The sequence below is a fragment of the Serinus canaria genome, chromosome Z (assembly GCF_022539315.1).
Source record: "Serinus canaria isolate serCan28SL12 chromosome Z, serCan2020, whole genome shotgun sequence".
Taxonomy (NCBI): domain Eukaryota; kingdom Metazoa; phylum Chordata; class Aves; order Passeriformes; family Fringillidae; genus Serinus; species Serinus canaria.
The window spans coordinates 27,501,463-27,645,641 of NC_066343.1; positions in this window are offsets into that span (position 1 = coordinate 27,501,463).

Here is a 144,179-nt window from a genome sequence, read left to right on the forward strand (position 1 = left end):
TGAATAGTGCCCCCTTTAGTGTGTTACTCTAAGTGGAAGACAAAACAGGATAGCTGTACATAAAGACTGAATTACTGCAAAATAAAAATAGGAACAGGAAAATGCTACGGTTATCACTGGGGCCCTTGGAGTTGTTCTTGAAGAAAGGGGTTGTTACAGGTGAAATCTGTAAAAAATTAAAGACTGAAACTTAAGCAAGAAGGGATCACCAAAGGGAACTAACTGTGTCTCTTCAGTCAAATCTCAGTTGCAATGACTGGTTCAAAGTATTGTGCATATTTTGTGAATCACAAAATGTGCTTTTGCAGTAAGATGCGCCAACCTTAGTGCAGCTTGAGAAGCCTACAATTTCCTTTCACAAGTATGTATTTGGCTTTCAGAAGAGATGAAACACTGCAGAATGAGAAATCAAATGTTTCTGTACTGCTGGCCATTCAGTCAGGGCTCCATATAAAAATCGAAGCTGATGAGACTTGTTTTTTCCTCTCAGGAGGTATGTGCATAATGCAACCTAAAAGCATTTTCAAAAGTGCCCATTAGCTCTTAATTGGAAAGGGACTTTGAAAGGGTGTTGTATTTCTATTTTGCCATAAGGCCTGGAAAAGGAAGGAAAAAGATCACAACCATACTTTCTTTGTCATTACTTTTGAAAAAGTAGTTCCTATAGAAACAAGAATGATTATGCATTTGCCTTCAACTGTGTTGTAAGTAAAGACTACAGTGCCTCTTCAAATGAAACTAAATAATCTTTGAATCACTGAAAATTTAACATAAAATATTAAATGTATCAAAATGTTTCAGATATTTTTAGCTGTTTTGTAAAGATTTCCTTCAGTAACTGTACTGCCCTCAGAGGTTTCTGTACCAAGAATTCAAACAGTGCTGTTCCTATTGGATTTAGTATCTACAATAAGTTTCTTTCAGATTTTAGCAATGCTTAGCCTTACGAATCTCTGAAGAACTGGGCTTGCAATGGTGTTCTCATGGTGGTTTTGCCCCAGTATTTAGTATATTATATGGCATCTAGCTAGGATGAAATCATAGGCTGAATAATGTTTTGGACCTTATCATTATATATATATATATATATATATATATATATATATCTACAAGGAGAAAAAAATAAATTAAAGAAAATTAAAAATAAGAAAAAATTATTTAGCACCCACATATGCATATCAGTATATGGCTTAAAGTTTTAAAAAAGTATTTTTAATTATAAATTAACTCAAAACTTCAAAGGTTAAACATTTTCGAAACATATGTATTTTAAAATTGCTTCTCACATACTAAGTTACAATTCCTTGTGAAAATTATATTTTGAAAAATTCATATTCCTTTTATAATATAAAGTTATTCCTAACCTGAAAGAGAAGTCAAAAAATAAACTGGTAGTCAAAGGTTTTTGTTTTGTTTGTTTTTTTCCATGGCCTACTTCTTACACTGCCACTAGTTTAATTCAAGATCTAATATCTTCTTAGTTCACCTGATTTTACATCTCCTCCATCTGACTGTTTGAGAAGCAGTTTGAGTAGAATTAGCAAATGTTCTGCTGAATTAAATATAGTTAGTGGATTATAAGGAGACCCTGCTTCATTCCTTAAAACCTGTACTTGCAGTGTCTCTACATTTAGGGTGAAACCTGGAAGTGGTGGCTAAACCTCCAGAAACGAAGGATGGGCATCCTATGTTGCGTAGATCTTCTAGTTGTGGATAGGGTGTGCTATCTGGCAGGTGGTGGAGGTGGGACTGTTGCCATCCATGCCAAAGGCAGCATTCTTGGTTTGCTGAATGAGAAAAGGACCTGTGCTGGAAGTACAACTGCTGCATGAACAGGACCCACATTTTTTGTGCCAAAATAGACGCAATTTAGAATTTAGTGGCATGAGATGTGCTGTGGGAGAGTCGTCACAACCACATATCTCTGAGCTCTAATCGTAATGTTTACCAAAATAGTACTATTCTGCAGTTCTGCATAGCTTTTGTACATGCTGCAGTGGCTCCTCAGTGGGAATCCTGGAGTTCTTCCTAGATATACAAGTTTTTTTTTCACTGCAGTAGACCACCTGCTTGCCCCAAGCACCACTCACTGGGGAAGGAGGTTTCATAAAATATATGTCTATATATCACTACTCACTGTTAATAATTTCAGACCCAATAAATAATCTGTTCTGCTTTTTTAATCACAGAGGTGAATATTTCAATATTTTTTACTTCTAATCACATATAAACTGTCTCCATTATGTAAAAAGTATTTAGCAGATAGAAATCATGTCTTTAGAAACTATAGATCAGAAATTTAATTTTTAGAGGACACCAAATAATTCTGGATAAGAAACAATCCCTCTTAAATACCAGTAGAAAGATAGCAGTATAACTTCAATGCCCAATTACTACACATTTGGCTCCCAAAAGATGGAAGTTGTGCAGTATTTCCTCTCTTAGAAGTTGGAAAGGCCAGAATTAGATGCATCGCTGACTGAGCAGGAATGATATATTGTCTTTTGTGCTTAATTACTCGCCTTTTCTTTCTTTTTTTCAGAAGGAGGGCTGTAGTAAACGTAAACTCTCACAAAAGTACAGATATGATGCTTTCCTATTCACCTGCTCTAGATTATAGAAGATGGACATAGAGGGGCATTATGTACTTCCATTTTATTTGAGGATTGCATGATTGTTGGAGGCAGAAAGACTTTGAGAAAAGCACTGAACATTCTTAAATCACAATCATAGGAAATCTAGCTTTAAAAAAACTAGCTTATCATTTTCTTAAATTGTTTTTTTGGATCTTATTCACTGTTACTTTGCTCCAATTTCTGTAAGTATGATGTCAATAGCATTAAGAGGATGTAATTTACCAGTGTAAAATAGGAATATCTCGCAGGTGAAGCCAACCTGAATTTTCAAAATTAAAATTTTCTCTCAGCAATTTCTCTCAGCTACAGAACATTTGTACTCTTTAAAAGAACAGGATGTAGCTATTGTTGCTGTTTAAAAGCTGCTCTAAATCATAAAATGTTTTTTAGGACTAATTTCTACTACTTGTCATACATGTATAGCAGGAAGAATAATAGTTTTGTTGACAAATTAGGAAAAAAAATTGACATTGCTTGTAATTTCTTGAAGAAGGGGCAATTTAGGTGGTCAGCCTAAAGCTGATTGTACATATAATTACTTCCAGCATTTATTTGAAATCCTATGATAACTTTTTTTAAAAATATTGACATAGTTGTCAGTTGTCCTATCAATACTTTTAATTAAGATACATGTATGCAATTTGAACATGAGATATGTGCAAGAAAACATGTTGTGAACAAAAGCTAACAGGACATGCCTTGTACCTGCATGAAAGTCCTAAGTATGATGGTAGTTGATAGCGAACTGGGTCTGTTTCTAGAAACAAAGGCTCAGAGCAAGAATTTACAGTTGCTGTAATGAATAAACAAAATTTATTTTCAGTGTGCTGTGATTTAAGCCAAGCCAGCAACTAAGTACCACACAGCCCCTTATTCACTCCCCCAGAGTCAGCCTGGGGAGAGAATTGTTAGAGCAGAATTGAGAAAAATTGTGGGTTGAGATAAGAACTGTTTGATAGGTAAAGCAAAAGCCATGCAGGCAAGCAAGGTCAAAGAAGGCATTTATTCACTGCTTCCCATCCTTAGGTAGGTGTTCACACACCTCCAGGAAAGCCAAACTCCACCACATGTACTGGTGACTTGGGCAGACAAATATCTTCACTAGGAATATCCACAATGTCCTCCCCTTCTTCCCTCATCTTCATATGCTGAACATGATGCCATATGCTATGGGATACCCCTTGGGTCACCTGTACCAGCTGTGTCCCCTCCCAGCTCCCTGCACACTCTCAGCCTTCTTGCTGATGGGGTGGGTGAGGAGCTGCAAAGGCCTTGGCTCTGGATAAGCCCTGCTCAGCAATAACAAAAATGGCCTGTTATATCAACACTGTTCACAAATATAAACATAACCTCACAGAAGCTACTGTAAAGAAAATTAACTCTATAGCAGGCAAGCGATCACATAGTTATACCTGAAATAATTTATATTTAAGCAGCCATTTTTTGGCAGTATTCACTGAGTAGTATTGAAGATATTAATTTTAACAAAATTTTCATGCATTCAAAACAGTTTCTCTAACACAGAGCCATTTTTGCCATCATCAAGATTCTTCACATGGAGATAAAAATATTCCAAAACCATCCATGCATTACATAATAATCCCATGCTAACAACTGCAAGACTCCAGTCACTTGGTAAACAAAAGCACAATCTGGTTTCAGTCCTGCTCACATTTTGGATGGGTATGAACAATAGCATCACTTTTTCCAAGCAGCAGGACTCTTGTTCTAATGTATTAAATAATCTGGGGGGTTGTTCTGTGCATTAGATGGCAAATTAATGTCCTGTCCACACTCCTGCTATCAAAATCTCACTGTCTCCAAGCAAGGTTGGCAGCCAAACTCTGGTGTGGTCCCAGAAATCATCTAGGATGTTGTTGGTTAAGCCAGGCTGTTTTTCAGTCTCTTCTCCCTAGAGGTTAAGCTCACCAAGTTCCAGTGCCTGTATCCATAGACTGCTTATTTTAGTACTTCATATGCAGCTTCTGTTTACCTTACAAGTGGAATGGTTTAAATTCTTAAAACCTTTGGTTAAATTAGTTCTGTGACTCTGTCACTTGACTGTTGTACCAGATGGTGATAAAGAAAAAATAGACTTTGTTGCAGTTCCATAATTGAAAGCCAGATGGTGATACTAAGGCTGATAGAGGGAAAACAATAATACATCACTGCCCTACTCTGACTCAGATTTCCAGCTATTGCTATTTAACAGAAAATGCATCTGTTCAGACATTACTCATATTTTGTCAGGCATATTTGGAGCAAAAATTTCTGTAACTGCAACGGGTGCAAACACCAGAAAAACTTGTATTTCCAAAGTATATTATAATAATAATTAAGGTGCAATTTTAAATTCGGTTTTTGTCAGAAGATGAAAATATCTGAATCTCTTCAACTAAAACCAACTTAGTATTTTACATGGGGAGACAAATCCTCATTACCTGAATAAAATGGATTTAATTTGAGAAAACTAGTCACCTAGAAAAAAATGTTCTTATACTTTTTATGTAATGAAAATTGAAATATTATCTCTAAATGCCTGTAAACAAGTTGATATATGTTAATATGTGAATGATAGTTATTTGCTAAAGAATTCTGAGAGTAATTTTAGAATATGTTGTGCATAGCTGCCAGGTTCAACTGAAATTGTTTTGACAATTTTTGTAAGAAACTCTCCTATGAAAATTTAGTCTAGTTTCTTTTATTGATTTGGTTCCTTTTGTATGGAGGTTTTAACTAGTCATCAGTGACTGCCTCACCAAAGTAATACAACAAGTGTAGATGTTAAACAAAAGTTAAAATTGGCAGGCAAAAAGTGGGACAAAAGAAACAAAAATAGAAAAAAAATTGCTTATTATTTAAAATTATGCTAATTTCCATAAATAAAATTGCAACTCAAGGACATGTGCATAGTTAATTAACTGTTTTTGTGAAATGATTGGTGTTGTTCTTATTCACTGACAGGGTATCAAAACTGCATATATTTATCTACAAATCTAGCTATTAAAAATGTCATGGATGCACTAAAAACAGCACCCTGTGATTTTAATTTTAATTTCATTTTGTACCATTAAAAGAACAAAAGGAAGCACTGGAGTCTGACTTGTTGTAATCCTGTGCCTTCCAGGACTTGAGATGAAATTCACCCACACTGAGGGGAGTAGACCCTCTTGGGCAAGAAGCGGCAGCTGGATTTCATTGTTTCTGTGTTGCAGGGGGGCTGTGATAGCTAATGTTTTAAGTATAGACACAAATAAAATTCTTACTTCAAAAGAGCTCCTTCAGTAATTTGAGTAACCTTAACTCCAGTTGCTGAAGTTGCATGATGTGCTCAGCATGCCAAGAATTTAGAACAAAAAGTGAGAACATTTCATAAATAAACTGTTTGATAAGGATAAGGAATAGTTTTGCTGTGCAAAAATCCACATTGTATTGAAATAAAGTTTGTGCAATATTTAATTATTCAAAGATTTGGGCTCATGGTCAAAATTTGAAGGAGAAAGTTATGTAATTCATGAATAAGGTGAGTAGATCTGCCCTTAGCAAAAGAAGGGTGTCTGGCTCAAAATTTAGGGACATAATCAAAACATCTTTTGCTTGGGCACACAGGTTGCTATCTGCTCTATCTCCGTTATTGGTAGAGACAGCTGAAGAAAAGTCACACAAAGATTCAGTGGAAGGGAGTAGTGTTCCTCTACAAGCCTTTCCCAAGCAGAAGTCTTGTGATTCAATTGGGAGTTGCAGAAAAGAGGGACATTTGATCTGTGTAAATTCCTGTTCACTCCTTCTAGCTTACCTTCAAGAAACTTTTGAAGAGATTTGGCAGTGCTCAGAACTTGAGGTTGCATAAGCTGTCATGCAATCTGCACATACAAAGACTTATCTTCATCAGCTACATATTGTAGCGTCTTCCACATGTAGCTTATCTGGTTGAAGTACACAAGCAGGGACAAGTTCATGAAGTTGTGCTCAAATATCTATTTCTTCCTTCTAAAAGTTTGAGTAAGGCAAAACCTGTTGTTTTTATTTTTGTTTGTCTGTATTTTTTAGTTTTGGTTTGTTGAGTTTTCTTTTTTTGTTATTTTCTGTGGTGGGTTTTTTTTGTTGTTTTTTTTTTTTTTTTTTTTTTTTTTTTTTTTTTTTTTTTTGTTGTTGTTGTTGTTGTTTGGTTTTGGGGTTTTTTTTTGTTTGCTTTTTTTTTGTCTGAAAGGCTTAATACAAGATAGATTATATTCTCCCTGAAACTCCTTAAAGACAGTGGAGAATAAATATTCCTTATTTTGAGTTTTTCTGCCTAGAAGGAGCTGAAATAGTGGTAACCAATTTAGCAGTACTTACCATTGAAATCCCACATATAAGTACTGGTCTTGTCTTCCACAGAATTTCTTATAGGTAAGAGCTATGTACATTTTGACACTGTATCAGAGAAACCACTTATGAAAATGTTAAGATAAACTGTATTTTCTCTACTGAACTGGCCTTTATTAACTCCATAGTCATGCAGATGCACAAAGAACTTGAAAGAACACTTTAAATGGCTATATTTTAATAGCATATAAAGGGTGGAGTGAGACACATCTGTTTTTCCTGATCCAATGGGCAGCTTGGTCCAAGATATGTTCACAGTAGGCACCCACATAGAGAGCCCACGTATAGAATGCAGACACAAATATACATATATACTTAACCAGGCACAGATCACAACACAGACAGTCCTTTCTGAACATATGAATCTTGCCTTCTAGAACAGCAAAGATCCCATCACTAGGGATAGTTTCTGGCTCCTCAGTTGATTTAAAGGGTGAATGGATACAAGTAAGCAATCAGTTCAAGCAACACTTGATAGGGCAGGGTGACCTTTTCTGTTGCCTGAATGCAGTGTTCAGAATAACTAGGAGCAATGCACCACAGAGGGTAAGAATGATCTTTAAGGGACCAAGAACTGTTTGGCCTTCACACAGAGACTTGGTAAATACCTCTCATTCCTCAGAAACTTCATTAAGAGAAAAGAGAAAAGAGAAAAACATATAGTTTAGGCATTTGCTCATATGAAGACTTCCATCACTCTAAGCATAACTAAGAGATCCTTTAAAAAATCAAAAAGCAATACATGAAATAAAACTGTGCAAAGAGAAATTTTCTATCTTGAATCTCTAACCTAGGTCAAACACTTCTTTATGCTGATTACAATGTATTTTTCAGGTACAGCAGGTCAATGTCAAATACAAAACCACATCTCTTTCATATTCAAGGACAACCCTTTAGTCAAGGAATCTTTGTTATGTCTTTAAAAATCTTCAGAACACAGTCTCTAAAAATGCAGTTTACATGTATATGTATTTAAAGGACTTTACATTTTAAGCAGTGCAGTTTCATTATTCTGCTCTGCTCTCCAGAGGATGCCCAATGAATTTCTCATCCACAGAAAGAGAAATCCTATGGTGAGAAATCCATAATCCTATAAAGTATTATGAGTTTATCTTACATGCAAATAATTTTTTTAAAATCATACCTAAAATTTTGCATTAAAAAATAAGAGTTCATGTGCTGGTCTTCTCAACAGCTATGAATTTATGACTGTATAGCAAGAATAGGAGCGACAACAGTCTCTGATTGAAAGTCAAGTTGCTTGGTTGTGTGTATCAAATGGCAATCCATGTAGGAAGCTGAAGCTGGCAAAATAAACCTTAGAAATCTATGTCTTCCTAGTAGCACTTTGAAAATCTTCATAGTCAAGGGGAGAGGCTGGATTCTGGTGCTGCTACACATAAGAAAAAAGTACGTTGATAACTGTGATCACAAAGGAAAAAAAATTAAGGTGCACCAAGAATATTTTATCTGTACTTGTCACTATTAGATTATTGTGTGTGAATCAGACCAGATCACTATCTAATGCATTAGTTGGTAGAGGTTTACTCTGTTTTCAGTGACTTTTAAAATGTAATTTTAGTGGCAATTCTAATTCAACAATATATGTCCTCTAAGTGTACTCTGTAGCATTTCCCTCCCACACCATATGTGAGCTACATTTTTATAATGAGAACAAAGAGGAAAATAATGGATCTTTGCTACTGTTTAGTGAATGGAAATTTTTAGAGTTGCTGGATAGTACTGCATTAGTTGTGGGAAATCAGGTTTTCCCACAGGGGCTGAAATATTCTGAAAGACAACTTTGGCTTAAGGATTCACTCAGAAAGGAAGCATGCTGAATGTTAGAAGACAATCCCAGTTATTGCTGTGCCACAGATGCTTATCTGGGTGTATGTATTTCCCATTGGGCTGTATGAGTGTTTCACAAACACTGGGGTAGGTTTAGCCTTCTTCTCTCTCTTACTAAAAATAGAAAAGTTAGAGGAAAGCAAAGCAGCAGATCTACAACCTTTAAATATCCTTAACTGTACAAAATTTACCTGTCAGTAAACAGGGAAGATTAAGAGACTGTGATAGTAAAAATTATCTTCCTTCTAAATAAATGAAGGAAGATAACGATAATAAATGAAAGAAAACTTAGCACTAAAAGTAAAACAATACAGAATTGAAGTCTCACAATTTTTCTTCACACAATGTCTGTAAGAGACAAGTAAAACAGTGTCCATATTTCCTGTCAAAAGCTTGGATTTTCTTAAACTGGAATTGTTTTGAATTATGACATAACTCTTTGGGAACTAAACACAAATAAATTGATATTTTACGTCTTTCCTTCACATCCTTATACAGCATTAATTTATACTTACAAAACTAGCATCATTATAAGAAACCTACTGCAGTCTTAAGGTTCATATTCCTCAAGCTAAATGTTCATTAAACTTTTTTTCAGGAGATTTTCCTGAGGAAAATGGTAAAATCTGGCATTTATAAAATAGGGATTGATCTTAAGTTTCAAAGACAGAATTTTCTGTCATCCTATGGACACAGAAGTAATGGGAATTCAATTTAGTTGAGGTCAGAGCTGGAGCAGTTTATTACTACAGCTATTGTAGAGTTGCAGGTGTATATGCCTCTGAGATGTACAGTCTGTTCTTCACCATACCTGTCAGATAAGCAGGACTATGGTGCATTGCAATAAAAAGAAGTGATGTGTGGATTAGTTCTGGAGACTCCAGGCATTCAAATAAAGGAGAGGTAGTAGGAAGTAGCCCCTAGGCAGTAGCATGGTCTTACAAATAATTCACTGCTTTGTTAATTAATTTGTGCTGACTCGGTTAGGTCATGCTGACTTATATTTCTTAACTAGTGGAGTCTGCAAAGGATTTAAAGCCACTGTAAAGTTCACACTAAATTTGAGAGTTAATATTTCTGTTCTTGAAGGCTTACTTTCACAGAATTTTGTTGAGAAGATTCATTCCGTTGTGGTGCTGGAGAGAAGAAGGTCCCTGAGACTGTTTACACATGAAAGATTTTTCAGCCCTGCAGAGAAAAAATAATTATGTTCCTACTTAAACTGGTATAAACAGTATGCTTTTCATCAATTCAAGGCACACATGGAATTATTTTTCCTTGACATCTCATCCATGTTAAGCACTTGGAAAGAGCTACTTATGTGTTAAAAAGGACCCACATCATTAATCCCATGGAAAATGGGTGCTGGCATGGGATAAGTCTAGGGAACAGTCACCTGCAAACCCATAAATACCATATAATTTGGCAAAAGGGGCTGTAAAGATAGAAACCATTTTGGCAATTCCTTGCTTGAGTGACAGATCCTAAAGAGAGAAGGATTGAAAAACTATTGTGTAAGTCCAACTCTCAGTGTAAACAATCTCAGCACCCAAGACTTTATCCTTCATGTAATATGAAAATGTTGAAATATTGAACCCTATATTTTTATAATGAATAGATCATGTGTCAAATAGATTGAGGGACATTTCAGGAAGAGACACAATTAATCTATAATTTTTTTCAAAGGAACCATAAATGTCACAGCTAGTTTTGCTGAGCTGGTTTGGTATAGAACAAATTAATATTCAGTAAATATGCACACTTCTATTGTTCATGAAAGATTCCTTCCACACAGCAGATTCTGACACAGGTCATCAGCCACTCTCCTAGTCTATTCCTCAAAATGCTATCTTAATGGTCGGCTTTTCTCTCCCACTTAAATAGCTTTTAGCCAGCCATTATGGCTTAAATAGCAACTGAGTCATGAAAAACAAAGTAACTGTAGTGTGAAGGTTAGATCAAATGACAAACCATTGGCATCTCACTGCTGAATTTCTTCTTTTATCACAAACTGCTTTTTTCTTGTAACTGAATTTTTCACATATTATTTTTATTGTAAAAGAAGGCTACTCATATATAACTGATGGTATGCAGTCTTTTCAGCAGTCTTGGAATCAATGTGTAGCATGACCACAGAAAATACCCCGAAAACTATAATTTATGCATTTGGTGTAAGTTTATTAGAAATGCTTGGAAAAAATAAAATCTTTCTCTCTCTTTATTTTTGGTTTTGTTATGATTTCTTGAAAGATTAAGAATCTGTGAAGAAAGGAGAGAAGTCAATGAGTGTTTTCACAGGCAGGATACTTGATAATCTTTGTCGGCAGGAAAATGTCCCTTTTCCATTACTTCTCCATGTGTACACTCCACATATAAGTTTAAAATTCTTAAAAGAGGAACTCGAGCATCTTATTTTGTTTGCTTCTATATTCTAAGTATTTAGTAAAAATTGCCTGGATTGATTACTGCTTTAATTGTCTCAATATCTCACTTGTTATTTTATGAACAAGTCTCAATATCTCACAAGTTAGCTTATTAACAAGGTTATGAACAAGATTGGAGGAGAAAAAGCCAGGATGGGAGGTTTGTTCTAGTCTCATTCCCAGTCATGGTGGTATCCAAATCAACTATTTCTAATTTAGAGTTTACTGATAGCACTCTCAGCTCACAAAGACTGACTAGATTTAAAAAAGTTCTACTTAGCCAGTTAGGAATCCAGCATTATGAAAATAGTTAGGCATCTTGGCAGCCTTTCTGTCTGTATGACTATCAGCCTATAGTCCCAAAAAACCAGACAGAGTTGAGTTAATTTAATCTCTTGTCAGGAATCCAGAAGAGAGAAAAGTAATAGTGATAATCACAGGTGAATTCAGTCGGAAGTACAGAGGAACACAAAGGTTTCTGTGTACTCCTCTTGCAGCATCTCTAGTGTATCCCTCAGTGGAAAATGTCCCTATAATCAATGCCTTTCAGAAATGCCCTTCTTTCAGTCTCCTCAGAAATAAAAAAGGGGGTCACACATACAAACAGATAATAGACACAACAGGTACAATTTTGTTTGTTGGTGTTCAAGAGGGAAATACCTGCCTTTTAAGAGCTGGAGCTCATTAAAGGTGCCATAAGAAGCCAGCTGGTCCATACACACACTTTGCCCATGAAGTCTTATATACCTGACAGAGTATAAATTAGATGTCAAGGTCACAAGCTACAGCACCTGTTTAAGCTGACAAATTTCTGTCTTTAGAGCACAGTAGTTTTGCTGCCAACAGTAGTCTGTATTTCAGTTGGCGGTTTTCCACACAGACAGAATGATGTTCTTATGCTGCAACTGACTTATAAACACATCATGTTAGCAGAGTAATTATAGACTAACACAAGCAAAACAGTTTGCAAAACAATTTTTATACTTCTCAGTGCTAGAAGGTTTCCTTTTATTCCAAAAAATAATTCCAAGTTTAACATATTTCTTAATACTTTCTGGTTTGCATTTTTGAAACAGAAACTTTACAGAGAAAAGCATAAGGTTCATTCATCACAGAAGGATGATACAAAACTCTTACTGACTCTGTCTGCAGGCGTGAATTGCATGCTAAAAGCACATAAAGAATAATGTAAGCAAATATCAGACCAGTAAGACTCAGAATTTCATTACTGGACTGAAATACTAGAATTTAAATTAAAAATATAAACAGCAAAGTGTTCATGAATGGATTCCTTATGTAGAACTGAAAGACTTCTAGCTAAGCTGTCTTTATAAAACTGTGAAAACTCACTTTCGAAGAACAAAAAAGCCAAAACATAAATCCAGCAATGTAGCGTGCAGAATCTTGAGATTAAAGATCTGAAACATAACATGATCTCTACTCAGATAACTTGTTTAGTTTAGGATCTGGAGATGAATGAGCTCCTCCCCCCATTACTGTAATGATCACACCTCACACTCAAGCAAACTCCATCTGGCCAAATTTATCCAAACTACTTACTGTATCTACATGGACAATCTGTTTCATTTTGGACATCATATTTAATAAGGCTTATTTAGAATAGACTTGGCTTAAAATCCTCAAATGTCTTGTGTAAATACCACTTGTGGAATATCGCAGTAGTGTAAAGTTAACAGATGGAGAGCGTCAAATAATGTAACATCTTAGTTAATATTTTTTCTCAGGAGTTCTTTTTTTTTTTTCAGGAATACAGTTTGGGCACATGCCTGTTTAAAAGGCTAATAATCCAAAGTATCTTTCTCTAGTTATCTATCATAATATGGTTTTCACTAGAGTTTCATGGGTCTGCAAATAGCGATGCCATAATATACTGAGTGCATGAAAAGTCCTCAGTACAATATTTGTACCTTTTTTTCTGGATATACACTGCAGGATTTCTAACAGAAAATACTGTACAACTTGTACAGAATATTTCTGATTTATTGCGATCTTCAGGGAGGTTTAGTACATGCCTAAAGTGATTAGAAGCACTTGCAATGGCGGCTGAAGATTCCTTGTGTGAAGACAGTTATTCCCACCACTGTAGGCATGAGTGTAGCATTTCTCAGTTTCCCAGCTCCTTCTCTCTCTCTCTTATTGGTCACAGATAATGCTTTTTCTCAGGACAATGAACAGGAGTGTTTGGCCCTTTTTCTTGGGCTGTCACGTAGCATGACTTGCATCCTCAGCTTTCTGCAGGCTCAATTTATTTGCCTTCCTGGAATATGACAACAGAATTAACTCTGGTGGTCCCTGGAGAGTGCTGACAACATCAAACTGGTCCAGGTGGTGAGCCCTGGCTCCAGCTCGGTGTTTCTATTGGTACTGGAGCCTATCTTCTTTTCAAAGAATCCTAGCTCCTTTTCTTTCTCATTGCCCAGGTTTTCAACAGTTTATGAGACCTCATAGCTTCAGGAGGTGGCATCACTGCAAGAAATTTTCATCTGCATGATCGACTTCTCACCACCAACACCACAGGTCCATCTCTGCTCTTGTGCCTGTGGGACATTGCTCTGTTTCTCTTCCTTTGGGTCAATATTAGATTGCAAGTCCTATTCACTCAACAGTAACGTTCCATCTAAGCCACAGGAAGATTCCTAAATTTCAGGAATTAATGCAGTTTGAAAGCAAGTGTTGCCATTGCTGGGAAGACCAACAAACTCCTGGATTTTTGTGTGTCCTTCTTTGTATCAGGACCCACACAAAAACCCTTTTGGTTCATGATTAGAAGAGGAAAGTAAGAGTGAACAGTAATCTTATTTCATTGCACTGTGGATGACGACCAAACCATAGCAGACTTCCAAAGAAACAGATGGTATTTTTTAATTTGTAGCATATAAGGATGTCTCTTATTAAGAAATTCTGCAACATACAGAAATTCTTGTAAGGAAAACATAAAACTGTATTCAAGTAAAAAGTACAACCTTCCAGGCTGATATTAAAAGCAGAGTGCATGATAGATTGCCTCAAAATAATACATTGGACAATATACCACTAAACATTTAATAGGCATACCAGTCTTTTGTGTAACAGTTCATATACTTACTTTGAACTTAAACACTATTTTTCTTTGAGTTAAATTTGGTTTAAATACCGTTTTTTTTTCTTTAATAGTGAAAATGTTTTTCCACTTTAAATATTTATGCCTATACATATAGCATACAAATAAAAGCTTTGAGTATTTAAATGTGCAGCACAAATGCTGTGTAAATCTCATGCTTCCCTCTTGATGCAACTACATCAGTGGAACAAAGCTGATTTGCAAAGCTGATTTACATTAAATTCAATAATATAAATTTCAGTGTTTAGTTTCAAATGTAAAAATCTTAGGGCTATTGTTTCCATCTCCTCAAACAACCACTGAACTTGTATTAGCTTTATATTGGCTTTAATGAAAATTCAAACAGGTGGCTCTAGATATGGGGATATGGCTGAACTCCAAATGTCATTTCTCAGTCTGGGAAAAGCTAATAATAGGGTCACCTTTACAACCAAGTGACACTGGCTCAGAACTGTTCCATGTCAGTCCTTCAAGCAGTGGCTCAGATATCTAGACATAATCTAACACTCAACCATTGCAGTAGAATATGGGGTCACCTTTTGCCTGTTCATCAGCTATGCTACCAGTTTTCCATCATGCAATGCAAAATTCCCCAGACTCCCATGATACAGCCTTTGCAACTGCTTTCTGCTGTTTTCAGGGCAGCCTCCTTTTCTTTGTACCCTGCTTCTTCTGTGGTTTTTTTTTTTTTTGAGTGAACTCTGATGCTAGATAAGAATGAAAAAATGTGAAGTACTATACACTCTTGAAATTACGAAATTCTCAGTATTAAAGTGTTTTTCTATCTGCAAGACACAGAATCAGAAATAAATATCATGTGCTGGTAATGCAATTGTATGAAAACATTGTTGGAAAGCTGTCCTCAAAATAGTTCTGTCATGGTGTTTTTACATGCATTAACTGTGTAGCCAGTTGCTCAGAACTTATCTTTGTTAGTGAACATCTCATGTTCAGAAGATGAATCAGAGTAGCATGTATGGGTGTCAGCATCTTTCAAATACAATGAATATTGCAAATCACTTATAGCCAGTATTATAATTTTTTTATCTTTACTCTGCAGTGGGAGGAAAAAAGTTACTGTTGTAGGCTGTGACATTAAATACACCTTTCCATGTATGTTCTCTCTCTTGAGCCAAGTGGCAATATGCCCAATTAACTCCTCCAAAGTAAACTCTAAAGGCTCTCTGAGTGTCTCAAAATCCTCTTGGCCCTAACTCACTGTATGGTCCTGTCCACTGCCTTCACATATTGTGTTTAAGTCAATTGACTCTTGGCACTACAGATCTTTCATAGGATTACCCATGGCCTGACTTATGGAGATGCTGAGCATTCACAATATGGATGTTAAGAAAAGAAAAAAGCAAATTCAGGAAAAAAATCTTTAAACTCAGGCCTTTGGTATCTGTGGATCCTTTACCTAGAATCTGAAGCACCAAAGTTGTGTAACCACATTTAAAAGGTCTTATATGCAAGATGGTAACAAGAGTTTTGTCTCTTACACAAGTCTCTTTGCTTGAGGGAAACAAGCAAAAAGCAAGAAACACACCCAAAATAACCTGGAGCATTCTATACAGGCACATTTATCAAAATCACTCTTCTGTCTTACTGTTTAAATGAAATTCTGATGAATATATGTGTGTTCTGCCAGCTTAACTGGTAAAGCTGACTTTGAGGAAAAGGATACAATCATCTTCAAAGTAAATGAATCTTTGCCTGTGCAAGATTGGTGTGTCCATGTATTTCTGGTATAAAGGCTCTTGGGCAGAGGAAGGAGTAAACTCAAGGATGAATCATTTTGGTGAAGTGAAGCAGAACAAAACCTGGAGTAGTTTCTGCAGATTTGCTCATTTCTGTAGCATCTCTACTTGGTTTGGCAAAAACCTTTGTTCTTCTTAATGTCTGCTATGTACCCAAGCTTGACTGTATACTCTGTCTCTCATGACTTTTTTTCTGCTTGTAGCTGTATAAAAAATTAAAGAACTTATTCATCTGTGTACATCCTACCAACTATTTTCACATGGCTAGTCCAGTTAATTGATCCAGCAAGAGTGCACTGTCATGCCTGAAGCAGTCCAGGCTTTAACAGATGCCTTGAACCTCAGCTTCTCCTCTGCTGGCCTTGGATTATTTGTGTACTTGTCATAGGAAACATTAAGCTATTTTTTTTTCCCCTGAGAACTATGCTAATGCAAAAAAAAAAAAAATGCTCGGAAACATTTAGCTTTCTGGAATTTGAAGAGCTCCCAGATCACTGGGAACACCTATCAAAAGGAAAAAAAAGTGTAAAAGCAATTCTGTAAATGCTCTCTGTAGGTGTTTTTTGTTTGTTTGTTTGTTTGTTTGTTTGTTTGTTTGTTTGTTTGTTTGTTTGTTTTTTCTGAGCTGAAAATACTCAGGTTATTCCCACAGAGTAAGAACTGCTGAAAAGCTCAGCAGCCACCGTGGCAGTCAGGCTTCCAAAACGGCTCACTTCTCCTTTTAGACATCAAAATAATGGCACCCTCATTCTTAAAATTATACAGCATCCTGTAGTCAAGATATTTTGAAAATGAAGCTCTATGTATTTTATCTATATGAAAAATTGAAGTTGAATTTTTGTTGTTGCTTTTAAAAGGAAAGACTGAATAAATAAAAGTAAATAAACACCTGAAAAAAAAAAACAAACCTCTTCAGTCTCTGGAAAATCTGTTCTTCAGTGGTGAACATGGGCTTTTCTAATAGTAGGGCATAAGAAAATTCTCATTTCTAGGTTATATTAGTTTCCTACAAATTTGAATGTGCCTTTCATCTTAAATAATTTCCATGTCTTATCCATTATTGGTGCTTGCTTCTGTGGTCTGGTGAATTCACCCTTTGGAGATGGGTCACTCTCAGAAATGTCAAAAAAGCTAAACAAAATGTAGACAACTGAACCCAGAGTTTGAGGCAAATATTTTTCCAGATAAAAATAGCTGTTGTATCCTCCAATAATGATAATAGAAGAGGAAAAATGTACTATCACAGCTAGCCATGGTTTATTTTTTTTTAATCTTATACTGTTAGTTTTCCAAGAGAGTGGGCAGTAGCTAAACACTAGATACACATCTCTGCCTAAATACTTAAGCAGTTCTATTCCGAGGCCACAATAGCCCTGGCACATCTTCACTTTTATTAGTGGAAGCTGGGTAATATTTTTTTACAAACAGAGCATCACAGGAAATTCTAAAGCTAGAGCTTCAAACTCAGGAATGAAGCTTTATATACAGAAGAACCAGTGTAATTAGAACCAGTAGTATTATCAGAATCAAATATCCTTGCCCAATATTTTCAAGACTGCAGTGATCTGCCAGATTACTGGCCACCTACGGACCACTGATTCACCTGTGGATTCAGGCACTTCAATTTCCTCTGTCCTCTTTTATCATAGTACTATTGCTCAACATGTGGCTGTAAGCTCTTGGCTTGGTGAAAGATTTTCTTTTGGTAATAGTGTCATGTAATAGTTACAAAACTTAAATCCACCCCTCTATATCCTGGCCCAAACATCTGAACAGAAATTCAGCTGTGGAATTTGTGTGTCTGGCTGTGTAATTACAAAAAAAAAAAAAAAAACCCAAAAAAAAACGAACAAAAAAACCCCACCAAAACCCAAGAAAAATCACTGTGAAATTGTATGTATTTCTAGTTTTCCCTCACTTGTGAGAACGCATCTCCCAGCTATTGCACCATCAACCTGACAAGAAAAAGGAACATGGCAAAATATTGCTGTCATCAGCTTAACCCAACATTTTCTTTTGAGCAGAAACAGCACCATTACCGAATTGCCAGGATGATTCCATTATTTCGGGGATATCAGAAGAAGGTCATCTTCTCAGAGTCCTGTGAGTGCTCACAAGCCTGCAAACCTTGGCCCAGGAGCCCCATTTCTACACCCTCAGAACTGCATGTTGGGGAGGACACAGCTGTCACTGGGATTGCCATAGGCTTCCATGCCTGAGGAAGCACAGCTCCTACTGCTTCTGGACAATACAAGTTCCGGCCATTTGAGTTTTTTTTTCTTCAGAATTAACATGGAATTTCACTCACTGCTTTGTTTAGAAGAAATGTGAAATTATTGCTTAAAAACTAAGTAAAATAGCTATCTTAATGGAGCATCAAAATATCAAGTTATCAGAAAATAATTAGATGCACCACAGTTTTGGAACTTACAAGAAGGTTATGTGTTTATACATAAGGCCTCACCTGGACACATGTGGGATTACTTTTGCAAGTAAATGGAGGTAACAGGTAGTAATATTCTGGAGAATGACTAAGCTCCTGTTATATGGAGAAGCAGAGAAGAAGTAAAGCAATGCAAATTTCCATTCTTCTCCTATTCAGAGAATCACTAGTGTTAAACATAGAATTTTGCTGGATTTTACAAAGAAAGGGAAAAATTTAAAAAATCCTCCAAGAATGCTTAAGAACAGCATCTTCTTTCTTTTAAGATTAAGAACACAACTTTCCACTGAATAATATTGCTGCAGTTGTTCAAGAGCCAACTACAGTGCATTAATTTATAATAGCAGCTTATTCATGATACTTTGCAAACAAATGAAAATGCAGACATTCCACTTATGTGAGGCTCTTGCTGTATTGTTCCTTACAGACATGCATTCACATTCAACAGAGCCACAGAGAACATGTTTGAACAAGAGGTCAGACAAATTTATGGAAAGGTATGAAAATTTTTTTATTACTTATGCAGTGCCACATGCATTCTCAAAGACTTTCTGTCAGTGAAGAATAAATTATGAAAACAGAAAACAATGTCCTTTGGCTCAAAGACTTTCCTGCTTCAAAGTGCTAGAGTATGGCACACTGAATATGCAGCTGAGGCATATTTGGGAGGGCTTTTTAGTGAATAGGTCAAAAAAATACTATGAAAAAAATAATGTTCAAATTACCTAAATCCTAGAGGTAAACTCACGTTTTCTGTAGTGAATTTTCCAGCGCATACTGAAGTTTTAAAAGTCTGAAGGCCATTTTTGACACAGCCCTTACAGAGAGAGCAGACATGTCTACTTGGTGAAATGGAAAATATTTATTCACAATCTTTCCCCTGTTCCCTTAGCCCACCCTTGCATATTTAGTCTTTCAGATTAATTTGAAATCTCCCACCTTCCTAAGTGGGAGTAACCTTTGTCCAGTCATTACTGGTAATCAGGAAGGTTTTTTCAAGCTTTTAAACAACCTGTCTGTCTTCTCCCAGAGTTTCTCAGACTTTGTTTAGAAAAAGACTCTTTTCCTCACTGGATCCAGCTCTGTGGGCCACAGATTTCTCTGCTGGGCAGACTCATGGCAAAGAGCACACTTGAGCCAGAGGGTGTGCTTGACCTTTTCCTCCTCCAAGAGTTTAACCCAAATAAATAACCTGGTAGGTCAAGCATTCATGTCCGGCTGATACAAGTATATGTCCAGGAAATCTCCTTTCCCTACTTTCCTGGTAATTGTTACTATGTTGTGAGGGCAAATTCTGATACTTCTGTGTCAGAATCAGAGTAAAGGCAAGGGGAGCTGTATAAGGAGAAGAAAATACTGATTTGGATAGGGATTATTTTAGTCTTATCCCAGTTCAAGGCCTAATAAACTTTGTTTTTTCATAATGAGAGTATTTATGTCTTCATTTACTCCATACCAGTTCATTTTTATCTTTGTGAGCTATATGGCAAAACAAGTCATACTCTGGTCCATAACTAATCCAGAAACGAAAACAAGTTGTAATCGGAAAGAAAACTCTATAACTTCAAAGTTATGGAACCTACAACTTGATCTTGAAATAAAATTTCACATATGAATAGCCCAAAAGAACTTAAAAGACTGTATCTTAAAACAAAATTATAAACCAGGTATATCCCTTTATGATCATTCAGTGTACAAATTAGTTAAAAACCTTTAAAAACCATATTTTGCAAAAACCTATTTTGCAAAATATGACAAAAATTCTTCAAATCAGTTGCATGCTATCCCAGCAGAAGTTGGACTTGAAGTTTCGGAGAAAGAAAGAGGATCTTCTTCGACATATCTGAAGTTCTAGACAAAAGTAAACCCATTTTTTCTTAAATTAGGGAAATTAAATGTCTGATCTGTGGGACAGTCATTGAATGCCAGAAGCCTTAATGGATTTGAATGAGGTCTTTGGTGTGCAAATGACATAATCCTTCAAAAATGCAATGTCCATCATATTTATCATTTAGATTATTAGTCTCAATATGATTTACAATCATTTTTTTCTCTATTTTCACATCTATACATTTGGCAATATATATTCCCCTGAGAGAGATTATTCCTGCATCAGTAACTTCTAGAAGCAACAACAAAACACCAAAGCTCACAACATTGGGGTTTTAGGGCAACATCATTCGCATGAGTGATAACTAGGATCAACTAATTCCAGCTTGTCATTATATCTTACTAATAGAAGTAAAGAGGTAATAATTAGCATCTAAAATCAAGACTCTTGTTAGCATTTTCTAGACTTTTGTTTCTTATCAAAAGCAATACCTGAATTGCTGGGAAAAAATCAGTGTTGTTTATTTTCTTACAGGAGTGTCAAGAGGAAAACTGTGAGCAGCAGAATATTTCATCCCACTTTTGTTGTTCAAGATTCAAGATTCAAATTCTAAAAGAATATGAGAACACAGATAGGAAAGAATGATAGGTATTATTTAAAAGCTGGAACCAAAGGCTAAAAACTAGGGAAGAAAATATTGATATTGGGATACACAATATTAAACACAGAATATTTTATCTAATGCTGTAAGGCAGAAGTTAAGGACTCTTCCTCTCTTTCTGGGTTTGAGTGTGAGCGTCTCTCTCTTAGCAGGCTTTAGCCTTGTAATATTTTTTTTTAAACTTTTGTAGTAAAAGGTATGAGGTCACAAAAATACATATGATATCATAGGCTCTGAAGAGCTAAAAAAGCCACTGTCTGATGCACTTTTTGATAACTTTACATTCCTTCTCTGTTTTCCTAACTGAAATTTTCTGGGGAGTGGAAGGGAATAAATAATTCCTTCAAGCAGGGATGTTTTAGAAACTGCTATTATCTAGTATTTTCTATCAGACAAAGATGTTAGTTCTTATTTGGTGTTATTTGTGTGACTTTCCCTCAACATCACTTGAATGATGCTTCTTAATTTCCTGTAGCAGTAGATTTGCAAAATGCAAGGAAGAACCGCATATGTCATGGAACCAGTCAGCACCACCTTTGGAAGAAGTTCCTGGACAAGTAGTATGACGATATTTTACTTCTTGCCACAGTCTGTAGTAATGAGCTATGTGCGAATACTTCAGAGATTTGCAGGCAGGTACATGTTAGGTGACATTAGGTGATCAACATTGCCTTCTGTTCACTGAGAAACAGGTTATTGCTTAAGAGCTCCTGAAAAAGCTGGGACTAGGGAGAGTCTGGTAGAAAACTACATTTTATCTGTGTCTACTGAATTTAATATCAAAATCAAAGTGACAGCTCCTTGTAGCAAGACTGCATTTTCTAAAGAACTTGAAAACAAAAAAAGGCTACAGTTAAAATTCTTTACATCACTTCAACAGTGTCAGGCCAAATGAAAACTAATGGGAAAAAAATGTGGTCTTTCCCAGTATTTTCTCAAAGCATTTTAGAGATTCTGTTCTGTGACAGACACTCAAAAAATGTCTGTTCTTTGTTACGCACCTCATGTGAGGTTTCAGGGCAAGATTGCCATGAACCAATAAATATCTGTGGCAGAGAATAATACCACATCAAGGACACCCCTGTTAGCGTAACAGAGTTACAGCAATCAGCTTTTTAACAGAGCTGATTAACTTGCAGAGAATACTGCCACAGTGCTGCTCCTTGTTCTTGGTCCACATACAAACACCTAGAGCATCTTTGTAAAACAACATACACAGACTTAAATTTTAGAGATGACTGAAATGGGAGTCAAGACAGAAGTGAAAAAAAAGGGATAATTTTAACAAAACTAGTATTTGGAAAGACAAGAATATACACAGTATTGTGCCCTAGCTTCAGGGCACTTCAGCCACTAAATAGCAGCGGTCTCCTAAATGTTGTTACTTGCCAGTGAGATTGATAATACATGAATTTTCAGTGTTTACGGTGAGCTCTGCAAGCTTGTTCTTGTTGTGCCCCCAACTCCAGGTTCATATTGCACCATGCTTTCTTTTTAGTCACATTCTCCCGACAAATTAAGGTTTTATAAAGTGCTTTACAGTGATGCAAGGCTGTAAATTCAAAGCACAAACTATCACACGCTGACTTCTACAAGCTGACAAGCCCTGAGATTTCTGGAAAAATAATTGACTATCACACCAGGTATTTTGAAACTTCTTTAAGTAGGGTTTGAAAGCTTAAAAACCAAATTCAAAAATGATACGCGGTAGGTAAGAAAGCATAGGTTTAGTTTTAACTTTTCTGAGACATGGAAATAATTTGAAATATTTTAGATTTTAACAGTAATATTTTTCCTGTAATTTTCAGAGGTAGCAAGGCCTCAATATATAAAAGAATATTGATGTCTTGGTCATCCATTTGACCACTATGAAAAAAATCTACTTGAGTGGCACTGGGTTTTTTCTGCCATTGAGCTAAGTAACTAATGTGTGCACCCTCTCTTTTTGCACTGCAGATCTGTACACCAGGACTTGTAATAATCTCTCTCAATAAGCACAAATAGTACAACAATCTAGAACAAGGCCATTCTGCTTGCTGTTGATCTTTTGGTAGGATATTTGGGTTTAAAAACCCAATTTATTTAATATTTCATATTATACCAGGCATAGTGGATGGCCAGTCAATGGAAAACTAACTTGGGAACGTTTCAAGTCCCATACTCCTATACTGTATACTTCTGTTGTGTTGAGTGGTTGAGAGAACATGAGGTTTGTTTTTTCCTAGCTGCATCTAGATTAATAAATAATAAGAATTAGTTCAGGATATCATCTGTTCTTCAAATAAACCTAGAAGAAGTTCTGGAAACAGTAGAGCTGAACAGATTTACATTGACAAATGTATCCATCAGATGCTTGTGGACTTCTCCCTATGAAGGTACACCGACAGTCACACCAGAGCCTTTTGCTGCACAACAGTAGTTTGGCTGTATGCTTGCATATTTCTTAAATACTGGGTGAAACATCATTTTTTGGCATTTTCATTATAGCAAAAAGACAAAGAGAGGAAAATGAAGGGACTAGACAGTATGCTCTCTGGACACAAGGAATTTTAATATTGCAGAAACTGCTTTTTCATTAACATTCAGAGAAAACAGAGAAGTTAGGACATTTGTGTAGAGGTAGACACTGAGTTCTTGAGAAAGTACTTCACTTAATTACAGCAGTATTATTAAGTTAGAGATTTAAAAATAATGTAATTTATTTTATTAGTATGGAACTTGCTGCAAAGATCATTTAAATGTAAAATCAAACTAAGTTGTCAGAACAATATTTTCAAGTAATTTCAAACTTTTAACATCTGGGTACTGTAAGATATTAATATGTTTTCTTTAGAAGGATGCAGCACTTCAAGGAGATGTTAATATCTGGGTCTTTTCCTCTGGAAAAAAAATTTCTTTTCTCAATCCAGTTTTGAAATCTTTTTTAATAACTTGCATTATTTTGTAATTAAGAGACACCTTTAACAAGAGAAAATCCATATTAAAAAATTTCAAAATTTAAACTCCTTTTTTCCTCAAATATAAGTTTTTTTGTTAAGCCTACAAAAGGACATTCATATACACTGATGCTGCCTTTGAATGTCACTAGCTATAATTTCAACAATTTTCTTTGCTTTTTCCATATTTTATAAAAAAAAATAAAATCAGCATGAGTTTTTTTCTGCTGTAACTGAAATGATTCAGCTCAGTCAAGGGATAACCAAGCAATTTAAATAGCTGTGCACTCATTATTATGCATGCTTTTCTTTACAGAGGTGCGATGTGTTCCTGCTCATTTGCCAGGAGACCAGTAATTTATTACCATGAGTTTAAATTACCATACTATCTTACTGCTCGCATTCTCTGCAAAACAATTGGACTGCAGTGGGCTTTTAACACATGTATTCACAGCATGAATGGGAGCTGGGCGCTGGGTGTGAGGATGAGCACTTGACCAAGAAGTTGTCAAATCTTCGGTCTTCTGACAACCTCAAAGGATCTCAGCTGAATGCAGAATTACTTTTAAAAGAGGAGAACAAGGAAATTCCGTTAAGTAAAATGTATGGTAATGTATGGTAAACACCACTGAAATCATAATCAAGGCAGCAAGTAATCCTACTTGGTAAGTTAGCCTCTAACAGATTTTGACAGAAATTTACATTCTTTATGCCTGACAGGCAGACTGAATAAACTAATATCAGACTGCAATGGATGAAAGAAGACTGCACAAGATTAGAGGGAATGGTTGTGGGGCCAATAAATCCTGCATCTGAAAAAGTTTTGAATAGAACAGGCAGTATTTGTGATGTCACTTACTTGACTTACTTGTCAAGCCACCAAACCAAAATACCAAAATCCAAATTATGAATTGTTTCTTCTGAGGAACGCTGGAGAACTTAATAACTAGCATGACTGATTTGGCACTGAAAAGTCATTTGTTGCAGCAAAACTGAACTCTTTTTTTGCTTCAATTTTTTTCTTTCACTAAGAGACTTCACCTTCTTTTAAAGAAGACATTCCTAGGAGATCCTCTAGAACAATGATCTTTATACTGTCTCTTAGAACTCTAGCACTGTGCAGCATATATCTTACTACAGCATAGAGTAGGAAAAAACTTAGTACATTTTGCAGTTTTACTTTGCTATTTTTGTCAGTAAAGCACCAGGTTAATGAAATGTATTTAAAAAAAAGCTATAGTATTAAGAAAAGGTAACTGTAAGAGAAAGACTAAGTCAAAATAAATTTTGAGGATAGAAAGAACAGTTACTCGTGTTTTTAAATAATTTAAACACTTTTATGTACTTCTTAGGTGGCTTTTCTTTGTATGAGGGAATGTAAAACCTCTGAGAAATAAGAGTTAATAATAATGAAAAAAATAGAAGTGTATTGAGCTTTATGTCAGAACTGCAGTACAGAGAAGAACATCATAAAGAAAGCTATCTACAGAATGGACAGATCAAGTGTGCTGAAGTTTTGCATGAGACCATTTTGAATCTGTTACATGCAACATTACACACAGGAGGATCTAAATGGCTAAGAAATAAGGCAGCATAGCAATACTTTGCATTTAGTCATGCTTATTTCCCTGACAAGAGCAAACTCAAACTATTTCTGTGCAAGATTTTGAGACCAGAGTCTTGGGAGATATATTGGACTCCATTTTGGATACACATCAACAATTATGTCACACTAGTAACAGCCACAAAAATCCATGCTTTGAATGGTGATTTTTAGACTAGAATTAATTGTCCTGGCTTTGCAATGTTGGTAGCTAAAGAAATAATAATTTTAGTGCTACTTTGAAAATTTTTTGTTCCTGTCACTTATATTTTAAAGCACAGTGAGCCAGCATATCATTGTATTGTAAATTGTACTTTAGAGGCTGCATTTCAACAACCGGAGAACATCACTTACCTATTCATTGAACAGACACAAATACAAAAATAAGCCATCTGAAATGCAGAAATCACAGAGTTTCAGTGTTTTTTTGGGATTCTATATTATTGTTTCAGTATGTGAATGAACACTGTCATTTTTATTCCTTTAGAATTCTGAGATCTAGTTTGAGTCTAAGGACACTGAGGAAAAGGTTGAGTTATGCCTCCATCCCCGTCTAAAATCTGACCACTATAGAGTTGGAGAACAACATTCATTCTTTCCAGTGGGAGTTTCATAAGACATCTTCATATACATGTAGAGAGGAGGCTGTTTAGCTGGATCAGCCTGGATTTAACTTCAGCTACAATAGCTGAATGTTATAAAATTACAGGATGGAGTTTCTAATGGAATCAGGAATTCTTGGACCATTTTGCTTTCAGCTTAGCATAAGTAGCCTAATGTGCAGGGGGCATTTCCTGACCTCCTGCAGGACTCTAAGCAGATTTTATTTCATTAAACGGTACCTTTACAGGTATTCTAGCTAAATGACCCACATAATTAATTCAGTGTAGCCTCCCTCTGAGGAGAGAGAGAATTATTTTATACATGGATACTGTGATATCAATTAAGTAATCATGATAGTTAAGGCAACACATGAAGTTAGATTAATTTTTTTAAAAATGTTTTCTTCAGCCTTCTGAATCATGTACTAAATCTACCAGTCCATAATTTCCATCTGTGCTTTGGCTATACAAACAAACCTCTGAAGCAGAACACACAGAACAATGTATCATTGCAATAGTTCCATATTTAGGAAACCACTTGTTTCTGGGCTGCATTCTGGAGCACTGAGTTTCAATGTTGCTACATAAATTTATTCAAATTCAGGCTTGGGAACCCTGAAACTGTTCAGTTTCCTTGAGTGCTCCATTTGTATATTCTACAGATAAATAGTCTCAGGAGTTTTCACAAGACACAGAAAACCAAACAAAACCAGACAGATGTCTTTAAGTCAATGCAAGAAAAATTTTTAAATGTAAATAGCATATAAACACGTGCACAAGGCCTCAGTCTTGACTTCAGTAACATTTGAGCGCATGGACTACATTCTAGCAATTTTTACCTAAGATTTCTTTCCTTCTTCCTTACCTAGAGTAATTGAAGACCAAATTGTTATAAAGTAGCCTTAATTTGGAAGCATTTATAGAGGCAGACATATCAATATCTTGGAGATGCTGAGGTTTTACTGCCAGGTGTAGGATAAGAGGTGGCCCAGATGAATAACACTGCAGTAGAAATTAAATCAGACTGAATATTTCGTAATGGTCTCAGGAGATTAAGCACTTGGCACTAGTCTCAGTCGTTTTGGCACTCTCACATGCTTATATCCCATTAAAAATGCCTTAAAGGGTTTGATCACCATAAAAGTTTTCAACCTCACAGAAATAATAGACTTAATCAAAGCAAGGATAGCAAGCCTACATAAAATTACAGAAAAGTACTAGGGAAAAAAAACACAGTTGTTAATAACTCCACAGCTCTGATAACATCCATGTCGTGGTAATCCATCATTCTTGATTCAGTATGCATTCCCTTTAATGCATAAAGACAAGGTAGTCTTGTTTTTTCGGACCATAGCTTTGCAAAATTAATTTTTATGTGTAAGGATGCCAAAATCCCCCTTTTTCTTGGGGTAATTTTTGTCATTTCAAGTTTCTGCCAAGCACAGTTATTAATTCTTACTTCTATCTCTTTAGAAGATTTCGTAATACATTCTGTGTTCTTAACTGAGGTTCATTTCAAGATTTCTGTTTTAATGCTTCAATACATTTTAAAATATAGAACATGCATTAAGAAGTATAACATCTCTGGAAGCTGGTTACTGAATTAGGCTTTTAATGCAGTAAACCACAATTTTGCCTAGTCATTAATGATTGATTAATTATTGAATAATGATTAAGTGTAATACATGGATTCTCTAGAGAAAAAACCTCTAATGGAAAAATATTTGTGCACCACTTTCTAAGATGATCACATGATATCAAATATATTTTTTAATGATAAAAGCCTTTTCCTCTCTCCTTCACTTTAAAGCATGGAGGAGGCACATGACTCTCAAGGCTATAACAAACAGACTTGAATCTTGCAGTAGTTTTTTTTGTTCAAGCCTGCAGCTTCAGTTGACTGTTCATATGAAAATTCCCATAATATAGTGTTATTGGCTACAGCTTTTTTTTTAAGAAGGGGCAGACTGATATTTTATAGAGAAAGCTTTGAAAAAAACTATACCACACAATATACACTGCTGTAAATTAATTAGATTATAGTATTCCATCAGCAATATCCCTAGAGAAAGAGGCATATAAAAGTGCTGGCTTTCTTTTGCAGCTGAGAAAGTGAAGATGTTAATTTCTTATTTTCTCCACAAGCTGCAAATTATGGAAGTCCACATATCAGAATCCCTGAGCTAATTGTACTTTTGATCCATCCCGATTGCCAGGGGCTGTATTTCGACATCAATACCGGTTAGATTGTGTGGCCTCACTGCTCTACTTCTCTTCCAGGACAACCGCTGCAATAGAAAAATGCAAAATTCTCTTAAAGCACAACATGATTTAACTAGAACTAAAGAATCAAAGAGAGAAGAAGTATCCAAAGGAAAAAGAAATAGGCTATGTAAATATATAAGATTATTGAAAATGTGATCTTTTTCTATATGACAGCTTCAATAGACAGAGCTTTCCTTCCCATGCTTATATCATCCTGAAACAATTTGTCATTTTCCTTTTTCATTCAAATTTTCCTTCAACTCAAACCCTCAGTTAATGATAACTAAATTTACACACGATTTTGTCAGCTTCATCGCACTGCTATTCTATGATAATGCATGACAGCTACACAACTGTTAGCAGGAACACCCATATAATTTTGGGTTTGCCAGTTTTGTTGACAGGGGATGAGAATCTCTCCATTTAATGAATTGCACTGTCTCTGTTTGAGCTGGTAGTACAGCTGAGACATGTTTCATTTAGAAAATATGTTCTCATTAGATGTTTACCCTTTAGGTTTTCAGTAGTATTCTAGATTTCAGTTAGAATTTAAACCTTTAGTAAATACAATACACATATGCTTTCTATGTAATTTCATGACATATGAGGAAGAAATAAAGCTTAAAGGAGCAAAATTCAATAAATATTAAAAAGCAAATAGACATGACCTGCTTATCAGATACAGAGGAATCTAAACCCACAGAGAACGATTAGCAAAAAAGTAATTTTATATAAAGTAGTTAGTTAAAAAAATATTGGCATTGAGGAAATGATTATCATATAAACACTTCTTAAAAACTTCTTTAGGCAAGGTGTGATTAAATTGGAACTTGCAAAGATATGGAGCTTTTAGAGTTTTCTCAAGGCAAAAGCCCTAAACAAGAACAACACTGCACACATGGTACTGTGATCACCACCAGGTATTTTGTAGCTACAGCAAGATTTTTAGCAGATGCTTTCCAGTCTCCAGTTACTGTAGAAGAGCACTGTAAGTGATAAATTTGTATGCCACATAGTGATGCAGAAGGTGCCATCCTGGTAGAACTGCTCAGAGAATATGACTCGGTATGCGATTAGGTCAGAGGAATTAGTTGTGCCTTGTTACTTCTGCAGAGATTCACACTAATTACTAGAATCAGTAGAAATTTGTCACTTATTATCAGGTGAAACATAATAACTCAACACCTACACTTGCGAGGCACAATACTGGGGTCTTAAAAGGCAATTTTCATGGTTGTCAGTTCCGTAACAAATATTTTATGGAAAATATTTTCAGTTTGTATATGAATCTCAAAGGAAGAAATCACTAAGCAGGACTATAGTTCAAATATAATCACTTATCAATGGTATTGTATCTGAGACAACTCTTTAAGAGGTGAAACAGTTGTCATGATATCAGTGTACACACAGAGACTTGAAAAGTGGTGTATTTTAAATGGTTTTAGAACATTTAAATGGATTTAGAACATTAAAACCTTTCTTAAATGGTGATTGAAACATTTTTAGGATATTTTTTCAAGAGAATATTTTTAGCTTTTATATCACTCAATCTGAACATAAATATGTGTACTTCTATTTCGTAGCTTTTCATCTTGCAGTTTGAAATTCATAAAAGCATGTTTGAAGAGAAGTGCTGTACACCCATATGTGGATTAACATAACAGTGTTAAACAGTTCTAATTTCATTCTTCTATTTTAGGTTCATGATAACTACTCAGGCTCAAGACTTGTTTTTATTAAAATGCATATATATCGAAAATTTAAACCTATATATGTACTATTGAGTTCTGGAAAGCTATTTTCTGCAGAATTAGTGAAAAAGCTTTGAGTTAAGATTACATAACTCCTCTTCACTCCCTGTTTCAGAAAATAGTTTCCTTACATGAGGATCAAATATATACTGGCTACATTCAGAAAGGAATTATATGTAAACTTGAATATGCATCACAAATTTTTACCTGGTTTACTGCAAAAATTTCTTACTTGAAACATCATCCTTATTTGAATGATGTTGTGGATTTTTTGTCTGCTAATTTGTTAAATATTTCTTCAAAACTACAGTGAGACACTGTCTTGACTCCATTGAAAACCTTAAGAGTTCTATTTCTTTATAGTTATTGTTGTTATTACTATGCATCAAAAAAGTTATTCTATAGATAAAATTTTTTTTTATTTAGATCATAGTAATGAAACTTGGACAAGGTAGAGAAAAACCTTGGCAGCAGTACTACTTCAGCTCTTTTCTCTAGAATAGATTGTATTAAAACATGAGAGAAATGCACATAATATAAGCAAGGAAGAAGGAAGCATAAAAAATGAAGTTAAGAGTGACAGAACTAGGGATTTGTACCCATTGCTGCCTTTAGGGATGATCCTTCATGGGACAGCTGACAAAAAAATTTCTGTACCTGTGATGGTTTTACTAAAGTTTTATGGACTTCAGAAGGTCACACTTTGGCCTCTTGAGGAACCTAGTTACTAGAGTTCTCTGGCAGTATGTCCTGAGGGGCAATGGAGCCCAGAGAGGCTGGACATTCTTAAAGAAGGAATCCATACAAGCACAGGAACAGGCTGTCCCCGTGTGCTAAAAGAAGAGCTGGTGAGAAAGACTAGCCTGGCTGAACAGAGAACTTTAGCAGGAATGCAGGGACAAAAAGAGGTTTTATGACCTTCAGAGGAAGGGGCAGACAGCCCAGGAGAACTACAATGATATTGTGAAATTATTCACAGAGAAAATTAGAAGGGCTAAAGCCCAACTAGAACTCAATCTGACTATAGCCATAAAAGAAAATAAGAAATGTTTATAGAAATATATTAAGAACAAAAGGAGGGTTAGGAGAATCTCCATCCAGTTAGGAGAATCTCCATTCTCTGCATGGATGCAGAGGAAAACATTGTGACAAAGAACCAGGAAAACTAAGAGGTACTTAAGACCTTCTTTGGTTCAGTCTTTAAGAGTAAGACCTGTTGTTTTGGGGCCACCCAGTCTGCTGAGCTGGAAGATAAAGACAGGGAGCAGAATGATGGTCCCATGCTTTGTCTGACAGCTACAAAAAATTCTGAAAGGACAGCCAAAGAAGGAAACATGCAGGAGCTGCCCTTTGTGTCAAAAATGGGTCTGATTGCACAGAGCTGTCGCACAGAGCTGTCTTCAAAGAGCAGAAATGCACAGGTTGAGAACTGATGGGTGAAAATTAGAGATCAAGAAAATAAGGGTTACTTTTGGGTAGGTGACCAGTAAAGGTCCCCTGGTCAAGATGAGGAGACTGATGAAAAGTTTTTTATTTGGCTGCAGATAGCACCATGGTCTTGGGCTCTGATCCTGATAGGGGTCTTCAGCCACCAAGACATCTGCTAGAAAAGTGCAGCAAGTAAAATCAAGCAGTCCAAGACAGTAGAAGAGTACATTAAGGAAAACTTCCTAGTACAAGTGACTGAAAATCCAAGCAGAGGAGAGGCACAGCTGAGCCTATTTTTCAGTAGAAAAGCTGCTGCAGAAGAACTTATCAGAGAAGTGAGGTTAGAGGCAAAACAAGAAATCAGGCAGGGAAGGCTAGGTCAGTATGGATAAGCCAAGACCTCTTAGCCAAACCAAAACACAAAACAAAGTGGAAAGCACTGGAGACAGAGATATGCGTCCTGGAGGAGATGATAGGGATGTGGCCTGATAGCACAAGGTAGGGATCAGAAAATTAAAGGCACAGATGGAACTGAACTTACATAGAGATGTAGGATATAATAAGATTTTTTTCAGGCACATAGGCTAACAGAAGAGGATGAAGGAAAGTGTATCACCTGTCTTGAAGAGTAAAATGGGGGATTCAGCTACAACTGACATGGAGAAGGATGAGGTATTCAAATTTTTTTTGCCTCAGTCTTCACTAGCAAGAAATCTATCCACACAACTCAATTCACAAAATCCAAAGAAAGGACAGCAGTAAAATCAAGTTCAAACCATCTAGGGAACATCAATATACTCAAATCCATGGGACCTGATGAGATGCATCTGAGGGTTCTGAGGGTACTTCTGGAAGTTATTAAGAACTTATCCATAGTACCAGTGTGGCATTCTGATGAACTTTCTAGTGATTGAAAAACATATTCTACAGGCCAGTAAATACCAAATCTGTGTCTGGCAAGATCATGGGGCAGATCTTTCTGGTAACTATGCTAAGGCACATGGAAAACAGAAAGGTGATTAGTGATGGCTGGTGTGGCTTCACCAAAGACAAATCATGCCTCACATGTCACCCCTAAATTGAATGTCATTCAGGGGTGTTGTTTTTTTCCACAAATTCATTACAGAATTTGTGGAAAAAGAAAGCTTGACTGGTGTCATCTGCTCATACTTGTTCAATGTGTTTGATACTGTCCCACACAATGTTCTTGCCTCTAAAATGAAGAGGAATGGATTTGATGGATGAATGACTTTGTTGAAAACTAATGAGCTGGATGATTTCATTTGCAGAGTGTGCATGCAGCACATACAGGTCAGTCATGGTATCAGGTCCAGTCAGAAGAGGTTTAGAAAAGGCATGGTACAGCTTGACCAACCTGATCTCCTTCTACAAAAGGGTCACCTGTTTATTGGATGTGGGAAAAGCTGTATGGATGTTCTTTACTTGGACTTTAGTAAAGCCTTTGACACTATTTCCTTTAGCATTTTACCAGAGAATTAGCCTAATACCTAATCAGACTCAAAACCATAGTTCTCTTGGTACTACACAAATCGTGGCAAAATCTAACAGGCGTGCCTGTCATTGGTGAGCTGGCCAATTTCATCATATCCACTAACAAATGAAAGTAGAACAGTTGTGGTGACAGGATGAAACTTAAATCATTCATAGAAACAGCCCAAAAGAGCTATTCAGCACTTAAGAGAAAGTACCCTCTATTTACTTAAGAGGACAGAAAATTCTTTACTGTTTAAAGCACACCATTTCTGAAATTATTTTCTTGTCAGAAGAAGAAGAGGAAGAAGCAGAAGAAGCAGAATAAGAATAAGAATAAGAATAAGAATAAGAATAAGAATAAGAATAAGAATAAGAATAAGAATAAGAATAAGAATAAGAATAAGAATAAGAATAAGAATAAGAATAGGAAGAAGAAGAAGAAGAAGAAGAAGAAGAACAACAACAACAACAACAACAACAACAAGAATAAGAACAAGAACAAGAAGAACAAGAAGAAGAGGAAGAAGCAGAATAATAACAATAATAATAAGAAGAATAAGATGATCTATAGCCATTTTTTCTGGTTTAACACTTGAACCCTTAAAATAAAAAAAAATCAAACAAACTTTGTTAGCAATAGAACTGGAAGGTTCATTGACAAATCATGAGTTTATTTAAGCATTGCAAAGGACATAATACAAAAAAACATTTCCTAATTCTGCACAGGTAAAATTTCATTTAATTATTTTAAATTTAAAATACAGCATAGCTATTTCTAGTAAAAGATTCCTTCTGAGCGTTGCAAAATGAAAATATACAATGACAAATAGGTTTGTTCCCTTTTGTTTGCTGGCAGATATCCAATTATTAGTTTACAGTTATACAAAGATAATATTACATGTTTCTTTTATTTAGAGACAAAGTAGAAATGAAGCTCTTTTAACATTTTCCAGTTTTCATGCATCAAAATATTAGTTTCAAAGTAACTCAAATTGCATTATGTAATCCATGCAGCAATGTAAAGAGTTCAACATTGAATATTTGATTCTCTCCAAATATATTTTTAAAATTCTCAAGAAAATAAATCCTCAAACAGAGCACAATGGCAGCAGCTTCAACTAATAAATGTGAATTTCAAACAACAGTTGTGTAACCAAATACTTCATTGGACTTGTACTATTCGTAAATTTATGCTTTTGTGGTAGTTTAACACTCAAGGGATCTGTCTGTGCTTTTCTAGATTTTTCTTGCATGTTCCATGCCACCATTAGCACATTCTTGTATAATGGAAAGAGATATAATAGCCAGGTGGGCCAAAACTGTGGTACTTGTTGTTTGGAAAACAAGAAAGATCAAGAGAAACATCTCTGGGAGATATCACTTAATTTCCCACAACAATTGCATTTGGCCATTAACAACCTACATCATACAGCAGAAAACATATTTCTACAATGATCTGACATTTCAACCTCCAAAGCAAAACTTTGTTATTTGATTGAGAGAAAGTAGTTGATTGTAAGAGAGAGGCTGTGAAGGCTCACACAATACATCTGTTGACCTTCCCTTCAGTTGTAGGGCATTTTTTTTTAATCACTCCTACAATGGAGCAGCAGGTGATTTCTTACATGCAGCCAATCTCATTCAGAAAGGTATCGGTAACACCCTCTGTTCCCTTTAATTGTCGGGCAGGGCCAAGGAGGCTGTGGACCCAGGACAGACAACACCCTCAGTAGAAGGAAACATCTTTTGCAGCAGAATCACTCTATGAAGAGTGAACAACAAGAGAACTACCAACCCAAGTGTATTGATCTTCATGGGCAACAGTAACAAAGTCACACAGAGAGTAAAGTACAGCCCAAGAATATTCCCTTTTCTAATTTCTCCTTTGCTCACCTTTGCAAATTATTCTTACAAGCTTAGTATATAAACACATTGGAAACTGAGATGTCTTCCTGAGCAGATCCCCTGCCCCAAGATGCAGTTTTTGAACGGAAAATACAAAAACCAAACTAAACAACAAGGAGGTAAAATATAGGCATCACAACACTTATACCAGTAAAAAAGCAATTAAATAGATTAATAATATAACGGTCATCTGCATTCATGGGGCAAAGCTTGACCCATGTCTTTTGCTGATTTTTTTTCCAGCAATCAGACAAGTCACCTTTAACTGTGTCTGTGACACTGCTGAGTCCCTATAACAAGGCATTGCTTGAAAAGACCTTTAAGGACAGCATATGGTAACACATCACTGTGCATTGCAGACTATGCAGTTCAGAAAATGAAAACCCTTATGTTTAACTTTTCTCCCTTCTATATGCACCTGTGTATCTGCACATTCTGGCTGTAGGTTCTGTTGCTCATTGGGAAAAGCAGTGACTGCACAGGTGATATGCTGCTGGATGCAGAAAAGCAAAGTACGCACTATCAGATGCCACCTGCAAGATGAGGATGAAGATTAGTCACTTTTGTGTATGACGTAAAACATCCAGGCACCCTGAAGCCATGTCTGGCCAGGCACCTTTATCATCAGCTTACAGGTTTATTTCTAGTTGTCTGTAGGAATAGCAGTGTAGAAGGAGGAAAGGGTTGGTAGGATGTGGTAGGTGAGAAAACCATGAAAGAGATGCACATCCAAGCTCAAAGCTAAATGGATATGAGACAATACCAGACTCAATTATTAGTTATTATGCATAATCAATCTATTTAGAAGATGCCTTTGTAGGCCTAGAGGCCACAACTTGGAAATGGGCATCGTGCAACAGCAGTAGATCAGTTAACTTACCAGCCCCTCAGGCCTAGGAAAGGTGCTTAGGTTAAAGAGTACAAGGCAGAAGTGTTATTCACAGGTGACTGTAGGTGACAGCAACTATGTGTTGGGAAAGTCCCACAGACCCACAGGGGAGCCCAGGACTACTCATGCCCAGGTATTAGAAGGTCTTAAACACCAACGGATGCTATCTCCCCATTCCCCAGCCTCCTGCTGAGAGTTTCAGAGTGTCTCAAGGAGTAAAGGCAGCACAGGTGGTCATGAAACCATACTTCATAACTACCCCACAACATGAGAACCAACTCGCAAACACCAGTGAAAATGAGCTGCCCATAACTGAAGCATTTCTTAGCTCTGTAGTACAAGAAACATGTGAAGAAGAGAGAGAGAGAAGTGGGGCATGCTTCCACACTGCTAGTCTACTCAGACTGCCACTTTCACCAGACTCATGCAGATACTTTGGAATCTGCTGTAGACATCAGCCATCACTGTTTTGTTTCACAAGACTAGAGCCAAGCAGTTCTACTGGGACTCAAGGTATAACGGAACACACGGCTGACAACCTGCAAGCTGGCCAGGAAAGCTGAATGTTAATGCAATTCCAGACTATGCAAGCAAGCGGACCCAAGGGAATTTTACAGATATCCAGTCCTCTCTACTAAAAGGTAGTAAAAACCTCTCATAGGACTAGAACCAAAATATATCTCTGGCTGCCTTCCTATCAGGAAACTGTTGAAAAAAAAACCAGTATGTTTAGCAGTGAGAAAGAAACCAGCTTGTTGCTAGAAGTGGAAAACCAAAATACTGCTTTCATCAATATGTCAAATATTGTAAAAATCTCTTGGAAGATGGTATAAAATAATAAAAACGCCACAAACACAAATCACAGGCATTTTCCCTAAGTATGACTATATTCTTTGGCTTTGAAATTATATTGTATAGAAAAACACAGATATACTGAGATAGTATGTCTTTTTATATACTTACAGTTGCTGAAATGTTGAAACTTAGTGAAGAAAAAAGGGAGAAGAAAGTTTAAAACAATTGTATTAGATTATCATGAGGGACTTGTTTTTGTAGTATTATTGATAATTTTTTTTGGTTTATTTGCTTTCTGGCTATCAGAGGAAGCTCAGGACGCGCAACTTGGAGTATTCATCAGTCTTTATCATGCTGGTGAAATCAACATTTCTAAAATCTGGAAACCAGTTATGTGTTTAAAGTTATACACTTTAAGCATTTATAAGTGTTCCCATACCCTCCTCTCCCCTGGATTTTACCTCATGTGTTAATCACATCTGGATTCTGCTAGTGATCCTCAGCAACAATGAGCATCAACAGAATTCCTCATATAAAACCCTACATGGTGAGAGGTGTAGCAGGTTCAGGCAACAGGTATGTTATTACCTGTGAAACAAAGACCAGCTGTTCTAAAACAATGGGAAATGGACATCTATACTTGTAGGGACACATCTCTTCTATTATTCCCTTCTTGGGAGACATTGGTTTTGTAGCAAAATATTCTAATAAAAACTGGTTTGTTTTATAAGTGCTTCTCCACAACTCAGGAAAATGCAGAATCAACATAAGCAGACTTCCAAAGCCTGCATGCCAAGTCTGTACATGGCCTAAAGTCTCACAAAATTCAGCTACTTTATCTATTAAAATGATTTCTTAAATCTGGAATCTAATGATAATTATTTCTTATATTTAGTTAATTTTCCAAACCTCCTTCTGCCCCATGCAATATCAATCTAACAGGTTTCTGCTTAAAATAGCATCCATCTCCATTAGTCACATGGAAATAAAATTTTACCCTTCATGTACTATACCCACTCTCCTAACTTTGAGAAACAATTATACATTTTTAAAAGCAAATGAGGAAAACATGAAGATTATTTTATATTAATTTGATACTGATTGTCCCTTAAACCACATCATATCAAATTGGTGCGTTTTTCCACTGTGATTTCTGGTGACATATAGAATCACAAAGTAATAGAATGGTTTGGATTGAGTAGTACCTTAAAGATCATCTAGTTCCAAGCCCCCTGCCATGATCCTTCCACCACAGCAGGTTTCTCAGAGCATCATTCATCCTGTCTGTACGTAATCCCGGGATGGGACAGCCACAACTTCTCTGGCCAATGTGTTCCAGCACCTTTTCACCCTCGCAATAAAGAATTTTTTCTTAATATCTAATCTAAACCTGCCATCTTTCAATTTGGAGCAATTTCCCCTTGTTCTGTCACTACATGCTCTTGTAAATAGTCTCCCTCCACCTTTTTTGTAGGCTCTCTTCAGGTACTGGAAGGATGCAGTAAGGTCCCCCCAAAGACTTATTTTCTCCAGTGGACAGTTCCAGTTCTCACAGCCTTCCCTCACAGAGAGGTGCTCCACCTCTCTAAAGAAACACGTGGATTTAAAATTGCAATCCTGGCTGCAGAGGTATAGTGCAGTCCATGGAATATTCTGCAGAGGCTTTTACTTTTGTTTTTAATAATAAGTGTCTATCCCTTCACTTGGAGCATCCATATGCAAGAGTTTTACACATTTTATGTTCTTCAGGACAGAGGCTCCAGTAGTAGAAATTAAAACTTTGCCCTTTTTTTTTCTGTTTTTCCATTAATTTTTCCACCTTTTTGAACTTGATATTTGGGAGCCTGGAAATACTGTCTGGAGCTACAGACTCAACTAGATTTAATCCTGATTAATAGTGATGTAAAAGTAGAATTAGGCTACGTGTTAATGACCATATCAAATCCAAATCAATTAGTAGTATTTATCTCATGGAAAGTGCTAAATGCCAATGCAACAATACTTATCAGCCTTTCAGTTTCTGTTACTAATTGTTGTCATATCATATATTAGACTGTATTTAATTTTCTGCCCCAAGCAGTTTTCCTTGTAAGCCTGTTAATAGATAATTCATCTCCTTGCAGCTTGGTTGCTTCTCCAACAGGCCCAGTTTAGCCTCAATTTGTCAGTGGAACTCTGTCTAAAGCAGTTTATTTCTCATAATATCCTCAAGATTCAAGGCTCATTGTATTTATTCCATGCAATGCTAAGATACAAAATTCTCTCCTCAAGTGGACAGACAATCAACTCTGATGATGAAAACTTTTTTCATACTAGGCTTCATAGAGGCTGTTAAGTACACATTTGTGTGATAAGGCTCTTCCTGGTGAGATCTTCGCTACTTGAGGGCAACTTGATACAGAGGACACAAGCTTCATTCATTTTAAGGTTTGATGCTCTTTGAACATAAAAAGAAGATATTTTTTAGACTCTTTTTTTATTAGACTGACTTTTACATTGCTGATGGCCAAAATGCTAGTACAGACACCTTCATTTCTGAAGAACATGATTTTTTTGTAGAGATCACCTAAATTGTACTTTATTTTTCAGGTTGCTTTAATAATGAACACAATCCAGTACAACCACATATACAGCTTGATTCTATTAATTCTGGCATTTGAATGGAAAGTTGAAAACCTTCTGTTTTGTTTGTTTTTATTATTTTCAAGGTTTTACAAAGGAGGGAAGAGATTCCTCACTGAGATACATATAAATAGTATAAATTTCTTAGTTTAAGTTCCACTCAAATTTTTACATGGGGGATAAAAGATATCTCCAAATATTTCATTAAAAGAGCCAAAGTTACAGCATTGCTTTAAAATTTTATTTACCATATTTTACAGGAAGAAAATCCAACACTTACTAAAAGAACTACTAGTTACACTACAAGCAGTAACATAGATGTCCAAATTACAAGACACTCAACTCATTATCCAAAAAGTAAGCAAAGAAAATTTGGAGAACTTTTTCACAGTTAAAACAATAGTAACACATCTTTTTTTATAGTTTTGACTGACAGCTTTAAGGGACACACATTATTTTAGACATTTCAACATTAACTTCAAACAATATTACCGTCTTATGATGTGTAGAGCATTGCATTTTAATTAGGTTTTAAAAATGCAGCTAGGTCTTATTTTATTATGTGGCCATGCCTTACCGGCTTGGCCTTCTTGTTGGATAAAAAAAGAGTAAAGAGGTCTCATCAATGTACTTTTAAAATTACAAACTTTTACTTTTCATGAACACTTAACCTGAATCCTCATTCTTTCATACTTCTGTTCCATCGCCACTCAGATTTATGAATTTTAAGCATGATGCAGGCCTAAGTAATCAGAAAAATCACTAAAATCTTCAAAACTAGAATAGTTCCGAAATGTAAATACACTTATAATTAAAGGAAGCGTTTAAAGAGGTATACTGATAAGATTGGTAACACAAACTTGACAACTGTCCATTCAATCTGAGCTGCTGAGTTATACTCGAATTTCCCATTTGTTGATTTCTGTACAACAAAGTAAATTGGCTTAAAATTAGTATACATATGCATTTGAATCAAACCACATTCAGCTCTTCCACTTAAATATGGTGATTTGAATTTTAACATTTTTTTAGCTCATAATTCCCCACTTATCTTTTCCTATTAACTGTGTAGGAAAACATTACTGTCAGAGAAAGGCATTGTTAGAGGTTAGGTGGAGCTTACTGTGTGAAAGAGTAAATATTGCTAAAGCTCATATCTTGAAAAGTTACACACTAGCAGGACAATGAGCATCACAGAGGTGCTGTGGAAGTACATGATACCTTGTAATAATGCAGAGGTCAAATTTTGGGGTTGCCAGTGTCCTAAACTTGCTGCTGAGCCTTGCTTCAGGGGTAGAAGCAAACTTTGGGGTATCAGCTTGTCTGGTGTCATTCATGACTGCATGAACTATAAGGCTCTGGGAAGTGCTGTCAGGTGGCATCTGAAAGATGGGATTTGGCATAGAAATCACACAGCTAATTATAGGCAAAATGATTTCACACATGGCTGGTAGATGCCTCATGAAATCGCTCCCTGGCTCTGTGGAAGCAGAGCAGCTGTGCTGGGGGGACATCTAAGCACTGTTTATCATGTGAACGATGTTTTGGGGTTCTAAATTCTTGCTTCTGCCACTGGATGGGCCCCAAATGGGCAGAGAATCTTCGTGTGGTGTGCTGCTGGGCAGTGCAAAAAAAAGCTGACTGTACTCAAGTTCAATATGGTCAACTGATGGTGCAAATTTGCTTGCACCAAAATGAAATACAGGCTTCTTGAAATATCTGTAGGGAGACATGCAATGCATGGTGAGTGATTTTATAGCTGGAGCCTTTCTATCTCCTCCTGGCGTGCTGCAGTTTCAACACAGAGGTGTGTGAAATGGATGTACTGGCATCTCTGTCACAGACCACCAGGTCTTACTGTCTGCCAATGGCTCATCATTTTCCCTGGCTTTCTGAGCAGGCTCAGATAGCAGAGTTGTGTGCAAATTGTTGGCGATTCCTGCTTGGACTGCCATAGTTAGTAATTTCTGAGTGTGGCATTGTAAAGGGCTTTTGACAAATTACCTGTATTTTTCTGGAATACTCACAAAATACATATCTTCGGTTCCAGCTGCTCTAGGATGAGACTAGTAGGTTCACATTTTTACAAGGCAGTTCACGTTCAAATTTATCAGTTTTAAATTGATAAAAAAAACCCGCTCAAAACTAAAAAAACCTACAAACCCAAAGAAAATATTTATCTTATATATTTAGGAGATGATCTGCCCAAAACATATCTCTGATCTACCTAAACAAAGATGAAGCCCTGTCCTGCTCATACAAACTCAACAACATTAACAACTGTATTAACAACAAGCTGTTCTTAAAATGATTCTTCATGTTACCTGATCACTTCGTAGAACATATTGCTACTAAAACTTCATAGCTCAATATCAGTCTGAAAGCATACACATTGCCAAAGTTTTTTACAATGGAAAAAGCACCCTGGGATATCCCAACAGTATAGATAACTAAACAAGTAAGGCAAAAGTAATTCTGTTTTGTTTCTTTAAATGCAGAATCTTTTGGCTTGATTTTATGATTAATAGACAGAAATGTCTATTAAAACCTTTGAGCAGGTTTTTGTGTGGCATTGTTTTTAATATGTTTTTAGTTTTGCTATACCATACATTTGGATGAAACAAGAAAGCTTCTTTTGTTTTAAAGAGTTTTAACTTCAGATACCTTTTTTATATACATACTTCAGATACTTTATTTATATGCACAGACACCTTTTCTATTTTCACTCATGAAGTTACAAAAGTCATCTTCCCTAAACAAATGCCAAAGCATCGCACAATGACAATGTGAGGAGCTATTGCACTACATCTTGTTTGAAATGCTCGGTTTTATTCAGCCTGAACTGTAGTTATTTCACTTTCAAAAGACACTCCAGTCAATAAGTTTGTACCTAATAATTTTCCGAGTAGACTTGACTTTGGAATGTGCAGATTTTAATCGGTTGGAAGCTGTAACAATCTACATAAATTTCATCAGCTTCATTCCTCAGTCACTGGGCCAGTTAGTGATATGTATTATGTTTTCTACTTGCATTGCTTCAAGTTTATATCTTAAAATTTGATGTAATACTTACAATATTGCACTTATGCCCTAGTTCTTTTATAAGTCACTGAGTTTGTATATTTTTGTCTCTACCCCTTTGGTTTTGAGATTTTTATTTTGTTTCTCTTGCATGTTCAAGAGATCAGGCCTCTGCCATCACCCATGTCCTCATTCCACACAGATACACAAAAAATGCCAAAGTAATTTTCAAATGTTTTCAGCTTAATTTAACTTAATTCTTTTAAGCAAGAAAAAATGCTTTTTTCTGAGTTATATTTTCTGCAGAAACTTAAACTTTAGAAAAATTAGAAATGGAGGACTGGGATACCTTGTCATTTTGCTGACTGACAGGGTCTGACCACATTTCCGTCAGCAGTTATTTGAAAGTCTAATTCTTCTTTTGTATTTGGTTTAATCTACAATTATAAGACAGTTTTTCTACATGGAGATCCTCCAGAAAAGAGTGAAGTTAATGCTTTATTTCACCAGAGGTTAATCCCACTGCAAGGCATTTTTTGAATCCCTGTATAGATGCTTTAATTTAGAAGTCACATGGTTTTAGTGCAGTAGAGCTGAATGAAATCTCATAAGGAATAGGCTAGTGATGGTTGCTTTCCTTCTGGATAAAGGAAATGACATGAAGCCTTAACAGGCTGTAACTTACCCTTACTGTTTCACCCCTCTGGCTAATTTGTGCTACCTCCCCAAAGTATCATCAATATATCATAAATTATACTTCACTACCTACATCATAAATCTGGTAAGTGATGGCTTTTCATTTGGAGCATGCATGCTAATAGGAAGTACCTATGTATAAGAAATAATATACAATCCTGCTAAAGAAGTAATTGCACATGTGTAATGAAAGTGGGATATTAATTTCCTCATAAGTACCATGGAGTTTGAACTATCTGGTGGCTTGTGATAACCTGTGAAAATTATATATAAGCAGGGTGAGAAATAATTACCACTTGTTTCTTGTAATAATTATAAGTAATAACTTCCCTCTGTATCTGACAAGCAGTTAAAATTGTGTACAAGATCATTCTGAATGACTGAAAAATAATATAACATAGCAAGGGAATAGAATATTGCAGAAGATGATCCCCATCACCAATACCACCTTCTATTCTCACAAGACAATATCTGGGAACTTTTGTCTTAGTAAAATCCCAAGACAACTTTTGAATTTTCCAAGGAAGATAGACCTGCAGAATGTGTCCTGTTTCTGAGCATTAGGAGTTAATTTTAGCAGCTGTGCAAGGGTGGATGCAGGATGTAAAGGGCAAAAGAAGCAGTCTTGCCTTGTCAGTGCAAGGGGATGCGCATGAGGTCCTGTGTCCCCTGCACAGATCAGGTTGTCTCACGTCAGGCACTCAGTTTAAACCAGACTAGCTGGAAGTACAAGCACCATTCCTAAGGCCTTGTTTATAGCCTATGTGTTTATTCACCTGAAACACAGCATCTGTAGGATACAAAAACGCTTCTAACACCGCAGGAGGGGATTTCAGCTTTTGCATTTCAGGCATTATTCTCTTTTATTTTACTGCTAGGATACTCTGAATTCTATATATTCACTCTCTAAACCTTAAAAACAATCTAGAACTATTAGACAAAATGGTGATTCAGAGATTTCCCTATTCAATTTCTTCTCCACAAGAAGTCTAGTAATGCTGGAAATAAAAAAATAAAAAATACCTAGGAAAAATGTGTCTTTAGTACTCTCAAACCTCCCCATGTACGCATGCAGAGTGAGGGAGAAGCAACATTACAGTTGATCTAACCTTTCATTACACATGATAAGTTCCTGAAAGTTCAGCTTTAGTATTGATTCATGTTGAGGGCAATTTCATTGTATCTACAATCTCCAGTGTTAACAACAACTAAGGTGAAACCTGAGATGGTTCTATGATCTAAACATTTTCAGAATATTTCAACAGCAAGCCGAGTATAAAGAAAGTAGAAAAAGATTAGAAACAGTAGAGTGACAGGAGAACAATTTATTGTGGAAAAAGAAGACTGGCACAAATTTTTCTGAGCTTTTTAAGTTAGGCTCTTTGTTTGGTTTTTTCCTTTATTTTTTTTTTTTTTCATTCTAATTCCAGTTCATTATTTGTGCAGCTTAGTTTGCTTCTGGTTCACTTACTTTTGACATATGACTAAACAAAATTGCCTAGGGCACATTGATGATGGATGACACAATGATGGCAGACTTATTTTCATTCCAATTCTAAATTCTTATAAAAAGGACATTTTTCTTTCTATGTTCAATATATTGCATGTATGAAAGTGGAGAAGTTCACCTGATCTGATTGCGGGGGAAGAAAAAGGAAGAGAAAGCTGGACTGCATTTTGCAGCAATATAAACTTTATTTAGATTCTTCACCTCTAGGAGTTATCATCCCTTACAAAAGTACGAAGAGATATGGGTAAGTGCTTTTGCCTTCTGATGTGTTGCATGGCAATCCTAATGAGCTTCTTCCTCTGTCCTGTTCAGGAAGCAAAGACAACCACAGCAGAAACATCACAGGCTTGAAATGCTGTTGCAGTGCTCTTGCCGAGCAGAGTGCTGGAAATAAGTGGCAGCAGCAGAGCAGACTAAGCAGCTCAGCAGGGCCAGCATTTTTCGTGAACTCAGAGAAAAGGCTGAAGAAACAGGAGCCTGTTAGTCACACCACATGACTACTAAAGGAAATTTGATGGCTCCCTTTTGTGCATATGTGTGCTACTTTTACCTTTGGCCAGTGGCACAGCTGCTCCAAAAGAAAAAGAAGGAAAATCTTGCCAAATACAGCAGAGGTAACTAATTAGGCTAATGGCATATTTTCCTTCATGTCAGATCTCCCCTTACCAGGTCATGGAGAAAATACAGTTTTAATTTTTGTCCCTTGCTTTTTGCTAATAAACACCTCCTGGCTCATTGCTCGTAACAGCAGAGACACTAATTTTGGAGGCTAAATGCACAACTACTCCCCCCAACATATCCAGAGACTTTAAGAAAGGGATAATTTGCTGCAAATTTCTTGCCAATGAAAATATGAAGGGTAAATTTCAGACTTTTGTGGTGATCCACAACACTTAGGACTGTGGTATTAGAACTCAGAAAAAACGTTTTTTTCATAAAGAAAACATGATAAAATTAAATATGTTCCCTGTAATGCATGGCTTTCACTCCAGTATTTAAGACAAATTTTTGAAATTCCACGGAATTCTCTGAAGTGAAAGGTGAGACATGACTCTTTTGTAACTCCTGAAAAAAAGGACAGAATCATGGTACCTGTAGACCTTGAAGTGTTTGTAGGAGATTTTAAAACCTGATAATTTATTGCCTGACCTATAGTTAGACAAACTTATGAAAAGCACACTAAACTAATTAAGCCACAGACTAGGCTACACTAATTAGACCTGCAAGTCTTGTAATCATAAGAAATGACAAAACCTCTTCAAACACATTTTGAAGTTCTCTTAAATCAATGGACCTGAAATATCCTACAGACTTGGCAGACCTGCAAACACTGCTTTATTGGGAATAGGAATCTTTGCACTTTTCCTAGGGGATAGGAATCTTTGCACTTTTTCTTTTATACCTTCCTATATACTTCTAGGAAAGCTTACTCCCCAGCCCTCTACTGCTATTTCTTTTCTTATTTTCTTACTCGTGCTGTGACCTTTCTTTTCTCCTCATCCTTCATGTGTTGACCATCAGTGTAACCCAGGCTGATAATCAGTATTGGTCTGAGCATATCACCATACCCCATCAATAAATTTGGCATAAATCGCTGGCAATGGTATTCATTTTTTAGAGAAGTGCAAGAGATGATGTTGTTTACATCAAACCTGGACTTCAACTCCTTAGTTTTTTGTTGAGTTTAGCATGGAGAGATGTTAAGGAAAGGAAAAATAGCCAATTTGGACTTTACATCTGTCTTCACGAACAGATGATTTTTTAAATTGTTAGTCAGAATCTCTTTTGTTGTGGGAGAATTAGAAAAACTTGCTTTCATTAGAAACTTCTAGAGTTAAAAAATAGTGCCTTGTTTTTTAACATATAATTATTAATACTTGGCAAAGATGGAAATGACCACTTAGAAACTGATGCTTCCATACGGAAAAATCAACTTGGCATGCATCCAAGATCTTCAATATTTAGAGAAAATAAGGTCCTGAACAGAAGTCGGCATGAAGTTGAAGAAATAAATTGCAGGAATGTGTGATCTTTGCCTAGGTAATCACACAGAGCACTTAGGACTTTTACTCTTCAAGGTAACTCTCAAAAGACCCACTTTGGTGGTGGTAATTTCATTTTGGTTTTGAGTTTTTTTCCCATGAGTTTTCTTGTTGTTTGTTTGTTTGGTTGTGTTCCTCAGATTACATACAAATTTAGGTAACAGAAAAGGATTTAAATGGTACTAGTGAGATTCAAACCTCCAAATTAAAAAACAAACAAACAAAAAAACAACATGTCAAGTTTTATAATAATCCTAATTTCTCTGTTTCCCTCATGATTGATAAATCAGACAGTAGGATAATGCTTCAATTTCCAGACACATGCAGCTAAAAAATTTAATTGCTGAGTGGGAATAAGAAATTGTTTCAAGAGGCTGCCACTTCTAGAGTGTCTTTTCATTCAGTCCTCATTGCTTCACAGCAGTGGTTCTATTCTTCCAGGCTTCAAACTGAAAAACCACAGCCTTTGGGGAAATCTTTCATACATTGTTTCTAAAGCAGCCCAAGCAATCAGTTCCTGCAGTGCTGCACAGTGCTGTCTCGAATAACTCCTTGTAGATATTTCAGTATAACAGAAAACTAAGAGGCAGAGATAAAAGGTAGCCAGGTAAACTGGTCCGATCTCAGAAGATCAATTCTAACTGAGGCTAAATTTAAAATATGAATGCAGAATAGAGTTAAATATATAGAAACTAGCTCAGAAGTCATGCTAAACACCATAAAGACACTGGTTCCTAACCTTGAAAAGTTCAGATTTCTTACTGTGCACTATAAATGTGCATTGAATTCCACAGAAGAAATACTGATCTATGAAAACATTTTCTTGCATAACCTTGACAACATAACTTCTTGCACATCTCTCTAGGAAGTATTTACTTTTTTAATGTAGTTCTTCATGGAAGATCCTTTGTCCAGCTTTCCTAGACTAGATCTTTCCCACAGTCTTCTAAGACCATTTCTTTCCTGAGCACAAATGAAAGATATCCTTCAAAGATGAGTTTTACTTTAGCCCTGTATGTGTTTGACCATTTTAATAGCTGTGTCTAATATATGGCAAAGGCCAAGCTGTGAATTCATTTTGGTGCATTCTATGCAGACTCATTATGACCACAATTGATGGTTCTCAAGATAAAACCTGGGCCATGATGTTACTGTCATAATCTGCAGTCAAAACTGTTATTTATTATTTAGCATAGGTAGGCAGGGGTACAGTTTTCATAGTTTATAATACATACTTTGTGTCTTGTCTCAATCAATTTTATTGCTCAAAAAATATCCTGAACAACTTAATCTAGTTGTACTTTGAGCTGAAGATTGAACTTTGAACTCCAGAAATCCCTACCAAAATACATGATGATTATATATCAGTATATATCAGATTATGCTGATTATATATCAGTATATCAGCCAACTCTAACCCACAATGTCATGTTCAGTTATACTATTTTTCCACTAAGAGTGATCTACTTTCTCCCTCTTTACCCTAAAAATTTATTTAATCAGAGAATTAGAGTCTGTCTTTGATAAAGTCTCTTGCTTGAATAAAGGTCAGCATGGAAATTTCAGACCAAGGTACTCAGGGTACCATGGTGCCTCCATTCCTGGAAATACTAAAAGGCAGATAGTCTACCATCCCTCTTGGCAACATCCTTTGAACTTCATTATATTTAAATTAAATTTTTCCATATGTCCATTTGGGTCTTCCCCATTTTTATTTTTCTCCTCTGTCTCTCTTCCTGCCTGAAGACACCTCTCTGAGGATTTCAACCCTTTGATCCCTTCCTCTGAAAGGGGACTGGATTACTGTCAGGTGCTCTTAAGCTGTCTGCTGCAAGTCCTGGCTCCATATCTTCTCCTCATAGGATGAGTGCTCCAGTCTCACTGTCCAGTGACCATTCCTGAGCTTCTATAAATTGCAAGCACCATTGATGTGCTCGGAGACTGCAAACTGAATTTGGTGACTGCATAGGGACTAACAAATCCTGAGCAAAGGGGTATATCATCATTTTCCTGAGAGTGTTGTTCATAGAGAGCAAGAAAAAAATAGCTGTTTTCCAGAAACACTGCTGGCTGATATTTCCTTACTGCAGAGTTGCAGAGCTGCTCCCTGGCTGATGAACCCCATGACTATATCATACCAGGAGGCATGATTATTACATTTCAAGTGCAGGATTTTGCATTTGTTCTTGGAGAATTTTATGGACTTCCTGTTGGTCTGTTCATTGTTTTCTGTCAGTTTCCTCTGAATGACCATCTTGCCCTCCAGTGTGTGTTAACTGGTGCTCCTGGGTTGAAGTTATAAATTAACTTGGTGAGTGTGTATCTTTCAGCTTATTCACAGTGTTTTAAACAGCATATATTTCAGGACAAACCCTTGAGAAACATCACCTGTCACTACCCCCAAGATGAAACACAAACCAGTAACTACTACAAAGATCCAGCTAATTTTGTCTCTTCTTTTTGTCCCCACACCTACAACATGACATGCCAAGCTAATAGAGACAGATTATACCTACCTGTTTCATTCCCTAATTCTGCCATTTTATCACAAGGTCATGCATGATACACCCTTAGCAGCCCACACTGGCTTTTTCATCAAATTCTAGTTCTTAACGTGCTCAGAAATGTGCTCCGAGAGGACTTGCTCCATTTTGACTCCAAGGGAAACTGACTGGTTTACATTTCCCAGCATGATCCTTTTAGACTTTTTTGAATACGGATGTGACATTTCCCTTTCTGCAGGTGTTGCAAATTGCCTAGAATCTCCATGACCTTTCAAAGATAACATAGTGCAGCCTTTAAAAGACACTCTCTGTGCACCCTTAGACTTAGCCCACCAGGTCCCATGAAACTTTATGGGTTGAGTTTCTTCAAGTGACTCATAAGCAGGATCTTGTTCATTATTGATTGTTATTTTTGAAACTCGCCTTTAGAAAAAAGTCTTGGGAGACCTTGCTGGTGAAAGGAAAATGGGAAAGGAACTCTGTGCTGTCAGAGGGCAAGATGGCATAAAACACCAAAGTGACAATATGTAAGTAGTAAATACGAGAGCAACCAACACTGATCTTTAAAGCACCAAGGAACACAAGTTAATGTATCATTGTGAGATATCATTTTCTTATTAGTCATATAGGCTTGCAATCATGTGCAAAATTTCTGCATGGGGAAAAGGCCCACTATTTTATCACGAGTAATGAAAGCATCACTTTCAGGGATCCTGTGGGTATTTGAAGCCTAGATGTTCCTCAATGCAGTAATAGAAGAGTGTTGGTTATTATTTCCAATTTGGAAATCCATTTTGAAGTAATTTCACCTTGAATTCATAATTAAGGTGTATTTTGCTGGTGAATCCAGACAACAAAAGGAACACAACTTTTCAGACTAGTTTGGAAATTGAAGGCCTCCTTAAAAAATAAGGGAATAAATGAATCTGTAATGGATTGCAGCAGGAGCCGCACAATCCCACTTCTGTCAGCAGCAGCCTAAGGAAATAAATCATTCATATACAAGAAAAACACCCTTTGTGAAAGAAGGGAGATAATCATGGAGGGGTTTTATGTTTTACAATGTGGGAGCACATATCAGAGAGGCTAAGAACTCCTGAGATTAAAAAAGAAATCATATTGTTCTGTCATGATTAGCAATGCTTATGAAAATCAGCACAGAGACCGGGGAAAGTGATGACATTAGCATAGGCATCTATCAAGTATATTAGGCTTAGATCTTTAAAGCTGCTTAAAGGACTTGGATATCAGTAGCATATAGGTCTAACAATTAGGATTCAGAAAATCTAGGGGGAAAAGAGCTGCTTAAACAGCTTCTAAGATTTTGAAAGCATAGAAACAGAATACATGGTCTAATTCTGAAAACACCAAAACAGTACCAACTTTTCTCTTGTTAATAATCTCATTAACTCAATGGGACTGCTGACATGAATATAATTACCTCATACATAAATAAGCATTTTCAGGTTTCCATGTATCATAGACAATACCTCTCAGCACAAAATAAAACCAAAAAATGGAGCTTTAATAATGAAATCTCATTACTTGCAAGTGTCTCTTTACAAATGTTTGACAGTAAGCTTACTGGCAGAACAAATATGGTGTCAACAGAATATTGCTTAGCTGTGTTTAGGAAATGGTAAAGTACACACATTATAAATTAGAAAAAAAATGAAGCATTTTTTTTTAACCTATGAGTTTAGCACTTCAGTTATGCAAGTGCACTTTACACTTGGGATGCAATTCAATGTGATGAAAGATCCTTTAAAATAAAAAGGTCCTCTGAATAAAAATACTCAGTAGGAAACAATGATCAAGAAAGAATTTAGTTTTGGAGTCTTCCAAACATAAACAAATTAAAAAAAATTTAAAGCTCTTTCTTTCAAAGAAATATTATCTGGACACTCCAACAGTTAAGAATTTTTGGTCATCTAAGAAAGCAAAATTTCTCCAGGTAAAATGACAAAACATATTATCTAAATTTAGGCTGTAAAAAGACATTTTACATAATCCAAAGAGGAGAAAAAAATTATCTTGTCAGAAATCTTGCTGTAGCTCAATCTAAGCAGTCAAAAAGCAAGATAATTCCATTTAAAACCGTGTTTTCTTGCAATTTACATTACAGTTCAATCACTGGAGTTTTTAAACAGCATATGTTTCTACCTACTTATCAAGAGGATTTAATCCACATTCAGAGGGCACAGAGCTTGAACTCTGCAAACAACGTATTTACATTTTTAGAAAGTATTTAAAATCACAAACCTGAGGAGTAACAGAACATGATGCCTTATGGATGAGTGATTATGGTTCTGTGAGTCACGCTTTTATGAAGAAGCAAAGCAAATGACTGTGTACTAAAATTCCAGTGATCGTTGTGTACTTTTATTCTGTAAATTAAATTACCCCCAACCTGGGGTGACTTCCAGCAATAATTATAAAAATTACTTCCCTGTCTGTGTTTGTCCAACATGCTGGCAAAATTGGGCAAAAATTCACAGCATGATGACCTGTGCTTTTCACAGAGGTTAAAATAAAACTTCAAGTATATATGTGTTTGAATATCATTTGTACAGTCATGGTACCTGTTATCTTCTCTGTCTTTTGCCTATTAACAACAACTTCAGTGAGAGAACATTAACCTTCACAATCAAACCATTTTGTGGTATATACACAAAATAGTACATTAAAGAAAGTTGAATTTGTGGAGTTAAAAATAATTTGATTAAAAGACTGGAAAATATACTTACAATACACAGCATTTCTCAGACATTCATTGTCTTTTATTGGAAATAAGGGGTTTTTTAGGTATTGACACCTATAACAAATCTGCAGGTGGTGGCCAGACACTGAATCTAAAAAGTCTGCTAATTGACAGCAAGGAGGCAAGATACCCACAGATTGCACAGTTTTTGCATCATTATCTTTTCTATCACCACCCTCACAAAATTTCATATATAATAATTTCTTAATAGAAACAACTGAAGCAACTGTGGAGGAAAGATTTTTACTGATGCTTCAACAGTTTTGTAGTGGAGAATACCAGAACCAAAGATAGGTTTCCATGTTATTTTGGTCACTTTATTAAAAAAAACTCCAAGGACATTTACAGCAGAAATTATACCCATACCAAAGAATTGAAACAATGAACGCAAGTGATGCCTACAGGAATATAAATAGGTTTGCAGTACAAAACGCTTTTTAGGATTGAATGGATGGTCAGCACCACAGTATGACAAAAATCATGTCACTAAAGAATCACTAGTAACCATATTAATTTTGCAGAACAGGGAACAACAGAGAACACTTTGATGCTAAATATGACTATTCTCTTTCATGTCATTTTTAAATGGAGGTTTGAAATCAAACACAACAAGGAAGCAGACAGGACCTACCTTCTCTTCAGTGTCTCCTGCTTTGCTTTAAAGTGAGACTTAATGAAGATCTTTGTTCATTTGGATAACGGTCATGGGCGCATGGTGTTGTCATGTGCAGGAACAGGATTTGAATTTTTGTGATCCTTGTAGGTCTCTTCTACCCGAGGATACTCTAAGATTCTATGGTCCTTTGTCCCCTTCAGCAATAATGACTTCTAATTTTCCCCTTTGACTATTTTTGAGAAAATGTATATCGCCTGTAGCAATTACATTTGCATAAGTATAGGAAATGTCACTAGTTGCCAATAATATTCTTCAGTTTATTGCTAACGGGCTTCTCAGTAATTCATCATTCTACCTGTAAACAAGTACAATCCCACTGAGAAGTCATGAAAAAATTAACAAAATCACAAAAGCAGTGATACGTGGAAGGCATAATTGTTATTCACCAAATTCCATAAAGTTAGAATGAAGTAACACTTACTGAAATATGGAATTACATTAAAGAGAAAATAATTGGTTTGTTTTTACAGTGAATAATGAACTTGCAAATTTTTGGACTGAACTCTGTGAAGGGAGAAAACCTAATGTCAAAACTTGGGAAAAGATTAGACAAATTGGTAGTATTGAAATGCAAATACCAAAAGGAATAGAAAATGTACCTCTAATAACTTTTACACAAAATTATAAAAGATAGAATCTATATAGCATAGGGAGGATTAAAGATCAAGTTGAAGAATCAATCATACATTTTACTACGCAAAGAAGATGGGAAGGGACAGTCATGTAAGTTGTATAAATGAGGTACTTTAAGCTTAAGTTTTGGTTCAAATAAAAAAATGATGAAGCTCACAAACTCACTTACATAAAAATTCTTGTCCTAAAATATGACATTCACATTCAGGAAATTTTATTTATATTTGATTGGTTAATGTTACTTTTCTTTTTATTTTAAATGCCATCCCAGGTCTTTGACATAAAGGCCATAAATATAGGTTTGTTAGTGAGCTACCATCTTATAGGGTTTTTATAAGAAATTATAATGGTCATATTTTTTGTCATCTTTTCATCCACAATCAAAATACTTTTAATTATTACTTAATGCTTTTTTTATTAGCCTGCCTTCCTTGTTTTGTTCAGACATATAATTTCATATTGACAGGGTTTTCTGTTTTTTTTTTCTATGTCACTATAGTGTTGGGATTAAATCTCTGAAGAGAAGGAATAAGTGGAAAATGTATGAGTGAATACTCTGTAGAAAAATTACATGTGTTCCAATTTATTTAGCTGGCCAATAAGAAATAAGCTTAATGGGAAGACTGAATTTTTTTGGAAACCATGCAAGTAATTATCAGTTATTTAAGGATAAAAAAGAATCAAATGTTCTTTGCCCATTACCTTCCCCTTTCCTGCACATGCACACACCTACCTATTATCCATCAAAATCTCTGCCTTGATACATGTGTTTACTCATATGTAAAAGAGAAAAATCTATATATTTCAGTGAAGGGGTTAATAATTCAGCCTTATAGATATATATTTAGCATTCTCCCTCAGTTATTTTCATTCAAATTAGATCTCACTTTACAAAAATATACAAAAAAATTATCAATCAAACAAAAACATTCTCTCTGTTAAGTGCTTTGTACTCATTTGTATACTTCTATTCATTGCTGAAGAGAACTTCATTCGTACATTAAGAAATAATTAGATCTTGCAAAAAAACTTAAACAAAATTAGGTAGCAAAATGCTAGTGTTATATAATCCCTAGAGAATGGATTCTTCTCCTTGGTCGCAAGCCGGATAATTTTTATTAGAATAATCCACACCATGGTCAGAAGCGTGTATGCATGCTACAAACTGCACTGTGGCATAGGATGTTCCATGATTCTGAAGTGCCATATTTGCTCATTCTTTTGAGCTTCTGTCTGCAATCAATCACTAAGCTAACAATGTCTATCAAAGGTCTTGAAAGTGGCTCTGCTGCCGGAGACTGGGCAAACAGGGCAAAATATAAGCAGTTTCTCAATGGAAGCCCTGGCTAAGGTCTGGTCACATAGAGAGATAAAATCCTAAAGTATCTCCATGGGTCCTTTGCTGCTTTATAATTGTGCATTCTGCAAAGTCGAAGACTGTAAACCAGTACATATCTAGCAGAACAGGTCTAATATCATAACTCTTTAGAACTGCTCATATTATATACTGCATTACAAATAAATCTAATTGTAATGGAAGACTAGTTATCTTTGGACAAGTTCCACCTGGTGTTCTTAGGATAAATCATATTGCCCATCAGAGAAAATTTCAAGGGAGAAAGTAGGTGTATGTGGCTTGTTGTATCTCTGGGACCTCCATGGCAGGAAGGAATGAATGAGGAACCTGACTCCATGTTCTCAGAAGACTAATTTATTATTTTAAGATACTATATTATATTAAAGAGTACTAAACTAAACTATACTAAAGAATACAGAAAGAATACAGATGGAAGGCTAAAAAGATACCAATGAAAACATGGCTCTTCAGAGTCCGACACAGCTTGGCCCCAGCTGGCCATTAAGTCAAAACAATTCACAGCAGAAACCAATGAAACAATCACCTGTTGGTAAACAGTGTCCAAACACATTCCAAAACAACAAAACACAGGAGAAGCAAATCAGATAATTATTGTTTCCATTTTTCTCTGCCGCTTCTCAGCTTCCCAGGGGAAGAATCCTGGGCAAAGACATTTTTCAGAAAATATCATGGTGACAGTGGCTGAAGACCAAACTATTTTCAGTGCTGTGATAAGCTGGAAGGGAAAAGGCACTGAAAGCCCTCTGGCACCCATTGAGACATTAATTGTCAAGAACTGTCAAGCAAGTGAGCCAAAGTGGGTCCTTCTGAGGCACTAGGACCTTGAAAGCTAGCTTTGGTACTATGATTACTTCTTACACCATGGTTTGTTGTGTAAGAAACAAACCTAAGCATACAGCATGAGATTAATTTTCCCTCAGAAAACCATTTGAAGACATAAAAAAATCATTTTGTTACCAGTTGAATTTCTGCCACAAACCATTTCTACTCTGTCCTATCTTACTCTGGATAGTAGTTAAATGGAAGTATTAAAATGTTAGGTAGATGGTCGGGAAATAAATTTTCAAAAACAAATTCCATCAAATATAGTTTTGAAAATAAACAAGGTTTATATTTTGAAGTTCACACTTGTTGTTAAACCAAGAATCATCTGGAACAAATCTCCTTGAGCTGCTAAGGAGCACTAGAAAGTTTTAAAACACTCATTTACTAAAATTAAGCATAACTTTCTCAGACTAGATTTACCAACACAGTGTAACAAAACTTCAAAACCAGCATAATTCATAGGTAAGTCTTTCTTGGTAGTTCATCTTTTCTAGTCTTCTAGTTATATCTTGTAATTTTCTTGATTCTCCCAGCTATTTATTGAAATGTTAGGTCTGTGCCTGGTTGTAATATTTTTTGTGTTTTTGCTTCCTGGTTCTTATAACTTATGCTCTTTGTTTTGTGCCTTGATCTAACATAACCTTCAGTTGTACTACAAAATATATCTAATATTTTTGCATTGTTTCTAATGAAATGAGAACAAACTTGTCATATTTTCAACCTAGGTAAACATCAGAAGTAATACTATGAAGCTTTTGCTTGAAACTTTAACTTTGAGACTTTTACTTGAAATCTAGTTTTCCTTTAGCACTCTATTTTCTAATCACTAGACCTGTTCACTGTCCAACAGGAGTTAATGAAGTGGTAAAGACCATTCTAGTGATGGAAGGAATTGATATGGCAAAAAGGTTTACAACTTCTGTCCTTCTGCTACAGTGTTCTGAGAAAAATCCACTTATTCAGTTCTTGAAATTTCCTACTAGGCAATTTCAAATTTATCAGCACTGCATGTGTTAACAATTCATTATATAATCTTTTACTTTTAGCCTCACAACACCTGACTGCTGTTTATTTCACAAACCAGAATTGTTTAATTTCTTAAATCCTAAAACAACTTTATTTAGAAATTAAAAATAAAATCAACAAGAGAACAGTATCTTCTCAGCAAATCCCAGAATTATACAATAAAAACACCTGACAGATTAGGAAAAAAAAAAACGTAGAATTTCACAGCAGATAAGCTTAAAAATTACAAATATTATGTTAAATAAAGCAATTTTTGAATGAGTACCTATGAAAAAAAAAAGTGAAAACAACCAAAAATATCCTTTCATCTACAGAAAATGGAGGGAATGAGGTGCTACTGCTGCCCATGAACATCAGTGGGAGGGCAGACACAGTAATTTTATGTATGTTTTATGTAAAAAATATATTATTTTTCATAGTCAATAAATATTCCTGTTTGGAATAGCAGATACAGCATTACACATAGCAACTTCTTAAAAAAGCATGCCTTGTGATTAATTTCCATGACAGTGTAAGAACTAATTGCTCTTGTCTGATATTAAGATCTGAATAAATGACTGAATTTTTCTACTGATCTGGAATGCTCTTTGTTTCCTACTATATGCTGTTTGTCCAAATAATCCAGCAAAATAACACCTAATTGTAAAACGTAATGAAACCCTAGCAAGTATAGTTGCCAATAAAAAGAAAAGCTGTCCTTCAGCAAACATATGGAATCTTAATAGAAATATTTGTTTACATTTAGTGTTGGATGTTGAAATAAAAGGCAAGAACCTCTTTAAAAGTTTTCACTAAACAACTATTATTGTTACATAAACACTCCCCTCCCCCACCAACCAACCAACCAACCAACCAACCAACCAACCAACCAACCAAACAACCAAACAACCAATCAAAAACCAAAACCAAAACTCCAGACCAAAAATAAAAAAAATAAAAGAAATAAAATCATGCTTTAACTGGCAGAACTTAAAGATTCATACATGTTTAGTTGGACAAGGACAAGGTGCATTGGCATGGGTGATTATTTAAACAGAAATTTGGCTAATATTAGGTGTGATTCTAGCTGATGACAAAGTGGACATCCTGCACAATGCAATATTGGTATTTTGCCATTTTCAGTGTGCTATAAGTATGGGCTGTTGACAAACAAGAGGTCATAAAAACTATACTCCCTTATACAGGGAGCCAAAAAAACCTTATGAATCTGAGAGTTGCAATGCAACAACTAAATCTAAAACAAAGAAGTGTAGTAAAGTTTGTGTGTTCTTTTGCACAGCTTGGGTTTTGATAGTGGAAGGCAGCAAGGGGCACAGAGGTAGTTTCTGTGAGAAGCTGCTGGAAGCTTCTACCACATCCAGCAGAGCCAAAACCTGATGGCTCTGAAGATGGGCATGCTGCTGGCCAAGGCTGGGCCAGTTAGAGAGGTTGATAGGGCCTCTGTGATAGCTGATTTAAGAAGAAAATCAAGACAAAATGAGACACACACAGGTATTTTTTCCAGTCAGAGAGGAGGAGGAGGAGGTCAGAACATGTGAGGGAAAGAACATGGAGACACCAAGGTCAGTGGTAAAGGAGGGGCAGGAGGTGCTCCAGGAACCAGAGTCAAGCTTCCTCTGCAGCCTGTGGTGCAGCCCATGGTGATGCAGCTGTGCCCCTGCAGCCCATGGGGATCCATGGGGGATGCAGAGATCCACCCACAGCCCATGGAGGTGCCCATGCTGGAGCAGGTGGATGCCTGGAGGAGGCTGTGATCTTTTGGGAGACCTGTGTAGAGAGGGGCCTTGCCCCCAGGCTGGAGCAGCTGTCCTTGGAGCACTGCACCCTGTGGGAAGAGTGACCCACACTGCAGCAGTTTCAGGAGCACTGATGCTTGTGAGATTGGAACCATGCTGGACAAGTTCACGGACAACTGCCTCCTGTGGGAAAGACCTCATGGAGTAGCAGTGAAAGAACTCCTCTCCCTGAGCAGAGGAAGACTTCAAGTGGCAAACTGACCAAAGCTCCATGCCCTGTCTCCCTGCATTGTTGGGGGAAAGGAGGGAGGGGTTGGGGGAGGAAAAGTTGTTTTTGAAGACTTATTTTACTTCTCATTATCTTCCTCTGCTTTTTTTTTTTTTAACAAAAAACTCATTTTGTACTTCTAAGAGAGTCTTTTTTTCCCCTGAAATGTTTTCTCCCAGTCCTTATCTCAACTCATGAAGCCTTCATTAAAATTTTTTCTCTCTGCCCAACTGTGACAGGAGAGGGTGAGTAAGTGATTTCCATGGCTGCTGGGGTTGGTTCAGTGTCAAACCATGACAGCTTGTAAAACAGAAAAAGTGAAAAAGTGAGGCAAATGTATTTCCTCTTCCAAAATTTGAGATTTTAAATATCTTTTTGGAATCTGCTATGCTTCTGTTATTTCTTTCTTGTCTATAACTGAATGAAACATTTCAGGAGACTGTCGTTTTGGAAATTCGTGTCATCCTGCTTCCAGACCACTGGAGCCTATTGCAAGCAACTCATTATATTACATGTTTTCTAAAGAAAAGCTTTGTCAATATATATCTCCTATGCACAAAACCTTTCTATCTCCACAAAATGAGTGGTAGAAAAAACAGGCTTTTATGACCACTTTGCATAGGACTTGAGTGGGGGAAAAAATTTAACTAGAAATATTTCAAGAAGAATAACAGTGGAGAGAAGTTCTCTTCAAAGCTAGAGTAGAACAGCTTAGCAAAAATCAGCCTTCTAAGTTTTCTTGGAGGCAAACAAGCTGCATTCATGGAAATCTTTCAGACTATTTTTGTCACTGAGAACATACCTTGTTTCAGAGTTTAGATCAATCAAATTCCTCTGGAAGTGTGGACATGCATTTCATCCTAATTCAAAGGAACCCAGTTGCTGTCCTGAACAGGGGCTGGTTACCTGGTGCAGTAGCATCTCACCCACCTAGGTGGGATATTTCTGTATTTTATCTTAGAGTGCACAAAGGAGGGAGCTGGGTAGCACACAAAAGCCTGACACTCTGATCTTCCAAACTTCTCACTGCTTATACATTTTAACAAACACAACCATCAGCATTCATTGGTTACAGTTTCCATAGCTTTTTCATCAATTAGTACTCAACCCCCTATTTGCTCATTAAATCTCTCACTTCTCGTGCTAATTAGTCCTCTGGCACAGTTCTTCTCTTCATCTAACTCTGGGATCTGTCTGGAGTGGGTGGTCACTGAAGTGGTGGTCATGATCTCCCACTGCTGGAATTACGTCTCGCCCAGTTACTGCTCAGTCCTGACTTCACTCCAGGTGGCTCTCATCCAGACAGCCTATTCATCTAAGGAGTCTTCCCTTGTCCTTGAAAGAAAAATATTAGCCAAGAATACAACATTCACCCTGCAATTGCTTAATCATAAATGTCCAGCTACAGCTACTGATTAAAAATGATAAAAAAATTTCTAAGTTTGACTCAGATCTTGAAGGGTCATTATCTTGAGGAGATCAATTCCACTTTGGCAGAAATTCTTGGAAATATTTAAGGTCTTAAAAAGACACAAAACTCTATTTCTTCCCAAGAAAGACCATGCACAACATGAGGGAATAGTACAAGCTTCTGCTTGCATGAAGATGCATATCTTATCAAAACTTCTTCCACGTTGCCATTTAACTTTTCACTATTGTAAGACAGTGAAACTACATTTGTGCAACATTTGTTTAAGCATGGCCAACTCCACTGTCTGCTGAATTGTTGTTACTGATTTTAAATTAAAGAAGATTAATTTGATTTTTCACAGTGAAAAGATGTCAGTTTTTCTATCTGCAGGTGTATTTTCTTTTAGATGATGGAAGGAAGTTTCCTAATAAAAAAAGTAAGAAAAAACCATGAATACCAAATGAAGTTAGGAATATATTAATATATGTTTTCATGATAAAGCTGTTATGATTGCATCTTGGTTCCAGAAAAAAACCTATTTTTTAATCTTTTACATAATATTTCATTTCTACTTGTCATACACAAATATTTTATCGATACAGAATTTTAAAAAAATATTATTAATATTGATGCCATGTAAATTTTTCAGCACCTTTCTTGATTATTTCTACTTGTACATTTCTCCTCAGTGTTTGATGCAATACAGATGGTACTGTAGCTTACTCACATATTTCTATGTTTGTATATGCATATAGTCACATTAATGAAGAACTGTCTTCTGTAGCAGGAATATTCTAATTACATCTGTCACAGTTTGAAAATAACCACAACACTGTTCAATAAACAAGGTAGTTTAAACCCCATTCAGAAATCCCTGTCCGATTATGTTGATGTAACAACTATTGTTTCAGCTGCAGAAAAGCCTGACCCTTTTCTCCTTTTTCTCTGCTCAGAGAATAAATTCAAGTTCTGCCAGTTTTTTCTTGTTAAGAAAAGTAGGTTAATTAAGAAATTTGTAATGATTTTCAGCATCACTCACATAATTTTAAGTCTAGCTTCGTTTTGTGGTGTAGAAAGTACATTTGGTATTATCAGTAAAAGAAATTGATATGGCTTGAATATGGAGAGAGCTTAATAGTGATGTAAATCAATATAACCCGATGTAAGCCAACTACATAAATTTTCCCCAAAGGAAGACTTAACCTGAAGAGTCAATCTGTTCTTCATAGAAGTGTCATTGTTACTTTTCTGGCACAGCAACCATGTCATCCTGACCTTTAAAAATTCTGAATGCTGTGGAGACTATCCTTTATAGAAGTAAACAGCTCATGAAAATATTTCATTTTATATGTCTGACAGATGGCATGACATTATAAGTGGAAAAGAAAAAAAATCCCCCAAAACTATGAGTTTGATTTTTATCTTCATTTGCTTGTGAATTCAGATCATAGGATAATATTTTTTGGGTTTTTTTGGTCTGTTTAAAAGCAAATTATGTGCTCCCTGTCTTTTTACCTCTAAAAACAGAATCTGAAAAGAAAACCCATTTTGCTTTTAATAGATTCATGCTAGAACAGTATTTCTTTTGAAAAAATTTTGACAAACAATGGTTTAAAATCTGTGTTACTAATTTAGATTGTCTTTTTTTATTTTTTAATCAGCAGTGTTTTGATGAAAAACGAGGGTTTTTAAAAAATAATGTACAATATATCTGTATCGTATGAGTGGTTCCTAGTATAGCACTGAATAACTGTAATCCCCAGAAATCCATGCATTTTGCTTCAAAACAAGCTGCAGGTGTCCAAAAATTTGCTCATTTTTGGCTGTCTCTGGAACTACAATTTTTAATTGAGCAAACATTCTTTGCTACACTGAGAAGGAAGAAAGCCTTGTGCTCTGGTGAGCAGAATTTGGAAACAGGTCCCAGTAAGGAGGGGGTCTCTGGAAAATGAACCAGTCATCACAAAATTCTGCATTGTGAATGCAAATAATAAATTTTAGTATTTTCTCTTAGTCAATGGATTGATCATTGTCTAACTAATAACTATGTAAATAAATACGAGCATTCAAGAGACTCCTGGACTGGACTTGTGGTAAGGAATAAAAAAGCCTTTGTCACTTTTCCATCACCTGCCGTATCTGTAATACCATGTAGAGATATCCATTTCCATGAGATACTACATTAAGCCAGATACCAAAATCTAAACACAGATTTTTCTTCCTGGCTCTCCATCTGTTATATCTATTATTCTTGCAAAACTAATGGTAATGCTCAGTACCAGGAGATGAACAAGGCTACTGCCATTTAAGATATAAACCCACTAAACCCTCTCTTTTCTCTCTGTATCCTGTTGTACCCATTGAGAAAATCGTGCCTTTACCTCAAGGAAAAGCAGAAGGAAAACTTTCACCTGATCACTTACATTACCTAACTGCAAAGAAACAAAAAGCTTTTAAGAAAAAGTCTCTAAAATTGAACTGGGAATTCCTGGTCTTCCAGAGATGAAAAAGCTTTTTAGAACTTGAAGAAGCAAATGTAATTTGCTTACCTTATAGAGGTTAGGGAAGCAAGGTTTTATTTACATAATACTCTGTTTCCACTTGTCATACATAAAAATCAGGACTAGATTCCTTTCTTTTTTTCAGTAGTATTCAATGTTTAAGTCTTTGCTGCCTTACATGATCATTCACAGCAGAGCAAAGCATGTGAGTTCTGCTGCTCCAATTTGCTATTTTCTATTCCAAGTCCTCTCTTCAAGAGCAAATTACACATGAATATGAAACCATAGAAAAAGCACTAGATTGCCGCTTTGGAAAAAACGTAATACATAGAGTGAGGTAGCACAAGATTATCTGCAGTCTTTAAGGCCCACTTTCAGCTTATGCCTTTAAGGTCCACTTGTAAGTATGTGAGAGGTACTACAATTTTAGGACTAGTAGGGGACATTGAATTTTTTTACCAGAACAACAATCTAGTCTAATCTAAAACTGAAGAATTCTTTTTTCTACTTCAACAGGCTTTGGCTGCAACACTCTTACAGTTTCTGTATACCTATTAATCTTTGTCTATTCTTAAAATAGCTAACATCTACTCAAATATTTTGCTTCCTCTTTGCCATTATTTTACAGGATTAAAATTTCAAAAGTTCCACTAAATCTAAGGCTGAAACTTTCCAGTGTTGTTGTCACATGACAATATCACAGTTAAACACAATTTTAGACCTACATGGAGAACATGTTTGCCTACACATCTACAATCTCTTTAGAAGTTCTTAATCACTGCAAAATCTTGGAAGAAAAGGCCTGGTGTTGTAAGCTGTTTAATCCTTATACCTGAAAGTTTTGTCCATATGCCTGCTAATTACAGAGGAGTTCTACATGGTTAATGTCTATCTTATGTCTCAATTACTATCTTACGTGGATTCTTCTGCCTTCCCAGATACACATATTGGTTTCCTCTGAGAACAGCTAGAAAAATATTCGGAAGAGTAATGAAGATAATATACTACAGCAGATCCTACCAACAATTCCCAAGCCAAGGAACAGTGGCAGATGTAAAGAAGGAATATCAGAAGTGTATGCTGACACAAGTGTTTTAGTAGCTCGTAGAGAAAGACACACTAACAGAGTGATGTGTAATGTGATACAGTTAAAACTGTGTTGCATTTTATTAACAGTGACATGTCCTTCTAGAATCAATGACATATTTTATGCTGAGAGAACTGGGATGGGCATTCATAGAATCAAAAGATAAAAGAATGGTTAAGAATGGAAGGGACTGCTGGTCCAGTGTCCCTGCTCGAGCCTGGTTACCCATAGCCATACCCAGATAGCTTTTGAGTATCTTCAGGGATGGATACTCCATAGCCTCTGTGACACAACTGTGCCAGTAATCAGTCACACTTACAGTATGAATTTCTGCTTCATATTCTGAAGCAACATGCTGTGTTTCAGGAGCATTATGCCTCTTCTAGTGTTTGATCACAGGAAAAGCTAAGGAATTTTATAAAGTTATTTTTCAGATGTAGAATTATCCTTGTTCATACCCTTGCTACATTTTAATTTCTATCATGTGTAGAATGAATATAGGTAAAGTTTGCTGTGTGAAAAAAAAGCTGCAGATGAGACACTTTCTCTTTAGCGATAAGTTCAGTTTCATTTTTGGATTGTTTGGGTTTGATATGTAGCAGTTTCATCAATGCAAGTTTCAAATTAGATTGGAACATAGAATAAACAAGAAAGATTTAAATGGGCCTAGAACATTCTATCAGTGATATTATTTAGTGATCCACTTGGGGGAGATGATGAGTTGCTCATATGACAGTGGTGCATAATATTGTATAAGTGTTAATTAAGAGAATGCAATTTGCTTGTAGCATGGGTTGCAAAAGAAAATATCTTCCAAACCCATAGTTCTGTGATCTTTCTGTGATGCACCTAAATGAGCTTATACTACAAATGTAAACTAAGAAAATACAATCCTTGGGACTTTTTTTGAAAACTATTTGGGATACAAAGAGGGAAAAGCTCAGCACATGAAAAATTTCCTTGGTTGTATAGTACCATTGGCATTTGCCATGAGAAAAGTACTTAAGTGGATGTCCATCTACAGCTTCTAGCACAGAAAGATTCCCAGTGGTCTGATGCCCAATACATGGCATTTTTTGTCCACTTTAGTGATATTGTGCCAGTGTATTGCAAGTAATGCTTCAACTTTCATAGTTGTACCAGTAAAAACCTTATTTCAGTAGAAAGACTAATCTGAAAAATCTAAGCCAACAATATATCTGGAATTTTAATTTTTCTGTTGACAGAATGACAGGTGTCAAGACAGTCTCTAGAAGTCTGTGCTTTTCAAATCTCTAGAAAACTGTTACTCGGACAGTGATGAACTAGACTTTCACTTCAGTCTGAACATTATGAGTGGCTTTGAAGGCACTAAGGAAACAGTGGTGCTTTAGAATAGGTATTTGAAACTACCCTCAAGTCATATGAGACAAATTATTTGTGTGACTCTGCAAGAAATATCATTAGAGGGAAATGGCAAAATGCTAAGACATCTTGAATCAGGAAGAAAGAGCCCTGAGCTTCAGATTCAAGCTGTACCATATATTGTTTTAATCTTATGCAAGAAACCTGCTCCTATAACTTATATTGACATCAAAATGACCGAGTCCAGCATTTCAAATTTGCATCCAAATATTATAAAAAAGTCACACTAGGGGTGTGTCACTGATATTAGATTCAGGCTTACTCTCTTGAGAAGGCTAAAATTTTAAAACTGCTATAGTCAGATTTTTTTCCCTGATTTACACCAGCAATATACTTGTTGCAAATATTTGCTCATTTAAAGAAAGTGTAAATGGCAGACAAGCATGTTTGTCATTAAACCATCTGAGTAAGTTGTTACTAACTGAGTTGAAGCAATGTACTCCCTCATAGCATAATGGTTAAAGATATTAAGTCCACAAACAAGAAAATAAAAGAAAAACACTTATTGGAACACTGCATAAGCCTCTGCTTATGCAGTGTTCCAATATGACCACATAATAGCCAAACAAGTATAAAAATGTATATGCACCAAATCACAGAAATGTGATCTAAATTCCAGTGCTTTTTGTGGTCTTTACAAAGCTTGTACACTCATCTCTCCTCCATGCTTTGTTTCAATTCTGCTGTACTATTCTTTATTCCTTTTTTTTCCTCTGTTCAATAGTAAAGCCTAAGACATATAGTTCATAAATAAAACACAAAAATTATCCTTCTTAACTTATGATGTTGACAGACACTGGATCAATAGCTTTTCTTTCAAATTTTACTGCATTTCAAATGCATTTTGATCTACATTGATATAAAAAAGTACCCCCCACCATGTACTCTATGTACTATACTATACAAATACATGCTCAATATGTAAATGCAGTTAGTTGAAATTAAAATATAGATTGTTAAAATTTGGACTTGTAAGAATATACCATGATGACCTGACTGAAGGTATTCTCTCAAATCAATATTTACCTCAATTCTTTGAGCTTAAAGCAATAGCAATATTTCCCTGACATGTCATTATTCAGTGTTCAGTAATTAGATTGCTGAATGCTTTCCTGGTATAGAGCAGTCCACTAAACTAAGGAAATGATGAAAGAAAATTGTTTTTAGTGTTTTTTTTTTTTTTTCCTTCGGCTGTATGAGAAGAAAACTAGAAATATTTAATGGACTGAATAAAGCATCCTATTAACTAATATGAAATAGTTAATTCCTCCCTCTTGTAACAACAGACTTGTGACATTGCTGGAGAGCAAGAGATGTTAATTTTCTGATCTTGGATGCTTGGACCAGTTCAACTTGTTCTTCAAGTTAAAAAAACCAAACCAACATAACATGGGGGTGAAATTGTTGAGAGAATACATCTACCACACAGAAACTAGTGATGTACTGTGGTATTCACATGCCCTCTGAACAGAGAGAAGCTGTGAGACAAGCAGAGAAGAAGGAAAACACAATTCTTATCTTGCTTGCTTGTGCCTGTGTTGTGCTGAAGTAGTATGCAATATGGAGATTGCTTACCCAAAGTGAGGATGTTTTGTTCCCTTGGCCTATCAGGGCCAAGAAATGAAGAGTGCAGTTCTGTGCAGTAGTGAGCAAGAGTGTGTGCTTGGCAGATTCAGTTTAGATGAAATGTACATAGTATAGTATAATAAAGTAAGTCAATAGCTTTCTGATGATGGAGTCAGATACATCATTCTGTCTCCCCTTTGTTGGAGTCGTCATTGATTTACAATAATGTACCTCTTGGTCTGCAGGGCTACAGATACTTGAAGACGGCTCTTCATAAGGACATGGAAGAGGTGCAGGCCAGTCCATTCTCAGTGTGACAGCATCATGGACAATGGGGCAGCACTCTGCAGTTGTTCCTTCCATTTGTTCTCTTTTTCCTTTCTGGCAGAGAGGATCTTCTGTTTATAGAGTCATGACAAGAATTAAATCAATCTATAAATTGCATGCTTCTTGTGGGCCTAATGAGCAATTTCTAGTTTCTCTGATTAAAAAGCAAAATAAAATTTTGAAAAACAATGGAATATAGAGAAAGTATTTGTTCACTGTAAGAAACATTATATACACAAATAACATTTGCACTAATATTTACTACGCTATCATTATATATTATATTCCTAAATATGTAGTTATATAATAATATCATAATATGAACTACATATGCAATATAAAATGAACCAAATCAAATACATCAAACTCCATTTAGACACATAAATGAAAACATTCTGATTTTTGCATAGTGATTGGAAAATGCAGGGCTTAAGGGAGCCAATAATATTTTTCACTGAATAGTTTCACAGAAGTTTGTGTATACAGAAATATGATGTCAAATCATACAGACATATAATGGCCCTCAAACCTTGTATCTTAGTCACTATGTAAAGATTAAGTCATTTGGTCATTCTGGTCTATACTCCTTTTTTTTTCCTGATATAAAGAAATGATAATAGTCATCAACTATGATAATTTATGTTATCATAGTTGATGACAAGGGATAGAGAACTTGTGAAGTTTTCATCAAAACCAGAGAAACAAGTCATGAAAAGCTTTTCAGAGGTGCATTGATATTCGTGATGAGTTTGTGTAAGCATGCTGCCATCCATTTCTGACCAGAATCTTCCTATCTTCATCATAAGTGTGAGAAGCAGGTTATACAGACACATCCTCTGAAAGGGTTTCTGTTGGAAACCCCTATATGCTTTCTTTTTTAATCCCCTCTCCCTTCTCCAGGAAATTATGACTGGCAGACTACTTTTTCTAATTTCTTCTTACACCTCAGAGGAGGAAATGATGGAAATTCTGGGTGATATCCAGAGCTGTGTATTTATACACTCTTGGCTTTCAATGTCACGGGGTGATGACTCAAGGTACAAAGTGATAGAGAATCAAGATCAAGTGTCTAGAAGATGTGTAGATGGTGGTGCAATCAGCCCACATTTGTGAGATCACACAATTTCATTTCAAGTGGATATTTGACAAGCTATGGAATTTATAACAATCTGACTAGCAAACTTCAGAGTGAAATTTCTTGTCTTTCTTAAACAATGTGACTTAACACTCTTGGATAAAAAAATGAAAAAGATTATGCAGAAAATTGGTACTATTGTTCACATTTGATTAAAGACAAAGCAAAAGAGAAGAAGTGAAAAGGAAATTATTTGAATTTTTTTAATCTGCCAGTGTCTGATTAAGTGATCAATGGTAGAATTTAAAATTAAAGTAACATGAGTTTCATAAGAAACACTTAATCTATATCAAAAGTTCTCATATAGTTCTTATGAGAAGACAACTTTACTTCATGAAAAGAAAATCTCTTCAGGGTATCACTTAATTACAAGGCATGTGAAAGAATGGTAAATGAATAGAGATGGACTAGAGCAAGCGTGTGTTTCCCAAAGGTGGATAAGAGCTTGTTTTTCTGCAACAGGATGTAAAGTCAAGTTATTGTTCCAGAAATATCCTCTGAAGCATGTCATGAGACAAAATATGTTCTGAATTATTCAGTATAATGTCAGGGAAATACTGGAACCAAGTCTTTTTATGTTGAAGCTTCTGGAGCAAATACAGTCCATAAAAACACTAGCAGTCAAGACTGATAATATTTGTCCTGTGACTTTTCCTAGTTGTCATAATAGCCATGAGAAATGACTGGGTCGACTACCTTTAGTAGTTTACGGCAAGCTGGTTCTCGCTTGCAATTCTCTGGGGTTTGTCTTTTAAATGATTACTCTGTATAGAATAGAAATTTTGTAAACAGCTAAACTAGATTTGTCTTACAAATCCAATTATCAGAATTGGATTTTTTCAACTATCACTAGTACCTGCCATGCCTCCCTTCTCATCTGGCACTGAGCAAGATATGGAGCTGCATTAGACTGTTGGTAGACTGGGTGGTCAAGGAGGAAATGGGTGGAAATGTACATTCCCATCACACTGCCATTCCTCCTCAGCATTATGATATAATAGCTACTAGTCATCTTTAAGGGGATGCCAATGAGTCTAGTAGGAGTATCCAATACTATGGCACTTAAAAAAAACCTTACCTCCAGCAGAGGCAGGTCTGCCTCTGTTAATATCGCAAGGTTTGCTATGTGCTTTGAGGCAAGGCAGGGAAGAATGAAACTTCGCTTCTCTTCTGTGTATTGCCTCTGCCATTATGTAGCTGTGTTAAAAGTGTGCACATATGTGTGCAAAGATTAAGAGAGGCTGCTGGAGTTAATATTTATGGCTAATAACTTGATTCTGACATTTCTGAATAAAATATTTTAAGGCTTGTCTTTTAGCCTGAAGGAGGTAACAATTTTGTATGAGTGATATCTTGACTTCTGTCTTAATAACAAAGAACATGGAGTTGTAATACTATACTGTTTCACTGGGAAAGCTGAATGGGTGCAAATGTGGGATGACAGTACAGAAGAATACATCATCCATGATCATAGCAGTGCCTAGCCTTTTCAGGGAATTTACCAAGAAAGGGAGGTTCAACATAAGTTATTCTTCTATTTAACTGCATAAAAAGCAGCACTTTTCCCATATATTGTACTTTCCTGTGTGTTTCAGTGCTCACTATGTATTCCAAAAGACTTGAGTGTTCCTAGAGTTTTGGTTCATAACATTTGGTTTGGTTCGTAACAAAAGCCGTAGCTCAGCCTTATTAACAAAGAAGAAAAGATCAGTGATTATTCATTTAGAAACACACAGCGTTTCAGTTCTCACATAGCTTAAAATCCTGAAAATGTTTTAATTCCTGAGGGAGAGAAATTCATTCTAACTTGCAGAACATATCCATCAGTGGAATGTAGGTAATTAGGCTTTGTGTGTTTCGGTGTTGGTTGCAGCAGTTAGGTTTTTTTGTTGCATTTTCAGAATAAATAAGTCAATATCACCACACGTATCAGAGTGAAAGTAATTGAAACAAGGAGGCTGTAGACGGTTTAATAATAAACTTTGTGATTGATTAGTGCATGGATTTGCCTCTGGGATGTCAGGTATAGGAGTCACTCGGGACAGGAGAATTGAGGTGTTGTGCCAAGTTACTGGGCACCAACGCCAACTCAGGTTAATTCACTGTTGCAAGGTTTGGTGTAAGTCTCCCCCTCCCTTGGATCAGGTGGCTCCCATTTAAACAAGTCCTGTAACTTGTAGCTCAAGCCATAGGTTATAGCAACTTAGAATCACAGAATGATGAGGTATTAGACTTTAAAGGTCTTTAAGGAACCTTTAAAAGAAAGGACTTTAAAGATCATCTAGTCCCAGTCCTCTTTGCCATGTGCAGGGACACCTCCCCATAGACCAGATTGGTCAAGGTCTTATTCAACCAGGCCTTAAACACTGACTTAACAACATATTTACTATAATCTGTGCCTCTGGTCCCTTTGGGCCAGAGCATCATGTTCAATGTTATAGTGAACTCTTCCCCCTGCCCCCAACTTTGTTACCAGCAAGGGGTTCCTGCTAGTGTACACCACAAATTTCCATAGTCTTCAGGGGGACAGCCTACCTCACCATGGTATTCATCATGGGCTGCAGGAGAATCTCCTCTTTCACGGCTCCACTCTGGCATTCTCCCCATGGAAGACAGTCCTTCTTGAACTTTTTCATAGGCTGCAGTTATTCATTAACTGCTTTAGTGTGAGTCCTGTCCTTGGGGTAAAGTCTCTCAGGAACAGACTGCTCTAGCATATCACAGGTCCTGCCAGTAAACCTGTTCCAGCAGGGCTTCCTTCTCCACAGGTCTACAGGTCCTGCCAGCAGCTAGATCCATGACAGGCTTCCCAATTCACAGTCCTCCTCACCTGCATCCACCTGTTTCAGTGTGGGGTCCTCCACAGGCTTTAGGTGGTGGATATGTGCTCCACTGTGATCCCAGAGACACTAACTCAAATTTACACTGGAATTGCAGCCTGTTCAGTACAGCAGCACAGGGATAGCAGCTCGGGCACAGCAGTGATGCCCTGGCCTCCTGCCAGCCCGGGCATGTTGCCGTGGCTGTTATCAGAACGTTCCCAGGCACAGCAGAGGGAGGTGATCAGCAGCAAAGCTCTGCAGTGAGTGAAGATGGCAAGTAGCAGCTGCTGACAAGCTTGAGAGTCCAGCATACACTCAGGCAAGTGAGCCCCATGGCAAGCACAGGAACTTGCTGATTTACTGCTAAATAGCAATAACAGACATAAATTCAGCCTAGCACACCCCAGCCAAACCTGTCATTATCTTGAATATGTGAGCCCCATACTAGATGCCAAAAAGGATTGATGTAGTTTAACACAAGCCAACAAGTAAATGCCATGCAATATCTTGCTTTTTCCTTCCCATTGGGGGATCAGAGAGAGGACTGGAGAAGTAAAAATGAAAAAAATAACCTTGTGGATTTAGGTAAATGTATTTTAATAGTTAAAGCAAAAGCCATGCATTCTAGCAAAGCATGCAAGGAAGTCATGTAGAGCAGGGTTCAATCATGTGTAATGGTGACTTGGGCAGACAAATATCATCCCTCCAAAGGTCCACACCTTCCCCGTTTTCCCCCATTTTATATGCTGACCATGACATCATATGGAATGGGATATCCCTTTCTGTCATTTGGGATCAGTTTTCCTGGCTGCATTCCCTCCCTAATTCCTGTGCACTCCCAGTCTCCTGACTGGTGGGATGGGGAAAAGACCTTAACAGTCTGTAAACACTGTTTAGCAGTAGCAAAAACATCTCTGTACTATCACCATCATCATCCTCATCCTGATCCTCATCATCATCATCATCATCATCATTATCATCATCATCATCATCATCATCATCATCATCATCATCATCATCATTTTAGCACAAATGCAGAACACAGTCCCATACTAGCAGTCATGAAGAAAATGAACCCTACCCCTGGCCAAAACCAGAACCCCACTGTTGAAAAAAGGTAGCTGAAATTGGTGGATTGCTCAGTTAATTCAACTCATGCTGTAATGATGGAGCCTGAGAATCTCATCTTCTTTTAAAGTCACTGGGGGGTTACATCTCACTGGTCAGCTGCAATCATCCAGTACTCAGTGAGTTCTGCACTCTGGAGGAGAGGCTGAACTCCTATTTTATTATTTCTTTAATGCACTTAGAAAAGGTCTGTGTGTTGAGGTCATTCTTTATGTGAGCTCACAGTCATTAGTCAGTCTCCAAGCCTGTGCTAGTTTTGTGGGTTTGTGGTTCTGCAGGTAATTAGGCTTAAAAAAAAATCTAAGCTGTTAATTGAATAGCAAAATCCTTTTCTTCCTTCACAGACCTTTGAGAATACTCAGCCTGCCTGTATTACCGTAAAAACCTTGTGATATTTGCCTTCAGAGAAAAATACAATTACTGCCATTTTTCTTTTGCAAGCAAACTAAAAAGAAAATAGCAGTCCTAATGCAGCAACAGGACCTGATATTGCTCCTGCTTCAAAGCAATACTAAACAAGTTCAGACTAGCATGGGCACTTTCTATCCCTTTTATCCAGCTCAGAGCACCAGTTTCTCATACCACAGACACAGCTACAGAAGCAAAAATGAAACATCCAATTATGCCTTTTGGTACTACCATTTGAAGCTGAGTTCCTCAAAAAATCCACCTTATGGATGAAAACCAGCTTTTGTACCACATGTGGGCACTGTGTTGGCTACGACCCATGAACCAAAGGTAACTATTTTCTCACTGATATTGGTCTAATAGAAAAATGATTACTGCTGAGCTGTCCAAAGCATTCCACTCAATGTGCATGCATATTTTCCTTGTGTCAATGGATACTATCTGCCTATTATCTATGTTTAAAACTTAGATTCCTGTTCAGAATTATCATAATAAACAAATTCAACAAATTCAAATTGCTGTGAAATGTAATGTTAATTCCTACAGCATATATCTGACACAGACTGATATATTTAATAAAGGGATATATTTTTGTCCCCTTTGATAAGTTTTTAGGAACATAATTCAAAACAAGCAATGTTCTAATGTACTAATACATTAGTAGTACTAATTGTACTACTACTAATGTACTAATCCAAACAAAAGGAAAAAATAAAATTGTGTCAGCTAAAACTGAATCATTGTATATGTGTGATACCAAATTACATGGTTACTGGGAATGCTTTTGTAATCACTTAATGAAAAAAAATGAAAAATACTTTCAAAACCAAAGAACATTCATACTTAACTAAACTTTTCTACTCACTAAGGAATCACAGATTAGTTGTGCTAGTAAAGTCCATCAAATGTGACCAGCCTACATAAAACTCCTTTAAAAATTTCCATAAATAAAACTTACAATCTATTAAGAGCCATATAATGCTCTGGACAATTTCTCTTGCCAGAAATTCAAAGAGAGAAGCAACTGAGACACATATTTTTCTAGTGGGTATTTCTTGAGAAATCATTATCACCACAAACCAGCTGAGAAGGTCTTCTGACTTCTCTCTGAAATTACCAGTTGAATAAGATCTGGGACTGTGGGCTTCTTTTGAAAAATATAGTGAATATGGAAAGCCCTGAAGAAAATAAGCTTCCTCAGATCCCAGGCAGTCATGTGAATTAATCAACAGTTCAATTAGTTTCAGTGGCAAATTTTCTCAGGTAAGATATGTCATTACGGAGGTGATAACACTAATTCCAGAAAGTTATTTGAGCTGATGGAGGCAGTGACATTGAGGTAGGACCAAGTAAGAATTTCCTCCTGATGCTGAAAATGTACACACAAGTGATGCATTTTGTGAACTGCATTTAATGAAAGGTAACAATTAAAATTGCAGTATTTTTCTTTGCAGTTCATGCTGTGGAAATGTAACTGCAAAAGGAATTATCATCCTAGGTCACTTTTCACATGGTTTGAAATAATGCATATCGAATAGACTTAGACTCATTGGGTGTCAAACAATACTCATCAAAAATTAGTAAGTGTTCATTGCTTATGCAAATTTTCTTTCAAAAGGAAGAAAAGGGATATAAAATACTTTCCTATCACAATATCATGCCAAACAAAACTTATTAAATAAGTGTCTTCTAATGTCAGCAGAGAAAGTTGGAGCCTACATAGTCCTTCAAAGCCAATGAACAATAGCGTTTCAACACTGAATTTTTTGCTGCATTGTTTTATAGATATAATAAACCTTTCATCATCACTGTTGGATAATATACTATATCCATACAATTGATAATAATTACAACATTTAGGCTTTTCTAACAATTATTTGTTGAAAACACCATTTTCTCTACACATGCAAAGAGACAGATTTTAAGTAAAAATTTAAGTTATGAGACAGTCTTCGGAAAGCAGAGATAATAATCTGCTCAGGGACAAAAAAACCCAGAAGTAGCTGACAGAGCAATTATTTTGGATCAAAAAAGAGACCTGTTTTTTCAGTAACAATCATGAGCACTGTAGGGAAGCAGGTTTTCTTCTTATCAGGGTGCTCTGATATATATAACTGGTTTTGGAAACAGGCAATTACCTCATATGTATATAGGGTTATATTTTAACTGTGGACTTAAATATTGCCTATTCTAACAACTGTGATAGCAAGTAAGTACCAAATTGCTCTAGCTCATATTTTACTAAGTTTAATTCATTTCAAAGTGTTTTCTGGTTTAGGGGCAATGTTTTCCCTTTATAATATAAATACTATTTCTGTGTTTAATTTTCCTCATTTTCATTGAGTAATAGAATGGTTTAGGTTGGAAGGGACCTTAAAAATTATCTGATTCCAAATCCCTTGCCATGGGCAGGGACAGCACGCACTAGACCAGGCTACTCAGAGCTCCATCCAGCATGGCCATGAACACTTGCGGGGATGGGGCACCCACAGCTTCTCTAGAAAACCTTTTCCAAAACCTCACCAACCTCACAGCAAAGAATTTAGAATAACATCGAATCTTATCTACCCTCCTTCATCTTAAAGACATTCCATGATGTTCTATCACCAAAAGCCCCTCTGCAGCTCTCTTGCACTCTCTTTAGGAGCAGGAAGCTGCCCTAAGGTAGCAGTGGAGCCTCCACTCCAGGCTGAACAGCCCCACATTTCTCAGCCTGTCTGCATAGGAGAGGGTCTCCAACCCACTGTTTTTCACATATAAATTTAAATTGTTTTTAAAATCCTTTAGCAAACAAGCAGTATATCCCATGGCAATAGACTTAATTTGCAAAAAATGGATTATTTTTTTCACATAAAATAATGAATTTTATTTATTGCATTTAATTTATCTTTCTTCTTTTATTTAGGAAAAAACATTCTATTACATAAATTTGTGAAAGAAAGTTTTGAGAGGGATTTGACAGGAGTTTAGTAAATATTACATTTTGTTTAATTTAGCTCATTAGTTATCAAGCAGCAACAAACATCAGAATCTTTATAGAAAGGTGCATATTGGTATTGGGACTTCAAAAAAATGCAATTTACAGTATCCTTAGAAAATGCATGGCAGAAAAAAGTACTAAAAGTAATGATATTTTTAAAAATCTTGTAAATGTTGCTTAGTTTGTGGCAGAAAGATATCTTAATAATTAGTGAGTCAAATAAATTAATATGTCTTATTACATTTTAGCTTAACTTCTGGATTTTTAGCCCAAAGGCATTAAACTGCAAATAGGCCTAGTATTTAACAGAGGATAATATACGTGTTGCTTAATTACTTCCACTTCAAAATGATTTCAGAAATTTTGGATTTTTCATACTGTTTGTTACAGATCCTGCTAAAAGGCAAAGAAAATGATCTTTAAAAATTAATTGTAAAATGTGATCTGTAAAAAGGTCTCCAGTACTGAGAGACAATCAGAACAATTAATATCGCATTTATGTTGAGAAGTTTCTCATCTGAAGTTTTTTATGCCACATTATATTGTGGAATTACTGTTTATTGTTATGGTTTTGTTTGTACTATATTACAGCTTCTTATTATAACTACAGTCCAAACGCACTTAGTACTGGTGAGGGTACTCAGCTGCTGGAGCACAAATCAAATGTTTGGGGCAGAAATCAGAGGAGTATCCTGCTGGATGATTATCACAGTTATATGACCTTTTGCCTTTGCACCATGTGCAGGTTCTTAACAGTTAAAGCTTTTCTAATTCTCTAGTTGTAAAGAGTCTGGAGCAAAGGTTGTAGGTTTCTACCTTAATAAATCAGGTTGTGGCAAACACTGGGACAGTCAAATCAAGACATTTTTCTCATGCACAAACCTTGGCTAAAAGCAGGACCACAAGATTAGTGCCTCTGTCCTAAAGCAGGTTTAGATCTTGTCCTAGATGTCTCCTCTGTTTGAGTTAAGGTGTCCATCATATTGAGTAATTTCTGCTTGTAAAAGACGTAGTTAAAACAACATACTTTGTCCTAGGTTGTTAACTGCTTCCCTCTCTGCTTTCCCCCACAAAAACAATGACAAGAAACCACTGTTTGAAACTGACCAGAATTATCACAGTATCTCAACAGGTGCTTGTCTGATCATTCACCAGTACTTTTCCCAGGGTGTCAGGAGACAATCTGCCTGTATTGTTAGGGGCCCAAGCACTCACATGCAGACGGGCCCTTCAATCAATACTGCTTCTGATTCAAGACGATATGAAAATATTCTGTTTGCTGTGGCAGATTATGGGGCATTTAAAATACAGGACTTTCTACAAGTTTATTTTTTTTCTTTTTGCAGCAATGTAGGAAATGAAACTATGAATTATAGGAGAGCGTAGGTTGATGCACTGTTTATAGTGAAAACAGTTATACTTGCTACCTGATTAAAAATTTCTAACTGATCTTACAAATAGAAATGCATATCATGAAGACTTTCATATTTTTCAGCAAGAATGTATTGTGAAGATTAGAGTAGGAAGCTGGCCTTTTGGTAAATGATATTCTATCCTTTGAATCAATTGGTTAACACTGCAATCAGGAACTTGTGATAATGATCTTCTGAAAAAAAAGTTACAAAAAAGAAAAAAACAAGCATTCGGATGTTTTAAAATGTCTAAAAGGAAAAATTAACGTTCATGATCTGATCAAGAGATCTTGTTATTCCTAAATATTTAATCACAAATTATTTAATTTTTGTTAGATGCTGCTGTTCATCTCAGTGAAGTTATTTCTACAAACACAGTACTTGAAAAATGTATCTACATTATAAAACATCTAACTATAATTATTTAAGAAATTTTTCTTTAAGATATATGGAGAGGATTGGGTTGAAACATCAAGTCTTGGAACACACTGATTAAGATCAGCTTTTGTACTAGCTGGCTAACACCCTAAAAGTGACACACAGATCCTTCTCTCTTCCTCATAATAATTTTATTCTAATATTTCTTCTTAATCCATCTCATTGAAGTTATAAACTCATATTCAGAGTTCTTAGTTCATCATTTCAGAATTCTGTGTTTAGTAGCAATGCAGGCAGCCTGGCTTCACCTGTTGCAATTGCATTGATAAATCTTTGATGTTTTTTGATGCAAGATAAATCTTTGTCTGCTCCTCTGACTAATTTAATAAAAATAAACATAGAGAAATAAATAACTGCAAGCCTTGCCTTGCTGTTTGTTGAAATCTAATATACATATATTTGCACACAGTTAATACCTCTAGTGTTAGGCATGGTGTCAGTTCCCACAGCTACAAACAAAGCAGAGGTCAGCACCTCCATTTTTGATATGCAGTATACATATGTAAAAGTTTCCATAAATGTGGAATAACTACCAAACCAATTTTTAATAACTCAAAAATTTTGCTGTAGCATACAGCAAAGAAACATGAACAACCATCTAATCAACAGACCTTCTAAAACCTTGAGATTCTCTTAGAATACTAGTAAACTACAGGAAGTGTCCTCAGAGTCAGCTGTAAGAATGATGTGGATTTTCATGATAATCTTTCAGTGTTTGCAGTTTTACAAAGGTGATTCTTGTGGTAAAGTTACTTGTCACAAAATATTTTTATGCTTAAAAGCCATTAAAAAATGACAATTACATAATATCACACTTTAAAATATTACCTTTACTTCTGATTCACTCCTGTAAATGAACAGCACGACAAATTACACTGCTGTGACCTGACACAAAGTACGTAGGAGTCTCTGGGACGCATTTCCATTATTCATCAAAGGTTTTGCACCTGTTAGTTAGATTCACTGTAAATGACAGCAGAGGTGTGTTGCTAATACTTGAAATGTTTGATCTTAATAATAAATTTTTAAAAAATACATTTTACAAGAGAAAATCAGAATTTTATTCATTTTTGTTACCATATTAATGCTCTCTCTAGGTTTAATTTTTGAAAAGCAGAATAAAAAGCAAGGAAAACATTTGGAAGGGTAAGGCTTAAGAAGTTCTCAGTCTCTAGTAAAAGAACAACTTGATTTTGGCCATTGGCAGAAAAGTAGTGCAATAAATATTCCAAATCTTCAGAAGTGAAAATGCTATTTGCAAACATTAGGAACTCAAAGGTTATATTGCATCCAAAGAAATTCCTAGTTTTATTAAAAGGACATACGTCCTATATTTCTTGAAGTTTACTGGTGCTAAGTGTACTTTACTCTAAAATATTTAGCATGCTATTCTAATAAAGCTTGTACAAACCTTGTTTTTGATGACCATAGGTAGCATAAATGCCAAACTAGACACATACCTCAAAATGAAGGTACTAATGGTTATAATTTAGTCATGTTTTACATAGTCCAATAAAGACTGAATTTGTGTATCTGAATTTCTTCACCAGCTTTTATAACTCTATAATATTTTTGTCTATAATTACTACTAATTTTTGAAAAGAGATTTCATCTCTAAACCAGTGACATAATTAAAGGCAGCAACTATATAATGTATCTCTTTGTGGTAAATTAATCTTATATTCTCCATATTTTATAAGTAAAAAAGTGGATTGAAAGGAATTTATAACATGTCCTGATTTTCTATGCATTTTCCAGTTATGTTCCTAATATCAAAATTGATTTCTATGCAAATGTCAAAGTTTGAAGTGTCCAGACACAAAGAATTTGATGATACAGAAGTACCTGGATTATCTAAGTCAACCAAAGTTCCTGACATATAAAGACCTCCATTGAGAAATCTGCACAGAACAGCTGCATTGCTGGCATAATCAAATCAGATGCCTCCCTTTCCTTTAGCATGGGATTTAGCAAGTCAGAAATACAAGACATTTAACAAAACGTATGGATTTTTTTTTTTTTTGTTAAAGACAAATTAAGGCAATAGGTGGGAAAAAGGGGAAGATGTCTCAGACAAAAAATATTTGCCATAGGAAATATAAATCCACTAAAAAAAAAAAATCATCAGTTTGTAAAGCTAAGGTTTGTCAAAAAAGGCCACCAAAGGAAAATTTTTTGGGTGAAGTATTTGTAATATTTAGAAACTGTACCCATTCCATCCAAAAAGAATTCAATAAAATTTTATTATTTAATGTTAAATTATTGTTTTAAACATCCTTGTGTTATTATGCTTTTAAACCCTACCTAGTTTCTTTCTAAAGGAAAAATTATGAAGCAGCCATTCCAATTCTTCCTCCATTGCATCTTGCCTCTTTCAGAACAAGTCAATCAGTTTGTTCATTTCCCTTTAAATTTTCCTATTCCAAATGAAAAAAAAAAAAGTATTTTTAGTTAATACTGTCCAAGAAGCTGGGGCGGAGCTGTTGGCTAAACCTCCTTATAATTTCTGATTAGTTTTTTTCTTTCATTAGTAATCAAACACTGAGATAAAGTGGAGGAAGACGCACAACTGTCAAAAGGGTTAATTCCAGGCAAGCAGAAGCTGCCAGCATCTGCTAATGGTCTTTGCTAGCAAGGGCAGAACCAGAAATAAAGATTTCTTCATACTGTCTGCCTGATTCAAATCTCTCTTCCACACTGTCCTGCTCCCCAGGCACATTGCCCTTGCCCTTGAGGCAATAATTATGGTGGCTCAAAATGTTCTGCTAAAAAATGAAGAATTTGTCAAAAGCTATTACAAGTAAATTTTGGCATGCATCCGAAATATTTTTTTCCTGAAGTCTGGAAAATTCTCTATGACTTGTGGAAGCCTGCTTCACCTAACTTTGAATTAACCTGTTCTTCCTCTGACAATAGTCCTGTAGTCTGTGATGAAATAATTTGCAAAATAAATCTGAGATTTTTGTGGTTGTGTAGTCTGTCATAAGGTCCATTCTATGGTGTGTCTGTTGCTATCATGACCACAGGCAGCTACTGTACATGACTGAATACTGCCGGAACTGCAGGACTTTCTTTAGACTACTGAAAAGATGAATTCTCCATCAGTATTTGTGCGAAGATAGCACACAGCCAGATGGGCAGAATTGCTCAGAAAAAACAAATATCCATAAAGCAGTCCCCCAACTCCTAGTGTTCTTAGCTAATATTCTTCACACTCTTTTCATTAAATCTTGTGTCATCACAAGGTTGAAGTATCTGGAACTTCACTGATAAGATGTGGTGATTCTTTGTGCAACAGCACACATTTCCATAACTAAACTGGCTTTTTTAAAGCAAATAATAGACATATCTGGACATATTGACCCAGGTTGAAATGAGGATCTCAAGAAGTAGTGAAAGGAAATTTCACAGGCTGAGTGAGATACAATGCTGAGTGGTCATGGGATTCAGCTTTTGATCTGAGTATCTGCATAGACAGATATTGTTCCCCAGGTAGTTTGGGGCTGCAGTTCCAAGTAGCTAAAACTCATGAGGAAGGAATTCAGGCTGAAAAGCTAGATGGTTGTGATGCACTAAAACCAGGTGGAGAAAGGGGTTAAGGAAACACCTCAGAAAACATCATCAGTCATCTAATCACTTGCAAACTTTACCTAAGGGAACATGAAATGCATCTGAAAATCAGTGGTTCACAGAGAGGATGGGTGAATAAGTTTTGGGCCTTTCTTTTAGGATATTCTGAAGGAGGGTATAGGGTGCAGTGGTGTTTCCCCAATCCTAATTTCGTCTATGCCTTTTATAATGTTGCCGCAAATTACCTTTACAGAACTTCATCTAGCACAAGGCATAGTTTAGGGTGACATACAATAATTGCAGAAGCAAAAGATCTGGTGAAGAAAATGTGTCTGTCTTTCAGGTCTCACAGGCTGAACTGAGGTTTCCTTTCAATTTGGACTGCTTTGTTAGTCTTCACAGCCCAACACACTCTTCTATTTGCATGGATGAGTTTTTTGAAAGCATGTTAGCTACACAGTTGTCAGTCTGTTTTATGCACTCAGCCACAGTCCTACCTCCATCAAGGGCCTCTTGTAGCTTAAAATTTTTTCTCCCTCCCTCTTTTATTTTTAATTTCTTCACCACAAGAGTTGAAGGCTTCTCTTCTCCCAGCATTAACTCATTAGCCTCAATCTTGGATTGTCCCCAAATGCTTATAACTTGTTTTTATTTCTCCCCAGTATTTCTTAAAGCCTTCTGGTGTAGTTAGAGCTTTGCCATCTGCCACCTTCCTGACACTGCAGTAGGGAGCAACTTCTCTGAGTGATGTTTTCTGAACCGTGATGAAAAGTGTGTCTGTGTTCTCATTTCTCTCTATGCTACTCAAACATATTGTAATTTTTACTTCTGATTTATTACTGCCTGTCTTCAGTCACTAAATGTGTTATCTTTCAGGTGATACAGACTTAAAGTTCACTCATCTCATTGTCCCTTCTTCACTAATTCCACCCATCTTCCTTTTTCCCCACCAATGACTAATAACTCGCTTCATTTCTACCTGCTGTTTCCACTCCATGGTTTATTTACAATGTTTCTCACAATGTCTAGGATCAAATATCCCTCTCTAGACCATTGCTTAATAAAATCTTGTCATAGGCAGTTGCATTTATATGTTTTTCTGAACATTAAAACTGCTTTTGATTTGGGGAAGAAGGAAGTCTGTGACTCAGTAGCTGTGAAGCATTACTAAACATCCCTACATCAGTAAAGAGCTTCTGTTCTGTACCATCTTTTGGTAGAAAATTCAGAGAAATATGGTGGGAATGGGTGACAATTTTAAATAATGCTAACTTGGGAAGTTTCAAAATCATTGTGTCTTTATTGGTAATCAAACCTGTGATTTGTTACATCTCAGGAAGTAAGAGAAATAGCTGCATTTTTACTGACCTTCCTGCTGGAGCCCGAGCTTCGTTTCCAAATGACTTGAATTTTTTGAGCATTGCAGTTAAGGAGAGGTCAGACTGGACAACAGCCTCAGGTTAAGAGCCTCAAACAATCTGCCCTGTGTAACACTAATTTTGACACCAAGTTGTTGAAATAAAGAAGTCTGTGGGAAACCAAGCTGGCTGATCTGACTCCATCCTTTGCATTCTAAAGTGTGCTTGTCTAAATGTTAGCCTGTCAGTACTGAGACAGTGTCTGCACTCCAGGCTTTCACTGTGACTGGGAAATCCTAAGTCCAATTTGTGAACTAATAACTAGAGAGGCTACCTATAACAGAAGCAAGACAGAGCAAAGGAATAAAGTAGGCATTTATTAAAAGATCTTCAAAGGATACACTTTGGGCAGCACAAGAGCCCAGCCAGGGCTACACCCAAGATGGACCCAAGATGGATGACTGGTCATGAGTTTTCACATTTTTATAAGTTTTGGTCCATTTACATATTAGGGCTAATTGTCCGATTACAGCTTCAGGTTATGAAGTCCCACTCTCCCAGACTGCTCTCTTCAGTTTGCTGTTTATACTTTTTGGGCCTGAAGCTGCAGCTGTGTCCTTGGTTCTCAGGCTGGAAAAGGATTGTTTTGTCTAACTAAGCTGTGAGAACTTGCTGACACTTTATATGAAGCTCAGTGTCACACAAAAAGGCAGTACAGAATCTGAGAAATATGAAAGCTAAAACTTTTAAACCATCACTCACTTGCATGTGAATGTGAGAAAGATGATCTATGTGTAGACTTATTCTCCCACCTGTAGGAAAAAAATCAAGAATTCTCCTGCTGCAGAGCACAGTTTAGTGCATATTTGATGTTTCCAAGAACTCATCTGCATGGTTTTGAGAGAATAGCATTACACTGGAGCATATAACAACATTACAATGAGCATGTTGGCTTCATGGACCATACTGCAGGATGGAGGTCAGCACTGGCTTTCACCTTTCACTGATGTAATCCTACAAGCAAGCATTAGTAACAGTGCTGTAAACTCACACACATGTGACAGAGTTACTGCGGGGGGCCAGGATGGCATGCTCACATCTGTGGTTTAAGATTGGCATTGTTTATCACACCCAGTGACATTCTTACTGCTGAAAGTATTTCTGCATTGGTCAGAGGCTAGAGGAAACACACTTTCAAATTCCAAATTACAGGTTTGGCTGTGGGTTTGTTCAGATTCTTAATGATTGATCTGAGAAAGGTTAAAAGCCAAAAGAAATTCTTGGCCATCTCTCTTATTTAGGAAATTATTTGTTCTGTCAGATTCCAGCTAGTCCTGTTTGCAGTGTATTATTTTACTTTGGCTTTAAATGCAATGTAATTGCATTATGAGACTAACCTTAATGACTGGATAACACCTGAAATCTGAGCATACATTGTAGTAGACAGTCAATTACCTTGTTGGTTTTCCTGGGTTGTAAGAAGAATAACAATTTTGTTATACCTCCATGGTGTTCAGTGTCTAAGTTCTAGTGTCATTCAGCAGCAGTTTTAAAACAGGGAATGTTTTTCATCAGGAAATTTTCCTTTTTTCTCTTAAAGCAATGGGTAGAATAAGACATATAGTTGAGTCATCTTACTTAAGAAAATTTATGATGATTTTTGCATCATAAAAGAAACCTGTCTTTTGATCAGCTTGAGCTACAGCAATCTAAAATGCTGTCCCTAACATGGTTTCTCTTTTAGATATTTGAGAAATTTTATCACTGTCATGTTATTGAGGACCATAAATTTTGGAAAGCTGTGGTCCTTGACCTTTGCAAATATTACCTCCTCAGCACTGTTCACAAGCAGTGACAGATACTGTCCTGAAACTCTCCTAAACAAATCACTGGGTACTGTAAAAGCTACAAGTGTGTCAGAAGCAAGCTGAAGAGATTTTACATGCACAGAGAAGAGTCATACACTGTTTATAGAGGCTTCTGATAAACCAAAACTGAAACTGGGAGGGTGTTTTTTTCCTTTCTATAATGTTGGCATTTCCAGCTTACACTGCTGTGGTTAAAAATTGTTTTACAGAATATGATCACTTAAGCTAGACACATTATCTAGCTGAATACCATAAAATTGGCTTTGGGCCTACATGCCATGACAAGACAAAAGTGACAGCACAAACCTGAAATTTGAAAATCACCCAAGGTAGACACGGTGCTACAGTATTCTTTAAAATAGTTTCAACAAATCTAAGCCTCAAAAAATGAGGTTTTCATTATTGCACTTTCTCTTTAAGCAGAAAAAATTTGGGTGGCCGTTGCTACTGCTTCTGGTCTACAAACATGTTGAGGTGGACATTTTGGGAAGCTGCTTATTTTACCCAAATAGCAGGTTTGGGTATGCAGCACTAAAGAAGTCCTCAGTGCAGAAATGTGAGGAGTAGGTGACCAGTTTCACCTCATGGCTGTATGGTCTATAACCTCAGCACTTGTGCATTACTCTCCTCCAGCTATACCTGTGCTTTCCTCAAGGCATTCTACTGGAATATATTACCACCTGTTATAAACAAGTTAAGTAATCTAAGGAATAATTCATCTCTAGGAATATTCAACCTCTAGGTGAGGTTGTTTGAGGCTGTTGGTTTTTTTTTTTTTCCTGAGAATGAGGAGTATTTTATTGCTTATTTTATTTTACATCTAATTATAAGACCACAAGTTCATTTATGCTTTTAATAATCTGATAATCCTACATGTGGAATGATTAAACTAAATGCTATTGTTATCATGAGCCTTTAAGCTCATGCTCAAAGCCATAAGCCTTTGCTCAGATACAGTCCAAAAAATCTTATGTTTAAAATAGAATGCCCAAATTTTTACTGCAAATGATTTTTTTCAGGGTGGAGTTTTTCTCTAGTTTTTAAGAGTGCTGGTAATTTTTTCTTACATTCCTGCTTTCATGTTTGAAATTTCAATTTGTCCTGTGGCAATTATGATTTTGCCACTGTATTATCATGAACGTATAGTACTACTAGTAGTATTGATAATATAATCATTATAGAAAAAATATTTAAAATCAAGAATAGCAAATAAATTTATCTACATATAAAATAATATTTAAGTTATACAAATTTTGCATAATGACCTTGCTTATTCCATAACCTTGGTTAAAAATGAGATCATATTTGACAGTGATGATGCCCTGACAATTAAGAACAAATATCTAAAATGAGAGCACATGAAATTAAAGTATTTTTCTTGTTGTTGCCTTAAACTTATGAAAGGTTCACTAGAACAGTGAAACACAGGAGTATTTGGTTTAGTGTTGATAGAGAAAATCTGATTTAAATAAATATTGCAGAGACATAAACTGCCAGCCACCTTTATCAGAAAATTAAGATAGAGTGTTGAAATTTCAGCTGGAGAAGAGTAAGTCTTTTGCCACTAGCAATTGGCAGGTAAAGTATTGAATTCTCTTTCTTTCTTCCTCAGGAGGAGTCCCTGTTGTCTCACAACATGGTTGACCTCATGTGTCACTCTCTTTTTCACTGGACAATGCTTATTTCCCTTCTCCACTCTAAATCTCCCACTGAAAAAGCATCACCATTGAGATCTCTAGCCCTCATTCAAGGGCTAGAGATCATTCAATTTGACTAAATTTTACTCTTTTGAATTAGTGCTTGCTTAAAGGTTGACTAAATGAGTCCAAGAACATTCTTGTTCTTAAAGCTGAGGTAATGTCTTGCCACTGGAAAGGAAGAAATGTCCTTTTTCCACGTTTTACTGGAAATTATCTATATTTCCAAATGAAATCTTCTGGGAGAACAAAACTGTTGTAGTAGCTGATGATGGTTAAAAACACTACTCCTCCTTCTCCTCCTCCTACGACTATCAATAATAATAATAATGACAATGAAGAAGAATTTTAGTATTCGCAGTAGTAATAGGAATAATTACACTACCTCAAAACTGTAATTGTCTTTTCCAAATATTATAAACTGATATTATCTTTATTTTTTGTATAATGATTATTACATTTTGAAAATCATTCTAATTTTTGACATCAATATCAAGGAACATACCTCTTCCATTCTTTTGATTTAACCAAAATTTCTTAAAAGTAGAATAGACTTTGATATGGAAGATTAATCTCAAGTTTTTACTAGCCCTGATGTCCATAATTAAAATGCTAGAAAATTTGTTACAGCAGAAAGAACCTACATGGAATAATGGACCACATGGAAGTCACCTCAGAACCAGGAAGATCCCATCATACACTGGGGCTCAGGAGAGACGTCAAGAGAAATTTGCTACAGTCCTGGCTTTCTTCGTGCTACTCTTTATAGGCACCTGCTCTTAAACACTGTTGGAGACAAATGTGCTGAGTTACTAACTAATAGACTAACCAATGTAACTCTCCTACTGTTCTATAAAACTTTCACCACTTTTTAAAAAAGCAGCCCACATCTTGGCATTATTACGAATTACTGTTATTTCCCTATAGTTAGTTCAGGTATCATTTCCTTTCTTGTAAGGCAAGCCAGAAGTAAGTGACAGCAGTGATTTCATACTTTTTTTTCTCTGATTTCTACTTTATGCCACTCTGCTGATTACCAGGAGCAGCAACCTACTGAATTAGGAGTAGTATATAAAAGTATTTGTTTTCTCCATAACATTATTAAGAAACTTCTGAATAATGGATTGTTCACTTTCAGGAATTACAGGAAGTGATTTCTAGGACAAGCACTACTGACTTTTACTAGTTAAATTATACTAGAATTTGAAACCAAATCAATGCCTCCAGTTGAGAGTCTGTGACCTCTGTTTTGGCAGCTCTCTCCTCATCTCCATTTTCATACACTGTAATACAGTAAAGGCAGTTGTATGCCAAATAAATTATGATATATACAAAGAAAGCTTGTTTTTTCCTTTCTTTTTTTTCCCTTTCCAGAGTCACGACCTCTTGTATTCATCTTTAAGTTTCTGCAGAATATTTTTTCTGCATTTTACCACTTGAAGAGAAATTTTTTATCTCAACAGTACCAAAACTAAGTTAAAGACCCTTGACTTCAGTGCATTCAAGTGAAAGTCTTTTTGTTCCTTGTGTCATTTTAATCAGACAGAAAAGCACCTCACTTTCAGTGCCAGAGGAGAGGCAGCATCACAGAGTGGCATTTTAAATCAGTTTTTCTTCTGTTTATGTAATGATCAAGAATATGCGTCTTCACTTTTCAGATCATCTCCTTAGAGACAAATTTTTCACACAAAATTTTGTTTCTCTTTTAATGCTGAAATGGACAGAAGGAAAATTTAGTATACGCAGCCAAGTGTAGAGAGAGAAATGATTTTTTTTTCTATAACAAAAGCACTTATTTTTCACAGAAATTTTGCAGTGTATGATCCAACTAGTTAAATATTAAGTGTGTGATAATTTACAATTCTGTCTCACTCATTGATAAAGAAAGATACAAAATGGGACACAGAATGGGAAAACAGCATCTTTTAACTGTTACCTCATTCTTCTTGCAATGAGGTGAACGTGGAAGAATATAAGAGTAAAGCACTTCCACAGACTGAAAGTGTCTCTTAGTAATTGCTAGAAAATTAAAAATACATCATATTTTAAGAGTTATGAAATTGCTTATTCCATACAAATATCCAGTCTCATTATTTATCAGGGAATAATAACAAATAACTTCCAGTATTGTCCAGTAATAACCAAATCTAAATCTGATACTGCAATTCAAAAATGTGGCTAGACATGAATTCTGAGAGATTACAGTATTTAAAAGTTACACAAAGTTGCTTCAGAAAATAATATAATCACTCCTCCTTCCTCTCTCACCATTTCCAATATTTTTCCAAGTACCTCTAAAACTGAATATAATGCTTCTGGAGATGAAATTATGTCTTAATTTGTTTCCTAATTAACAATATTTGCAGCAAATGGCTTTTAAAAATTCCCTTCACTTTAAAATATGTTTGCAAATAAAGTTTCTAATGTGTATTTGTAAATTAAAGGATACAGGTAAGGTCTACTATCTAATTTATAATAATTAAATTTCTTATATAAATACACCTCAGCTAAGGTACTATATGAAGCATTGCCACACCAAATTTTTAGCTTACTTTTTTTGAGGGACAATTCTGAAAGCATAAAATATATGCTAGTATTTGGAGTATGTATTTAAATATAGAAATGTTTAGTTGTTTTTTTTCATTCACATATTTAACAGTAAAATATTTTGATATCAACTGTTCTAGGAAAAACATAAGGCTAAGTTATCATAGTGAATAGAAATACAACTGAAAATTTTAACAGATGCAACCACACTTGAATGTCTACTTTAATACAGCAAAGATCTTCTAAAATTCAACACACTTTTAGTGTTTTTTATTGTTGTTGTTGCTAACAAATGACAATAAAGTAATTCATTTTAAGACTAAAAATATCAATTCCTCTATAGAAATCCAATTCAAATGCAAAGCCTTTCTTGCGTAAAGAGGATGCAGAGAAAGGAAGCAATATCTTCTTCAGTGGCTTTCTAGCCTCCTAAAATGCATCTCATTAGGGTTCTCACCCTGGTAGAGTGAGAAAGAGTCTTTTCTCTGAAATGACAGAAGTAAAGTTTGAAATATTTATACCTGCCCATATAGTTAGGGTATTTAAAAGGATGGCTTACTCAGACAAAGGTCCCCTCCTTACAGAAAGATAGACAAGAGAAACATTACACAGAAATGCAACAAAAGCCAACACGAACCATTTTTTAAAAAGTCATAATTATTTCAATGGCAAATTTTGATTATTTTAAAGCAGAATTTATAGACATGCAATTTTAAATGTGGAAACATTCAATTTCAATAAAGCAGGTGGCTCAGAGGCTAAGTAACCAAATAGTTTTCTAGCTTTGTAAGTATTATTGCCTTACTTTTGGCTGTAAAACGTGGCTGTTCCCTGTCTGCACCACTGTGTTACATCCAGAGGCTGCAGTACTCTCCCTCATTTCTGGTGCTGAGGTGGAACTGCCTGGCTGACCATGGTGCAGCCACACATTGCTGCTGCCACCTCCTGCTGAGGCTGCTGCTGTCAAAGAGACTGTGGAGCAGGGCACAGCATATTCCAGCACACTCTGCTCTCCCATTTGCATATGTCCATGCTCAAGGTAGAAATTTCTGAGCTGGGTTTATTTTCTGTTTGACAAAGGCTTAGGAGGACACCTAAGACATATCCTCGGGAAGACAATGCTGTTTTAGCTAGGTTGTCTTCAGGTCTTGAGCTACCTTTTATGCGGTTTGCCTGAGTATATCTGTGCTTCACCAGAGACAGAGAAACTTTACACCGGACAAAAGTAAACATGATGAAGAAACTAGGCTTTTCTATTAGCAGTTTGCCTTGAGCTGCCTTTGTTTAACAGATTTCCATAGTGGAATGATTTCAGAGGGTCAAACATACAAAATCATATGTGGCAAAAATCACAGCCCAGGTGTCTAAGCTGATCTACGATCAAATTCCTTGTGTTCAGTGTTCTCACTGTCAGAAGAGCATTGATGCAGGTATAATACTTGGCCAAACACATTTCTGTATCATGTTCGTTCTTTACTCCACAGGCTGTTTTCCTACTGCAGATAATTTTACAGTTGTCACATAGGAGTGACAAATAGGTTTATGGAGGTTTTTTTTACAACTGCCAACCAAAGGATATTTACTAATCCTCTTTCTCTGAAATAAATCATGTAGCTCATGGTTAAAATGAGTTTAAAAAATGCTGGGAACATTTGTGAATTTCCTATTTGTTCCAGCAGTTGTCTGACTATATCTCCTTTGTCATTTGTTATAAAACCTATGGAAAGACCTTGAAAGGTGAGATATGTCTGGGGCTTGGTGATTTTTTCTTGTTTGTATTTTTTTTTTAAGTTTGATAGCGTATTTGACACCTATGTAATCTAAACGGTGGGGATGCTAAACACTAATTTTTATCCAGAAAAAGCTATGTCATGCTTTCTGCAGTCATCATTATGACAAGCTTCATCACAAGCCACAAACTAAGTATTCATTGCCAGTATACCTTTGTCTAGACTAAATTTCACATTTTTTTCACTTGGCTTATTTCTAGGTATGATTATTATTGACTAATTTGAAACTCACAGCTTTGTGTGGCTGATGAAACAAGGTGTTGACTGGGATGCAGAAGACCTATGGTGTATTAATAGTTCATTTTATGCTGCTTTTTAAAGTATTTAATTCACAATTTCTTTGAAAAAAAAAATTAACATATCAGGTACTTTGGCTGGGTATATTGTGACAGGACACTGTCCTCTGTAAGAATGTAATAACAGCTAAAATTGTTTGAATTTCTGTAATTTCATTCCATTACCGTGCATTAAAAACTGGTATTTGCTAACTGCATGTTTACTTAGATCTTTTGTGTACTGAAATTAACATTAGTCAAGAGGAGACTAAATTTTAAAACTATGCATAATACATTTTCATATTTTTAAAGGTTTTTTGTTCAGTTAAGTTGAGTGATTAAATATTTGGTATTAAAATTAAATGAGTAATGTGCTTTTCAAAGCTGTAAATCAAGTTAAATAAATAAATAAATACAAGATTAAATCACTTGAAGACACTTATTTTAGTGTTTTGACTGAAGACTAGCATGAAGAGCTCTATTCTGCTCTAAGTTGCTTTTTCTTGCATAATCATTTTTTCAAATCTTTCAAAAAGGTGTAAAATATACTTTTGTAAAACACTCCTTTTATTTCTGTTTCAATTCCCCAGGTTGTGAAAGATAGTAACTGACATCATTAAGAAGTAATGCTCAGAAGGAACAGTAAAATTTTAAATTATCAGAGATTTTTACATGATATAAACAAAAGCATAAATATTAACATTTAATATGGGAATTTTAGTTTTGTAGAAGCATGCAATGAGTTATGCCACGAAGACTTTCAATGGTCAAGAAAAAAACAATGAAAAATGAAGTAATTTGGTGTGAACATCTAAATTAATATACTACACACATCACTGAAAAAAGATGCTTGTATGTCTTTCCAAAATGCTTTAAAATGGTAATTTCATCCTCAGAGCTATGTCTTGATCTGCAAACCAAAGCTGAACTTTGTATTGCACAATAATTTTGGCATTAATTCATATTGCCTTCAGGAAAATATATTCTTTGGTGAATGCATTTTGCCTAATACATTGAAAGTAAAAGTAAAAAATGTATATGTGTTAAATATAGTAGCAGGTGCAGGCAAACTGACATATTCTTGAAAATTTTGTCACTGTTAGCAAAGTGAATACTGATCATGGTAGTCATTAAAATGTTTTATAATTTTCAAAACTAATTTTTTTTCTGGAGGAGTGTTTTGTAAATAAATAAACTGCCATTGTTTTTACATTTTGTTCAGTAGTACATGATACAAACAAATCAACTTCTTTAAACATCAATAGACAGTAAATTATGAAGAATTTCTCAGATGTACTGAAAAATTTAAGACAGAATTACCATAAAATATGCTATTGTATTTACTTCCTTGTCTTGTCAAGAGACCTTGGCTTACAGTGTTAATATTAAACCATAACAATGGCTTAAGATTTAGTTTGGCACTACTACTTTTCCAAAAATGGGAGATAAAATTATTTTCAAGTTGTTATTGGAAAATATGGGAAAATTTTATTAAGATGATTTTTTTTTACTAGTGTGTTCAATTGCAATGATATTCCCAGTTAACTTCTTACTTAGACATCCAATTAATCCATGACAACTGACTGTACCTTGGGGGCAGACAAATTTGGGATGAATGGGTATCACCACTGAAGAGAGTGATTTCACTACAGTTGCTGGTTCAACAGAAAGACATCTTCTGCATCCTTTGTTTGACAGTTCCTATGCAGCTTATCAGCTACAAGGTCCCACCAAGCTTTCTCTTCTGCAAGGATTTGCAGAGAGCCAGGTCGTGGTACGTCGTCTCCACTTTGTCTCTATCCCACCCTGCCACGTGCTTGTGTGGGAAGCTGGGCTTGTTGACTGGATTGCATCCCAGCAGTAGCAACCAAATTTCTCCTTGTAATCTCCATACTGTTATAACTACAAATATCCATATTGTATCTATAAATTTCCATTCTGTTTCATCACCCCTTATTATTCATTCTGTTGGGGGAGTTGGGCATCTTGACGGCAATTTTTTTCTGTTAAAATGTAATGTTCCATTTCTCCTTAATTTTCCTCTCAGTCTTTTTTTCCCACATGATGATACTTATTTTTGATGGTTAGGTGGGGAAAAGTGCAAAGAGAAAAGATGGTGACAAACAAGTAGATATGCTGAGTTAATGTTATGAGTGAATTGATGTCAGAAAGGAAAAATACTTCATTAACTGCTTAAATATAAAACCCAATTCTTATAATTGCATTTTAATTAGGAGATCCTGTGGAAGAAACAGTGGTTTTTTTGCACATTTTTATACTAATTCATTTCCTTTTTGCAATTTTTAAAATACAAACATTTTTTTCTCATATGTAAACATTGTTCTGGGGCTTTATGTATTTTGCAGGTAATGGAGGAAAACTGTAGACCTGATATGGCAAGACAAGTTACCAGAAGGCTATCCCAGGCAGAAAACTACTCTCACAGTTCTGCTATGCACCTGCTCAAGAATAATGGCAGCTTGGGTCATAAACAGAGCACTCTCCAATGGAGTTGCTTCAAGACACAGACACATAAGAAAAAAGTGAATTTTCTCAATTATATCTGTTGTCTCTTTTTTCCTCCCTTTTTATTTTTTTAAATTTTTTTCTCTCTCCTTCTTTCTTTTTCCTGACAGTAGGTGAGTGTTTTCTCTGCAGTCTAAGGTTTCTATGAATTGATGTTTAGGAAATTACCACTAGTTTACTCCATATGAAATTTCTTTATGAAATGACTATCTATAAACTTTGTAGTATTTTTTTTTTTTTTTTTTACCTAACACGGGTCTTTTTCTGATTTAAACAGATGAACATATGAAATTTTTGATTTATACTTCTAGTTATTAACTGTCAAATGCAGAGCAAAAGCAGTACTGAAATTGGCAAAGTAGAACTGCAAGTCCAAAGAACATACTTTCTGCAGCAGTGGTTTGTTCTCCACATGTAAAATGATCCCTTACTCCCTATCCTAAATCTAGCAAGTAACACAAACTCTAAATAAAATCCAGCTCTTTCCCCTTTGTTTTTCATTGTACCAATATGATGATGTCAGTAGAATGCACAAATCCATAGTACTGCTTTTTTAGGGCAAAGATTTAGCACTGTCTTTCAGATAGGGTTGTGAAACAATGACTGCTAAGAAAAACAAAAGCTGTATGGTCATATTTTCTTAGAATATTACCTCTGCACAGGACAGACCTCTTTAGCAAGCAGAGATGAACAGAAGTTAATCTTATTGTCAGTATCTAGCTGCGAGACCACACAGTAAAGTTAGTGAAGTTGCTGGCAAGAAATACCAAATGCATTTTAAAAAGGAAAATGAAAATTATTAATTTTCCACAGTTTTGCATTTTAAGGAAACTCATTGCAAATGCATACATTTTATGTCAAAAAGCTTTTGGGAGTCTTTCATTACACTCTGTGATATTTTCAGACTATATTCTAGTTACATATTACTTTTTACGCATATATTTAAAGGGATAAAAAGGTCTTGTGATAAAAAGTCTCAGAGTTAAAAGCAATTCTTTCCTTCTTGAGGACCCTAATAAATACCTACCAGTTTTATAGCACGTTACCAATTTAATTTTGAAATTTGGTTCCTTCATTCTTTGTTTCTTTTCTTTTTCATGTTGCTTAGAGAGATTTTATTGCTAGTGCTGTATTCTGAATTCAAATCAAGAGGGTAAGCTCTTCACAATACAACAGAGTTGCAAAGATGAAAAGTTCCATAAAGCTGGACACAGACATAACTAGCAAATTGTGAGAGAAGGTGGATCACCCAGCATTCACATGACTTTGTTTTCAAACAAAATAGGAAATATTGAGGAAAATAAGAAAAAGGGAAAGAGATAAATGGTCTCTAAGAATCTTGTTTTTTATTTTCTGGGACCTTAGAGTCTGCTGCATATCTTCCTGTTTTAATTGTTTCCTGCATACAGTGCTCAGATCTCAGAGGTGGTTTATGCATGTTCAACGTATTTCTCCTCCTCCACTCAGGGTTAAATTAGGGTTTTGGTCAGCCTCAAAAGAAAACATTTATCTACTTTAATTATCAATATGGGGAATATATTGCACCCTGCTCATAACCAAGGGAAGACTTCTTTTACATCCCAATGCTGTCACATTGCAGAGAGAAATGTTAAAACCCCAACTTTTCTGTGCTCACATAACTGCCCTCCCAGGTTCCAGCATCAGAATTTCCCCTCACTTTGCCAACTCCAGTCATCAATTTGTGCCTGCCCCTGTAAAAGGGATATGTCAAAGCAGGCAGAGACCTCAGCAGACTCCTCTTATCTACATCACTACGTCAGAACCTCATCTAAGTTGCAGCCAAGAGCCCAATCCTGAATTGTCATAAACTGTTCCATCTATACCTAAAAAGATGGTCCATCTATACCTAAAAAAAAAAGTCTCCAAATAACTGAAGTCCCTCCATTTCATAAGTGACAGGTCCCTTCCATGATGCAGTGATGACATACAGAATCTAGCAATTCTAATTTATTAGGTTTTGTTTTGTATTTGATAATCATATTTAACATTTTGCCTAAGTGTCTTGAAAGGTGCATAGAAATAAAGTAATATGTAGAATGACATTAAAGGCAGCATCCTACTGCAAAGATGCAGATTGCTTGCAAATACACTTGTCAGAAGTTCATTTTTTACAATCCTTAATACTTTTTAGCAAGTAACTGTCGAGAACAAGGTATTACATTTGAGAAAGACAAATCAGAAGGTGAAAGTAACTTTTAATGATTCAAGTACAATTTCAACATACTAGAATGACAGTACTCATAAGGTATGTCCATAAGGAAATATCTTTATGCAATGGACCTTTAGATCTTAGCGTTGTGACCATCATCCATCATTCTGTGGCTAAATGTGCTATTCAAATGGCAACTCTACCCTCTTAAGAATCCACCCCACCCCTCCTCAGAGGGCTGGAATCATACTCAGGGCTTAAATAAAACCCAAGTGTCTTTGACTCTTAGGGTGTGTATTTGGGTTACATTTAAGCTATTGATGTAATTTTTACTATACAGGGGACAAATTATTCTTTTAGTGTGCAAAAGAATGATACACCTGTGTTTTGTAATTTTCTTTATATCCTTTTTAATTCAAATGAAGAAACAAACAACACCTAAAACTAATTTTACTAGGTGTTCTACTTTTATAAGTATTTAGAGAGGGAAATCCATTACAGATCAGGGTGACTGACTGGCATGTGAGTTCAGCAGAAAAAAGTAGATGTTTTAAAAAAATCAAAATTCATATTTTATTCTTTACAAAAGTAAAGAACTTTTATTATAGCCTAATCAATATTCTTTGCCTTTGTGTCCCTTTAATTTTATTTTTCCTCATTTTAGTTACCATTATTTTTCTTATTGTTCTGCCCATGTCCCTTCACCTATTATGTCTAAAGTCTGTTTTCTCCATTTAAAAGTTTATTTCCACCCTATTGTACCTTTTCTGAACAACTGCTGCATTTGCTTCAGAGGACATGCAAAACCTTGTTTGTGACTGAAGAAAATGAAACATTAAAAAGCTGTGCTTAATCAATCTGGAAAAGTATCTTGACGTCAGAAATAGATTATGATTAGCTAGTATGATAATATTTTTAAAAAACCAATGAACCAACCAACCAAACAAAAAAAAACCCAAAAAGCTGAAGATACAAATAAAAAGACCAGTCTGTTAGATCTTCAGATTTTCTAAGAAAGCAGATCTGATTTTATTTTACTTTAAAAGGTTGACTTCAGCATGCCACTTTCAGCACCACTCTGCATCATGAGACTTTCTCAGAATTAATATGAATTAATATTTTTCTCTCAATTGCTGAATTGAGAGAAAAACTCCCAGAGCAAACCAAATCACTTTTAAATGAAGCAGTACATACAGGTATAAAGACAAATTTATAGGTTGTGTGTAAGTGTATTCTTAATTCCTCCTTTATTTTGAATTCTCCATTGCCATGCACTGTTGACTCAGGCTGTGTATTTGATATTAAACTGACAAATCCCATATTTCAAAGCTTGAATGGTGATGTTCTAATAAGACTGACACAATAATCCTGTTTCTGATGGTTCACAAATGGTATTGTGGTATTTATTACTATAGAGAAACCAACATTTATTCGTCTGTCTCTCAGATTTAACAAGCATGCAAATACATAGAATAATTTTATTATCATGTTATCTCAGTAGTTTAATAAGTAAGCAGACAAAATGTTCAACAAATAAGAGCATGGTTAGATAGTACTGTGAGCATTACTTAGAGGTAAGGATTTAGGAATATAGCTGCTATACGCATCTAATCTCAATTCTGCATTTCTGTGATGGGAATTAGAAATAAATGTGAGAGCAAAGAGGTGTCTGTTGTTAACTCATATACTCATCTGTCTGCATCACTGCAGCATTATGAAGGATTTAATTTTCAGTCAACTTGTTGCTGAGATATCACCACTATCATTTTCAGCTTGGATTTTTCATACTCACTCGATAATGCATGCAAAACAATTTCACTGGCTGCCAAGCCTTTCATGTACAATTAATTGTCATTTTGCACTCCTTTTTCAAAAGAGAGGAGGTGGATGAAAGGCAAATTAAGACAAAAGAAGTAATTACATATTTCTTCACATAAACTCCTCACAACGTCTCCAGCAGATCTATAAAAAATTTGAAATAAAAAGTAGAATATATTATTAGTTTTTATCTTTACTGGTTCTTTGAAAGTAAGGGTATCAATTTATGTCCTTAAAATAACCTCTGCCTCCAGGACATCTATGGAAGACAAGCTAGCTGAAACAATATCAACACTCCAAATTTCATCAAGTACACAGACATAATACAAAATTCATTCAAATTTCAGCTGCTTTAAAAATTATTTCCAAGACAATAAATTGAATACTGAATTTATTTGCTCAGAAAGGATTAATTTTAATTATTTAAATTGATATGCCTATGACTTAAAGAAGGAAAGGGCAAAACTGCAAGAACAGTGTCATAAAGGAAATACAGTTTAGCGTAATATTTACTGTCCCTTAAAACTGCATTCTTTACAGCAAATGTTTGCTTGCTATTAAAAAAACTTACTTCAAAGTGAGTGTATTTTATGAAGTCTGTATTTAAATTAATCCTGATTCACAGACAAACAATGCACATTCAATAAATATGTATGTTATCCAGGCTAAAAATAATTGTCAAAGAAAATAACCAGTGATTCCTTTCTGAAAAATCAGCCTCCTACTACTTTGATCCTAAATAAGCTGCACAAAATGCATAATCTTGCATAATCATTAACTATGACGTGGAGATTTACAATTTACATTTCTATTTTTATTTAAGCAAGAAGTATTTTTGTCTTTCTATTTTGATTGCTTTGTTTTCAAAATCAGTTATCTGATACCAGAAAAGTATTTGACTTTTTACACAGATGAGCCATTTCAAGCCCAGCTTCATGGAGCTGTTGCCTACATCATGAGAGAAAGAAAAAGAAAAAAAAATATGATGTTCAGTCATTTGTTTTGTCTACATTAATATTTTTTCAGGCTCAGAAAATTATATCAACAGCACAGACTCACTTCTTTAGCTCTAGATTCAACAATCATGATCTAGGCATTATAAATTACATAGTGTCATGTGTAACCTTAGTGACTGGCCCTACGTGCAGAAAGGAAATAACTTTTTTTTGCTACCTGTCATTATCTGCATTGTCATGCCACCACATCTCCTTTAGCACTGGTGCGTACCTGTCCTGTACCTCCAATACTGTGGGGTGATTCTACTAATTCACAATTGAGAAATATGTTCATATGTTGCCAGTTTTGCAAATTTGACTCTTCTCTGCAAAGTCATTGTCTTCCTTTTTTTTTTTTTCCCATAAACATGAAACAGCAATGTTTTCAACATACTACTGGTGGAAGCGTTGGTCACCAAGGCTGACTTAATGTACCATCTCCTGCAGTGTTGGGAATGTTTCTTCATATATTGTTAATATTTTCTTCACTCCCATTGATCTTACCAAATGAAAACCCTCTCAGAGATCTCTTCCTTATTCCAAAATGAGATAAAAGTGCCCTACAAAGGTAAGCTCATCAGGCAATTTCAATCTGCTGCTCTCATGTTCCATATGCAGCCTACCAGACTACAATTCCTAAAAAAAATGGCTTTTATTAAATTTAATCATCTACATTAAGTTATAAATGACCTTCCACCTGACCTTGATTGGAAAATTAATTTTATTCTGCCTTTCTTTTCAGGAAACAGACAACTTCAAATTCTTTATTCAAGAGATCTAACTTGATGCATCTGTATCTGTTAATATATCTGTATCTTTTATATATGTATCTGTTCCAATATTTGGAAAGTTTGGGATGAAAAATACTAGTATTTGTACTGTATATATGAGTTATTTTTTATGAATAAACATCTGAAACATTTTTCTATATGTATGCATATATATATATATATATATATATACACATAAATATATATATATATAGATATATATGTAAATGTATATGAGAGAGAAAACGTCTTGAAATGTCTTGAATTCAATAGTTTAAATCTATCTGATCTCTCATATGGATGACAATGAACTTGAAGTGTTTCACAATTCTGCCAAGGAACCTTGGCTTTGTTTTACTCAGTTCACTTTGTAAGCAGACATGGGGATATCATTGTTATTGATTCTGTCCCAGAATTCATAGACCATGTCCAATGACACGCAGGAGATCCAACTCTAGTTTCATCTCTACTCTTGATATCTGCCCTGGACTCCCTAAATACATATCTGAAGAAAGTTCTAAATAGTGGAAAAGCTAAGAACAGGCAGATGTTCCAAATTTTTTTCCCAGATCACACTTATAAAATTAATCTGGAAAGTTTATTTCATTAATCAACTCTGAATTTTGAAGCTGTCACTTGAAATGTAAAAGGGAGGATCAGTTGTCAAAGTGCCCTTGGTCTGTGACTGTCAGGAGTCACTGTCCTTTAAATGGCAAAATGGGGTTGGAGTTTTAAAGAGCAAAAGCCTTATAAGGGTTATATTTTGATTGACGAGTTACATTATGACTGTTATTATAGCAGAGACCTGGAAAACTATAATAATTAGCCTGTCAGCTCAATTGTTACTCTTCATTAAAAATTAATGTGAGGGAGCAATTATTCTCACATCTTTAGCATCATTACACTGTTCTGTGACTGCAGTTGTGTGCAGTTCAATATGTCAATTAATCTTCAGAACAATATTATTTTCTAATTTAAGCCTTACTTTCCTTATTTTGATGTTGCACTCAAAGAGCAACGTTAAAGTTTGAACATCCTAGACAAAATAAAATTGTTGAAATGGAATCAGAGTTGAAAATTCCACCTCAAAGTATAAAAATTTTAAATGGACATCATTCTTATCCCTCAAATCAGGTGTTGCATAGCTTATTACTTCTTTGCAAGGAATAAAAAGCAAGAATATTATAGGTAATGGAGAAAGAGCCTAGGCTTACACAAGCAAAAGAGAAGATGGGCTACTTTTTTCTTTCTCTACCTTCTTTATGTTTAACCTCGTAATTGATCCAAGTGGACAAAGTTTTGCAAACCCAGAAAACTTAAACCTCAATTTGGTTATATAGTCATGTCAACTTGTGTTCCTGAGACACTGGAACTCAGGATCCTGTGTGAGTGAAGCAAAGCAGTAAGCAGGACAAGAGCTATCTTTGGCCTCTTCAAAGACCTACTTGGAGGTATCCCATGGGACAGGAGGCTAGAAGAGAAAGCAGTCCAAGAATGCTGGGCGATATTCAAGCATCCCTTCCTCCAAGCTCAAGACCAGAGTATTCCGATGGTGAAAAAATCGGGCAAAGGGGGCTGAAATCTGCATGGACAAGCAGAGAGCTTCTAGGAAATCCCAGCTAAAAGAAATTTATGGGATGTGAAAAGAGGGCAGGACATGTGAAAGGACTGTAATCACAAAACTCAGAGATTTGACAAGACTAAGACCCACTTAGAACTGGGTCTGTATCTTTCTTGATCTGAAAACAGTATTTTGGTAATCAGCTTGTGTTGTCTTCATTTTTTAGATTCTTGTTTCTAATTAACTTCTCATTACATTAACATTTGTTTCAATAATTTTTGTGCACACTCAGAAGTGAACATTATAAGCTGCAAGCTTCCACCACCTACCTCTGGGAGGAGATTTCCCAAAGGTTGATAATCATTCAGTTTCTGTCCTAAAGTTAACAGCAACAAGTTGGTTGGTTTTACCTCCCAAGTATTGCATGAGCACACAAGGAAGGTTTGCAGTCCATGGCGGTGGCATGTAGGCATTGCCCACAGCCCTGGAAAGCATTACTTGCCAAACTGAAGTGGGTGGTTTTTGTGTGTTTGTTTGTGATTTTATTTTAGATGATGGCCATATGCATTTATTCCTTATTGTTATTGGTAGAACGCAATAATTTTTTTTCTAATGAAGTACATAAAAATAATTCACAGGTTTCTAAAAATCGAAAACCCATTAAAGAATACATTTTATTTTCCTTACTTATCAAAATCAGGTATTTGAATCTAGTCATAATTTTGAGCAAGTCAATTTTTCTCTCTCTTTTAGCCTTTTAAAAAAGTCTTTGCAATTTCCTTAACTTGACAGGTTTTAGGAAGCTGTAGCAAACAAATACACAGAAAAAAATATAGTGAACTGGAGAGATTGCATTTTCTGCAAAATACCTAAATGCTAGTTTTATGTCTTAAAAGTTTTGGAAAATTAATAGAAAAGAGAATTTAACTCACATGAGTTAAAATCTACACAGATGGATGTTCTAAAATAACTCTGTTGCCTGACCTTTAAGTAGTCAAAAGTAGGAGAGAATGTGAAAGAGCTAAAAGCAGGATAGCACAAGCCCATGAAAAAACCCAGAGACAAGACATACAGTAAGAGGATCAAAAAAGCAGCCAGAATGTGCAATATAAGCCTAATGAGGTAAAGACTGGAAGTCTGGATCCACATCAGGCAGTGATATACATGCACCCTGAGATGCTGTAACACATTACCTTTAGTAGGCAGACTAAAGAAAGTGTGTCAGAGTTGAGTCAATCACGTGACAGCATTTGTGGAGGTGCCAGGGAAAATGACAGTGCTTAGCAAATTTATCCTAAATAGTTGGTGCTGCTTAATGGTTTTCTTAGCCACAAAAGAACCGATATGTAAAGGTCCTCCTTTCTGCACTCCAGAAACATAATGCTCTGTGAAATTAACCTCTCTACTTTACAAAATGGCACTGTCAAAGAATTTAAATTTCAGACTTGAAAATATAAGGATAAATATACTCAGAGACATACAGATCAGTGTATTACAAATTACCTGCATTCTTAAACTTTTCCCGGTAATTTTATTCCTGGAACCAAATGCATGACATAGATGAAAAATGTGATCAGATGTTATCAAATTACTTCTCTAGGACAACTGTCTCTTAGGAAACTTGGCTGTCTAAATAAATTATCAGAAAGTTTTTTCTTCTCCAAAGATCCAAATCAGCATCCACTCAGACATCCAGGAAAATAAAACTACAGAGGTGATTTTGTAGCAACAAGTCCAAGAAAATTAAACTCAAAGAGCTATACTTGTAAGTATTTTCTGTGAAAATGTTTTAGTTATTCTTCTAAAGAGTCTCCTATACTTTGAATGACTGGAAAATGTGTTACGTGCCTTCTTATTTTGTTTATCAGAACAAAAAATATTGCCAAATTTCAGATTCTTCTTTTAATTAAAACCCCCACAACTTATTGAAGCTTATACAAAATTCTGAAGTACTGTCCTGAACAAAAAAGAGAGTTTGCACTTAGTATAGGGGACTATGTATCATATTACATATAATATAAAGTATCCATGGTCTGAAGTAAGGTGGCTAAGGATTAATTCTTGTGCACAAGACAGCAGTATTAAAATTGTGCATTTAAATATATCTTCATTGTAAACAGCTGATTAAATTTTAAATAATTTTTGAATAAATCAAGAGTGTGTGAAGCTGAGGTTATAGTGGCAAAAATTAAACTTGAAGCTATCTTCTGAACACTTTTGTCTGCCATCTCAAAACCAATGATGTTTTAACTTGATTTTCAAATGAAATATTTTTATATAGTAAGAGATAAGTGCCAGTAATTAAGGACGCATAGTAATTTCTATTTCACCATGGTTTTATGTTGCTTTCAACTTTCAAAAAATTTGATGGGTTATTTTTTATTTTCTTGTTGATTTGGGATGATTGGTTGATTGTTTTTTCTTGGTTTTTGGTTTTGGTTGGTTGTTGGTTTTTCTTTTGTTTGTTTGGGATTTGAGGGTTTTGCTTGTTTGTTTTTCAGTTTTCTTACATTTGAGCAGGAAAAGTTGAAGTAAAATCATTACTCATTAATGTTATAACTTGTTAATGTATTGTTGCCTTTGACCTGGAAGTCTATTCATAGCTTACTACAATTTTTCTGAAATTGCTTCTAATCACCCCTGGCCAGACTTAGAAGAACACAGTTCTTGTAGTTCACTGACTGTAATAATCAGTTATAATTATTTATCTGAGAACTAATACGAGGAGAGATTTGTATAAAGTTATATTTTATTTTAGCATAAAATGAATAAACATATCTTTACCTCTGGATGAATTGGGAATATATTTTGGTCCAAAATGGGAATAAAGCTTGAATTCTTGTCTCTGTTGTCTAGCATTATTCCTGAACAATTTTGTATGAAAACTCCTTAGAAATATAAAATATGTTGTGTCTTAGAAACAATGGAGAAGAAAATGTTTTAGGTTTAAAAGAATAATTAAATTTATTTTTACTAATTACTTTATTAATTAAATTATGCATGGTCAAAATAGTCTATGTTTCATATTCCTTGATAATAAACCTATAATATGTTATATCAAGCAAGGACATTTGTTCCACTTTTTAAAAATATAGAAATTAGAATATTTAATTTATAAGACAAATGCTATGAACATACTATGGACTTATTGTGTAAGCTATGCAAGTTGTCTCCCAAAATAATTAGAAATTATTTAAAAATAATCAAGAAAACCAGTTATATATGTCTTTTGAAAAGACAGCTTAGAAATATATTATTAGTAGAAAAAAATTAAAACAGAAACTCTCTGAAAATATGCAGTGCTGTAGGATGACATCAGTGCTATTGACACTGGATTCATTCTAGGGAGTAGATGGATTAAATTAAGCAGTTTCATTTGCCTCTGAAGTCCAGTGGACAGATGCAGCTGAATCTCCACACCAATTAATTTTGTCTATAGCATTTGCAAAATTTCAGTCTTTCTGCTTTTTAAATAAAGATTTGCTTTTCTACAGTAGTACTTCACCTTCTGTGAATAACTTTTCCTTCACTGGTTGCATGAAGAAAGTTTCTAATGATAAAATATCTGTTCAGCTGTGATATGGCAATTAATACTGAAATAAATTAACAAGTGAAAATTTCTAACCTTTACCATTGACTATGCATTTGGAGGAATTTATGAAGAATAACATCTGGAGTTAGGGCAACTAAAAAAAAAAATAAGTGAAAATAAAATATGTATATACATTTTCACCTCTTGAAATTATATGTAGGAGAGGACTTCAATTCTGCTGTGTATTGCAGAAGTTTGACTTAGTTTTACTGTTCATAAGAGAGGATACAGATAATAAATAACTTTACAGTGATTCGTGAGACCAACACTCTCCTTCCCTCTGAGAAACAGACAGCTCTTCAGATGCCAAGTATTTTATCCGTGTCTGAAGTTTTAAAACTGTGATACTAATATTTAAAATCTGAATAGTCAAAACAAACAGTGAGTAGTTGCATTTATTCAGAATTTAATTTACACACTGGTGAGAAAGTACCTAGAGCACTAAATTACTTGAAATTAATTGAAAATTTCATTTAAGTTGTTGACTAGTTTCATGCTAATAAATTAAAGAAATAACCTAAGCTAATAATTCAGGAAAGCTTAAATGAAACAATTTTGGCTTGAAATTTGGGGAGACTGAATGCATGAAAACTGCCAGAATGTCATTAAAATATTTACTTCATTTCATCTATATGTTAAGCAATTTTGATAAATTTATTCATGATACAAGTTAAAGAATCAATCTTTTTATACTCCTGATGCAGAAATGGGTACAGGGAAGTCTGTTTTTTCACAAGGATGACCTGAGTGGAAAATTTCCTTTAACTGGATTTCAATTTCAATGAGAAATTTTGGATATGCTACAGAAATTACTGTTTTATGTCACGAAGAAAATCAAACTTGATGCTTATAGTTGGGTCCCTTGGATTCTTAAAATGAATTCATGAATTTTAAATCCTATATCTGAACATCATATTCCCAGCATCTTTGAGACAATCATAAAGAAGTTAATTAAAATATTTTAATAAGTGAGTCTGCAAAAATTACCTTGTATCAAGAATTTTTTTGACAGTGAGTTACTTTGGCTCTGGTCATACACCCGGTACAAGGTAACAGGAGGAAAATATCAAAAGAGTGTTGAGGACAAAGAAATTAGTGACTGGCTTTCTGAGCCCACTGAAAACACACACCTGAGTGTGACTCAGGAAGTCAAGTTATCCAAATCCTATATTGAGATATAAAAAAGCGAAACTTTGCACTTTCCTGAGAATTGGTAGAAGACATGGTCATGAGAATAATACTGCTAATTTAGAGGTATAATTCTCCATTTTTTCATGTCTTCACAGAATGCTTCCAGGGAGAGGTATATGGGAAAATAAAATGTGATACCTACTATTTATTTATTTATTTCAAATATTTTTTTAAAAAATCATTTATTAATTTTTGTGCTTAGACAAAAGAGTATTTTTTTTCAAGGACCTTTGTTGTAAAATAATGTATTTAAAGCTTCATAATTTGTAAAAACCTTGTACTAGTAAACAGAGTGTGCTGCTTCAAGTGTGACCTATTTGACAGTTTAAAAGCATAGACAGGTAAAAAATTTTTTCTGCTACTACCATATGTCTTTATTTACAAGATTATGAGAAATTTGGCCCATTGGAAAAGATTTTCCATGTTTTGAATTGTAAAGCACAGGACTATGGGAAGTTAAGAAATGTGAAAGACTTAAGATAATATATTAGGAAATAAAAAATGCATTCAGTGGTGTCCTTCTGGGGGTTAGTAGATGGTAAATGAACTCTCCTGCTGAACTGTAAGGGACATATGCCTTCACAGAGCTCTAAGCTGGATTCTTCAGTGTGAGTTATTTCAAACAAATAAGGCAAGAGAAGTTTTGTAATGTAATTTTTGTAATGTATTACTTGCACACAGCATTCTCCTTTTGTCAGGTAATATTACAGAGATCAAAGTTTCTATAGCCAAGGAAACCTACTAGATGGAAGGAGAGTATAGCAGCTGCTACTGTAGAAAATATTTGCATGATATCCCAACTTCTCCCTCACTTCACACAAGGTCTTCCACTGCTTTTTACTACTCTCTCCTTCAATTCCTTTTGCCTGGATTTGAACTATCAGATCTCTAGTGGCCTGATCCATTCTTCATTTTCTCGTGTTTTATTTCCTAAAATATTTCATGTACTTCAGAAAATTCTGCTTTTTTGAAATTACTTCAACATTGTGTTTCCAACATAACTCTATAGTTGCACTGCCTCCCCTCTGCATTTTGAAACAGGTCACCAAACTTGGCTGAAGCAGTGTAAAGAATGACCTTTCTCTGCTTTCATATATTTTCCAAGCAATGAATTTTATCAGTGGCCTAATTAAAAAGCAGAAGTACAGGATGGACAACTTTGAAGAATGTGATTCAGCTTGGGATGATGCTTCCACTGTAGGTGAAAATAAAAGTTGGGGGGTTTTGTTTGGCTTTGTTTGTTTGTTTGTTTGTTTGTTTGTTTGTTTGTTTGTTTGTTTTTCTTTGGGTTCTTATTTTAGTTTTGTTTTGACCTGAGATAATGGACAGTGTAAAGAATAGAAATTGATGAGAAATGGAAGAAAAAAATAAAAGGTGGAAACCAAATCATTGATACCTATGGTTCTACACATGTACTGCATCATCTTAAATTAATGTACAGAAGAACTAACTCTTTGGTCCTGAACTAAACACATCAGGCACACTAAAAGAATGATGGAAAAAAAGTAATTGTTGTTCTCTTCCAACAATTGGGTTGGATCTTGGGGTTAAAAAAAACTAAGATCTTCAAAATAGACCGTGCTGGGGGTTTTTTGAGTAATTTTCTGTGTCCACAGGATCTCTAGATCAAGTCCAAAGAAACTGATTGCATCAGTGAAAAACAGATAATTCTCAAAGAATAAAGGACCTGGGAGAAAAGATGAGTATTTACCTTTCATATGGATCTGCTGATTAGGACGGAAATAATAATTTCTGTATAGTTTAAAAGCCACCACAATTCTGATAATAAAAAGGTGACAAAAAAACCCTCCAAACAGAATAGATCAAAAAACCACCAGCAATGAAAATCAACAAAAAAGCAGGAAGCTTGTTAATAAGAAATTATGTCAACATCTTTAAGAAAACTTCTGGAATATTTAAAAACACCTCATAGTAACCCCTATAACAGGTTTTGTTAATAAATATTGCTGGATATTAAAGGTTTGAAAAAAGAAAAAATGAAGATAGCATGGTTTCCCAGCAAGGTAAAGGGAGCTAATTTGAAGCAAGAAGACATTCTTCAAAAGAATGAAGCTATTTACTAAAAGAGAAGAAATAAAAGAATCATAAACTCTCTCAAATTTAATTTAAAATAATTTAAAAATTAATAATTACCTAAATAAATGTAATATTAAATCCTCTCAAGCACAGGGAAGCCTGCCACAGAGTCTGTAGAGCCAATTGATTGCCTGGATATAAAAAAAAATAAAAACAAACAAACACTTAGAGAAGATAAGAGTTTTGCAGTGAAACTTAATATATTTTTTGCATTAAATCCCTCTGTGGGAATAAAATCTCGCATTCAAGGAATATTTTTCATTGGGACTTGCCAAAGAATATATCTGTGAATGAAATGACAGCACACATTAGGCAATAAATGATGAAAGGAATAGCCAAAAAATTTGGCATATCCAGATGGTAGCAAGACTAGAGGTCTGTAGGAGTCCAAAGCAGTAAAATTTCTACTAAGAGTGTATGGTGAAATAGTACAGAACTGCTTATATATAAGTAACAAACAAATAAGCTAGAGCTCTTTAGACAGGAAAAAGAGGAAAGTTGTTCATAGGTGGGGAGACATGTCAGATTTCTACAGAAAGGCAGGCTGCCTGGAGAGAAATCAGCTGCTCACTGTCATTTTTAGTGCAGTAAATCATGAATTAAGGGTATCGGAAACAAATACAAAACACAGGATATTTCATTCTGAACTAGCAACCATGGAAAACTAATTGCCAAAATTTGAAACTTACAGTTCAACTTTTTTGGAAAGAAACACATTCAGGATCCTGAACCTCACCAAAAAGTACCAGGGAGTCCTAAGTTTGAAAATAGGTAGGTTAAGGATGTCAGTATCACACTGTGTGAGTGTGTATGGTGACTGTGACACACATATCACCCATACATATATATATATATATATATATATATATATATATAATATAATTTTTAAAATATATATATATATATAAAATAAATATATACACACACATACACACACCCACACCCACACCCACACCCACGTATATATATATATATATATATATATATATATATATATATATTTGGCATGTATAGCCAAATATAACCCATATATATCCAAATATCCCAACTAAAAAGTTAAATGAGGAAATGTGAATATGGAAATAGTAGGCTAGAAAAATATTACACAGTCACCCTATATCTACAGCAGACAGCAACGAAATACATAATTTAAGAAAATTAGTGAGAGAAGACTCTGTGTACATGTTAGGAGCTCAGACAGAATCATTTATTTTCCAGGAACAGCAAAATAGGCTTGACATTTTTAAATAATGTATTGTAGATGAGATGAAGAGGCTTTCAAATATGCATCAATGCACACCAGCCTGAGCAGACTGCAACAAACTAAGTCAATAGGACACTCGGTGAAGGAGTCAATGTGATTTGCAGTGTTCCTGGTAGAAATGTCATTCAAAATTGATGGCAAGATTTCTGACCAAATGCTATCTTAGAATAGTCTTTATCATTCTCTCTTTGACACTACATCTGGTGGCTTTTGACCCTTCTCAGAAAAGTCTCATTTTCAGCTGAAGAATAAACTAATCCCATGACAATGTGTGAAATTAACTTGATGAAACTGTAGGAAGATAAAAGGTACTTTGGAAAGTCCTCTGCAAAATAAATGACTGTGAGCTAACAATTAGAATCTTAGTACTTCAGCTGCTGCTGAAATACACGAGGAAATAGCTCCTTTTTTTTTTTCCTATTTTTTTCTTGCTCACAGATGGAAGAATCTTTAATCTTTATGTTCTAAATTACTTTGGAACCTTTATAAAAATAATCACAGATGCTACAGATGCCATTTAGAATATAGCATTATTAAGCCTTTTGGTTTTTGGCTGGCAAATTGCTCAGTTTGCTGTAAAAGCCCACATTACTTTCCATAAAAATGTTGCTTTATTGTTGCTACCACTGTGAGCATTTTGCACAAGGAAATTATTTCTGCTACCTATAGCTAGAAGTGTAGCTGGTAAAAAGCTGCCTTGCTGTATCTTGGAAATCTGGCTTTTGGTAAACTTTTACGTGGTATTTGGAAAGACTCTTTCTGTGGTGAATTCCAAAGCAGCTGGCTGGACTCCCCAATCACCACTGGGGACCCTGAGGAAGGAAGGTGAAGAAAGTAATGTTCATGACTGATGGATGCCAGGGTTGTGAATATATTACCCTTTATTTAGAAAATAAATCCCTTTTGGTCTCCCACTTCCTATATGCTCACATCTGCTACCAATATACTGTATAACTGTTCAGTTGCACGTAACAGAAAGAACTGCATTTGGCTGGTAAGCATACCAATACAGAGCAGTATGGCTGTTTGTGAGAATATTCAGGTCAGTAATCTACACTGACTTTTTTAAGAAGACACCTACTGTTTCTTGGTGTTCATATTCCCTCTGCTTTGTATTAACTAGTGCTAAAACCTTACATTCCTTCCTCCTCCCTTCCATTCATGATTTTAGAAAATAACCCCATATATTTACCATGAGGATTTCGATGACAAGGGGGCTTAAATTCTTCATTCACCTGCCAAAAATGTGGGAAAAGTACATATATCTAAAATTGTTTTTTTGTCACTCTGATAATGTAAGAAATATTTAATTATAAGAATAATACAATGCTAAGAATGAATAAATACATAACGTGGATTGCTACAGAGCTCCCTTTATTCAATCAACAGATTTCCTGTATATTACAAATAACCTAGCCAAAAGCCTTCTTGACAGGTTTGGTCAAGATGACAATACTATATAAATAACATTATATACAGTTTATACTAGTATATAGTATACATAGTAAATATACAATAATACATAGTAAATATATAGACTAATATATATAATAGAAATCAAAGTTAGCTGAGGTTTGCTAAAAGAAGCTGAAGTTTCTAGATGGTGGAATGATAATCTAGGCAAAGGACACTTTAAAAATTATTCCAAGAAAAATGAGAAGCAATTGGATTTCTCTGTGACTAAATAATTACCTAACACATAACTCACAAAGTTACAATACTGCTAGCATTTCAAACTTTTAAAAAACCCCAACCAACCAACCAACCAAAGCAGTTAAATTAAGCCTAAAATGAAACCCTCGCACAAAAAATACACAGTGGCAGAGCATGAGATTAGTGGGGAAGTACCCCTAAAAGGTAGATGGCACAATGTGGGCCATTATTCCTATCAAATGTTGAAAACCCCCAAGTATTTCATCATAGCAGAAAGAGCTTAGCTGTGACCCAAAACCCAATTCATGTGTTTTGTGTTCCTTTCTTTTGTGTTCCTTTCTTAATATTTTTCATAAAACTTACAATTTGTAAATATTTAAAAGACTTTGATGAGATAGCATTTGCTAAATATTTTTAGGAAAAAATGTAAGGTACGTTTTAATGTTAAAATAAAGATAGCTGGAGAGAAGAGTGGAATGTCTGAGAAGGGATGTAGTGAATTTCTGTAGCTGACTAGACTCTCTTAGAATCCAGTGCAGGGATTCTCATATCATAAAATTAGGCAATCTCAAAATTGTCTGGGCAGGCTTATGGCTTTTTAAATTGTCTTTTTTTTTTCCAGGAAGAATATTGATCATTGAAAATGTTTATTCATGACATATAAGCCAAGGCTTGCAGAAATAATTGAGTATTTATTAGATCTACAGGATGCAAATGTTAATTGTGGCTTCAGCTTGTTCTTTCGCGACTTGTATCACAATAAATGATTAAGAAATGCTAATTCACCTGCTGGCAGGCAACATTCTCACAGGCACCATCTACTTTTCAGTCATAAGGGAATTAGGCATAACATTCTTCAATATACAGTAGAACATGTTCTTTCAACCTCTTCTTCAGTCAAGCCATATTTAGTGAGTAGAGCTCTGTTTTTATCTGGCAGTGACCTAACCTCCCTTTGTAGTTCTCTTTAAGGAGAAATAATGAAATCTTCCTTCAAGTAGTGAACGCAATATGAAATCAGACTTGCTGTATCCTATGTTTTTTCTCAATTACCTTATTTACATTTGTCATTATTGTAACTATAACAATGTACTAATTTTTACAGTAGATTTAGAAGTTTTTGAATCAAGTTTTAGGTCAGGGAGATTTGCTAAGTTCACACTCAAGAAAAAAAAATACAATGACACCTCATTTATATGGAAAAAAATGTTCTCCTTGAGGGAGTGTTTGTGCTGCAGTGCTTGAGACTAGAAGGAATGGAATGGAAGAAATGATATCACATTGCTATGAGTAGGGAAATAATTCACTGCAGCAAATTTTATAGTGTAAGAACTGGATGACTTTCTAGTCATTCAGAAATAGAGTGTTCTTCAGAGTGCAACTGTTGAAGAGCACTATTTGTTTTATTTTTTTATTGACTATTTGTTTAGCCTGTCTTTAAGTTAACGTATGCTTATATCTGATAAGTAAACTGGCTTTGCTGTGTGCCTTCAAGTTGAGCATTCCCATGCTTTAATAGAGTATTAAAGATCTGTCTTTCACAAATGTTTCTATTCTCTGGTTTTGTTTTAATAAGGTGGAAGGAAACATATCTGAATCAACAGAGAAACTCTTAGAAAATCCACAAGACACCGTGATTTGACATAGCATAAACAAGACTTTCGAGCTAGAGCTGCCTAGGTTTTCTTCTCATGTAATGATAGTGGTGTCCTCAAAGAAGAAAAAGTCTTTCACAACAAAAATTAAAAAAAAAAAAAAATCGGTAAATCTGTTCTTGCACTTCTGCCAGGTTTGATTATTTTTCTGCATCTGGCTTATTGTAAACTTTGGCTGGATTTTACTATGAAATCTATAGCTGCTGAGATTTAGTGATCTGCTCACCTATATATTTTCTCTGCTTACCTTTGGAGAGTTCTTTTGGTCAGTGGTAACTGTGTCAATCTTTTTGTCTAACAGATCCTTTAAAACTTTCTTTCCATGCATAGGCTCATTTTTAATCCTGAAGACAGAAATATCTTTCCCCTCTTTCACAAGGTCTCAGATAGCCCAAACATAAGTATTTCAGGCTTATAATACAGGATAAGTTGTTAAAAAATATAAACAGATTTAAAATGCTTTCATGCTTATAAACATAAGCATGAATACTCTCTGCATCCTGCAAAAGGACTACTTGCAAATAGTTTTTAATCAGTTGTTTCAGTGTCCTACATGCAAATAGTTTTTAATCAGTTGTTTCAGTGTCCTTTTCTAGTTTAAAACACAAATTCTTACCAGCTAACTTAGTTTAGCAAAAGGCGAATGGGAATGTATCTGTATGGGTGCTCCCTGATGTGAGGTGCAAAGATTGGTCAAAAACCAAAACAAATTTCAGAAATTACCTCTATTATTTGGACAAAATATCTTGAGCATGCAGATTTTCTTCTAAAGAACTCTATGTAATCAGCACAATGTAGAATAATTGCACAAACATGGCAAACCATCAGGTGCATTCCCATCTGCTCCTCATGACTTATTTCATATTGCCTTCAAAAAAGCTTGACAAAAATGCCCTACTGAACTTAATTCATATAAAGTCCAAGGACTTCTGAACTGTCACAGTGAATGACTTTTTGTCATTACTTCAAAGCAATTAGTTTGTTGTGAAGCAGATCATTCTAGCCTAAAAATCTTCTGTACAAGACACATTGCTTCCCTAGATTTTAAGATAATGTAAGTGATATGAGGTAATGAAATTAACTCTGGATCTGCTATAGATTGTCTTTATGTTTTAAATTAAATAATTTTTAAATGACTTGTTAAATTATTTTCTCATGAGATGATAGAAATTTGGAGGTTTTACTAGATGATGTTTAAAGTTGAACAATTCTTATGTAATGTATACAAATACATATGACATACAATATATTTGTTATATTTTTATTTATACATGATGTATATATATATATGATCTTATATTTTATTTAAATCTGTAATTTATATATATTTATATATATATAATCTTATATATGATATTATATTTTTATTTAAGACAATACACAGATACAGGATGAAGCTTTACTGAAAAAGGACAATTCTAAACTGTATTTACACTCATTGATTAGGGTTAGACATATATAAAGACTCTTTGGATTCAAAGACCTTGTTTTTGGAGTCTCATTCGCCAGCTGTTACACAAAGGTCTTCAATACAGGGGGTTTTTTTATAAACACCACTATTACAGACATTTTAGAGCATGAAAAAAGTTATCTTGAATAAATGCCATTAGATCTTTGAGAGAAACATCAGAAATATTTGAGTCAGTTAGATACAAATAATTATAGATAGCAGCTGATTTACAACCCACCAACTCCTAACATTTATCAAACTTATATCTATGTATCCATACCAGGACAGGAAATTATTGCAGGTACACATATAGCAGTTCAACTCCCAGAAGAGCGGTGCACTCTGGGGGCCAGCCTGAATGAATCTCTCTTTTTACACTGAGATGGATAAGAGAACTTTAGAACTTTTTCTAGGACTGACATTTGATCTAGTTGTAGATTGATAAGAGAGAAAGAAAGATAATGGTCAAGTTAAAACCATTTTTCTTTAAGCCAGAAGTCACAGGTTTTGTGGGCTTAGGATTCATCTCTTGGCTCCTTTTTTTCTGCAAGAAGACTAAAAGGTCTGTAAGGCAAGGTTTTGAACTTTACCATAAGAAATTCTGTTTCTGCATTTGTGATTTGACACACACCTAATTTCAAAGGAGCTATATACTTTCATTTTGGAGAATCCCCTTCCCTGTTGACTTCATCAGAGAGAAAACTGTGCCTAGGGAAACAACTAAGGAAGTCCTTTAAAAATCAAACACATGTCCTTCAAAGATTTTAAGCTTGAAAAACACCACAGGAAAAACTCAGAGACTAAAAATATGAAGGCAAAGATACTGAAGCCCAGGCAAAGCAAAATACCTAAAAATGAGTTTATTTTAAAGAAAATGGTTAAAAGCATGAGTCTTTCAGATAGGTAGATTCAAACTATGCTAAGCATTCAATCAAACATGCTTTTTTATTCTACAAAGCGTAGAAGTGTATCTTCAGTCTGTTCATGCCATTCCAGTAGAGACACATTCTGAAAACCACTGCGGTGTGTTATTTGGTAAACTCTTAACCCGAATAAGGAAACAAGCAATACTGACCTCACAAACCGGTTTCCACTGTAAAAAGTAGAACTGAAGAAGGTCTTAACCTGTTTAAAATAGTGCAGTCTATAGTCTCAGCAACAGGGTAGGTTTATCCTCTTATATCTGACATAGTACAGAAGAGTACTGAGTTACTAAGACATAGTCTTAATTTTCCTAATAAGTTCTTAGCACCACTGTGAAGCGTTACACTGTGGACTGTATTATTCTGGAGAAAGACTCAGTGCTCAGTCATAATCAAAAGAATACTTTACAAAAGATGGCATTTCTGGAGTAAAGAGTCAAGCTGGCAGCTGCATAAGTAGGTAGATAAGAAGGTTTTTTTAGTTGGTATGATATTTTGGACACTGTAGTTGAGCTATTCTTGTTTCTCTAGTGCATAGCGGAAAAAAAAGTCTCGAGACAAAACAGTAGGGATGGTCTCACCAGTGGGCCAAGCAAGGTAATTTTGTGCTTTCTGCTGGTCACTCCTCATACAGTGCAATAACAGTATTATTGCTGCTCTATACATACTTGAGACATCTAAAGAGTATGAAACTAATTGGTTTAAAAAACTGGAAAACCTGGGAATAATAGAAGTATTTTTTCCTTTAGTTTTTGTAGCAGTAAACTTCTCATTTTTAGGAAACGCATTAAGATTTTGTTTCTGAAGAAAGTTCCTTAAGTATAGTCTTAATTAGAACTTTAGTAGTCTCTGATGCTGCTTTATGAATATCACAGACCAGGAGAGTTTTGTTCTAATTTTTAAAATGGATATTTTAAAAACACAGAATTTAAAAGCTAAAATAAGACCCAATCTAGTCAACATAACTTGAAAAAAAGTAAACAACTTTATTAGTTTTGATATATTTGATGTATTTGTTTAGGGGATTAATGGTCAAATTCAATGGGAATTTCCTCATCACTGTAGTTACCTGCTCCACTGTACATCAATATAAGATTTCTGATATTTGGTGGTTTTTTCCCTTTCAATTTGTCATTATAAAACATATGGAATTTCAACTGTCTTAATCAAAAATCAGGGTCAAAAGTAATAGTTTTGCTAAAACGAAGAAGAAAGTACTTAGTTAACATTATTAGTCAACATGGAAGAAGTAGGATGATGTAATTAGCAGAGACATGACTCTGAAGAAAAATACATTAAAAATTAGTTCCTTTATCATTTATGTCCTGTTATGTTGCCCTGTTGGAGAAATACGTTAGTGTAAGATTCTGACTGACCAAAGAAGTTCCTTTCAAGACACCTTCCTTCATTATGGTCACATCCTTGCAATGGAAATTGAAATTCCTCACTAGCAAAATGTATAATGGCAATATAATGTTGAACATATAATATGGTTTACAGGAAATCCTTCAACTTAATAGAAGTCGTGTTTGATTTTCTCAAATCTGCACAGGTTCATTAAATTTTGTGTCCAAAATGAACACTAAATTATTGGTGTGCTGTGCACGAATACTGCCATGCACCTGGAGAATTTTGACCCCAAGATTTTCTAGTAATTCTCTCAGCATTTCTGTGAGGAAAATGAATCTCACTACATTCAGAACTGAGATTCATCTTAAGAGGTGTAGCCCATCTGAAAATCCTGAAAATAGAAAGAACTAAATAATTATATTATGAAGTCCTGGGAAGCTTTGAAACTCGAAAAAGATTTAATAAATCAATATATTTTATCCTGATAGTATATGTCCTTAGTGAAGTGAATTCTTGAAGGAAGATTTTCAGCCAAGGCTTGGGGACAATGTTTTCCATGGGAAGTCTCTTTTTGACTAAATCTGTCAAATTTAGGGCAACATTGCCCTAAAAATTTTAGGTTTATTGAATATATTTTAACTCAAATGACACACAGGGAATTAAACAAAAAATTATAACTTTGGAAAATGGGACATTTGACTAAGAATAGAAATTATACTTTTTCTAGTCTTTACTGAGGCCTACCAAATATTTGCTTAATATTTCATTTATCAGTATCAAATGATTTTCACTAGTTACAGGACCAACTCCTAGTATTTTATGAAATTAGTTCATCTTCTGTTCTAATTACGTCCTTGGTATCAGAGGTAAATGATAAATAAGGGTCTGTACGGGAAGCATAATAGAATTCATCATTAATAAACGACACTGATATATAGATGTCAAAGAAGCCATCCTTGGATTAACAGATGTAGCATCAGGACTATCAGCAGGAACAGATTGTTTTGGGCTGCAGATGAGAAAATAATTCACAGATAATTATTTAATTGATGTCCTCTGTCTCTGTAGTTACATTCCAAAGTCTTTCTTGCCACTGCTCTTTTTTCAGAGGTAGAAGGGTTAGAATGATAGGCATTGAGTCTTTTGAGCTCTCAAGGAGCAGCAATAGAAGGAAAGCGACAAGGGCACATTGACCATTTTAAACCTGTGTTTTACTGGGTCACACAGACTGCTTGATTCATTCTTGGGAGTGTATTTATTTTCCTGCTGCAAAGTTGCAGCTTTGTCATGTTAAGGGACAGATTGTCTTTTGAAAGGGTCCAAGGTCTCAAGTGGGGTACTCTTTCATGTGACAGACTATTTCTGTGTGTGATCCAAAAGCTTGCTTCCTGTCACAATATGCAATACTAACACAACAAAACCAAAAATATTCCTGAAAAGTGGCCATGAAGATACAGGAAGCAAAACAACAGGGCAAGCTGATCTTATGCTTTCTTTGAAACTTTTGACTGCCTCCATTTCCCTTCTTATGGAATTGAACTCTCCTCCAACAACACAAGCTTCTGGTAAGTAATGAGGGAGTTGTAGTTGGTCACAAATTCTGCAATAGGAAAGGAAGAGAGGCAGATAAAATGAAAGTGATTACTGCTTCTCTGAGGATAGAATAGCAATATAGATACTTAATTTAAATAGGAAGGAGAGGAATGATAAAACTAATTTGCTCAGTATTCCTATGCATTCAGAGAAAATCAGTATTAAGAAGCGCTACACTGTAAAAACTGTGTGTTTTTACAAAAGAAGTTAATAAGATATTCTCATGTCTTAATTTAAATTACAGCCTGATATAATCTAGGTGTCTTTTGGTGATCCAAAAAAGTTCACAAACACAAGATTTGCAAGATGGGTAAAGTCAGACGTAGAAAAATCATTACCAATCTACTGACTCTTAAGTGTTAACAATTGACTAAGACCTACATCCTTCAAACACTTCTGTCAGGCAGCTTTATCAAAAGAGAAAATACACAGATAATTATGACAGCATTTTTCTTACAATGTTTAAAGCTTGAGGTGTCCATAAGTATTCAGGAATAAATGCAGTAAGTTATTATATATATACATGAAGTTTAAAGTCAAAGTGTATCAGTGATTACAACTAGAATTTCTGTTGAATCAAATTAGTCAGAAGGTTTAAACTCTGATATCGTAGCAATAAAATAGTCAGGTTGTAATTAAACAATATGTTATAGTTCTGCTAAGCTTTTGTTAAATGGCAAATGAAATCTTCCAGAATTTATATTTCAAATTTGAAAGATCATCTTTCTGTTAAATTTTGTTAGCTGAAAATTTTTAAGCATTTCTTGTAGAAAGCTACTTTAAAAAATTTTTATCAAAATTAATAGTATAATAGTATAATTTAATAAACTATGCTTCTTTGTTTAATATCAATATGCTTTAAAATGGGATGATCAATATGGGCCATTTGAACAACTTGGCTGTAAAAGACACTGAAAAGAAAAATTGTGTTATAATTTGGGGTAATTTACCATTTTGTTACATTGGAATATAAATTTTATACATAAAATGATATTTAGAGTTATCTAAAATACTTCTACAACAATTGTATATTTGGAGGAGCTTCATACCCATAAAATTTCTCCTTCTATTGGAACTTCAAGGAAGAAAGACGTGTGTTGTTACAGATAAAATTTTATGTAAAAAAACTTTTCAGAAAGATTAGATTCTGTAAATTTGAATTCCAGAACAGCTAATGGTGAATTTAGGTTACAAAGAACCAAATTTCATATTTAGCAGAAAAAATGCAAATTATGATAAAACCAGGCTCTTGTATCACAAAACATATGCCACTGTTTGTTAAGAGTGGAACAGAGTAATGTAAAAAATGTCACCTACATACAATAATGACCACTTCCACTCAAGTCTCCTTATCAGGTTTACTATTGAAATGAAAAAAAAAAATTAGTGTTTGGGCCATAGTTTCATACATGCCTACAGATAGCAATTTAAATTAATGATCTCAGACAGTCAGAGGAGTGCCATACATTTATTTATGAAACCTGGCCTCATGCCAGGTTCTTGCTTGTTCAGAGAAAAGCAAGGCAGACACATGGACCCCAACAGTTTTTCAGGCAGCTTTTGGAACAGGTCATATTTTCAAGCTGTTGTGATCTGACCAATAAACAAGCTGTATTTTTATTTGCTTTAATAAGGAAGTAAGGTGTATGACAGTAACACCACAGGGCAGATCAGGCAGGTGTGGGCTCTCGAGGTCTCTAGACTGACTCAGCACCCAGTGGAGATTCAGTTGTGTGGTCAGACCAAGTTTCTCAGGGTTTCATTCCATAGAGGTTGGAAATCTTGGCACCACGCCCATCAAACTGGCCCTGCTGCCTGGCTGCTCATGTAGGAAAAGCTTTTATTGAGCTTATGGTGAGCACACAGCTGAGAACCCTCTGCTATTGCTTAATGAAGGAGCAGCAGCTCCTTGTTTTATATTGAATTTTTCAAATGATAGAATCATACACGATTTGCTCTTGACATACTCTGGGACACAGTTATGCTTTATTCTGTGATTTTAAGGAACCCAGAAAATTTCTAGGCCATATTAGAACTTGCAGGGCTCATTTTAATACAAATTAAATTAAAAGAAGCAAATAGAAATAGTTACTTCTTCTTTCACAGGTGTCAGGCTGTGCTAAAATAATTTAGTAGATATGACCACATTCCAATTGAAATAGAGTTTAGCCTAGTCCAGCAATGCCAGGTAGGTCTCTTCCAGCAGAACCATGTCTCTCTGCTTACACTGAGAAGGAAGCACGTGTTCCTGACTCAGTATGTGGCTGTGTGGTTTAAGCTGGGTCTAAGATCAAGGCAGTATATCTTTCTGAGAACAAAGGTACGCTACGGCATATGTGACTACGGCTACTGTGTGAGTGTAGTCACATCTAGCATTAGAAGCTGGTATGGACTTAGCAGAGAAGCATAACATGTATGGAGGACCAGGATTTTTATGAGAATATAATTCAGCTCATCTCTCTTTTCCTTTTGAAATTTACAAAGTCAAAATTTAGAAACTTGTGACAGCTAAGTGGTAATTTCACCATTAGAAGAATTGGACAGAAGGCAAACTATATCAAGCATCTGTCTCCTCCAACCTCTATTTTTTCAGGTCTTCAGAGGGAATGAAGCAATTCTAAGCACTGGTACCCTAACCACTAGCCTTGTTTCTTGTTTCAGTGTCCCCACACTTTATATTAGAAAGATCAAGAAATATCACTGTGAGCCTCTGGGGCACATCCTAGGTCTGTGTGTCCTAACTGCCTGAAAAATTTGGAGCTTAGATATGTATCTGCTCTGTAGTTACTTATTCATTGATTTAAATACTGATTGTCTGGTCTGAGTGCAGAGATCAGCAATGGAAGGTGAACCCTAAAACCCAGAGCCCTGGGTTTAATGTACCAGAGTTTGGTTGTGCTGACTGAAGAAGAGTCTAGCAATCATTTTAAATTCTCTATGCCCAGCAGACCCAGTAAAATTGTCCTTTTAACAAGACACTAAGTTTATTTTTGGAAACTGAGACTTAAAACAGAAACAACTAACTGCAGCAAGATTTCCCCTTTGAACTAGTTATCCATTCCTTTACAGAGAAAAAAAACCCAACAAAACACCAACAAAATAACAAAATCCAAGCAAACAAACAAATAATGCCTAAACAAAACCCAAACCAAAACCAACTGAACAAAAACCTAAACAAACAAACAAAACCACTACAATAACCCAAATAAGCAAACAAACAACCTCACCACCACTACCCCCAACAAAGACCAAAATAAAACAGGAAAGTTAAAAAAAATAGAAAGAAACATATTTAAGAATTTGCTGTGTTATTCTGGGAGATGTTGTGGCTTAAACTTCATAGGCAGCTAGCCCCTAGACCATCAGTATCCCACTCCTGTGGAGAATCAGAAATCTAAAGCACAGTACCATATGAGCTACCATGGAGAAAAAAGAGCTTTATCCCAGACAAAACCAATGCAGAAGTATAAAAGGGAAAGAATTATTTATTTATCCATGAAGGTAAACTGATTTTTAACACTTTGTCTAATTCTTGATCTTGGGAGCTGATACTCTTGTTCCACTTGTTCTCTCTTCTATACAGATAGATATACCCTGCTCTGCCCTCCCACTTATCTGCTCAATTTTACTCCTGGGAAAAAACAAAGGTATGACTGCTACATATAAATTAATGTCACGAAGAAAAAAGAAAAAAGACATGCAAGTAATAAAAATGTTAATTGAGATGTTTGCACAGCAGCTGGGTCTCTTTGTTTCTAAAATTAGAGACCTAATTTTATTTTAATGATACTACTTATACTTGATACCGAAGTAAATGCATTACAAACGGGATTCAGAAAATGTGAAACACATCAAATAATTAAGAGTACCTTGATGCTAATTATGCCATTTTGATGCAGGAATATGTATATATATTGATATACGTATATATAGACACTGAAATAATGAACTAAATCACCATGCTTACCAAGATGCTAAGCATATTTACTGCAGATTTGAGCCAATTGATCATAAGTAAAACAACATTAAACAGTAAAACACTCATCAAGTATGTGGGAGACTAGAATTTGGACAGCAATAATAGCCTGCTCCTTCTCTTAATTTTCCATTAAGTAGCCCACACAGTATTCCTTAGACGTGCCTTCTCAGAAAAATAATAAGCTATCAGAAGCTTTTATAAACTTAAGAAATACTTCAGTGATCATTATTACAAAACATTTTTGAAAATCAGAAATGTTAACTTCATATTAAATTGATGTCTCTAAACACTTCTTCGTTGTTAAACGCCTACAATCTTGTTGCTTTAATTTGATTTAAACAGGTAAGATATGAAGACTATTTTTCCAACCATAATACAGCTAAATCTATGATTTAAAATGAAAAGGTTATATTCTTCAAAATCTAAACATATTATTATTTGACATATCGTCTAACTAGAGACAGATTATATTTCTGAGTTCATTAGTGTCTGAAAAATGCTTTGTTGATTTAAACAGATATTGGATTTGCCCATTGCTTTGCCGGCTTCTTTTTTTCTTTTTGTAAATTCTGTTGCTTATTCAACATAAAGTAAGTATCTCTGATGAAATCAGTGTTTTTTCTTTAGAGACTGTATTTTATTTTGCTTTACTCTTAGTAGAACTGGAAAACAGAATACTGCTGCCACTACACACTACCCAAAGCGTGATAGAACTTCTTTACTTGATTTATTTATCTCCACTAGAGTAGGCCCCTGACTTAGCAACTGGAAAACAGAACTTCAATGAATCCACACTTGTAGAGAAGGAAATAGAAAATCCAAAACTTCTTGTATATGGTCAGACATAATCACTTTTTCTTCCAATATGCTTTGAACACCAACTAAATGTTTAGCGCTTCAAGCACCATCTCAAAAAAAAAAAAAAAAGAAAATATTATAAATAAAAGTAAGAGAGGAAGAAACTGTATTTTTACAGTTCCATCTGACTTGTGCTATTTTTTCACATCATCCTTCTTGGAGGAAGAGGACAGGCCCAAATTAAGAGGTTAGATGAGGAAATCTAAGTAGTTTTCCAACAACATAAACCATTTAACTCAAATTCATAAAATCTTTCTGACAACATAAACACAGAAGAGTTAGGTGGAGGCAACCAAACCACTGAAGGAGTTAGCTGTGAGGAGAAGACACCTTTAATAAACAGCTATGTGAGTCCTGGCAGTGGAAAGTATCAAACAGGTGGGTATGGCTTGTCTTGCGCATGTGGCCAGGGCATACAAGATAATATTCTCTCTCTCACACCTAGCTTGGGTCCTCTTTCTGAAGTAATGCATGGCATATTTGTAACATTCCCTTGCTTCCTGTGAAAACTGCAAGCCAGGTGCCTACAGATCCCACCAGTGGCTACGAATTTCAACCTGAGTTCTGTTTTCAAGAGTCTGAAATTGTATTACTTTTTGAGGTCTACATTTGACATGTGTAAACTCAAAGGATATCAGACTTTATTTCTCATGACAGCAAGAGTAATTGCTATGATATGCAATAAGACTGATAGAGAAGTTCAGATTTGCTTGCTTACTTCACTTTATAGAACAATCTTTCCTGAAGATCGATCTTTTGATGGATGAATAGGAAAAAAAGGACAATTTTTTCTGGGATAAACACATATAGAGAGATCTTATCTCAGTTAGACTGGTGTAAATCTGCCCAAAATGCAATAAAGTCAGACCATTTACCTTGGGATTATAATGTAACATTTTATGTGAGAAGATAAATATTTCAGGGCTTAGAAAGTTATCTTTGTTCCCACCTTTGAATAGCTTTCATGAAATTTACATTTCCCATGTGTTGAAAATATATATACTAAAGAAATATGCATACTTTCTTAATGTACTCAATACCACTCATTTTACTTTGTAAGCAAATCTACCACAGAGAATAATGAAAGGTAACAAAGTTTTCACCATTGAGAACTAGTTTATTTTTTAACTCTGATTAGTTGTCTATATCATAGGTACTACTGGTTCATTTTTTTGTGTGAGGGATTAATAAGTAGGAGTAATATAGAGAGACAGAAAAGCAAATCACAAAATAGAGTCAAAACATGTGTGAATTTATATCTGTATGTGAATTATGTCCGTTCCACGCAGAGTATTGGAGGTGTTTCAACTATGAGTGAAACACAGGGCAATATTGAGGAGGGCCATGCCCTCAGCTGGAGGACTATGACTGCAAGAGCTATAACTGCCCTACTAACCCTGAAATGGTGCAGGATCTGCTGTGTCTTCTATATCCATAAAGTAATTCATGGGGTGTTAAAGGCTTCATCAGAGAATCCTCAGAGAGCTTGCTGATGTCATCACAAGATGATTTTTGAGCAGACTTGGGAATCCAGAGAGATCTCAGCTGACTGGAAGCTGGTAGATATTGTCCCTATTTCTGAGCTTGGAAAGAAGGAAGATCCTGGAAAATGCAGCCCTGTCAGTGCCTGGTAAAATCAGAGAAAAGTTTACCTGGGAGGTATTGAAAATCATCTAAGGGGTGATTTCCTTCACAGTTTTTCATTGCAGCCAGCACGGCTTCATGAGGGGAAAGTCCTGCTTATCAAACTTGATTTCCTTCTATGGTAGGAAAACCTGCCTAGCTGACCAAGGAAACCCAGCTGATGTTATCTTTTTGAACTCCACAAAAGCTTTTGACACTGTGTCTCACAGTATTCTTCTGGACAAAGTGGCCAGCACACAGCTGGATTTAGGTGAACAACTGGCTTGGGATTAGGCACAAAGCGAATGGGGTGACACCAGACTGGTGACCTGTCACTGGTGGGGTTCCACAGGGCTCCATCCTTGGCCCTGTGCTCCTCAAACTCTTCATTAACCACTTAGGTGCCAGACTCAGAGAAATACTAAGTAAGTTTGCTGACTACACTCAGCTGGCAGGAGCTGTTGGCTCTCTCGTGGGTGGGGAGGTCCTGCAGAGTGAACCCAACAGTTTTGGGGGTTGGGCAATCACCAGTCATATGAAGTTCAATAAGGGGAAATGCTGAATTATGCACCTAGGATGGGGCAACCCTGGATCTGTGTATCGACTAGGGAATGAGAAACTGGAGAGCAGCTCCACAGAAATGTTCCTGAGGAGAAGCCATAAGAGGAGCAGCTGAGGTCACTTGGTCTGTTCTGCCTGGAGAAGAGTGAGGAGAGACCAAATTTAGTCTATAACTTCCTTGGGAGTGGAAGAGAGGGGGCAGACACTAATATCTAGACTCATGTGACCAGTGACAGGACTCAAGGAAATGGCCTGAATCTGAATTAGAGGAGGTTTAGGCTGGATATCAGGAGCACTGGAATAGGCTCCCCAGGGAAGGGGTCACAGCACCATGCCTGACAAAGTTCAAGAAACTCTTAACATCTCAGGCACATTGTGTGATTCTTGGGGATGTCCTGTGAAGGGACAGGAGTCAAACTTGGTGATCTTCATGGGTCCCTTCCAACTTAGCTGATTCTATGATTCTCTGATTTTTCTTACTACTCCCTTTGTTCTGTACACAAGCAACAAGCAACTGCTCAGAAGATTCATTTTGCAGAAAAGAAAGAATAATGTCTGTGATTCCAGGTTTGGGTTTCTTTGTGTAAATGATTGTTGTTTAAATCTCAAGGTGTGCAATTAATTCTGTTGACCCTATAATAATTGTGAGAGGCTGATATCAGTTCTTAGAAGATAATTCAAAAACTAATACACTGTTTTATTTAATCCTTACCCTGGAGATCAGAAAAGTTGATAAAAATATTTAGTAATTTATGAAAAGTAAAATAACAAAAAAACTTATACCCCACTCACATTAATTTTCCTTGCTGTCAAAAGAGCCAATCTTCAAATAGTCATGTATATAAAAATTATATTTCATTACATAAGTGTGACAGTTGCATATACAAAATGTATTAATACACATTTAAGACAGGTGAAAAGGTTAATAGATTTAGAAGATCTCTTTTTTTTCTTTTAATTTTTTAGTAGAACTTATTCTAAAATAAAGGATTTTCACAAGCCATAATGATGACAAAATTCAAATAAAATAAGTTCGACACATGAAACCTCACAAAGCCACCTATCTGCTAAGCTCTGCCCTGAGAAATAATAAATAGATTGAGTTCATATCATCAGGCTGTGCTGCTATCAGTTATTATGCTCATTAGAGTGTTAAGAAGGTTTTGAAATGAAAGAATAATTGTGAATGAACCTCTAAAGAACGTGTAATTTTTAATAAGCATGCAAAATTATGCTAACTATCTGAGCAATCAAAGTTGAAGGAAAGAAAACAATTCCTTTCCCCCGTGATTTCCACTAAATGATCTTATGCATGTCAAAACTTTCTCTTTTCCACTTCATGTAGAAGATCCACAACGATGATTTGGATATCTCTTCTTTGACTATCACTTAGGTCCCAGCTCCCAGTCCCAGGGACTACCACCTTTTTTGAGCACAGATAAAATTACCAGCAGGTACCTACAAAGAGAGAGAATAAATCTATTCCTCTGTACTCACAACTAAACTGTTTTTAAGGCGTTGGACCATTTAATCTATGATTGCTTGGCTCCATAGAAAGGCTGTTCAGAGAAGAAGAATGGTGTGTCTTGTCCTTAGCAAATCTAGAAAATCTCATAGGAATGGTACCTAAGTTTCAAGGCTTGACTTTTATGTCAAGTTTTTAATGAAATAAATCTCTGGAAAGGTCTTTTAATGCCTGCAACTTTATTTCCTTCCCTGATTAGAGAATGCCCAGCTTCCAAAATGGCACATGGCTGCATAAGAGACCATCCTGTTTTAGGTCCACTGCCAGCTCTTTCAAACCAAGAGCTATGACTCATCTCATTTGCTATTTGTCTTGGAATGGATGTTTCAATAAGAAACCTGACTGGAATTTTGTACAGTTCAATGAAAGACATTTTTCCTTATTTCTACCTCTTTATTTTATTAACAAGTGTTTCACCTGAGTGAAAATGATGAAAATAATGATAGGTGATAGTGGTACAGTTTCTGAATCTATGTCAACATTCATATCTGGAGGATAACTTTATTACTTTGAATACCTTCTAGATAGCTCTAGATATCTCTATGGAAGAGGTATTTAGAGAGGTAGGGGAAGGATGATAGCCTAATTTCTCTCGCAACTGATTCAACATATTTTCAAAAAATCTAAGTTATTCCTTAATCAGTATATTACCTTCAATTAAAAATAGTTACAGTTTTATAAGTTAAAATAATCTATTTTTCTTAGCATAATTAAATGTGCTATTACATTTTACGTTCGTATGTCAATTAAGTGATCAATAGTTCCACCCATTTGAAATCACGATAAATTTTTCTGAATTATTGCTTTACAATCATTACAGTAGATGTAATTTTTCTGCTCTGGCTACACTTCCTGACAAGAGTAACAACCTTAAAATATTTATGTTTTTTTCACTATATGGCAAATACCAAAACCTCAGTGCTGATGAGTTCTTTCAGTTTGCCTCAAAACTAGGTAGATTAGAGTTGCATGACAATAACAGAAATTTACTAGTGGCAGAAGTTAGCATGAAGAGTCTCTGAAGATACAAGTAATAGGTTTAATTAAATATGGTAATTGCTTTAGCCAGTGCAGTTATTGCCATTGCAAAATATGTTAGTTCCACCAGAGAAATCTGAAAGCTATTAAAAAATCACAGTGGTTGGAGGTGACCCCTAAAGATGTTTTAACAAGCAGACCAAGCCAGGGTCCACTCTTACTTCTCTGTAAAGAGAGGGTTTTTCATGACACTAAATTATGTGGTACGGATTACAGGCCAAATGTAACATGGCACACAGCAGTAAAGGGGAAAAACTGACATATTTGGCAAGGTCCTACACATGGTCTGTGACAACACTTTTTACAATACTTGCAAATCTTGTTTCTTTCCAACTACCAGACTTGGTCTACAGTACATAGGAAAGAAAAAGCTTATGTTGAAAATTAAAGCTTTCTCAATCCTCACTTTCTGTATTTAGTTATATTAATCCAATATTAAAGTCTGAATTTTTATATCTGAATCCTTATAGGAAGTTCTACAGCCTCATAAGTTTAATTCCTTTTTAAACTGAAGGTCTGTTATCACACTTGCAGGTCTGGGATTTGAAATGACAGTGCCATTATTGATATCACTGTTCTTTATCTGCTGAAGGACATTTGAGATAAAACAGCGCAAAACTGCTGTGACAAATTTTAAAACCATGGTAAACTCACCTAACTTCAGATCTGGTTTAAAAAAAAAAGAAGAAAAAAGAAAAGGGTATTCTGCTATTCCTCTTAATAAGTTTTCCCAAAGCTTAATTTTTTTTAAGACTTTTCAGGAATTAAATTTTCCTAACTTTCTCCTAACTATTCCTACAATAATAATATTACTTACTGTAATATTTTACTGTAAGTAGTCCTTGTAATGTCTTTTTACTTTGTCTTTTGACATACAGACAAACAAAGAAACTTCCTATTGCATGACAAATTTTTATGTCCTCTGAACTAACTTACACTAGTAACACTGTTTTTGTTAGTTAGTCTAATGTTTGCAACTTGATCTCAGTTTACTTTGAATAACCCTTGTCTCTCCCAATTTGTCCTTGGTCCCTTGACAAGGTTTCTACCATGAACTATCCTGCTCATTCAAGTCTTCAGCCACTGTCATTCTTTCACTTTTTTCTCCATCCATTCATATTAATGCATTGAATTCATAGCTAGATATCATAGTTTAGAGTTTAGAGTTGTGGCTTTTTCTTTCTTGTCATCAAATTCCTAACCTTATAAAAATCTGACAGTGTCCAAACCAAACAAAGAATATATGAAGAAGGTGCCAATTGTAGTTTTCAGCTTAAGTAACAGTTTTGTTCTAGTATCTAGGAAGAACTTAAAAAAACACAGGCAATTTTTTTCTCTATATTATAGATTTATATCCATAATTTTTAGCTCCCTTTAAAATAAACTAATTTAATCTGAAAAATAAGGTTTTTCACAATGTTCACTACAATAAAAAGTATGGGTTTTCTTTCACCTTCACAGTCTTTGTTATCTGTGAGCATTAGTAGAAAAGTGATTTGGGCTCCAAAACCATTCCAAGAAAAGGTCGTATAATGCAATGCTTTTTCAAGTACGTCAGTGCTGTTGCTCAAAATTATTAACTCCAAAGTTATCATGGAATCTCTTTGATGTCTGTGTTACAGTAGCACTGCAAGAGGAAAAGCAATGCCCTCTAATTTGTAATAGAAGCAAGTGGTCTGTTACATTAACATGTGTAACAGCGAGAATTCATGTACTTTTATGAATAGTGCAAAAAATGAGTAATGGTGTTTTATTCAGTAGCTCACATTACACAAGGGGCACAGCATCATAAATGAGTGCTGTTTTCTACCCTTCTCCATGATGCTTAGTTCCCCTTGAGCCTTCTCTCTTTCTGAAGTAATCCCTTATGGCTGACTTGATATGTTGTCCATATCCAATCTTGTATGAACTTGTTTAGTCATTCTTTTTAGATGGTGGTATTTTTAAGACTAAGAGTTACACTTGACAAAAATGCAAAAATGAGTGTTTCTGAGTAAATTGCGGTGTTTGCGGAAAGGAAAATAAATCAATCAAAATTCAATCTCAAAATAAAGCTCTTTAGGAGGACTACGTGGATCCAGATTTGTTTTATTCTACACTGGAACTTACGGAAAACTGAATTCCAGTTTTGCAGTTGCCACGTTGAAACAGATGTTTCGTGTGAAGAACCTGGATACGGAACCTCTCACACTCAAGGCATTCAAAGCAAATTCTGGGCTTTGATCTTGTGTGTTAGGCCTAAAACATAAGGAAAATACTCACCAAAAAACAGGGAATGTATAAGAAAACAGAGTAAGCCAAAGGGAAATAAAAGCATTGCATTAGAACCTGAATCCTGTCTCCACATGAGGTAAATTATATTTCATATGACATCTGACATTCTGTGTCATCATATGACATGTTTTTTCCAAAAGTATTTTGGAGATGAGCACAGTTGGCTGCATTCTTCTTTGGAAAAGATCTGAGTTAGGGCATTATGATCTCCTTAATGATCTAAAGATAGGAGAAATTCTCTTTCCAGCTCTTAAAAAATATTTAGTAATGAGAGAGCTTGTCATAATGATGTATGCAATATGCTTTTTAAGAATGAAACCAAACTGTGATTTTGGAATGATGAAGCATTTCATTTACAGTAAATTTTATTTTGCTGTAATATATACTGTAGCTCATATCTGTGCTGCCCTTCGACCACATGACCATATCATTAAAAAAATCAATCTGTTCCACTTGAAATTAGCATATTTCTGTCACTGAAAACAATTTCTACTTTTTGATTTTCAGTCTCAAGATCTTTGAATCTGTGGATAAATTTTTTTTTTATATTTTTTAAGACTGACAAAGTGGAGAAATTTCTGTTTTATGAGACCTTCCTGATGTGAATGTGAATATGTTGCTTACTTTTCACTTTAATAGTTGTTGGTCTGACTTTGTTCTTATTTAAAGATTTTAACTGTTGAATTAATATACACATGAAAAAAAATTAATCTATTTGAAATAACCTACAAAGTCATACCCCAACTGGATAAAACAATAATTGCATTGGTCTTTTCTTGAAATATCATAATGTTATAGGCTGATTATTTTTTCTTCTTTGGGTTGTTTTGGTGCTTCTTTTTTTTTTTTCTTTTCTGGTGTGCAGCACTGTAGGAAATAATTCTCAGAAATTAAACAAAAAATAGTGGTCTTATTTGAGAAGAACCTGTATCGTTCAAATATCAAATTATTCAGATCCTCATTAGTTGTTTTAATTTTAAAATGGCTATCACCTATTGTTTACATTAAACCTATCTTTAAATGATGCATATGAAATGTAGCAATTGGAACTATGTGATAACATGCTTTTATCTTGCTTTCTACAATTGATAGAATCACAAAATCAACAAGACTGGCAGCCACCCCTCAAGGTCCCTAGTCCAACCCCAGTATTCAAGAGGGCTCCCCTTGGGCAGATTGCTGAGAGAGGTAACCAGTTGGGTATTGAATTTCTACAAAGATGTAGGATCCACAGTTTCCTCAGCTAATACATTTTGTTTACATAAATATCTTCTTGGAACTGTTCTTAAACATAATCACTTTTATATTCAAATTATATTTTGAATATAGGTATAGAATTAAAATTTGATCATGTTAAGAAAATTAAATTATAAAAATAACAGAGATTACAATCTACATTTTATTACCTTTTTAATGAAATATCTTTTTTTATTTTATTCAGACCATTAGTTCATGCTTTTTTACTTTCTCTTTACTCTTAAATGTCTATACTACTGAGTTTGTTTTTGCTTTAAATCCCAGCTTCTCTGTTATTTTCAAAGCTCTCCATAGCAACATGCTACCTTGATTTTGATGTTTATCCTTTAGTATCTGTTTACACAAGCATTCTTTTAATTCCACCTTTTCTTCTTAGTCCATTCCTGTTTAAAACAGCTTCCCACCTAGTCTTCATTGTCCTTGCACTCATTCTTTTAACATTTATAGAAACCTCCTTATTCTGGAAAAAAACCCTTTTGGTTGTGTTAGTTTGATTATGTTAGCACAGTCACTGTTTCAGGATAGTATTTGCCAATGTTGTAAATGTTCACCTGAACACTTGAATGAATTTGCATACATTAGTCAATGTCGTGTTTCTACTTATCATGCACAAGTATTCTTGTTAAATAAATTAACAAGGGAACATTTTCTAAAGTAGTGATTTTACAGAAGTCATGCACTAAATTTTAGAAATATAAATTCTTACATAAAGCACACTTGAATGTTATTGAAGCATTTGATGACCTTAAATTGACATATCTTAAGAGACTCTGAAGTCAGAAATTTTTATCCTCATGTTACATATAGGAAAATGGAGCACATTAGTTAAATCTACATCTCAAAGTAGGACATTATCGGGTACTTTTTTGTCTGTGAAGCTGAACAGTGGGAAGGCCATGTCTGCACTATAGTGAATCTAGTCTTTTGTGTCTTACAGGCTTGGCGACTTTATGAGCATCTTATTTAATGATTGGTTTTGTGTGTTTTTTCAAAGTGTCTGAAACACTGTGAGTCTGCACAGCAGTCCTTGAGAGTAGTATAAAATGAGTAGGTATTGCATTCAGGAAGGCATGAAAAGACACACAAAGTCTTTTTGCAGGACTATGCAGGGTGGTAAAGATTTAAATGAATTTTGACTGATCCATTCAGATTATTATTAATAGTCCCTAGCACATACCTGTGAACATGCAGTTGGCCAAACCTTGCCAAGGATGTTGCTTAAAAATTATATGGGGAATTAAAAGACTACGGAAAAAGTTGTTCTTTGAACTTATTCTTCCAATGTTAAGAAATAAAAAAAATATGTTGGAAGGCTCATAGGAAATCTGCGGCAGAGCAAAGAACTCTATCTACATTTGCCAAACCTTGGCAAAAATCTTAAAAGGTGTCTTCCCAATCTTACTTAGCTTAAAGTCTAAGCTTCTGTTTGTGTTATGGCCTGGAAAAACCTCAAGTATGAATGACAGACAGTTCATAAATAGTCAGCTTAGGAATACAAGCAGAAGTGCTTGATGTTTTGTGTTTAGAAGTGTGAAAAAACCAGGTATTTTGACTCATGGCACAAAGAAAAATCACATTCATATTGTTTCTTTTATGTACTTCATGTGAAAGATGTGGGCAAAGTAATGGCACTTATCTGGCATGTAAATTCTTTTGGGAAGTTTTGCAAAAACATCTGTATTTGCAAATCCTGCCAAAACACATCAGTCATTCCTGGCCGAGAAAGGAGGTCTTAGTATGTTATTGAAAATAAAAGTTGCTTTCCAAAGCTACTTATCTTTGTTCAAACAGCTCAATGTGTTTATTCTGGTTTGCACACAGACATCCTTCCAGTGTTTTTACCAGTTTTTCACTACTGCTTTGTGTCTATAGTACCTGCTGGGTTTGTGTACAATAAATTGCACGACACTGGCTATTCAACCAATGTATGTGGGGATAGCTTAAGATATGATGTTCTGAAGGTGAAATACAGAACTTAACTTACCAGTAAGCTTTTTATAAAACTTGAATACGCCAGAGGTGTTTGGTCTTAATTCGCTAGTTTGGAACTTGTTTTTACTTTTAGTTTGACAGCATATCAAGCAGTTGGCAAGTGAGAGACAAAAGACTTTCTACAGACCAGAAAGTAAAGAGGTAAATTTTCGAAGTAAATTGTTGGTTCGAAGTAAACTGTTGATCTTGTATTTGATTCAGATAGTGATAATAGAAAAAACACAGGTTTTTTTTCTATACAAAGGCTTCTGAATGTTAGCTGGAAGTTAGTAATGACAAATACATTAGAAATTTATTTAGTAGTAAGAAGATTATTATTAACTTGACCATTACAGTACTGAACATGAATGGTTATATATGAACAAACACTGTAATGCAAACTATAATGCCTTGACAGGCATTAGCAAATAAGTACTATGTTAAAAATGTGGGTGTTAGAATGATGGGTGCTGCTCCTTTTTTTGCCCCCAACAAGCCTCTTCTGTCGAAAGGCAGGCTGAGTTAATGTTCAGGCAATGCAGTCAAACCCCCACTCAACACTCACTGCACCTGGCTCAGCAATAGAGACTAGAAAGGCTCTTTTGCAAGGTTTTATTCCAGCAGAGTAACACAGTAGCTGAAGGGCAAACCCAAGGAAAAGAGGATGAACCATCTGGAGCAGTCAGCTTATGAAGAGGAAGGGGTAGGGGAAGGAGCTAAAGGCTGGGCAGAGGGGCCTGGCCTCCAGGGGTAGGGGGGTGGCCACCAGGGGCACCAAGCCAGTGACAGGGGAAGGAGAAACCAGAGGAAGTTGTGACACAAAAGTTCCATTTGGGAGTCTGTTTTTTCCCCAGGAGGGCTAACTCTATGGTAAGTAGTTATTCTGTTTCCAGGGCTGGGGACTTGGGGATTGACCAAGAGTTCATGGTATACTACACTATTTTAAAATCTTGTCTGATGTTAAAATTTCACTTTCTACTGTTTTGCAGTTTAGTAACTGTTTAGTTCCTACACATATTCTATGAGATTTTCTAAACAAATCATTCTCAAGAATGACATTAATTTTGTGTCAAGTTTCACCTGTTAAAATTTCAGACAAATAAACAACAACAAAAAAAAAACCATCACCAAACCAGAAGAGTGAATATTACCAGCTCACTTCAAATTACCTGAGCTGTGTTATAATTTATTGCTAATTCCCACTATGTGGATTTATCCCATATTTTGCTTCACAGTTATACTCAGCATTCTATTCTCAGCTGAAATAGTGTTACTATTACAGAGCATGATTTCATATTGTGGAGATTATTTAAAATCCAGTTCAGATATCACTGTACATCACCACATCTATGGAGTTGTTTCAGACTATTTACAAATAACAGTGACTTGCTTCCAGAAATATACAGAATTATTTTCCACTCTTATTCTGCTGTTTCTTTTTTCACTCTTTTTCTGCTGTTTCTCACAATGTAAGTGGGTCAAGAATTAAGGTAGTATGTGTAGCACCGAAATGGCAAAAATTATTTTATATAACCTTCATTATGACAAGTTTCTGATAATTTTCAGTGTTTGATTTTAGAGAGTACAATATAATTAGAATGTGACTCCACTTTTCTTTGAACGCCTTACTGACTCATTTGGGGCAAGAAGATGCACTGGTGAAGCTGGTGATTAGATATGCAGGAGAAAGTCTAATCCTTCACAGAGGGTATAGGTACCTCACATGCTGCAAAGGAATCAGGAGAAGGCCTAAGTTCAACACCCAGATACCATAGTCCTGCTTGTCTTTGTACAAATCACTTGTCTCAGCTGAGCTATAGCAGAAGACCTCCTGCCTTGCCTTTCCCAAAGACTAATTGCTGCATTCAGGTGTTTTTGGTCTTGTTTTGTTTTGTTTTTAAGCCTGTGATTTAGCATTCACTACAGACACAGACCATTCCAATTGCTGTGGATCCTTCTGTATGCTGAGCCTGACATCTGCATTTCCATTTGTTTCTTTGTGAAGGTCCTTACCATTCAGGCAGTGGACAGTTACTTGTGTGCTGGGCAGCCTTAAGGTGCATGAAGCAAGTAGAGGTGCTGGGATTTTTCACTTACTGAGTGATGCAAGCCACTGCAATGCAACAGGCAACTACAGTCAGAAAGCTTCACTGCTTTCTGAGGAAACTTCTGTCATGCATTCCAGCTGTGGATTTCTCCCGAAGTCTGACTGACACATAGTTATACACTGCTGCCTTAGTCATCTTTCCTATGTGGCTGTGTCTGTTTCTTAGGGAAAATTAAAGTATAGAGTAGATGAGAAAGGAGAGCAGAAAGTTCAAGCTTTGGGGGTCTTTCTTGAGAAAGAGAGGGTCAATTTATTCCACATTAAGAAAATGTTTGTTAGAAGGGAGAAAATAAATACAAAAGGAATCTGTCTTTCAGAGGTCCTTGCAGAAGGCTGTTTAAGAGAAAAATACCTATGGCAAACATGTGCTGCAAGGCCTTAATGCGTTATCTGTCTTTTTTCCACATTCAGTGGAAGGATCCCTTTCTCTGTAGTTAGAGTCTCAGAGACATTGTCCAACATAGCTAATTATAGTAAGAATCTGGAAAATTTTGAGACTTCCCTGTCTGTGTGTTAAGTACTTTCTCTTACCCTATGTATATAATGTATTAACATTAAGAGTATAATAACAAAGCCTTCACAATTGTGTTATGTCAGACAAAGTGCATTCATAAAGAGCACTGTAAAGGTATAAAGCAATGATAAGTCTTGAAAAAATTAAAAAAACCCAAAGCATTACAAAGCCATGTTTCATAATCATGATATTTTAGATTTTCAGATAATTAACACAAATTAATGGCTGGTCTTTAAGAGCTTTTAGGGAGCTACAGCTCCTTCTCCTTCTCCTTGCAAGTAATATTTCCTTAAGAATAATCCATAAAATATTTTCAGTGTCACCAAATAGTCCTTATGAAACATTTCTTTTGAAATACTTGACAGCCAGATCCCAGCATCATCTACTTGATTTCATCCCATGGATTTTCTATACTACAGTATAAGCTTCTTCTATTTCAATCTGCTCTGACTGTCACAGCATTTTTTAGCCTTAAGTCTGAGACAGTGATTCATCATTCTTTAGACTGCTCTGCCTACAGGCATTTCATGTACCTGATCTTGATTCAGAATTACTTATTTAGGCCTGCTGCATTAGCTGTAATTTGACAAGGGGCAGTGGTGGCAGCTGAGCTTTTGACATGTTCTAGCTTCTTTTGGTATGATATGACAATGGTGGAAATCAAGGAAATACAAAATTAAATATATATTAAAAAAAAAGAAATAAAAATGGGCAAAACATCTGATTTTATACTGAGATTAACAAAGCGGATTTAATTTGCTGCTGATAATAATTTTTTTGCAGGGTGGAGCGTCTTTTTGATTTTTGAAATAAATCTTTACATTGTGCTTTATGTAAATCTCACAGAGAAATCTCTGATTCTATGTAATTAAGAACCAATACATTTGGCAAATGGCCATATAGAGATACAGGAATTCCCCAAAACAAATAATGCAGTGTACTTTCAGAAGATAATGCAGACCATGGGAAAGCATATCAATTAGTGCAAACAATGCAGTAATGCACTGATAGGGTCTTGATATCTGGATAAGTAAACAACAACATGAAAAATCAGGGGTTGCTAAAATATCAAGGATTTTTTCAGAACAAAAATAAAAGTGTCCAAAAAGATATACAACTTCAGTTTTACACTCTCTAGGAGACTTTTAAAACAACAAAAGCTGCAAAGATCAAAGCATCATGTATGGGAACTAACATTCTAACATTTGGGTGTAAATTGTTGATAGCTGAACTTCAGTCTGGTGGCTCAGATTAAATGGCTGATGTGTGAGTGTGGGTAATTTTGGAGGCAAGGCATTACAGACTGCATGAAGTTTCTTGAACCCCAAAATATATCTTCAAAGTAGTCCTTCAAAAGAGCATTATAGAAATATGCAAGATGAAACATTAGATTTTTGCAAGCAGAAAAAAGACTTTGAGAACACATATTAGTCCATTTTCCTCATCATTCATTTTTCTGTAATTGCTACTTTAATTCTCTGTACCTTGGGCCATTCCAGTTTTTGTGAATGCATCCCTCAACTGTTCAAAGCTGGACAGAAGTCCCTTTTGTCAAAGAGCTGTCAGTGACATCATTTTGTTTCACGATGTTTTACCAATGCAACTGATATATTTCCAGGGGGCATTCCCCAGTTTGTCCCTAAGAAATGACACTCTCCTTTCTCAAATAACAGAATAAGATAGAAAAGAATAATTCAGTTTGAAGAGACAAATTTATCGTCGAATCCAACTGTTCTAGTACTGTTTTTTAGCAAACTGGGAAGCTTCCACAAGTCTCTGACTGGTGGGAGGGTATTCAGAAATACCTTCTGATTAGCTGGTACATTTCCAGCTAATTGTTCCAGCTAATCTGGAACAATTCTACCTGGATGAAAAAAAAACCAACACCCAGATAAACCTGATGTGTGACCCTGTTCCTTGTTCTTCTCCAGAAGTACTAAAAGGTTATTTGTATGTCCCGATCAGTCAAGTTGGATGTGTCTGTCTAATCCCTGTTATTCAGCATATTACAGAAAGATACTTGACTCACCCTAAGATGTGTGTTGCAGGTAAGGAGGTTTCATAAAGCCTTGGATAGTTCTTTATGGCTTCCAGGCAAGGTTATAAGCACTCTAAACTTTGCATGTGAGCAAAGTAGAACAGCTAATTGCTTTGTTATAATAATGATGGAGTTTAAAAATATTATTTTGACTTTTAAAATTTTTTATTGTATTTTATTTGGTTTTATTTATTCTGAAAATATCAGTTAACTGCATACTTAGCTTTTCTGGAGTATGGAGTAATGACGAATAAAATCCTGTATACTCACTTTCAGCTTTCTCCAAAACGATTAAAGTCTTACTTCTATATTTGTAATTGGGGAAATAGTAGCATCAAACTCCTTGATAAGTTCAGGCTCATTTCTGAGGTAAGATAAGGTGGCATCCATAGGATGAAAAGACTGAGAAGGAAAAAACTAGCTATGGAGTAATATTTTTTTCATAACAAAGCAAATGAGAAATCTCTCCACAGGAGAGAAAAATGAGTTCTGAAAGATATCAAAACCAATTGCACAGAAATGGATGAGGAGATAGGATGCTCTCATGCTGATTTTTCCTCTGTTTTTTTGTGTGTTGCACAAATATTTCCTAGTGTTTGTGACTGCAGAGAAGTCCCATGTTGGAGGGATTTGTCGTGTCAATGGAAATGGTCAACACTGCCATCTCTGCTGCTAACACAGACAGTGCTTTCATTACCTCTCTAAATATACATTCACATGTCAAATCCTGCAACATGTGAAACCTATGCAATGAAACAATATTGGCAGAGATGAAATTGCATGTTTTTCATCTGGCATCACAGTAACTAGCCTGAAACTTCATTTATAGTCTGACTGCTTCTCAAGCATGGCCCAAGACATTAATGAAAAATGTTTTCCTAACCGACACTTGCCCAGAAGAGGACCTTCAATGTATTTTAAAGACCCAATGTGCTGTCAGTTTTATCAGCTATTGGAAAATTTATGATTTATGTAGATGGAATGAAAAAAAAAAAAAAAAGAAACTAATGGTGATATACTGTAATGGATAGAGTTCTGTGCTTCTTTTATAAGAGGGAAGCTACTTTTACCACTATAACAAGTTTAAAAAGCTCAGTGGTAAATGCCACAGTGTTCTAATAGGATTCAGTGTACACTTCATTCAGTTACTGCAGAGAAGACAGGGACAGGCAAACTGTCAGGGACACCCTCTCACTGAGTTGTGAGGTTCAGAAAGGACTACTTTTTGAAAGGTCTGCTTTCTAAACTCTTTCTCACATACGGGTCTAGGGGTGATTGGTTCCGTGTCAAATCCCAGACTTGGTCAATGACATATGTTAAAAGAATTATGGATGTGAAATCAATCCTTTATATCAACCACCTAAGATTTCAAGGTCTAGCATGTTAATCATCACTGACCAATACGTTTGGAAAGGAATCTTTCAACCTTGGTAGGAGACGTTGACCCAACTTAAGAAAGCCAGCTGTGATAAGGGGATTACAATGGGGCCTGGGATGTTGCTATTTAGTGAGATGATTGACACAGAGCAAATGCTCATTAACAAGACATGTGGGGCACCCTTAGAAACAGTGCTTGACTATCGAATTGCCTTCCATCTCCCAAAGGGGAGATTAACCTGGACAGGGCCATCACAACCTCCATTAATGGTTATGACTAAGCCATGGTGAAGACACATACCACCGCATGTATATATAAAATTAAAGTAGGGATAATAAAAATGTGGGTGTTAGAATGGTGGGTGCTGCTGCCTATTTCTCGTCCCCAACAAGTCTCTCCTGTTGAAAAGCAAGTTGAGTTAACATGCAGGCAATGCAGTCAAACCCCCACACAACACTCACTGCAACTGACTCTGAGACAGAGGCAAGAAAGGCTCTTTTGCAAGGTTTTATTCCAGCAGAGTGTGGCTGAAGGAGACCCAGGGAGGAAAAGAGAACAACCACATGGAGCAGGCAGTTTATAAAGGGGAAGGGGTAGGGGAAGGTTCTGGGCAGAGGGGACATCCCTTCAAGGAAAGGGGGGTGGCCACCAGGGGTGCCAAGCCAGTCAGGGGTAAAGGGAAGGAGAAACCAGGGGAAGTTGTGACACAAAAGTTCCATTTGGGAGTCTGTTATTTCCCCCTGGGAAGGGCTAACTCTATGGTAAGTAGTTACGACTGTTTCCAGGGCTGAGGACTTGGGAATTGCCAAGAGGAGAGAGTTCATGGGATGCTACAACTCCCCTTTTTTTTCTTACTATGAAGACCTCCTCGATGGACTTCTGCATACACTTAACTAGACAGGAAAACATGACTAAGACAATAAAAACAATTATTACAATCCAAAGAATTCCTTTGACAAAACATGCAACCTGTGAAACCCCCCCGTCCGAAAAGCTCATTGATCCAATCTGGATATTTTTCCACCTTTAAGTCCTTTATTTGCTCCCTCAGCTTGTGGATGCTTGTGTGGATGGATTCTGAGTGTCAGGAGACGCTGAGGCAGAACATCCTTTCCAAGTCTTGGCAGCCACGTCCATGGGTAAGCAGTAGGAAGTCTGTGGCAGCTCTGTTTTGCAATGTTGCATGTCTGGTAGCCTCAGTGTCACTAAGCAGGTCACTGAGTGCAGTGGAGGGAGTGTTTTCCTGCTTATGAAGCCAAAACTCCAGGTGAGAAAACTCACCAAGAGCCTTAGCTGTGGCCACCCAAGGTAAGAAAAGAGCAACCACAACTCTCTTTGCTTTGTTCTAATTATAAACTTGGCTATGACAGTTTTCATCAAATTCAGAAATAGGATCTCTTTTAGCATGTGGATTTGCTCTTTTTTTTCCAATTATGTAATCATGTCTGTTTGGAGAGAGGGTGGAAAGCCTGCCAAGGCTACAGGGACCCCTTTGAAGACATGAAGGGAGCCCACACTCGGTCACCACAGACAAAAAATATTCCACTTTGGGATGGAGTGAGGACACAGACAGTATGTGACTGGTGTAATTATGCCAATTTAGGATATTATAGGCTTTGTTAATGGTGATATGTCTTTTCTGTGTGTGTTTTTTTGCTGGGTCAACTTTGGGCCAATGTTGATTTGGTCATCTGAAGTAAAATTTGACACAATGTGTTGCTTTGGAGGACCCCAGCAAGTCCAGTTCTTGGGGTTCCTCTATGCCATCTGGCGTGATCTTTGTCCACTCCTCCCAAGTGTCTACTGGATTGGGCCTCTTCTTGCCTGTGGTGCAGAGGAGATCTGAGTTAGTGACAGGCCAGTCATCTGCTACAGAGGGAATTCCTACCAGACATGTGGACAACAGGTTGCCCACACTGCCCATGGACAGGCAGAGATTGCCTTGCTGTAAAGTCTTGGCTAGTGTGACCCAGATGTTCTGGCTGGGCTGAGGGATGATCCACACATGGACTGATGAGAAAGTGAGGAGCACCCAAAATCCAGTCTGGAGCACTTGGAGATTCCCTGCTGCTGGAGGCATAACAGGATGCTGGGGGGGTGTTGAATTGATCTGTGAGTTTGAGAAAATAGATACGTGTAACTTCAACAGCCCCTCCTACCTTGGCCTCCTATCCCCTCAGTTTTTACTGAGTAGAAAAAGGGTGGGAAAACAGGAGGGATAACAGTGTAGCAAACTAAAGAGAAGTAAAGCCAACAGGGAAAAAAGGGGATAACAGTGCAAACAATGAGTGAATAAAATTCACTCCTAAAGACAAGAGAGTCTCTTGTCTTTAGGAGCAGTGGAGGGTCATCTTCTTCTCTGAGGAACCTTTGTGTTTACAGTCTTTTTCCTTCTTCTCCTCCACACTGACCAAGTTTGGTCTCTTTCTTGGCTCTGAGGCTCTGGGGAAGCATCTTTGGGAGACGCACTTGGTGATTTGATGAACAGCTTGACATTCTTGCTGGGGATCCACCTGGGGCCAGGTTCTGTGGATGGGCAAGCAAAGCCTCTACCCCACATTGCTACAGGATAAATGTTTCACAAATGAAGAAAATGTCAATCACATCTCACAAAAGAAAGATAAGCACAATATTAGTAGATTGGACATGTAGAATTTTCTCATTGTAATTTTTTGTAGAAGGGGCTTTGAATTATGTCTAAATTCCTTTGAAATTGGAAAACTGAGCCACCAATTGGCAGCTTTGTCTTTTTCAACTCTATACTAAGCAAAGCTCTTCATTTTTATATTTGTAAGATTTGTAAGACTGTTGAATAAGGCAATCAATGTACTTTGTTCTGCATATGAAACAAACTTCTTTTCATCATTTCATGCTTATGTTAGAAGGCACCAATTAATCACTTTTGTTATTGTCTTACAAATTAGACAGGAAATAACAGGAAGTTTCATGCAAGGAGTAATTTAGGTCCAGCTTATCTTCACTTGAAAAGAGACTTCAGGACAAAATTAACACACAGGAAAACCAAAAGATTTTTTTTTAAAAGATCTGATGCATTATTAAAAAAAATACAATGTTTTGAAACCTCAGTTACGTCATTATCTTAGAAGATTAATAACAGCTGTTATACATTGCTTCATAGACTACATCTTTAAAAAACCTAGTCTTTCATTGCTGACCACACACAAAGGCTCAAAAAAAATTAATGATAAAATTTTTTGTGTTTTTTTCTTACTATTTTGAGAATACCCTCAAAATATATGAAATCAAAACCTAGAACAAATCACTGTATCATCAACATAAATAACAAGTGTATTTTTATTAAAATTGTCATTAAATGGGTTTATGTTCTGAAGTTAAACCCCTGAATTTCAATCCAGCATTTGGATTCACTGAGACAATTTCCAGTTGTGTGAATGCATACCTGCTTACTGCTGCAAAGTAAAACATTTTATTTTGTCATATAAACTGTAAAACAGCTGAACTTGTGTAGCCATCAGTATGGCTATGCTTGGAGTCTTGAGATCTTTGAACCTGCTTGAAGGTAGGAATAGGACAGCCTTTAGATCTTAAAAGCCTTAGGAGACATCATACCTACTTCAGATACAATTTATTCTCCTTTGTTTTGTAAAGAGATGACCTGTTACTGGGGAATTACCCTTTTGAGAAGGCCATGGACTATCATTTCTTCTAATTGACCGCTTGCTTCCTTTATCTTAGCATGAATGGACTACAAAAGTAATTCCTTTGACACTGCAGGGTCAGGAAAAATCAAGGCTATAAAGTAGTTTCCCTGGCTTTTTAATTTTTTTAATCAACTTGGGTTATCTAATGTTTTGGATACTGAACTGATGGGTTATCAACTGAAAATAGAATTTTATTGATATGAATTTATATGATAATATTTCACAAAGTACCTTTGTGTTTGTTTGAATGATGAACAATAGAGATAAATGTTTTTGTTTGGTTTGGAAGTTCTTTTAATGAATGAAGAAAGAATGGTAAGGAATTTATTTTAATTTTGGAAGGAGTAAAATAATTGCAGTCACTGATTTGATTCCTGGGGACATATTCAGAAAATAACAATTTTATATTGTTATTATTATTATTGCTAATAAGGCAGAAGTACATTTCAGACCTTTGAAATGAAACAAGGGTCCTGTGGCAACTGTCGGAACACAACCGAAATATCATTTCGAAGATTATCAGACAGAATACAATGAAATACTACATTCATTTCCCCCATTTTACACAGTGGAAATAGGCTAAATATAGTGACCAAGAGGAAATGGAAGGAAGCTTCACTCCTTCCCAGCTTGGTGATGCCTACCAAATGACTGAGGATGCCCTCAATTCCTTTGTGCAGATCATAGATAAAATTATTAAGCAGAACTGGCTGCAGTACTCAGCCATGGGTAACCTCCCTTGAGACTGTGACACCATTCATCACTGCTCTCTGGGGCCAGGACATCCAGTCAGTTCCTAACCCAGCAAAGGATTCACCTGTCCAAGTCATAAGCAGCCATAAATTGCTCCAGAAGGATGCTGTGAGAAACTGTCTAAGGCTTTAGTAAAGTCTAGGTAGATAACATCCACAGCCTTTCCCTGGCTGATCCAAAAAAACAGATCATCTAGTTGTAGGACATGAGATTGATCAAGCAGGATCCATCTTCCATAATTCAATACTGGCTAGGCCTAATTCCCTGATTGTCCTGTTCGTATCTTATGATGGCCCTCAAGATGATGCACTCCATGCCCTCCTATGGCATCAGGAGAGGTCAGGATGACAAGTCTGTAGTTCCCTGGATCTTCCTTCTGATCCTTCTTATAGATGAGCCTCCACATAAGCTGATCTCAGCTGGGGTAAATGATTGAAAACAGCTTGACAAGGTCCCTCAGTACCCTCAGGTGGATCCCATCCAGTCCCATGGACTTGTGATTGTCTAAGTGGCAAACACACTGTACATGACCATTCCCTCATGCATTAGGAGGGCTTCGTTTTTCTCTGATCTTTCTATTAAAGACAGGAAAAGTAAGCAGTAACCATCTCAGCCTTTTCCCATCCTTTGTCACTGTGCTACTCTCTGAATCAAATAAAGAATGGGGATTTTTAAACAATAAATAAATAATGGTATACAAATGATCAAGCTGAGGAAAAAGATATGCTTTATATTTTCCAAGTTTACTCAGCAGGTCACAGGTGATACCTAGATTTTAGCACTCAAAGCTTAAATTTCAAAAATACACAGGTTTATTTTTAGCTAATGACTGGAGGAAACATAATTAGATTGTGTTTTCTCTAGAAATTAAACCAAAGCAAAAACCTGTTTTAATAATGTCATTCATACTTATTGAAGGTCTCGTGTACTGATATAAAAATGAAATAATGCCTGCTTCTTATGTCTAAGGAGACCATCTGGAACAGAGGCTAAACAGAGTTAAAAGAATAAAGTAGGTACCAGTAGAAACGTATCTACACTGAGCAAAATGTTTGGTTTTTCCTCTCTTGCTCCTCACCTAGAATTTACATGTATGTGTTGCATGTAGACTCCTCTTCAGGAGAAATCTCACTCTTTTTCTGTATTTAAATAAGCAGTATGTACTTTCTCCAGGAGATTTCCTTTGCGTTCACTCTTTAAGTTTTTGTTTATGAAACTGCAATAAAAATGTAGAGATTAATTCTACATTTTCCTTGAAGCACGAGGAACTTTTTAACCTTTTTTCCAAATGACATCATTTTTCTAAAAGCAGCACAGTTTGCCCTGTTCTCTGTGTTTCAGATTAATGAATCAATGTGGTGATATCATTTCCAATTTGTGTGGGAAAATGCATCCCCTGATTACTCTGATTATGAGAGTGGTTATAAATTCAATCATTTTTCACTTTTGCGTTCTTCTGTAATAGCTGTAATTCTTAAGATGTGAACATTGTGACCTGTTTTCTAGGTCTTCAGTTTTATTACCAAAACAGAATACAATGAATCTTTTCTGAATCACTTGAAAATCTTCCTTGGAAGAAAAGGTAAAGTTTTCACAAGGCAGACTCCTTTTCAGTTTTTTGTTTTTTTAGAGTTTTTGGTTACTTTTTTTCTGTTATCAAGAATAAGTATTTTTAATCAATACTGACTTGTGTAATATATGTGTACCTTGGGGAAAAATTTCAAGACTGATTGATTCTAAGGGAAGAATAAAGAGTTATCCTGATCTAATGTAACCTTATGTAAAACATAAACCATGGAAGAGTAAGCCTTGCAGTAACACAATATTTCTT